The sequence below is a fragment of the Oncorhynchus mykiss genome, chromosome 15 (assembly GCF_057628025.1).
Source record: "Oncorhynchus mykiss isolate SJ-2025 chromosome 15, ASM5762802v1, whole genome shotgun sequence".
Classification (NCBI taxonomy): domain Eukaryota; kingdom Metazoa; phylum Chordata; class Actinopteri; order Salmoniformes; family Salmonidae; genus Oncorhynchus; species Oncorhynchus mykiss.
In genome coordinates, this window is record NC_143036.1 from 48,693,219 (window position 1) to 48,837,397 (window position 144,179).

The 144,179-nt window shown below is 42.7% G+C and overlaps 1 protein-coding gene across 1 annotated transcript; it reads left to right on the top strand.

Moving 5' to 3' along the window:
- Window positions 1-20,553: 20,553 nt before the first annotated feature.
- LOC110490137 (DENN domain-containing protein 2A) lies at window positions 20,554-62,823 on the top strand. Its single transcript, XM_021563336.3, is given in 21 exon segments — window positions 20,554-20,894; window positions 21,953-22,024; window positions 22,658-22,704; window positions 22,707-23,958; window positions 24,080-24,147; window positions 24,232-24,329; window positions 24,637-24,852; window positions 25,465-25,558; window positions 25,640-25,690; window positions 25,841-26,052; window positions 35,222-35,331; window positions 36,520-36,589; window positions 55,175-55,252; window positions 55,411-55,551; window positions 55,796-55,944; window positions 58,181-58,358; window positions 58,510-58,551; window positions 58,697-58,805; window positions 60,193-60,447; window positions 60,523-60,609; window positions 60,747-62,823. Coding segments are annotated over 20 exon segments (3,357 nt in total). The 5' UTR covers window positions 20,554-20,894; window positions 21,953-21,956; the 3' UTR covers window positions 60,779-62,823.
- Window positions 62,824-144,179: the final 81,356 nt, after the last annotated feature.

A 144,179-nucleotide genomic window follows, 5' to 3' on the forward strand; every position in this document is an offset into this window, starting at 1 on the left:
AGTGTCTTATATTGGTTGAAAGCTTAAATTCTTGTTACTCTAACTGCACTGTCCGATTTACAGTAGGCTTTACTGCAAAAGCATTCCATGCGATTGTTTGAGGATGACGCCCCACATCAACAAATTTTTCCAACGTCACAGGTTTCAGAATTTCACAAATAGCAATTAAATATTAACCTTTTGAAAACCTTCCTCTGATTTGTCATCCAAAGGGTCCCAGCTATAACATGTAGTGTCATGTTAGATAAAAATCCTTCTTCATATCCCAAAAAGTTAGAGAGTTGTCTCTAGAGAGTTGAAAACAGCAGGTCTGGGACAGGTAGCATGTCCGGTGAACAGGTCAGTGTTCCATAGCCGCAGGCAGAACAGTTGAAACTGGAGCAGCAGCACGGCCAGGTGGACTGGGGACAGCAAGGAGTCATCATGCCAGGTAGTCCTGAGGCATGGTCCTAGGGCGCAGGTCCTACGAGAGAGAGAAAGAAAGAGAGAGCATACTTAAATTCACACAGGACACGGGATAAGACAGGAGGAGTACTCCAGATATAACAAACTGACCCTAGCCCCCCGACACAAACTACTGCAGCATAAATACTGGAGGCTAAGACAGGAGGGGTCAGGAGACACTGTGGCCCCATCCGATGATAGCCCCGGACAGGGCTAAACAGGAAGGATATAACCCCACCCACTTTGCCAAAGCACAGCCCCCACACCACTAGAGGGATATCTTCAACCATCAACTTACCAACCCTGAGACAAGGCCGAGTATAGCCCACAAAGATCTCCGCCACGGCACAACCCAAGGGGGGGCGCCAACCCAGACAGGAAGATCACGTCAATGACTCAACCCACTCAAGTGACGCACCCCTCCCAGGGAGGGCATGAAAGAGCACCATTAACCCAGTGACTCAGCCCCTGTAATAGGGTTAGAGCGAGAGAATCCCAGTGGAGAGAGGGGAACCGGCCAGGCAATGACAGCAAGGGCGGTTCGTTGCTCTAGAGCCTTTCCGTTCACCTTCACACTCCTAGGCCAGACTACACTCAATCATATGACCCACTGAAGTGATGAGTCTTCAGTAAAGACTTTAAGGTTGAGACCGAGTCTACGTCTCTCACATGGGTAGGCATGCCATTCCATAAAAATGGAGCTCTATAGGAGAAAGCCTTGCCTCCAGCTGTTTGCTTAGAAATTCTAGGGACAATTAGGATGCCTGCATCTGGTGACCGTAGCGTACGTGTAGGTATGTACGACAGGACCAAATCAGAAAGATAGGTAGGAGCAAGCCTGTGGCGAAATCTGCACGGAGCCTTCACCATGCACTGCCACTTTAAGAGCGCATGAGCAGTAAGGAAGGAGGAAATAAAGAGAGCTCATTTAGCTCTTTGGGGAGGAGCTCTTGGGTGGCGCGACAGTTTGATTGTGTGGGCTGTGCTGCAGAAGTTTTGTTTCCTTTCAGCGTGTGTAGTTTATAAAGTATTTAACTCAATCATCGGTGTAATCGCTCTAGGTCGTGGTTGTTTTCGTTTGGGACCGCACCCATTATGGATCGCATGGATTAGTAGCAACATTGTTGCGAAGCTTTAACATACAATCCAACAAACCATCGGACAGTCAGACAGTACACCTGCACGCCTGAAGACTACAGCTAAGATCCCTCTTGTTCTCTTTCCCTTTTTCTCTTCCCTCTATCGTTCCATTGCTTTACCCTGCAACAGACTCTCTATTTTTCCAATGCACTTCCCATTGAAGTTCATTAGAGCTGGACTATTATTGCCCTGCCAGAAGTATTTGGGTGGACATTTTAGTTAAAAGGGAGGTTGCTTGCAAGTTATGCATTGTTATGTGAGCTGTATTGAGGTGTACTAATGACATGTGGCCGAGATGATTGTGAACATTTTTAAGGCCTTTGTTGTGTCTATGAACACACCCCACATTCATACCCTCTGCACTCCTCCACTGGACGATAATACATATTATTGCAAATCCTCTGTTGATGACTCGGTTCTTTCTTGTATGAAGTTGCTGTTAAATTGCTCTGCCATTATTATTATTATTATTATTATTATTGTATGAGGTATTCTTGTTGGGGTTACCCCTGTGCTGTGATGTGGGTTTTATATGGGGTGTATTCTTTTTTCTCTCCACTGGCTATCTGGTAAACAGGCTACACTCTAGGCAGTCTCTTCTGCTGATGTGTGTGGGTCTGGTAGTGGTACTCTCTCTATTCTACTCTTTTTTCCTTTCGGCATGGTTAATACCTGCCTGGCGCCCGAACAAAATCTTTCTTTACCCCTCTCTAATAAATACCGCTACAAGCCCATGTAATGCTTTGTAGGTTAGCAGTAAAACCTTGAAATCAGCCCTTGCCTTAATAACTTCTTAAGGTATAGGGGGCAGCATTTTCACTTTTGGATAAATAGCGTGCCCCATTTCAACTTCCTGCTACTCATGCCAAGAATATAAGATATGCATATTATTAGTAGATTTGGATAGAAAACACTGAAGTTTCTAGCAGGCAAAACCCCGAGGACTAACCGTTCAGTTTTTTTTTTAGGTCTCTTTCTGTTCACTGAGGTCTCATTGGGAAACAATATTTCTTAGGAACTTGTTTTTAGTTCCTACCGCTTCCACTGGATGTCACCAGTCTTTGGAAGTTGTTGAGGTTATTCCTTTGTGCAAAGAAGAAGTAGGCCATCTAGGAACTGCGTAACACTGTTGAGAGTTGCGCAAGACTTGAAAAGTAGCTTGGTTTGTTGTGTTCCTGTATTGAACACAGATAGACCTCTCTTCAATTTGATCGATTATTAACGTTTAAAAATACCTAAAGTTGTATTACAAAAGTAGTTTGAAATATTTTGGCAAAGTTTATAGGCAACTTTTGAAATATTTTGGAAGCTGTTTTTTCTGGATCAAACGCGCCAAATAAATTGACATTTTTGATATATATATATATATAACTCTTTGTTTACTGTTGTGCTATCATCAGATAATAGCTTCTTATGCTTTTGCTGAAAAGCCTTTTTAAAATCTGACATGTTGGCTGGATTCACAACGAGTGTAGCTTTAATTGAGTATCTTACATGTGTGATTTTAATTTAAGTTTGATTTTTATATAATTTATTTGAATTTGCTGCACTGCATTTTCCCTGGCTTTTGTCAGTGAACGCAACCGTCCCCTATACCATAAGAAGTTTGTAGGGAGACTAGCACTGGACTAATATGATCAAATTTTGGGGTTCTAGTCAGGGTTCTAGCAGCCGTATTTAGCACTAACTGAAGTTTATTTAGTGCTTTATCCGGGTAGCCGGAAAGTAAAGCATTCCAGTAGTCTAACCTAGAAGTAACAAAAGCATGGATTAATTTTTCTGCATCATTTTTGGACAGAAAGTTTCTGATTTTTGCAATGTTACGTAGATGGAAAAAAGCTGTCCTTGAAACAGTCTTGATATGTTCGTCAAAAGAGAGATTAGGGTCCAGAGTAACGCCGAGGTCCTTCACAGTTGTATTTGAGACGACTGTACAACCATCAAGATTAATTGTCAGATTCAACAGAAGATCTCTTTGTTTCTTGGGACCTAAAACAAGCATCTCTGTTTTGTCTGTTTAAAAGTAGAATGTTTGCAGCCATCCACTTCCTTATGTCTGAAACACAGGCTTCTTATGAGGGCAATTTTGGGGCTTCACCATATTTCATTGAAATGTACAGCTGTGTGTCATCCGCATAGCAGTGAAAGTGAACATTATTTTTTCGAATGACATCCCCAAGAGGGGAATATATAGTAAAATATATAGTGAAAACAATAGTGGTCCTAAAAGGTAACCTTCATGATCACCGAAATGTACATTTGATTTGTCAGAGGACAAACCATTCACAGAGACAAACTGATATCTTTCTGACAGATAAGATCTAAACCAGGCCAGAACTTGTCCGTGGGTTTCCAATCTCTCCAAAAGAATGTGGTGATTGATGGTATCAAAAGCAGCACTAAGGTCTAGGAGCACGAGGACAGATGCAGAGCCTCGGTCTGACGCCATTAAAATGTAATTTACCACCTTCACAAGTGCAGTCTCAGTGCTATGATGGGGTCTAAAACCAAACTGAAGCATTTCGTATACATTGTTTGTCTTCAGGAAGGCAGTGAGTTGCTGCGCAACAGCTTTTTCTAAAATTTGAGAGGAATTGAAGATTCGATATAGGCCGATAGTTTTCTGGGTCAAAGTTCACCCATGACTTGATCCCATATTTTTCTGGCTTGCTGGGCATATACTGCCGGAAAGGACCACGACCTTTGGCAAGAAGAGATTAGCATCATCGGTAATTATTAGTATCAGTGTCACACAGAAACAGTCAGACGTCAATAGTGAAAATCACTTTTATTATATATATATATATATATATATACTACCTCTGAATGGAACCAGTTGCTCATCCATATTCTCTTCAGGCCCTGGGTTGTAGAGGTATGGCAGCCGCTCAATCCACTTTTCCCAGACCTCTCTTATGGCTGCCAGTTTGTCTGTCGCACGTCTTGCAGGTCTTGACTCACGTTCATCAAATTGTAGCTGTCTTGAGTAAGTGTGAAAGACTTTGAGTGGCATGGTGGCACGGAAAATCGCCCTTCCACTCCCTGCATCCCATAGACTAGCTGCAGCCTCACCTCGGGACCTGTATACACCTGCTAAGATTATCAGCCTTATGTAGGCATGCAGGTCAGTCTCATCCATCCCTTTCCAGCTGTCTCCATATTTTCGAAACCCCTCCAGATTTGTCATGTCCAGGATGATTTTTTTTATTGCCGGTGTGATGAACAGGTAGAATGTTGAGGCCATGTCATGGGCATGGGAAACGGCATACGTTGTCGGTCCTGGGGTCATCTCCATGACCTTATGTTCTGCCATCCTTCCCTGTTTGTGATATGCCACTGAGGATCATTTGATTTGATTTCAGCTAGAGGGATTTCTTCTTCTGAAGATGATACATCATGCTCTCGGTTGTATCTTCATCTTCTGACACATCCTCCACTTCCTCTTCTGAATCAGAGTAGTCTTGCTGGACATTTGAAAAAATCTGTTCTAGAACCTGTTCAGCAGTGAAATGCACAGTCAAGGCTTCAGCGCCTTGGACAAGACCAGTCCGGACATGTACGGACATGTAACCATGACAATATTATAATATCTTGTTTCGTACAGCTTACACGGGGACATGAATAAAGGCAACATTTCACTTCTGGAATATTGGGGTCAGTCTAGGACAAGTCATAAAAATTAAAGTATAATAATATCATAATATCACATAGGTAGTTGTTTTCACTGCTGTAGTGTCGGGTTAAAATGACCCAACGACAGCGGGAGGGTTAATCAACACAGTGCCGGGTCACAGTGTCGGGTCAAAACAACCCAAGGACAGTGGGAGGGTCAACACAGTGTGCGGTCAAAATGACCCGAGGACAACACTGTCGGTTTGGGTCAAAATGACCAATGGACAGCGGGAGGGTTAATGAACAACTGTCCACAACCAGGGAAGTTAGTCTTTTAGGGAGGGGGGGGGCATTTTCATACCCAAAACGCACTCAGTCCATAACTCAGGGAATGTGGAGACATTCTGTACAGGATGCAGGGGTCCAACGTGTTATATTAATGACTATACTAACGACAGTAGCAAAGATCATGGTGTGAAATGAACAATGAGTTTAGTCAAAGAGATACAGGTCTACAATTGGCTGGTAGAATGTGACACTTTCACTAGGTGTCATGATCAAACTCCTTCCCACGGTTAGTTTGGGTTAGGGTTAGGCACAGGGGGTGCGGGGTGTTTTTAAAATGAATACCCAAACGCTCATGGGGCACAATTCATTTGCTATTCTCTTCTCTCTCAAACTCTCTCTGTAACTACACTTTATGCCACTGAATCACTCTCGCAATTGTTAGATGTATTGCATTCATCACATATCCCCGGTTCGCAGATTGAATTGGGAAAGTTGCTTGGCAAGACTGACTATTTTAAGAAACACTGTGCGGTATGCCTTTCATAGTAATGACGGAGAGACAGATGTAGGGATAGATACACATACTCAATAAAATGGGAGACACCGCCGTGTTCAATAGACTGTTCAGTTATGTATTATGTATTCGTTTTCATTGTCATAGTACATGCTGTACAGGCACGGTGTCATGATTCAAGAGATGAGCTAGCTGTTGCTAGATCGCGGTCAAGTCAATCTCGTGGGGTTGCTTGTTTCCAACGATGGCTGTTTGCCGTGTAACAGCATGAAGGCTCACTGAACGTGCCTATGGGTCCGAGGTCCAGGTCAAACATTTCCTTCCACTGCTGGATGTACTGTGAGGACGATCATCTTCTTTACTTTTAGGCTTCTCTTGTCTTGATGTCTCTTGGCTTGTCTTTTCTTTCCCTTACTCTTGTCCTCTCCTCCCTGCAATTGACAGCTGATCATGATGCGTGGACGACTCGCTGCGCTGCTGCAAATTGCACGTGTCTCACAGGATAGTCGTACAAGCTTTTCACTGTCGGGTAGACGTAGCACACGATCATGGCTAATAGGGCGTCGAGATGGTGGTAGTGCGTCAACTCCACGTACATGGGTCTGGTGAAGGGACTGTCCTTGGGTCCTATCATTACATCAACTCTGTGGATGACGGATCTCACGTTGAAACGGTCCAGGTTTTCCTTCTCGTGATCTGTCAGGGTCCAATTCTTCAGGAGGCAGTTGTACCAAGTGGCCATTGCGTTAGTCGATTCGGTGGGATCCTGGTGTAGATGGTGGGTTACTAGGGAGGAGAGGATAGGAGGTCTGCTTCGGTTTTCCGAGGGGTTTGGTGAGAACGGGGAGCGAGAGTGACTGACTGGGCAGAGTTTGCTGCACCGAGATGTTTCCCCAGCATCACTTTCTTTACTTCTTTTGCCGTGGGTATGACTTCTGGTACTAAACCATGAGACGGTTTGCTGAGGAAGCTGTTTGTAAATACTGGGATGTGACGGGAGAGGAGCGCTCAGTGACACGCGCTCTCAAGCTTAACCGTTATACAGTTCCTCATGTGGTCCCGGTGACCCTCCTATAGACATCTAGATATTGTGGGCTTTAACTGGTGTAGCCTCCTTCTGAACCTTTCGGTGTCGGCTGCGACCCAATATGACAAGCCTGCCTCCCTTGAAATACAGTTTTAAACAGTTTTCCATAAACAAGGTCTAAATCATGTTTGATGCACTCTGTAAGTAAAATCTTTTGCAGTACTCTTTAAATTAGATGATAGGAACACTGTGGACAAAGAGTAAAATATTTTGCAGTACTCTTTAATTTAGATGATAGGAACAATGTGGACAATTTTCAGCAAGTTGCAACCATGAAATACAATTATAAACACTTTTCCATGAACAAGGCCTAAATCATGATTGATGCACTCTGTAAGTATTTTTTTTTTTGCAGTACTGTTTTAAAATAGATGATAGGAACACTGTGGACAATTTTCAGCAAGCTGCAACCATGAAATACAGTTACAAACAGTTTTCCATAAACAAAATGGTTTTAAAATATTTTTCGGCTTATCCAGAATGTCGCTAGTTCGGCATGACCGGTTACCATTTCTGGGTCACGAATATGATTATTTATTTTTTTATCGTTAAAATGATTTGTGATTTTTTTTTTTTAGGCCTATCCGGAATGTCGCTTATTAGGCAAGACCGGAGTCACCGTTTCTGGGTCAAGAATATGAAAAAACAAATCTGCCCTTTTTCGTGAAAATGTTTTTTAAATCTTTTTTTTTCTATCCAGAATGTAGCTAGTTCGGCATGACCGGAGTCACCGTTTCTAAGTCACGATTATCAACAACAAAAAAAAGGAGCACTGTCGTGAAAATGGTTTTAAAATATTTTTTTAGGCCTTTCCGGAATGTCGCTAGTTCGGCATGTCCAGAGTCACAGTTTCTGTGTCCCGAATATGAAAACAAAATTAAGCACTCTATCGTGAAAATGGTATTGAAATCTTTTTTTTAGGCCTATCCAGAATGTTTCTAGTTCGGCATCACCGGAGTCACCGTTTCTGGGTCACGAATATGAAAAAACAAATTCAACACTTTTTGATGAAAACGGTTTTAAATTATTTTTTTTGCCCTACCCAGAATGTCGCTAGTTTGACATGACCGTAGTCACTGTTTCTGGGTCAGGAAAAGAAGAAAAAAAATCAGTACTTTTTCGTGAAAATGGTTTTAAAATCTTTTTTTTCCTATCCAGAATGTAGCTAGTTCGGCATGACCGGAGTCACCATTTCAAGGTCACTATTATACATTTTTTTTAGCACTTTTTCGTGAAAATGGTTTGAAATCTTTTTTTAGGCCTTTCCGGAATGTCGCTAGTTCGGCATGACCGGAATCACAGTTTCTGTGTCTCGAATATCCCCCCAAAATTAAGCACTCTATCGTGAAAATGGTTTTAAAATCTTTTTTTCGGCATAACCGGAGTCAATGTTTCTGGGTCACGATTATGAATAAAAAAATCTGCACTTTTTTGTGAAAATGGTTTTAAAATCTTTTAGGCCCATTCTCACATAGGCGTTCCTTTTGTCCAGTTGGGAAAGGGCAGTGTAGAGTGCAATTGAGTTTGCATCATCTGTGGATCTGTTGGGGCGGTATGCAAATTGGAGTGGGTCTAGGGTATCCGGGAGGATGCAGTTGATGTGAGCCATGACCAGTCTTTCAAAGCACTTCATATGGCTACCAACGTGAGTGCTACGGGGCGGCAATAATTGAGGCAGGTTACCTTCGCTTCCTTGGGCACAGGGACTATGGTGGTCTGCTTGAAAGATGTAGATATTACAGACTCGGTGAGGGAGAGGTTGAAAATGTCAGTGACGACACTTGCCAGATGGTCCACATATGCTTTGAGTACACATTTTGGTAATCCTTCTGGCCCCGCAGCTTTGTGAATGTTGACCAGTTTTAAGGAACACATTCCAGTCTGTGCTAGCAAAACAGTCCTGTAGCGTAGCATCCACCACATCTGACCACATCCATATTTAGTGAGTCACTGGTACTTCCTGCTTTAGTTTTTGCTTGTAAGCAGGATTCAGAAGGATATAATTATTGTCAGATTTGCCAAATGGAGGGCGGGGGAGAGCTTTGTCTGCATCGCTGTGTGTGGAGTAAAGGTGGTCTAGAGTTATTTTCCCTCTGGTTGCACAAGTGACATTCTGGTAGAAATGAGGTGAAACGGATTTAAGTTTACCTGCATTAAAGTCCCCGGACACTGGGAGTGCCGCTTCTGGATGAGCCATTTATTGTTTGCTTATAACCTTACACAGTTGAGTGCGATCTAAGTGCCAGCATCAGTTTGTGGTGGTAAGCAGACGGCTACAAATAATATAGATGAGAACTCTCTTGGTAGATAGTGTGGTCTAAAGCTTGTCATAAGGTACTCTACTTCATTAATATTAGACATTGCGCTCTAGCTGTTATTGACAAATAGACACTCACCCCCACCCCTCGTCTTACCAGACGTAGCGTCTTTGTTTTGCCGGTGTATGGAAAATCCTGCCAGCTCTATATTATCCGAGTCAGCAGTCACCCACGACTCTGTGAAACATAAGATATTACAGTTTAGTTAATGTCCCATTGGTAGGAAAGTCTTGATCATTGGTCATCAATTTTAATTTCCAATGATTGCACGTTGGCCAATAGAACGGATGGATGTGGGGGTTTATTCGCTCGACAACGAATTCTCAGAAGGAAGCTCGACCTCCGCCCCCTTTTTCTACGTCTTTTATTCATGCAAATGATGGGGATTTGGGCCTATTCCCTAGGAAGCAGTATATCATTTGCGTCAGACTCGTTAAAGGAAAAGCTTAATCCAGTTCGAGGTGAGTAATCGCTGTCCAGAAGTGCTTTGCCTGTTACTACCCTGCATGAATACGGCTCTGGAATATGAATAATAACGTCAGCTAGGGAGCCAGACAGCTAACGTTATCTAGCTAACAGTACACATCAGCTTGAAATGAAACCACTTTGTAAAAATTAGAAACGTGTAATATGTATACATCTGAAAATGTAGCTAGTAACGCTAGACTATCTTACTTGTAGATACCATCATGCATGATGGACGCATCGCCCTGTCAGGAATGCCATACCACGGTTGCCCTTAGTTTGAAGATGTAATCCGGAAACAGGCTGCGTTCGAAAGGATTACCAACACAGATCACTACCCACAACCCTATGATGGATCTCCATTCCCCCAATAGATCACTACCCACAACCCCATGATGGATCTCCATCCCCCAATAGGTCACTAACCCATGATGGATCTCCATTCCCCAATAGATCACAACCCCAAACTGTGGGAAATTTGTGACCACGTGTAACCACGCCAGCCCAGGACATCCGGCTTCGTCACCTGTGGGAAAAACGTGGTCTGCGGTATTCTGATTGGCTGGGCCTGGCTCCACAGTGAGAAGGCCTGGCTCCCAGGTGGGTGTGTTTAAGCTGTAGAAGTTTTGTTTGTTTTCAGCGTGTGGAGTTTATAGAGTATTTAACTCAATGGACTATGCCCTCCCAGGCCCACCCATGGCTGCGAGCCTACCCAGTCATGTAAAATCCATAGATTAGGGCCTAATGAAGAGAGCGAGAGTACTATATCTTAACACACTAGGCTTCAACAGGGTCCCAGTACTGTACACTTTAATGGGTCGAGAAACCAACAAAATCTTTATTTTGTGATCTAAGGTGTATTCCTCTCTTCGTGGACTCACAAAGTCTGTGGAAAGATGAAGAATTAAACAAATACATTCATATACTGGATCTCTTGATTGCGTTTTTTTTGTTATCCTGTTTTTATTTTTTATGTTTTTATTTCACCTTTATTTAACCAGGTAGGCTAGTTGAGAACCAGTTCTCATTTACAACTGCGACCTGGCCAAGATAAAGCATAGCAGTGTGAACAGACAACACAGTTACACATGGAGTAAACAATTAACAAGTCAATAACACAGTAGAAAAAAAGTCTATACACATTGTGTGCAAAAGGCATGGGGAGGTAGGCGAATAATTACCATTTTGCAGATTAACACTGGTGTGATAAATGATCAGATGGTCATGTACAGGTAGAGATACTGGTGTGCAAAAGAGCAAAAAAGTAAATAAATATAAACCGTATGGGGATGAGGTAGGTAAATTCGGTGGGCTATTTACCGATGGACTATGGACAGCTGCAGCGATCGGTTAGCTGCTCAGATAGCAGATGCTTGAAGCTGGTGAGGGAGACAAAAGTCTCCAACTTCAGCGATGTTTGCAATTCATTCTAGTCACAGGCAGCAGAGAACTGGAACGAAAGGCGGCCAAATGAGGTGTTGGCTTTAGGGATGATCAGTGAGATACACCTGCTGGAGCGCGTGCTACGGGTGGGTGTTGCCATCGTGACCAGTGAACTGAGATAAGGCGGAGCTTTACCTAGCATGGACTTGTAGACGACCTGGAGCCAGTGGGTCTGGCGACGAATATGTAGCGAGGGCCAGCCGACTAGAGCATACAGGTCGCAGTGGTGGGTGGTATAAGGTGCTTTAGGAACAAAACAGATGACACTGTGATAAACTGCATCCAGTTTGCTGAGTAGAGTATTGGAAGCTATTTTGTAGATGACATCGCCAAAGTCGAGGATCGGTAGGTTAGTCAGTTTTACTAGGGTAAGTTTGGCGGCGTGAGTGAAGGAGGCTTTGTTGCGGAATAGAAAGCGACTCTAGATTTGATTTTAGATTGGAGATGTTTGATATAAGTCTGGAAGGAGAGTTTACAGTCTAGCCAGACACCTAGGTACTTATAGATGTCCACAAATTCTAGGTCGGAACCATCCAGGGTGGTGATGCTAGTCGGGCGTGCGGGTGCAGGCAGCGAACGGTTGAAAAGCATGCATTTGGTTTTACTAGCTTTTAAGAGCAGTTGGAGGCCACGGAAGGAGCGTTGTATGGCATTGAAGCTCGTTTGGAGGTTAGATAGCACAGTGTCCAAGGAAGGGCCGGAAGTATACAGAATGGTGTCGTCTGCGTAGAGGTGGATCAGGGAATTGCCCGCAGCAAGAGCAACATCATTGATATATACAGAGAAAAGAGTCGGCCCGAGAATTGAACCCTGTGGCACCCCCATAGAGACTGCCAGAGGACTGGACAACTGTCCCATGAATATAATTAAAAACTAAACTATACATATCCTGTATATCCATTGGTTATCTGGAATAGAATGTTCCTATCCTGTATATCCATTGTTTATCTGGAATGGAATATTCCTATCCTGTATATCCATTGGTTATCTGGAATGGAATGTTCCTATCCTGTATCCTGTTGTGAAAACACCTTTCTGGGGTTTCAGAAAATGTGAAAGTCAGCATCAAATTACAATAATATTTTGATACATTCATTTCAAGTGACACATTTTATAAATGTATTGAGATTAATAGACAGAGCTGTCATATTTGTCCAACTTTTCTGAAATATGTCTAAAGAGGCTTAGTGTTACACTGGTGGAGGAAGACAGGAGGATGACTCAGTGTTACACTGGTGGAGGATGGCTCAGTGTTACACTGGTGGAGGATGGCTTAGTGTTACACTGGTGGAGGATGGCTTAGTGTTACACTGGTGGAGGATGGCTCAGTGTTACACTGGTGGAGGATGGCATAGTGTTACACTGGTGGAGGATGGCTTAGTGTTACAGTGGTGGAGGAAAGATACACACTGCTGGAGTTTTATTAACCTACACATACACACTGCTGGAGTTTTATTAACCTACACATACACACTGCTGGAGTTCTATTAACCTACACATACAGTACACACTGCTGGAGCTTTATTAACCCACACATACACACTGCTGGAGTTTTATTAACCTACACATACACACTGCTGGAGTTCTATTAACCTACACATACAGTACACACTGCTGGAGCTTTATTAACCCACACATACACACTGCTGGAGTTTTATTAACCTACACATACACACTGCTGGAGCTTTATTAACCTACACATACAGTACACACTGCTGGAGCTTTATTAACCTACACATACACACTGCTGGAGTTTTATTAACCTACACATACACACTGCTGGAGTTTTATTAACCTACACATACACACTGCTGGAGTTCTATTAACCTGTCTACGATATTGGTTCCCAATTGGGAATCAACCCTCCCACGTTCAGCTGAAACGGCGGCGCATGGAACGCAAAAATATTCTTAAGAATATTTAACCTCCACACATTAACAAGTCCAATAGCTCAAATGAAAGATAAACACCTTGTTCATCTAGCCAGCAAGTCAGATTTCTAAAATGTTTTACGGCGAAAACATAGCACATATATATGTAAAACCACCACCAGACACAGCTCATTTGAATAGCCAAAACATGCAATCAACAAACGCAGGATTAAAAAATAAATCGCTCACTAACCTTTTGAAAATCTTCATCAGATGACAGTAATATGACATGTTACACAGTACATATTTTTTTTTTCAATAATATGCCATTTATATCCATAAATGTCCATTTACAGTGAGTTCACGTTCAGAAATTACTCAAAAATGCCCGCAGGAAATCTAGGTAGCGCGGCAAGATAACGTAAATAGACATCATAAACTTTGACTAAATATACATGTTCTACATATAGTTAGAAAGATACACTGCTTCTTTATGCAACCGCTTTGTTAGATTTATTTTTAACGTTACAGAAATCGCACACTATTCAATATGCTGAGACGGCGCTCAGTTCCAAGCTACATTTCTACGTAATGTTGGAGTCAACAGAAACACAGATTTAAGCATAAATATTCCCTTACCTTCGATGGTCTTCGTTCAGAATGTTCTGGAAGGCTTCATACTTACCCAATACATCGTTTGGTTTCAAGTCTTGCGTCTTTGTATTAGCTACTGCTAATAACATCAGCTGAAATGCACCCAAAACGTCCTCTGGTCCGGAAAAGTTGCGCATCAAAACTTCAAAATTACATATTATATGTCGACTAAACAGGTCAAACTAAGTGCAGAAGCAAGCTTTATGATGTTTTAGACACGCAAAACAAACTTCAATTCAATCGGCCATCGTCTGCCCTTCTCTTGAGTGCTGGAACAAAGGAATGGCTGGGACCAATTCGCGCCCCTACGCACAGCCTATTTTCTCGTGGCACGCACTAATTTCACTCCCATAGGGTCAATTCTCGATTCAAAGCTCTACTGAAAGAGGACATCTAGCGGAAGAGATGGAAAGTCTCCCCAGAATCATAACTGGTTGGGAAGGGTGGGGGCCATGACGTCAAAGTTGCTCCAACTTTCATGGCCACAAAAACTAGTTTGGAAGAATGCCTGCCCTGTGAGTTCTGCTATACTTACAGACATAATTCCAACGGTTTTAGAATCTTTAGAGTGTTTTCTATCCAATAATAATTTATTTGCATATATTAGCAATTTTTGACAGATTTTTTTTTCAGTTTACTAGGGGTACCCAATCTCTCCAAAGGGGGCATATGTCTGCCATATCCTTAACAGGTTTTAACCTACACATACAGTACACACTGCTGGAGCTTTATTAACCCACACATACACACTGCTGGAGTTTTATTAACCTACACATACACACTGATGGAGTTTTATTAACCTACACATACAGTACACACTGCTGGAGCTTTATTAACCCACACATACACACTGCTGGAGCTTTATTAACCTACACATACAGTACACACTGCTGGAGCTTTATTAACCTACACATACACACTGCTGGAGTTTTATTAACCTACACATACAGTACACACTGCTGGAGCTTTATTAACCTACACATACACACTGCTGGAGTTTTATTAACCTACACATACAGTACACACTGCTGGAGTTTTATTAACCTACACATACACACTGCTGGAGCTTTATTAACCTACACATACAGTACACACTGCTGGAGTTTTATTAACCTACACATACACACTGCTGGAGTTTTATTAACCTACACATACAGTACACACTGCTGGAGCTTTATTAACCTACACATACAAACTGATGGAGTTTTATTAACCTACACATACAGTACACACTGCTGGAGTTTTATTAACCTACACATACAAACTGATGGAGTTTTATTAACCTACACATACAGTACACACTGCTGGAGCTTTATTAACCTACACATACAGTACACACTGCTGGAGCTTTATTAACCTACACATACAGTACACACTGCTGGAGTTTTATTAACCTACACATACACACTGCTGGAGCTTTATTAACCTACACATACAGTACACACTGCTGGAGCTTTATTAACCTACGCATACACACTGCTGGAGCTTTATTAAAAAAGGGAGTGGTTGAAGAAGGCCAGCCGGAGTTGTGGAGTCTTGTTTTGTGCACACACAGTGCAGGCGGCGATGAATGCGGAGACATCAGGAACCATGGAAGACCACCAAAAGCGTCGTCGGATGAAAGCCACACTGTGGTGTGTCTCTCTGTGTTAGGAGACAGGGTATGGAGGGTTACATACACACTGTGGTGTGTCTCTCTGTGTTAGGCCAGTGTGGTAACAGGAGACAGGGTATGGAGGGTTACATACACACTGTGGTGATATATGAACGCAAACGTATCCAGAGGTTAAGGAAAAAGTAGTCGTTCACACACACAGGACAAGAACACACTTCTACGCACACACACACACAGCATGTCACTCACAAGCAATCAGATACACACACACACAGACACACACACACACACACAAGCATCACAAGCATTTCGCTACACTCGCATTAACATCTGCTAACCATGTGTATGTGACAAATAAAATTTGATTTGATTTGACACAAAGTGTTTTTGCCAAGCGCTCCTACACCAACATGTTGACTCAGAGGATCAGCACATGGGGCCAGTCTCAAACCTCACATTCATAAACTTGATGGTCATATCAAAGTAATGACCTACTCAATTAATGGTTGGCACTGACAAAAAATGGAATATATAATATTTTAAATAAAAATCTACAGTGGCGCCTTTCCTCTTGTTTGGAAAATAAAAACAGCTTTTGACACGGGTTTCCAAATGTGAACATGGATTGCTGTCGGTAACATTCAACAATGTGATATTAAACAACAGAGTGAGAGTGAGAAAACAGCCAAGGAAGTGAGAGAACAGCCAAGGAAGTGAGAGAACAGCCAAGGAAGTGAGAGAACAGCCAAGGAAGTGAAGGGAACAGCCAAGGAAGTGAGAGAACAGCCAAGGAAGTGAGAGAAGGGATTAAATTAGAGCAGCAGCAAGGGATGGAAAAATAGACTCTCCACACATCTCTGTTGTAAGACAACAATGGTGAGGACCCAGCTAATGAGGCTATCATGGAGTACTGAGAACTGAGAGAGAGAGAGAGAGAGAGAGAGGAGAGGACTCTCCCCACCGGCCCCATACTCCTTAGCCGGCCCACAGGAATGGAATGGTATACCGTATTAAAAGCTTTGGCCAAGTCAACATAAATAGCATCACAACATTGCTTAGAATCAAGGGCAATGGTGACATAATTTAGAACCTTTAACCTCCTTGTAAAAGAGGTCTCTTGACCTCCATATGTTTTCTTCTGGGGTGGCAGGTAGCCTTAAGGTTAGAGTGTTAGACCAAAAGGTTGCTGGTTTGCGTCCCAGTGCAGATAAGGTGAAAAGCTTTCTCTGTGCCCCAATTGCTCTTGGGGTACTTGACGATGTGACCCCAACCCCTGGGGGAGTTGGGATATGCAGAAAACACAATGACAGGACAAATATAAGCATCCGCAAATTATTAGTATTATCTAGTTTAGTTTCAGTTGCAGATCATCAGAATATGTATTGGAAAGGAGCATCACTTTCAAGTTCATCCACATTTTTTAAATCTATTTTTTGTGTCAGGGGTTGACTTCACCTGAAGAGGAAGACGAGCAGGACTTTATTACACACTGGCTGATTCAGCGTCGCTTCCGCGTCATTTCAATCAAATGACTTTGAGCCGACGTGGAATAGACGTTGTATTGACACTGTGGGAACGTACAGAAGTTCTAAAGGAAATGTTCCTTCTGCTTTAACCCAAACCCTCTGAACTTCTGATCAATTTATCACGTATTATCATCAATACCATGTTGTTCAGCAATCTGTCCTTTCTAGCCGTTGGCAGCTAGCCACAGACTGACAAGACAGAACCCTTCTATATGGCAGACCAGTCATCAAGGCAAAGGGTGGCTACTTTGAAGAATCTGAAATATAAAATATATGTGATCCGATTCAGGAATCGAGGCATATGTCGCAATTCACAACTTAACAGGACAGCCATTTTAAACGTAAAAAATATTTGTTTATCAAAATGCGTTTTTTTTGTCAGAAAGGAGTTCTCGAACATGTGAACTTATGAGGGGTGACCATGGCCACCCCTCATAACTCTGCACACTCTTGGCATTCTCTCAATCAGCTTCATGAGGTGGTCACCTGGAATGCACTTCAATTAACAGGTGTGCCTTGTAGAAAGTTAATTTGTTGAATTTCGTTCCTTCTTAATGCATTTGAGCCAATCAGTTGTGTTGTGAAATTGTAGGGGTGGTATAGAGAACATAGCCAAGTCCATATTATGGCAAGAACAGCTCAAATAAGCAAAGATAAACGACAGTCCATCATTACTTTAATTAAGACATGAAGGTCAGTCAATCTGGAAAAGTTCAAGAACTTTGAAAATGTTTCTTCAAGTGCAATCGCAAAAACCATCAGTTGCTAAGGATAAGTTCGTTAGAGTTAACTGCATCTCAGATTGCAGCCCAAATAAATGCTTCACAGAGTTCAAGTAACAGACACATCTCAACATAAATTGTTCAGAGGAGACTGCGGGAATCAAGGCCTTCATTGTCAAATTGATGGAAAGAAAACTACTAAAGGACACCAATACGATGAAGAGACTTGCTTGGGCCAAGAAACACGAGCAATGGACATTAGACCAGTGGAAATTTGAAATCCATTCTTTGGTGTGATGAGTCCAAATTTGAGATTTTTTTGTTCCAACCGCTGTGTCTTTGTGAGACGCAGAGTAAGTGAACGGATGATCTCCGCATGTGTGTTTCCCACCGTGAAGCATGGAGGAGGAGGTGTGATGGTGTGGGGGTGCTTGGCTGGTGACACTGTTGGTGATTTATTTAGAATTCAAGTCACACTTAACCAGCATGGCTACCACAACATTCTGCAGCGATACACCATCCCATCTGGTTTGCGCTTAGTGGGACTATCATTTGTTTTTCAACAGGACAATGACCGGAGGAGGACCTGAGCCCTAGGACCATGCCTCAGGACTACCTGGCCTGATGACTCCTTGCTGTCCCCAGTCCACCTGGCTCCAGTTTCAACTGTTCTGCCTGCGGCTATGGAACCCTGACCGGACATGCTACCTGTCCCAGACCTGCTGTTTTTCAACTCTCTAGAGACAGCTCAGCTGATGTAAGAAGAGCTTTATAAATACATTTGATTGATTGATGACCCAACACACTTCCAGGCTGTGTAAAGGCTATTTGATCAAAAAGGAGAGTGACAGAGTGCTGCATCAGATGACCTGGCCTCCACAATCACCCGACTTCAACCCAATTGAGATGGTTTGGGATGAGTTGGAACTCCTTCAAGACTGTTGTAAAAATATTCCAGGTGTTTTTACAACGGTCTACTTCATAAAGCTGGTTGAGAGACTGCCAAGAATGTGCAAAGCTGTCATCAAGGCAAAGGGTGGCTTTTTTTAAGAATCTAAAATCTCAAATATATTTTGATTTATTTCATGTAGAATGTAGATTTATTTAGTGTAGAAAATAGTAAAATAAAGAAAAACCCTTGACTGAGTAGGTGTCAACTTTTGACTGGTACTGTATATGAACAAAATATATATATGTATGGGGGATTGGAAATGATGCAGATAATTGCGTTGATGGAACCCCCAATATACCTGCAATATTAAAGCTGATCTACCCCCTTGCATTGGTAGAATGTTTTAACTTGATTTGGGCACACATCGTGCCAGTGTGGTCATATTTGCTGGGAAAAGATGGGCTTATTTCAGGCAAAGTGAGGGCTGTCCTCAAGGCCAATGCCTTGAGGCCAATGTGGAGCCGATAAGCTGAGGCCCAATGTGGGCAGCCTATGTAGGGCCAATATTTTACCTGCATTGGGTAATGTGGTCATGTTTACTGGGCTCTCTCTGTTCTTTGAAGTAAATTGAACACTCTGTCTGTCTTATCTTTTTTATCAATACCCTTGGATGAAGAGCATCATACAATTTTAATACGTTTTCCTTCCTCAAAATCAATACAGAACCAATTATATTAATTTGGGGACAGGACGAAAAGCAGGAAACATTTGTCAATTTAGCTAGCTAGCTTGCTGCTGTTAGCTAAGTTGTCCTGGGATATAAACATTGGGTTGTTATTTTACTTGAAATGCACAAGGTCCTCTATTCCGACAATTAATCCACAGATAAAATGTTAAACCTAGTTTGTTTCCAGTAATCTCTCCTCCTTCAGGCTCCTTCTTCTTATTCTTTGGACACTATATGGAGGTTGGCAACCAACTTTAAGGTGCATTACCACCACCAACTGGGGTGTGGACCTCAGTTCATCTTTCAATCACCCACGTGGGTATACGATCCTAGAAACAAATGAGGAGATGGGAGAGGCGGGACCTGCAGCGTGTCAAGTGTTACAAAATGGTCATCATGTAAGGTGAACACAGGTAAGTGAAAGTTTTTGGGGAAACTGTTGTATTATGTTATTGTAAGAAGTGCTGCATGTGCAGTGGTGTGTGGTCACATGTGTGTGGTCTCTGTTGTTGCATTGAAATCGTTGATGCAAAGTTAGTTGAAAATAATAATGCATAATTATTTAAAGTTATGATATGAAGATCTTAAACGTAACAGACTGGGATATTGCAATAACCTGTTGCTACATAATGACATATTAAAGTTGTTTTTCAGTATGTTACATGCAGAAAGATGTAGTTCTTGTAGCAGGCTGGGGATCGAAATGTGTAGGCACAGCTGCATTGCAACAGTGGTGCACATAGACAGTTGCCATGAGAGGTTCAACACATGGTTTTTAGGAAAATTCATATCGTTGTCACTGTCCCTTCAATTCCTCTTTCTCTTGGACTAGCAGTTGTTTGCTAACTTAAATCAATAAATTTGGCCTAATCATCATGTTATGAAATAGTTATGAACTTCAAGTTGCCGTAATCACAATAAACAGCAGATAGAGGTAGAGAAACAGACCAATGGAAACAATGACCTCGGAACAGTAAAGCAAAATCCTTCCTACAGAAATGAACTTCTTGACAGAAAAGTGAATAATCCCTGCACAGTGGATGAAGTCATTTTAACCTATTACATTGCAAGTCAACTGAACCTCAGCCAGCTAAAATGTCCAATGATCTAGCTTAAGATGAGAAGTGGTGGAGAGGAACCAGAACTTTCAGTTAGCTGGGAAGGGACCATTGTGTAAGAGTGGGAGGGGTCTGCAGCTATAGTGGGAGAGCGAGTTTAGGAGAAAGGGGTTAGCTATTCCTTTAGGATACATGGCAAATAAAGCATATAGAGGGAAATACTAAATCAGACTACTAAAAGCCTTGGAGCTGCGTTGGACTTGATGCAACCTTTGAGATACACTTCTTCATAATAAGCCAAGAGATGTTTTCCACAGTGTGTGAGAGATGATAGTGTTGGAGTCGTGGGAAAGGAGAGGCAGATCTTAGTATGGCAACATATAGTATATGAGAGAGGAGTTGACCTGCTTGTGATTGAGGAAGTCATGGATAATGATGCTGTTGTATCAAGGGTCACTGATGTGGAAATGAGCTCCTGTTCCACTGGTAGACTCACAAGGTCTGTGCAACAGAGAAAGGTAAGGACGACTAGATGACGATTTGTGCATTGGCTGAGTTTGATAATATTGTATTAATTTCTTGTCCTGTGTCAAAATTCTAGGACCTCTACGAGGCTGATAAACGAGAATAATGTGATATTATGTATGTCCTGCTGTATATCCAGCAGTATGTGAACCCCTGGTGCTTTTTCAACTTATCTACGACTTAGTATACAGCATCAAATCACATTTTATTGGTCACATGCACATGGTGGGAGTGTAGCAAAATGCTTGTGCTTCTCGTTCCGACAGTGCAGCAATATCTAACAAGTAATCCAACAATTCCCCAACAACTACCTAATACACACAAATCCAGAGGGATGAATGAGAATATGAACATATAAACAAATGGGTGAGCGATGGCCGAGCGGCATGGGCAAGGTACAATAGATGGTATAAAATACAGTACATTCATATGATATGAGTGAAGTAGGACATGTAAACATTATTCAAGGGGCAGGCATGCGGTCTAAAAGGGTCTGCTTGGGAAACTCTACCCAAGATCTTCTCAGAAGCCAGTGAACTGAGAGACAATGCCCTGAGAACTGAAATACAGAGACAAGAGTAGAGTCTCACAGAGTGGTTAAAACATTTCCATTTGCCATTGTGACAGAGACAGGGGTTAAAAAGTATCAGTACTCCCTCTCCAATAGTTATTTGTGACTCAAATGTTTTATTTGCGTGCTGACTTAGCCCCTCATGGGATCTGAACTATTTTTGTCATGGTTTTGTATGAGACTTAACTGGCTGTGCAAAATACTGTAGGAAACCAGATGTGAGGAATGGATGAGAGGTGGAAAATCAGTTATAGGATACTATTCTTACACTGAGCCAGTCTCACTGGGACAGAGATGCCTACACTCTAGATGTCTGGCTAGTGATTTTATGAGCTTCATAGACATATCTGCATGACTAGAACTAGGATTAAGGGAATCCAAAATATCTGATCTCTCTCTCTCTCTCTTTTTCTGCAGTATCCCTTTGTGTGTAACTGTAATTTGAAACTTGTCTCTATCTTCCTGTCTCTCTCTCTACAGGTGTATGCTGAGAATGGAGTCTGCTAGCAGGATGACTGCAGGGCAGGACTGCCTTTACCAAATTGTCAACAAGTGAGTATGATGAGAGTGGGGACCTGTAATGTTGGGGGAATATTTATGGGTCCATTGAAAAAAAAAAAGTCCCCAAGAAGATCATGGTTACAATGTAAAGTGGTTCCCCTTAAGCCATACTATTCTTTCAACTACTAATACACTTCCCAATTCAAAACCATCAACACACATACAACTAATTCAGTTTCTCTTTAATTAACGACTGTTAAGTTTTTATTTGGGTTCAGAATGCTTATTTAATCTATTTGCTTATTTCCATCTAAAACAAAACAGTTTTAGATGGCTCTGGTCCATGTGGCTCTGGTCCAAGTATGTGTTTGTTTACTGAAGCTCTGTGAGAAGGATATGGTCGGTCACAGGCCTGTCCTCATGACATGTATGCTACCGCCAGACTAAAGACCCTGACTTTCCCATCAATGACTGAACAGACTGGAATGTTCCTTAAATGAGTCCTGTTGTTATTGTCTTTTTATGTTGACTAAATGGAGAATTTGTGGTCTACACTATATTTGAAAGTCTATTTTGCCTGAATTGAAAATTCAAGGTTGTGTTTTAGGTCTAAAAGTTTTAGTTGCCTGTGTAAATATGGTTTAGTAGCCGTTGTGTTGACTATCGTTTGGACTGATATTTCAGACGTGGCCTTCTGAAAGGGGACAGTGCACCTACAGACCCTAACAACAGGCCAGGGCAGTGCTAGGACAGGGAAGGGCAACCAATCTGCCCCTCATCTCCCTAAACAACCTAAACAACCTGCTGGAGGTCCCAAGCATAACTATGCAGGCTGAGAGGAACACATTGGCTGGGGGCAGAACACTCTCCAAACCTCCCCATGCCACCATCAAAGACAAGATCTCAAAGTGGGAAGGAAAGGAGTCTTCCCCATCCCCAACATTAACATTAACAACAGCTACAACTACACCCACTCAGAGTATTGTGGAAAGAACTGACTCCTTAATTAAGAGTGATTCCAAACCCACCATTGAGGACTGCGAAAGACCAACCAACAGGGAGAAGCAGAAGAACAATGGGAAGGAGAACATAGAGCATATCTCCCCAACAGTCACTACAGTTCCTATTGGGAAAATAACAGAATCCCTAAAAAAGATTGATTCCAGATCCACCATGGAGCACTGGAGTAGACCAGTCAGCAAGGAGACACAGCAGAACCATGGGAAAGATAATGTAGAAATGGCTGGGAATTCGAGGACTACCTCGCCTGTGGGGCATGTAAAGGACACTACTGTGAAAATAACTGAATCCCTTCTGAAGAAGGATGTCAGACCCTCCGAGGAGCAGCATAAAGGACACTGCAGCAGGCTGGCCAGCAGGGAAAAGCAGCAGAACCTTGGGAAAGCGATCATAGGAAGGGCAGGGGTTTCTCGGCCTACTGTGGAGCCTGTGAAGGAGCAGGTGATGGGGATGCTGAAGAAAGACAACGGTAGGAGACTGGTGGAGCAGAGAGCCGTCTTCACTCTCTTCAAGAAGCTGGAGCAGACCATGAGGGAGGAGAACCCCAGCAAGAGTCCTCTAGAGCTACCTGGCAACTACTTCTGCCCACCTAGCAGAGATACACATGTAGAGGCCAAGAGAAGAGAGATAGAATCCATTTTAGGAACATTGGATGCTGACGAGATGTTTGGGGAGTCATGGCAAGGTGGGCAAGAGGGACGAGACCTGCAGAATGTGTACACAGAGCCAGGGTCACCACCCATAAACCCGGTCCCCAAACCCCAGCGCACCTTCCAGCAACGTACCTTTCAGCACCTCTCCAAATTTGAAGCGAGGACGCGCTCATTACCGAGACATGGGAAAGGGCAGAGGAATCTGCCCCCACTGCCTTCCATCTCCCCTCCACCTCTGTCCAACCAGCCTTCCCCCAACATCTACAGGAGACCCAGGACAGACAGACAAAGAGATAGAGACAACCCCAAGAGGTAAAATAGCCATACAGAACAGACAACACTAAATTCACACTAACAGTAATTAATTCACTCTCATATGAACATACACACAATATATTCTAAGTATTTCCCCCTTTCTTTTGTTCCTTCACAGGAAATCATTTGAGTTTGAGGACATTCCATCATGTCATCCACCTTATCATCATTATGAAATTATTACAGGTGAAGAATAAAAAACTGATCTAATCACAAATAATAATTTAAACTAAATTCAATAGTGTTTATTTATCTTTGGTCTTCCTGCAGACTCTTCCAAGGAGAATCCATATGAGGACATTGAGGTATCCAGTCAGTGCTCATCACAACCTTCTCTACCTTCCTCTCCTGGGTCAGAATGCTCCAAGGTACATAACACTATCTTAATGATGACATAACAGTCATGACAGTTTGTGTCAGTGTAGCAGATGGGGATCTGTGATGCTTACTCCTCAGCCTGAAGTGTCTCCACATGCGCTGTTTGATAGCCAGCTTTTCAGTGGCATGACTGGGTAAGATGTGTGTGTTTGCGGGGCAGAGATCTTGGGTTTGAGTCTCATGAGCCAAATCAGGAAGAAGCGGTACTCGCTAAGCAAGCAGTGTGATGTCCTTTACATTAGCTTATGACTTACTTTACTTCACAGATTGATCTGATTATTTTTAGTCTCTGTGCAGATCTCCAGGCCTGGTTTCTTCAGACAGAACTCTGGTGGGAGTTGCAGCTTCAAGCTTCCAGATCTGCGTAAGACCAACCATCACCGTAGTGATAGTGGAGGAGTAGCATCTCCCCCCCGGCTCAGCCCCCAGTCCACCCCTCACAGCGCAGATGAACTGCCCCACTGGCTGTCTGGAGGAGATTCCTATAACCACGTCTGCAGGAGGATACCAATGGTAAGAGACTGTGGGGGAATCTCAATAGTCTTAAGTGGCTTCTTCTCCTCTCCTCGTCTCCTCTCCTTCTCCTATACACTGAGTATACCAAACATTAGGAACACATTGCTAATATTGAGTTGCACACCCCCTCCCCCCTTTTGCCCTCTGAACAGCCTCAGTTTATCGGGGCATGGACTCTACAAGGTGTCGTAAGCGTTCCACAGGGATGCTGGCCCATGTTGTCTCCCATGCTTCACACAGTTGATACACATGGGAAACTGTTGAGTGTGAAAAACCCAGCAGCATTGCAGTTCTTGACACAAACCGGTGCGCCTGGCACCTACTACCATACCCCGTTCAAAAGGCACTTAAATATTTTGTTTTGCCAATTCACCCTCTGAATGGCACACATGCACAATCCATATATCAATTGTCTCAAGGCTTAAACATCCTTTTTTAACCTGTCTGCTCCCCTTCATCTACACTGATTGAAGTGGATTTAACAAGTGACATCAACAAGGGATCATGGCTTTCACCTGGTCAGTCTATGTCATGGAAAGGTATTCTTAATGTTTTGTATACTCAGTGTATATCCAATATTGATATTTCTAACATTCATTCTTCCAACAGGATGTGCTTAAAATCAACAGTATCTTTGAGGCTCGTGTTGGAAAGAAACATCTGAGGAGGGTCTATCACATTGCTGAGACCAGCTCAGGGAGAGGTGAGTGTGAGATTCTTTCAACCCCCAAAACATTATTTCAATGCCCTCCATTTTGTAACACTTTTTTCATTTTTGTTGCAGTCACAGATGAAAACACTGACTCAGAGAGTGAGACAGAGGACAGGGCTAAAGGTACTATGTGACCAACTGACATCTTTCACAATTCCATAAAGTGCTTCTGTCAGTATCAAATTAATCTTCCCTTTTTCTACCCCTCTCCTTCTCTTTCATTACCTTTGCTTTTCCTTCCTTTCCTTCCATACCCTCCTTCCCCTCTCACAGCCCATCGGCAGCGCATGTCCTCAGTCCAGTCTATCCTGAGCCAGCCGGGTGAGGGTCAGTACTGTAACAAACACAGCTCTCTGGACCTCACTAGGAATCTGAAGGAGCTACATCAACGCCAGCTCTTTGAGTACTTTCTGGTTGTGGCGCTGCACAGAACCAAGGCTGGCGTCCACTACGTGCCGGAGGTCACTCAGCACTTTCCCCTCAAGGTGAGGAGAATGAAGGAGTTTGAACATGGGGCTGCCGTCTTAGAGACTCAGGTGTGCGTAAAGATGGGTTGCCAGGACCGATTGTTATTAAACTGGTGATGTCAAGGGCTGTAGTGGGGAAGCGGGAGTGGACGTGACACAAGCGACGCCGCGTCATAAGGAGATTACGTCAGCGAGCATGTAGACCGTGATTAACTCCTTCATTTGTAACAAGTTTCAGTAAATTATTTTTGGTAGCATTTCTATGTTAAAGATTTATTTTGAAATTGGGGATTTTCCCCATATTCCATCCAGTTCGCTTTATTTTTATAATATATTACACTTGATCGTTCTAGAATAAGTTTCTCCAGTTCTTTTTGGTTTTCATCTAACTTATTCTGTACCTCTATGGGACAGTTTTATTGCTATCTATCTGTACTGTTAGTCCCAATATTTCCATTGTTGATATATGACTCACCATCTGGATTCGGTTTTATGTAGCAAAATTTGAAATGTTTTTTTTTTTTTACAGTATATAAAAGTAGAGACTCAGAGCGACAAAATGGAATATCATACACTGCATTTGAGGAACAATGGGAAAGCAATTCTGCTTCGAAAGTTGTTCAACTTGTAAACTCAATTTTGAGAAAATCTCCTTTTAATGTTTTGCTATCTAGTGAAGAGCACTTCTTTGTCTACACCCATTCAGCTTCGTTCACACCCTCACCCTAAGCTTTAGCCCCACCCATCTCGTTTCGCTCTCGAAGCGCACATTTGACGCTCTGGCCGATGATTTGTTTACCTCTGGATAACATGAAAACAGCCTAACCAGCTCAGCTGGCAGCAATTTCATTACTCTTTTTTTACCGATGTTTACTGACACTGGCCATATTCAACGGGTGTTGTACACACATCACGTAACGTTAGCTAACCAGCCAACGTTAGCTAGTTAAACAGTAAACAGTGCCAACAATGCCACAGTGCTGGGAGCTAACAAACCATATTCAATGTTAGCTAGCTAACATTAGGTTCTAAGTAGAACAGCACACAGCTCTGGGAAATGAATAATAACGTCAGTTAGGGAGCCAGCTGGCTAACGTTAGCTAGCTAGCTAACGGTACATTTTAGCTTGAAATTAAACCACTGCCTGTCAAAATTAGAAAATGTGTCATATCTAAAAAGCTAACGCTAGACTATCTTACCTGTAAACATCATCGTGCATGGACGCGTCTCCCTGTCAGGAATGCCGTGCCATGGTTGCCCTTAGTTTGAAGATGTAATCCGGAGAAAGGTGTTTCCTCCATCTCTTTAGCTATCATACTCTGATACTTGATCCTCCAGAAAGTGGAGAACCACACTTATGCAGCTCCACTACACAATACATTTTTTTTAAAGACGTGTTTGACAGGATTACCAACACAGACTGATTCTATGGCAAACCAATCCGAACTCCTTTCTCGGCATGTCCAGCCCACTCATTATCTCAGCCAATCATGGCTAGTGGGAAGGTTGCTGACTTTTTCTGTGGCTTAACCAACAAGGTTCGTAATTTAATCTCTAATGATTCCCCAACCCACATGAGGGAGCGTAATCATCGACTGACACTAATTACCATAGCGCAACGAACATAAATATTCCTAGAAAATATTCCTATTCATGAAAATCACAAGTGAAATATATTGAGACACAGCTTAGCCTTTTGTTAATCACCCTGTCATCTCAGATTTTCAAAATATGCTTTACAGCCAAAGCTAGACAAGCATTTGTGTAAGTTTATTGATAGCCTATCATAGCATTTTGTCCAGCTAGCAGCAGGTAACTTGGTCACTGAAATCAGAAAAGCAATCAAATTAAATCGTTTACCTTTGATGAGCTTCGGATGTTTTCACTCACGAGACCACCAGTTAGATAGCCAATGTTCCTTTTTTCCCAAAATATTATTTTTGTAGATGAAATAGCTCCTTTGTTCTTCACGTTTGGCTGAGAAATCGCCCGGAAATTGCAATCACAAAAACACCGAAAAATATTCCAAATTAGCTCCATAATATCGACAGAAACATGGCAAAGGTTATTTATAATCAATCCTCAAGGTGCTTTTCAAATATCTATTCGATAATATATCCACCGGGACAATTGGTTTTTCAGTAGGACCGATTGGAATAATGGCTACCTCTGTATTTTACGCAATAATCACTCTGGGAGCCATCAGGTGACCAGTTGCGCAATGTAGCCGCTTACGGGTATTCTTCAACATAAATGCGTAAAACTACGTAACAATGCTGTAGACACCTTGGGGAATACGGAGAAAAAGTAATCTGGTTGATAGCCCATTCACTGCTCAATAGGGACGCATTGGAACCCTATGTGTAAAATAGTAAATAATGACTACTTCTCAGAAAGTATTAAACTGTCAAGAGGAGTAAAACAAGGTTGTTCACATCGGCAAATGTATAGCCATCGAAATTTTTGCTATTGAAATCAGATCCATCAATAATATCAAGGAGCTAGAAATCCAGGGCTTAAAAACAAAGGTGTCATTGTAGGCTGATGATTCATGTTTTCTTTTAAATCCACAATTTGGATCCCTCCATGGACTCATAGAGGATCTAGATAATGTTTCTTACTTCTCTAGATTAGAACTAAATTATGATATACACTATATTACATACAGTCATATTAGAGTTTTTTTATTATGTGAGCAAAAAATATTACATTTTATTTTGGAATGTCAAGTCAGACAAAATTAAAAATATATAATGAATATTAATTCGGAGGGCAGAAATTATTCAATATTAAAGCACTTTAATCCAAATGGGTTCTCTAGCATATTAGTAAGAATGGCTCACCCTGTGTTCAAGAATGGCCTTTTTCTCTTTATTCAGATTCAAACCTCTCACTTTCGGATATTTGAAAATTAAATAATCTCCAAAATATTGCTATTTTTAAAACAAGCCATACAAATTGGTTACAATTTCAGGTTAATCCACTATAAAAGACAGAACATATATTACAACAAATATTATTTTTTAACTCAAATATACTAATTGATAAAAAAAAACATTATTTGAAAAAATAATACATTAAAATAGCATAACCTTTGTAAATTATATCATAAATAGGACTGGAGTTAAGTCGCATGTACACCCAATATGGTCCCCCTGTTGATGATGCTTATTATGTATTATGGTTGAATCAAAAGATGACATGTAATAAAAATTTAATTAAATTGGAAACAATTAAATATATATGTGAAATTAAATTAAGAACATCTTCAGGCTAGGGTCTATTTTTCTCAATTTCCACCTGACTGGTGTGCCCAAAGTAAACTGCCTGTTGCTCGGGCCCTGAAGCCAGGATATGCATATAATTGGTACCATTGGAAAGAAAACACTCTGAAGTTTGTAGAAATGTTAAAATAATGTAGGAGACTATAACACAATAGATATGGTAGGTGAAAATTCAAAGAAAAACCAACAGGATATTTTTTTGAGAGCCCATGCATGCTCTTCCATTGGAACATATAGGAGAAAAAAAATTATCTAGCTCCCACTATGCAATTCCTATGGCTTCCACTGGGTGTCAGTAGTCTTTGTTCAAGGTTTCAGGCTTGTTTCTTCCAAAAAGAGTAAGAAATGCGAGTTTTACTACAGGGACACAGACTTGGAAATTCGTGTATGCGTGTCCGACGAAGAGGACATGCACCTGCTGATATCGTTTTCCTATTGAACATACTTCTTTCCGTATGAAATATTATAGTTTAATTACATTTTATTGTACCTGAGGATTAAGTAGAAATGTATTTTGACTTGTTTTAACAAAGTTTAGCAGTAGCTTTCTGGATTCATTGTTGAACGAGTGGACTACTCAAATCGATGACGCCAACTAAACAGATTTTTTGGAACATAAAGAAGGATTTTATCTAACAAAACGGCACTACATTTGTAGCTGGGACCCTTTGGATAACAAATCAGAGGAAGATTTTCAAAAAGTAAGTGAATATTTAATCGCTATTTATGAATTTATGAAACCTGTTCCTTGGACAAATATTTTGATGTGGGGCGCCGTCCTCAAACAATTGCATGGCATGCTTTCCCTGTAAAGCCTACTGTAAATCGGACAGTGCAGTTAGATTGACAAGAATTTAAGCTTTTAACCAATATAGGACACTTCTATGCACGTAAAATGTTTAATATCCATCATTTTTATGATTATTTATTTTAATTGCGCTCCTTACAGTTTCATTGGAATTTGTCCCACTAGCCTTAAACAATAATGTATGTTGATGCTATTATTATATACAATATCCAGTGGCGATTTTAGCATGTACATCTTGGTGGGGCAAACATGCCAGCAAAGCCACTACACAACACAACACTAAACAATACATTAATTGCACTATAACAATGACTAATGGCGCACACAAACTGGTAAGGCCTACATAAAGCTGTCCCAACAGCAGAGTTTTATTTTCAGCTCCATGGAGTGAATCCTTACCACTGCTACACCTGGCCATTAGCGAAGCCTTGTCTGGCAGCAAAACAGTTAATTCAGCCTCATTTCCTGCTTAAAAAAACATAGCTGATACTGTATAGCTGACTTGCTTAAACAAATGTGGTTTCTACTGACAATTGAGATGTACAAACTATGGTATAAGGGAGTCATTGTAAATAAGAATTTGTTCTTATTAACTGACTTGCCTAGTCAAATAAAGGTTAAATAAAAATACAAAAAATATATATGCTGTATATATAAGGGGACAACAAGTGGATAAGAGGCAATCGGTAATTTTGATTAAGACATTAATGAGCAAGCTAGGACGGACGTTTTTTTGAGCACTTTTGAAATGTACAGTGACAAAATTCAGAACATGGGCCGTTCTTACAGTATTCTCCCTGTACACCAAGTCAGAACCGTAGGATGCATATAGGGGGCATATAACCAGACAATGAAATCACTTACAATATTCATTGATTACATTTCTCTAAAACAGACTATTGGCTACATGTACAGCACCAAGTCAGAACAGTATGCTAAGTTAAGGGGGAAAGGGACCAAATGATTAGCGTGAGGCACATGGGCTACTAACAGCTTACCACACAACATACAGTGGGGCAAAAAAGTATGTAGTCAGCCACCAATTGTGCAAGTTCTCCCACTTAAAAAGATGAGAGAGGCTTGTCATTTTCATCATAGGTACACTTCAACTATGACAGACAAAATGAGAAAAAAAATCCAGACAATCACATTGTAGGATTTTTAATTTATTTATTTGCAAATTATGGTGGAAAATAAGTATTTGGTCAATAACAAAAGTTTCTCAATACTTTGTTATATACCCTTTGTTGGCAATGACAGAGGTCAAACGTTTTCTGTAAGTCTTCACAAGGTTTTCACACACTGTTGCTGGTATTTTGGCCCATTCCTCCATGCAGATCTCCTCTAGAGCAGTGATGTTTTGGGGCTGTTGCTGGGCAGCACAGACTTTCAACTCCCTCCAAAGATTTTCTATGGGGTTGAGATCTGGAGACTGGCTAGGCCACTCCAGGACCTTGAAATGCTTCTTACGAAGCCACTCCTTCGTTGCCCGGGCGGTGTGTTTGGGATCATTGTCATGCTGAAAGACCCAGCCACGTTTCATCTTCAATGCCCTTGCTGATGGAAGGAGGTTTTCACTCGAAATCTCACAATACATGGCCCCATTCATTCTTTCCTTTACACGGATCAGTCGTCCTGGTCCCTTTGCAGAAAAACAGCCCCAAAGCATGATGTTTCCACCCCCATGCTTCACAGTAAGTATGGTGTTCTTTGGATACAACTCAGCATTCTTTGTCCTCCAAACACGATGAGTTGAGTTTTTACCAAAAAGTTATATTTTGGTTTCATCTGACCGTATGACATCATCCAAATGCTCTCTAGCAAACTTCAGACGGGCCTGGACATGTACTGGCTTAAGCAGGGGGACACGTCTGGCACTGCAGGATTTGAGTCCCTGGCGGCGTAGTGTGTTACTGATGGTAGGCTTTGTTACTTTGGTCCCAGCTCTCTGCAGGTCATTCACTAGGTCCCCCCGTGTGGTTCTGGGATTTTTGCTCACCGTTCTTGTGATCATTTTGACCCCACGGGGTGAGATCTTGCGTGGAGCCCCAGATCGAGCCCCAGATCTTGCGTGGAGCCCCAGAAATCAACTGCTCCCACAGTTGATTTATTCAAACCAAGCTGCTTACCTATTGCAGATTCAGTCTTCCCAGCATGGTGCAGGTCTACAATTTTGTTTCTGGTGTCCTTTGACAGCTCTTTGGTCTTGGCCATAGTGGAGTTTGGAGTGTGACTGTTTGAGGTTGTGGACAGGTGTCTTTTATACTGATAACAAGTTCAAACAGGTGCCATTAATACAGGAAACGAGTGGAGGACAGAGGAGCCTCTTAAAGAAGAAGTTATAGGTCTGTGAGAGCCAGAAATCTTGCTTGTTTGTAAGTGACCAAATACTTATTTTCCACCATAATTTGCAAATAAATTCATTAAAAATCCTACAATGTGATTTTCTGGATTTTTTTATTCTCATTTTGTCTGTCATAGTTGAAGTGTACCTATGATGAAAATTACAGGCCTCTCTCATCTTTTTAAGTGGGAGAACTTGCACAATTGGTGGCTGACTAAATACTTTTTTGCCCCACTGTACACTTAGTATTCATTTCCTAGCTTCAGTATACATATCTCCCTGGCATATCACATCATTTATGCATCAGCATAGAAGACATTTTGGACTCACCTTGTTGTGTTGTGCTCACTTGAACAGCATGGCGGTCGTAGGCAAATTTTGTCCTCAAACTTTTTATCAAAGTCTGGCATTCTCTGGACTTATGGTGATTTCAAGACAACTGGGAACTCTGGAAAAAAAACAAGGTTGAATCATGACGTCAGTGCACTTCAGGTCGGAGCTCTAGAAAGAGGCCCGAGTTCCTGACTTGGAATTCCGAGTTGGATGACCGTTCAAAAAGTATTCAGAGTTAGTTCCCACTTGTCTTGAATTCACTGAAGTCTGAGATTTCCCAGTTCAGAGTTTCCAGTTGTTTTGAACACGGCAGAAGTCATGCTGGATTGCCAGCATGGCCATTGTATTCAAACTTTTCTGGCCCATGGTGTTGAATGTTCATCCTTTTAAGCTTGGAAAAGAGACCCTTAAACCCAGACTTGGACCACACAACCACTCCACTGAATAGCAGGTTAGTGATTACTTTGCAATGCTTGCAGTTAGCAAATTATTCCTTCCAAGCCACTCATTGTTGAATTTGCAAATTCCAATATGTTGTGTGTGTAATGTTTACGTCCAATGGCTGATGAACACCGATATGTCTTATCTATAATTTCTCTTCGTATGACAAGAATTGAAAAGGATATGGCAGTAGATTGTTGATGTGATTTTTGACAATGACTGCTTGTCTAGCTTGCTAGCTAAGTCCAATCAAAGCTATGGTAGATATAGCGTGATTTGACGTCATTTTATCTGTTGCCAATGAGCCTTCTTGGATGGGCACTTCTAATGTAACTCTATTGCAGCACCCAAGGGGCTTGAATTTTTGAGCTCACCGTAGATTTTGCATTGATGTAGTGTGCCCATGAGTGACAGAACACTGAGCCAATCATGGCGCAACTAGAGAACATTACTAACCCCTATGCACAGTATTTTCCATTGGTTGCCCCACCACCATAGAAAGCACTGATCTGGGCTGAAACACCGGCATTTTGGAGCTGCCTTACTCAAGAAAGCAAAAAAGAGACCATGTTTGTATGCGACTTTATTAACTCAATAATTTTTTGTTTTTACATTGTTTGCAAACTGATATTTGACAGGTATTATTAACTAAATTAAATGCAAATAGGCAACAAAAATATATATTATTATTATTATATATACGGTCAAAAGTTTTAGAACACCAACTCATTCAAAGGTTTTTCTTTATTTTTACTATTTTCTACATTGTAGAATAATAGTTAAGACATCAAAACTATGACATAACCAATATGGAATCATGTAGTAATCAAAAAAGTGTTTAACAAATCAAAATATATGTTATAGTTGAGATTCTTCAAAGTAGCTATATTTTGCCTTAAAATGTATAAAGGTTGAGAACATTTGTGAAACAGCACAGTTGGAAATATATGGAAAATAGACATCAAACTTGGATGGTATTCAGAGATAGAGCTGAAGGGTGGGACTAAAAATAACAAAAAAACAAGATAACTAATGTAAAATATACTGTGTCAGTAAAATGTATATAGAATGTATATATGCAATATTAAAGCTGATCCACCCCACTTTAAAGATACTGTTTTATTTTTCATTAATTTTCATTAATATTCTACTTTGACATTAAAGAGTATTTTCTGTAGATTTTTGACAAAAGAAAAATTTAAAATAATTTTAATCCCACTTTTTAGCACAATAAAATGTGGGAAAAGTCCAGGGGTGTGAATACTTTCTGAAGGCACTTTATAGCACGTGCACACATGCATACTAACATCTCACACACACACACACACACACCACATATGCTGCTCCTACTGTCTATCATCTATCCTGTTGCCTAGTTACTTTATCCCTACCTACAGTATATGTACATAGCTAACCTCAATTACCTTGTACATTGACTCGGTACTGGTACTCCCTGTATATAGCCATGTCACTTTTTTATTTATTGTTGTACACTGCATTTATTCCTCGTGTTACTATTTACATGTTTTATTCTATATCTTTATCTTAACTCTTTATTGTTAGAAAATGACCAATAAGTAAGGCTTTCACTGTTGGACTACAGCTATTGTTTATGAAGTGTGTGTCAAATAGAATGTGATTTGATTTGAGTGCCTGGACAGAAAATGTGTCCTGACCAAGCCCCTTCTCCTTTTCGATTTGCAGATATAAAATTATGCTGCACAGAAATTGCACTTTGGGGAATATAACATTTTTATGAATTTTAAAGTGACAGGATAGTTAGCAATCTGTCGATGGTTCCACTTAACCTTCCAATTGTCTTAGCATTGGGTAATTCTCTGAGATCTGCAATTCACTTCAGGAAAGTGTTTAGATGTTAAAGGCTAAGTGTTGATTTGGGTCGGGGTTAGACTCGGTTTTTGATGGATTTCGTATTTTGACCCAGACTTATGATGTTTTGTCCTGCTCTTTCTGCAGCTGGAGCGGAGCTTCAAGTTCATGAAGGAGACAGAGGATCAGCTAAGGATCATCCCCCAGTTCTGTTTCCCTGATGCTAAGGACTTGAAGCCAGTAGAGAACTACCCCAGGTCAGCAGGATCACACTCATAATGCACTAATCTAATATAGCCTACATGTCTTTGTAATCATGCACAGTTCTAATGTTTGAGAAAAGCACTTTATAGATAGAATGTATTTAGCTATTTATTATGGATCTGTACCATACTTTACTCTTATTAACCTCAAAAATACTGACCTTGGAGACTATGTGGCCCAGTAAACATTACCCCATTGGGCCCATGTCGGTATTCAGTGGGCAAGGTGGGTACGGGCTAGCCCACAGCAATCCAACAACGTCCCAAAACACTAAGCCCACACCAGCCCCAAACGGGCTAGCCCACAACAAGCCCAACACAAGCTAGCCTACACCAGCCAAACAAAGGTTATCCAACACCCATCCCACATCAGCGCAACATGGGCTAGCCTACACCAATCCCAAATCAGCCCAACACAGGCTAGCCTACACCAGCCCAACACGTGCTAGCCTACAAGAGCCCAACACAGGCTAGCCAACACCAGCCCAACACAGGCTAGCCTACAACAGCCCAACACAGGCTAGCCAACACCAGCCCAACACAGGCTAGCCCATGCCAAGCCTTCAACAGCCCAACACATTTTAGCCCACACCAGCCCAACACAATGACAATGATGAGGTCTATAAAATTACTTAAATAAGTGCCAAATGTTATATATGAGAAACTTAAGTTTCTCTTGTAAAAATATATTTTGAAAGAAACATCTTGGTCATCCGTGATCCCTTAAATACCTTTACGTCTTGACAATTATGCAATTTATGCATTGAAATAAAGTATAATTAATTAATTATAAATTAATATATTCCTATGAAATTGCAACAGCTTATCGGCCCAATATAGGCAGCTTACATGGGGCCAATAATTTTGTCCGCAATGGGCCCACATCGTTCTAATATGGACATGTTTGCTGGGAAAGGAGAGGCTTATTTCAGGCAAAGTGAGGGCTGCCCTCACCAGATATGGGCTGCCCACATTGGGTCACACTGGGCCAATGCCTTGGGGGCCAACGTGGAGCTGTTGAGCAAAGGCACATTAGCCCAATATGGGGAGTCAGCATGGGGACAATATGTTTGCCTGCATTGGGCCCACATCATACCAATGTGAACATGTTTTCTGGGGGGTTTATATCACAATCCTGTAAGCATATTATACATACATTTATTGTATTTTATTTTTCCACAGTGAAATGTTCTCTTTTGTTTTGACTGGCGAAGATGGAAGCAGGAGGTTTGGATACTGTCGTCGTCTACTGGTACATTTTGCATGTATTCCTTCAGTACACATATACACTACTTGCCCAAAAGTGTGTGGACACCAGCTCATTGAACATCTCATTCCAAAATCATGGGCATTAATATGGAGTTGGTCTGCCCCTCCACTTTTCTGGAAAGGCTTTCCACTAGATGTTGGAACATTGCTGCGGGAACATGCATCTATTTAGCTACAAGAGCATTATTGAGGTTGGGAACTGATGTTGGGCGATTAGGCCTAGGTCGCAGTGCATTTCGGGCAGGTAGCGTTCTCCTGGCATCCGCCAAACCCAGATTTGTCAGTCAGACTGCCAGACAGTGAAGCGTGAACCATCACTCAGAGAACGCGTTTCCACTGCTCCATAGTCCAATGGTGCTTTGCACCACTCCAGCCGACGCTTGGCATTGTCCACGGTGATATTAGGCTTGCTTGGCCATGGAAACCCATTTCATGAAGTTCCCGACAAACAGTTATTGTGCTTATGATGCTTCCAGAAAAAGTTTGGAACTTGGTAGTGAGTGTAGTAACAGATGATTTTTATGCGCCACGTGCTTCAGCACTCGTTGATCCAATTCTATGAGCTTGTGTGGCCTACCACTTTGTGGCTGAGCTGGTGTTGCTCCTAGACATTTCCATTTCACAATAACAGCACTTACAGTTGACCGGGGAAGCTCTAGCAGAAATTTAATGAACTGACTTGTTGGAAAGGTGGCATCCTATGATGGTGCCACGATGAAAGTCACTCATCTCTTCAGGCCATTTTACTGTCAATGTTTGTCTATGGAGATTGCATGGCGTGTGCTCGATTTGATACACCTGTCAGCGATGGGTGTGGCTGCAATAGCCAAATCCACTAATTTGAAGGGGTGTCCACATACTTTTGTGTATATCTATAGTGTACCATACAGACAGACAGACAGTCACCGACAGGAAGTGGTTATCTATGATGTCAGCTGAGTAAATAACCATGATACTGCAAATAGAGATGGACTGGTGGGAAACAGTTATTCCCTGAGATGGATTCAGCGGAAATATGTGTGTGTATGTGTGCGCTTATGCGTGTGCTTTACTGTGTGTATAGTGTTGTAGATGCTTGTGTGTTGTTATTTTTGTGAAAACATCCTCAGTCTCTTTCACCCTGCTGAAAAAAACAGCATAGACCAGCATACATTTCAAGCTGGTCAGTGCTGGTCTATGCTGGTTAGTGCTGTTCAGATGCTGGTCAAACTGGTATGACCAGCATGGTCTAACTGGTCAAGCTGGTCTGATCAGGATGGTCTAGCTGGTTATGCTGGCAGAAACCTGTGTTTTCGCTGGTGACCAGCGTTTGTTGTGTTTTTGCTGGTGACCAGCCTTCGCTGTGTTCTCGCAGGTGACCAGCCTTTGCAAAAACCAGCATCAAAACACATTATGCTGGCCAGCCAGAGTGGATTTTCACAAGCTACATTCAGAATAGAGAGCAATAGTAATGGCTTTTTTTTTGTAGGCACTAACTCCGCCATGGCTTGTTGTCCAAAGCCTATGGAGAAATGTATGTTTTGTTCGTAGGGTTTTTGGAAAAACACGAAAAAAATATCTGTGGTAAACACAGTCTTAGGAGATCTTATGCGTTTTGTTCTATGAGATCATCTTCATCAGCTGACATCACTTCTTGTGAATTTTGAAGCATTTTTGTAATCAAAGGAAGCACATAAAGCACATAATGGCTTGAAAATTCATAAAGGTAATGTCATATTTGGTTTGATTCCAGGCTGCATTACAACCGTCCGTGATTGTGAGTCCCTTTGGGCGCAGCACAATTGCCCCAGCGTCGTCCTGGTTTGGCCGGTGTAGGCCGTCATTGTAAATAAGAATATATTCTGAACTGACTTGCCTAGTTAAATAAAAAAAGGTGACTGATATTATTTATTAGATTGAGCCTGTGTTAAAGGTGAACTGCACAGACTGATTCTGCATGTGTTCCGGTGCTCATTAAGAAATGCAGTGGCTATTACTGAAGCCCAAACGGGTTGTCTTTGGATTGTGGTTTAATGTGGGTGTTTCTTGGGTCTGTCTTTGCCATTCAATCACAACAAACAAACAAGGGCAGTAGTGAGTAACTTAGTGACAGCGAGGTAAGCTATGCTAGCTTTGTTATGGAGTTAAGTTTTGAAGTTGAGGACTTCTCTTCTCCTGACTGACTCGCCATCAGAAGATGTTCTTGTTTTTAGCCAACCTGACAACAGCAAGCTAGCTATATCTTGGGGATAGCTACAGCTGGCTAGCATATCTAGCTAGCTGATATTTCTCTGTCAAATCACAGTTATGCCAAGATAGCAAGAAGTACCAGCGTCTGGAATGTGTTTCACAAGACACTTGCTCTACAACACCTTGCTACTAAAGTAAAGTTTAGACATGTTACAGTTGAAACAATATCAACTGCCAACACAATATTCTACAACTGGCTAGTTACACTTTACCTATCAACTGAAAATAAATTGTGGGTAGAGTACAGAATAGACAGAACAAGGGTTCTATCTGTGGTTAGATTCTACACACAGTTAAAATACGTTTTGTGCACCAAATTCACCATATTATTTTTTAATCTTCAACATAGAAATGATACCAAAAATAACTTACTGAAACTTGTTACAAATGACGGAGTCATCCATGATTCACCAAACTATATTGTGAAAGAGGAAGCAAAGTGACTTTAAGCATATGTTTTTGTTTCAGACTCCTCCATCTCTACTAACCGAAGTTAATTGCATGGAGTTTTTTTCTATTAATAATGTAAAACTAACAGCTGTACAGAAAGACTCAGGGAAAGGCCAAATTACAGATGAGGAACTTCTTGATGCAATAGCAAAAGTGTGCAAAGCTGTCATCAGGCATCAGGCAGACTTTGAATAATCTAAAATATATTTTGATTTGTTTAGCACTTTTTTGGTTACAACATGATCCCATATGTGTTATTTCATAGTTCTGATGTCTTCACTATTATTCTACAATCTTGAACAGTAAAAATAAACTTTTGTCTGGTACTGTATATCTTCCATTGCCGATACAGATACTGTAACTATCAGCATTTTGTCTCCTGGTTGTCATCGCCTCGTATGGTGTCCCATATAAGACAGTTCCCTGACATGTTTGAAGAATACACAGGGTCTAGTTTGGAAGTTAAAAAATATATATTTCACCTTTATTTAACCAGGTAGGCTGGTTGAGAACAAGTTCTCATTTAAAACTGCGCCACGGCCAAGATAAAGCAAAGCAGTGCGACAAAAACAACAGCACAGAGTTAGACATAAACAAACGTACAGTCAATAACACAATAGAAAAATCTATGTACGGTGTGTGCAAATGAAGAAGAGTAGGGAGGTAAGGCAATACATAGGCCATGGAGGTGAAATAATTACAATTAGCAATAATACTGGAGTGATAGTTGTGCAAATGATGATGTGCAAGTAGAGACACTGGGGTGCAAAAGAGCAAACGGATAAGTAGCAATATGGGGATGAGGTAGTCAGTCGGGTGTGCTATTTACAGATTGGCTGTGTACAGGTACAGTGATCAGTAAGCTGCTCTGACAGCTGATGCTTAAAGATAGAGAGGGAGATATAAGACTCCAGCTTCAGTGATTTTTGCAATTCGTTCCAGTCATTGGCAGCAGAGAACTGGAAGGAAAGGCGGCTAAAGGAAGTATTGGCTTTGGGGGTGACCAGTGAAATATGCCTGTTGGAGCGCATGCTACGGGTGGGTGTTGCTATGGTGACCAGTGAGCTGAGATAAGGCGGGGCTTTACCTAGGATAGACTTATAGATGATCTGGAGCAAGTGGGTTTGGCGACGAGTATGTAGTGAGAGCCAGCCAACGAGAGCATACATGTTGCAGTGGTGGGTAGTATATGGGGCTTTGGTGATAGACTACATCCAATTTGCTGAGTAGAGTATTGGAGGCTATTTTGTAAATGTAAATGACATCGCCGAAGTCAAGGATCAGTAGGATGGTCAGTATTACGATGGTATGTTTGGCAGCATGAATGAAGGAGGCTTTGTTGAGAAATAGGAATCCGATTCTAGATTTAATTTTGGATTGGAGATGCTTAATGTGAGTCTGGAAGGAGAGTTTACAGTCTAACCAGACACCTAGGTATTTGTAGTTGTCCACATGTCAGAACCGTCCAGAGTAGTGATGCTGGTCGGGCGGGAGGGTGCGGGACGCAATCGGTTGAGGAGCATGCACTTAGTTTTACTTGCATTTAAAAGCAGTTGGAGGCCTCAGAAAGATTGTTGTATGGCATTGAAGCTGGTTGAAGGTTTGTTAGCACAGTGTCCAAAGAAGGGCCAGAAGTATACAGAATGGTGTCGTCTGCGTAGAGGTGGATCAGAGAATCACCAGCAGCAAGAGCGACATCATTGATATATACAGAGAAAAGAGTCGGCCTATGATTTGGACCCTGTGGCACCCCCATAGAGACTGCCAGAGGTCCGGACAACAGGCCCTCCGATTTGACACACTGAACTCTATCTGAGAAGTAGTTGGTGAACCAGGTGAGGCAGTCATTTGAGAAGCCTAGGCTATTGAGTCTGCCGAAAAGAATGCGGGGATTGACAGAGTCGAAAGCCTTGGCCAGGTCGATGAAGATGGCGGCATAGTACTGTCTTTTATGAATGGAGGTTATGATATCGTTTAGGACCTTGAGCGTGGCTGAGGTGCACCCATGACCAGCTCGGAAACCAGATTGCATAGTGGAGAAGGTACGGTGGGATTCGAAATCGTCGGTGATCTGTTTGCTAACTTGGCTTTCGAAGATTTTAGAAGGGCAGGAAGGATATAGGTCTATAACAGTTTGGGTCTAGAGTGTCTCCCCCTTCGAAGAGGGGGGTGACTGCAGCAGCTTTCCAATCTTTGGGGATCTCAGACGATACAAAAGGGAGGTTGAATAGGCTAGTAATAGGGGTTGCAACAATTTCGGAAGATAATTTTAGAAAGAGAGGGTCCAGATTGTCTAGCCCAGCTGATTTGAAGGGATCCAGATTTGCCGCTCTTTCAGAACATCAGCTGTCTGGATTTGGGTGAAGACGAAGTGTGGGGGGGAGGGGGGGGGGGGGATTGGGCAAGTTGCTGCAGGGGGTGCTGAGATGTTGGCCGGGGTAGGGGTAGCCAGGTGGAGGGCATGGCCAGCCGTAGAAAACTGCTTATTGAAATGATCGATTACCGTAGATTTATCGGTGGTGACAATGTTTCCTATCCTCAGTGCAGTGGGCAGCTTGGAGGAGGTGCTCTTATTCTCCATGGACTTTACAGTGTCCCAGAACTTTGTTCAGCTAGTACTACAGGATGCAAATTTATGTTTGAAAAAGCTAGCCTTAGCTTTCCTAACTGCCTGTGTATATTTGTTCCTAACTTCCCTGAAAAGTTGCATATCACGAGGGCTGTTCGATGATAATGCAGAACGCCACAGGATGTTTATGTGCTGGTCAAGGGCAGACAGGTCTGGAGTGAACCAAGGACTATATCTATTCCTAGTTCTACATTTTTTGAATGGGGCATGCTTATTTAAGATGGTGTGGAAGGCCCATTTAAAGAATAGGTATTCTGTAGTAATCCTTAGTATCTTGTTTGGGGTGCATTCTTTTTCGTTAGTTTTAGTTGGATTGTGCTAAGAACTGTGAGCTCTCCCACCATCCACACACACCATACATTCAAACTTCTCTGTCTTTATAGATAATCTGATGTGTGTTTACCACCACCATTTGTCTGCCCCTAATGGTCAGGAGCGTAAATGCCCGCAAAATACCATAATATAAGATGCACCCAAATTGGTTCCAACACATCGGCCCCTAAATGCAACCAACAATTAACCAAAACATAAAAGAAGGAGACAATAAGGTGAAATGTGAGTGAGAATCTTCCCTTCTTCTGTGGGTCAGAGTTCTTCACAGGTCCCTCTGTAACCTCTTGCATTAGACAGATCTTGGTAACAGGTCTGTACAGTTCTCCTGTTCTGGTTTTCAGTCTCAGAGTCTGGACCAGAGCCGCCTTGTCAGGGTAGGTTTCCGACACCTTTCCAATCAGCCTTGACCCTCTTGGAGCAGTAGGATCCATGATGATGAACAGGTCTCCCATGGAAAAACTTCTCTTCTGTTTCAAGTTTCAAATGTTCTTAGTCGCATCTACGAGATACGCATGGTATACAGTACATTGTCCAATGAAATGCTTACTTGCATGTCAAATCAAATTTTATTTGTCACATGCGCGAATACAACAGGTGTATCCCTTACAGTGAAATGCTTACTTACATGCCCTTAACCAACAATGCAGTTTTAAGAAAATACCCCCCCCCCAAAAAAAAAAAATTAAGTGATAAGAATAACAAATAAAAGATGTACGTACAGTTATTAAAGTGACTATGCATATATTAAAGTGACTAAAGTGACTATGCATATATTAAAGTGACTAAAGTGACTATGCATAACAGAGTAGCATCAGAGTTCCAGAGGGGGTGGGGTGGGGGGGGGGGGGGGCAATGGAAATAGTCTGGGTGGCCATTTGATTAGCTGTTCAGGAGTCTTATGGCTTGGGGGTAGAAGCTATATAGGAGCCTCTTGGACCTAGACATGGCGCTCCGGTACCGCTTACCATGCGCTAGCAGAGAGAACAGTCTATGACTAGGGTGGCTGTTCCGTCTCGATAATGCAACAACAATAAGAAATAGTAAAAATGAGAATATGAACAGAAAATAAATGGCAGTAAAAATAGAATCACAAACATTCTGAGCAAACAAAGTAATAAATCACGCAAATATAGCCATAGAAAAGCAAAGTCGAGCAGGAACCGACAAGATGCATGCTCTCCTCAGCGCCGCCATTGTTTGTTCCACTTTTGTCTTTCTTGTAACAATGGTAAGCACTCCTTCACCCATTGTTTCCAGAATAGATTGGCCAAGTACTGAACTTGTCTCCACCTTCTCCTGGTGTAAAGTAGAGCACTTTTCTCACCAGACGAAGAAGACGCTCCCAAATTCCACGATGATGAAAACCAGCAGGAGTGTTGAGCTTCCACTTTATTCCACTTGATAGCGAGACACTCTATCTTGCTGTGGTCCAGAGCAGCCAGTGCTTCTCTGAGCTCTCTTTCAGCTTCAATGAAATTTGTACCATTATTTGTGCGACATCCTTATGTGAGACATTTGACTTTGGCGACACATGGCTCTTCGCACAACGTTAATACAGGAATTGGTGTCCAATAACGAACTTCAAGGTTTATTGCTCTGCCTGCCATGCAAGTGAAAATGACACCATATCTTTTGACCATATATTAATAATTCACTTGACTGTAAGGCGTGCGCAACGGTAGCAGGGAAGTCAGACGCCGGCGAGCAGAACTAGGTATTAGCCGGAGCAGTTTAATAGCAAAACCAACGGCATAAAAATAACAAGACATGGGTACAAAACCCGTCGCGCACCAGTCAACACGTGCACAAGCACTTACAATAAACAATCCCACACAAAGACATGGGGGGAACAGAGGGTTAAATACACAACAAGTCATTGAGGGAATTGAAACAAGGTGTGAGGAAAAACAAGACAAAACACATGGAAAATTAAAAGTGGATCGATGATGTCTAGAAGACCGACGACGCCGACCGCCGAGCTCCGCCCGAACAAGGAGAGGACACGACTTCGGCGGAAGTCGTGACACTGACATCAGAGTGCTCAGCTGAACACTGTATTTTGGAAACACTCGGTTTGTTACTTTAACTAAATGATAACCCATCTTTGTTAAACATAATTTCCAAACTTATTTTTGCACAGATTCCTCAACACGGTTAGCTTTTTACAGCTAGGACCGCTATTTATTTTCCCAGAATCCTGCTTAAAGGACAGGCTTGAAAGAGCCACTAAGCTGCTAACATTAGCGATCAAGCTAACAAAGTTAGTCCCAGACGAGTTTTCCAATGGAGCCCTCTTTTTCTGGAGAGTTAAACAAATGGGTAAAGCACTGTATCTACTACGCTTTGTTTTGGGATAAACTGGGTCACTCAGAGTTCCAATGCAGCAATTGTTTGCTTGCAGAGGATTATAGGCTTGAGGGTGGTCTTCCTTGATCACGCAGGTAACGCATGGTGGAATGGTTACCTTTTCTATACCGGTGGATGGACGGTGTTCATCCACCCCCCCCCCCCCCCCCCCCCAATCTGATAGTGGAGGCAAAGGAGCACAGCAAGAGGAGCATGGCAATCAATGATGGTCGCATGTCACGAGCTGGGGATACCGATTTAGCGACCTGCTGCAATGCAGCCTACACTCCCAACGAGAGGCCCGGAGAGGATTCAAACTACAAATAGTTTCGCTGCCCTGGAGCCTGATCTGTCTGTGTCTGCGGCAGATGTGCCTACTCCTTCCCCTACGATTTTGAAGTCGACTTCGGCAACCTTCCATTCCTGCTCTGGATCGAGTGGGGCTTCTGTTGATGATAAGATTGGAGGAACTGGACTCGGTCATGAACCAGGACACGGTGGAATAAAATATATGTAAGGCTGTTTATTACAATGAAAAATATTGCTCAGGCGTGCACGGGCTGTTCAATTGACTCAGAGAGAGACCCTGGAACGCGCGCCGAAAACAAAGCGTGCATCAGAATTTGTACATAGAATGACGTAGGTAGAATCGTCTTTGTTCTTGCTTCGGACATGTTGGCGTGGAACAGCAGGGCGGGGTCTGGTCCCGCTGTCCCTTCTTCATTGGTGCAGAACTGAGTTCTTTGTTCTCTGTGCTGGTGTGTGTGGTTAGAGAGTTTCAGTGTGTGTGTTTGGATGTGTGTGTGTTTAGAGAGTTTCAGTGGGTGTGTTATCGTAGCCAGCCACCTGTGCGGGGGATGCCAGTGCGGTTAGTATCTGCTGTGGGACAGGGAGAGGGGAGTTTATAAAACAGAGTGCAAGCTTATAATTGCATGGTTAGGCCACAGGCAGACAATAGTCAGTGAATGCTTTATTACATGTGTTAATATGTTATTACACTTCTCCATCTGTCGGAGGCCTGCACCATCCTGTGAAGTGCGGGAGTGGGCAGATATCCTCGTCCTTCTTGCCAGCCGTGATTTAGGGCAGCTCCATGGTAAGAAATGTGACTGCTCCTGGTGCAAAAACAATGTCCTATCCCAGAGCTCAAGTAGATTACATTACTAAGCCCTCCCGAATGTACTACGCCAGGACATGGACATAGATTCTATCGTAGTCCATGTGGATTTAATGACATTATGAAAGGCAACTCTGAACAGTTGAAACTGGATTTCAAAGAGTTGATTGACTCTCTGCTAGACACTAATAAAATACCCACAATATATGGCCCTGTGCCCTTTCTGATTCGTGACAGTGAATGATTTAGCAGGATTCTTTCTCTTCACAACTGCCTACGTGATTATTGAGGCTCAAGGGGTGTAACTTTTGTTGACAATTTTGTTACCTTTTGGAAACAAAACACGTTTGTGTTCCTGGATCCTTTCACAGCATTAATAGGCTGCGTTGAGACTGACTTATCTATGACCCAACCACAGCTCATTTAATCCCTGCCATTGTGTCGCTAAGCTGTCATAATGACTAGCACTATGTAGTACTCCCATAGTCTGTTCTGGACTTGTGGACTGAAGAGACCTCTGGTGGCATGTCTTGTAAGGTATGCATGGGTGTCTGAGCTATGTGCTAGTCGTTTAAACAGACAGCTCTGTGTAGTAGTCAATCTCTTTTTTCTTCTTCTTTTTTTTGCAATTTCCCTAAGTCCCTCTTTGTGGCACCTGACCATATGACTGAACAGTAGTACAGGTGCAACACAACTAGAGCCTGTAGAACCTGCCTTGCTGATAGTGCTGTTAAGAAGTTAGAGCAGTGCTTTATTATGGACAGACTTCTCCTTGGCAGCAGCTAATGGGAATCCATAATAAATACAAAACCCCCACATTTGTGAAAGGAGGAATGTCAGGACAACAATTCTTTATTGTGGCAAATCTGCCATATTCTGTTCTCCAAACTCCCCGTGGTGATGCCGTCAGATGACACAATCAGAAATAACTTGTCTGCAGGCAGAGTTGGCCCTCATGATACAATACTTCTTTAGAAGTGCAGATAATGTGGTTTCTTCCAGCATGTCCCAGCTGCTTGTGAATGCGCTGTAGGAATCTTTCTCTCTGACTGAAAATAATGAGCAATAGACCACCCAATGCAGCTCTGACCTTCTGTTTCTACTTCGACTGACTGTACTTGCGAGTCACCAGCAGAGGTCAGTATTTAGTATTTTTTATTTTCCTTCTGAGCTATTGAAGAGTATCTCTGAGTTTAAGAAACCAAGCAACTGAGGCTTTGAGACATAGTTAATCAGTCGATTAGTTGCGCTCTGAGTCCTTTACAACAACATTCACCGTCAGGCCCCTTTTAATCTCTGGATCATCTGACGGGATTAAATGGGGGTCCAAAGCAGGCTTTGGCCATTCCGTCTCTGACTTTAAGATAAAGTCTGGGCCCTCTATCCATCTTTTACAAGCCCGAAAGCTGTCAGCCTACAACCCTCTGGAAGCCTCATAATCAGGATTCTACTTGATGCTGATATATCTCCACTAAGACACTTTTGTAGCTTCTCTTAAGGCTGCTACCTGGTTAGCCACAAAGTTGTGAAATCGTCTCTTCTCACTTTCAATGTCCAAAACCTTGACTGTCCCAGTTGAAGTGACAACTATTTCCTCAACATTCTGTCGACTTGAACCGCCAACACAGCAGCCGTGAGAATGGTAGTCTGCTTCAAGGGAGCGACTCACTTTTCCCAGCATAAATGAACGATTGACCGGTTTCTTGTTAATCCTGCTGAAAAAAACAGCATAGGCTGGTGAACAGTCTTTGTTGTGTTTTTGCTGGTGACCATAGGGGTATACTATGTACTGGGTTTGAGGAGAGTGGTAACTTTTTTGTCAGTGCTGAGTTCAACTAAGGATGACTGGTCATACGAAAGTGGCTCACCTTTTAGCCAGGTACATTTCTATGACAACAAATCCTTCAGAACTAAGCTGGTTGCTAACTCAAGGCTAACTCAATTTATCCTAAATAAAGTGTCTGGGCCACAAGTTGAGGATCAATGAAATCAGATACAATCTTTGCGAGAGGAAAGGTGTCATCATCCCCTTCACTGGACACACTCATTTCAAGATGGTGGCAAGCACTTCTTTTTTGTCTGATCTGTGTTTGTAGCTGAAAAGTTGTGTGGATTTTTGTCTCAATTTACCTTCGTTTCATCTTTCTGTGAACACATTGGACAATAGTGCGATATTTCATATAGAATAGGTCTGCTGAAACTTTTGAGGCCTACTTGGATATACCTGGGCACCCTACACTGCACTGGGGCATTATCTGAGCAGATGCCTAAATACTGCTGCTTTTATCCTCCCAAACTGACTTTTTCCAGATTGGTGGCTACCACCTTAAGAGGCTAAAGTGAACGTTTCACATCCGACGAGTGTCCGAGCCGGTGTAGTAGGATTTGATCTTGGTCTTGTATTGAAACTTTTCCTGTTTTTATGGTTTGTCGGAGGGCGTAGCGGGATTTCTTAAAAGCGTCCGGATTAGTGTCCCGCTCATTGAAAGGAGCAGCTCTAGCCTGTAGCTCAGTGATGATATTGGCTGTAATCCATGGGCTGTTGCTTGTAATTAGATATCAGGAGGATAGAGTGATGGTCAGATTTGCCAAATGAAGGGCGAGGAAGAGCTTTGTATGTGTCTCTGTGTGTGGAATAAAGGTGATCTATAGTTTGTTTTGCCTCTAGTTGAACAGGTGACATGCTGGTAGAAATTAGGTAAAACAGATTTCAGTTTTCTTGCATTAATGTCACTGGCCACTACGAGCACCGCCTCTGAGTGAGCATGGTCTTGTTTTCGTAAGTGTTTTGACGCCAACAGATGGCAGCATCGTGACTAGCTCTTAAGAAACTTTGCTGTATTTTGTTTATTTTACGTAAAATAAATTTTACATTTATTAACTCAGGAAATGTTTTGTCATCACATACAGCCGGGAAGAACTATTGGATATTAGAGCGGCGTTAACTCACCAGTTCTTCCAGCATTATGACCAGGAATACGACTTCCCTGGAGCAGATCCTTCGTTCACTCTCCCCAGAGCAATTGAACTTATTCCAGAGGCCGACCCAAAACAAAAAGCCAGCACGATTCTCAGTACATCACGCAGACAGGAATAAATATCTCTCCGGGAAGCAGAAGGGTGGAGGGGTATGCTTCATGATTAACGACTCATGGTGTATTTCTAGGAACATACAGAAACTCAAGTCTTGTTGTTCACCTGACCTAGAATACCTCACAATTAAATGCAGACAGTATGATCTCCCAAGGGATTTCTCCTCCGTCATCGCCACGGCCGTTTACATCCCACTTCAAGCCGAAACCTCAATGGCCCTCGAACTTCACTGGACATTATGCAAACTGGAAACCACATATCCTGAGGCTGCATTTATTGTATCTGGGGATTTTAACCTCTGGTACAAGTGGGTCGCTAGCCTCCCACCTCGACAACAGCCAGTGAAATTGCAGGGAGCCAAATTCAAAACAATAGAAATCCCATAGTTTAAATTCCTCAAACATACAAGTATTATACACCATTTTAAAGATAAACTTCTTGTAAATCCAGCCACAGTGTCCGATTTCAAATATTCTTTACGCCAAAAGCACACCAAACGATTTTGTTAGGTCAGCACCTAGTCACAGAAAACCATACAGCCATTTTCCAGCCAAGGATAGGGCTCACAATGTCAGAAATAGTGATTAAATTAATCACTAACCTTTGGTGATCTTCATCAGATGGCACTCACAGGACTTTATGTTACACAATAAATGTGTTTTGTTCGATAAAGTTAATATTTTTGTCCAAATTGGTGTTTTATGTTCAGAAATGCATCCGGTGAAAGTGCAGAGAGCCACATCAAATAACATAAATACTCATCATAAACATTGATAAAAGATACAAGTGTTAAACATACGAATACAGATAAACTTCTCCTTGACCTTTTGCGTGTAGGGGGCAGTATTTTCGTTTTTGGCTAAAAAACGTACCCATTTGAAACGGCCTATTTCTCAGCCCCAGAAACTAGAATATGCATATAATTGTCAGAGTAGGATAGAAAACACTCTAACGTTTCCAAAACTGTCAACATATTGTCTGTGAGTATAACAGAACTGATATTGCAGGTGAAAACCTGAGGAAAATCCAATCAGGAAGTGCCTCTTATTTTGAAACCTCTCTGTTCCTATGCATGCCTATCCTCCATTTAAAGGGATATCAACCATATTTTTATATGGCTTCCCTAAGGTGTCAAAAGTCTTTAGACATAGTTTCAGGCTTTTATTTTGAAAAATGAGCGAGAAAGATCACATTGCGTAAGTGGATAGGTGGGGGCTCTCAGAGTGAGTTTTGCGCAACAGAGTAAAGCGGACATTGTTTCTCCCTGTCCTATTGAAAAGCGTACACTCCCGTTTGATATATTATCGAATATATATTTTAAAAACTACCTGAGGATTGATTATAAAAATCGTTTGACATGTTTCTGTGGACATTACGGATATTATTTGGAATTTTCGTCTGCGTTGTCGTGACCGCTCTTTCCTGTGGATTTCTGAACATAACGCAACAAACAAACAGAGGTATTTTGGATATAAAAATAATATTTATGGAACAAAAGGAACATTTGTTGTGTAACTGGGAGTCTCGTGAGTGAAAACATCCAAAGATCAAAGATAAACGATTAATTTGATTGTTTTTCTGATTTTCGTGACCAAGCTACCTGATACTAAGTGTACTTAGTGTTTTGTCATGCGATCGACAAATTTACACAAACACTTGGATTGCTTTCGCTGTAAAGCATAATTTTAAAATCTGAGACGACAGGTGGATTAACAAAAGGCTAAACTGTGTTTTGCAATATTGCACTTGTGATTTAATGAAATGAATATTTTTTGTCATATTATTTTACTGTGGCGCTATGCTATTCAGCGGTTGCTGATGACAATTATACCGCTTAATGGATGGGTAGCGTCAAGAAGTTAATGCAACCGCTGTGTCAGATTTCAAAAAGGCTTTACAGCGGAAGCACACTTTACGATTATGTTAGGTCAGCTCCTAGCCACAGAAACCCATACATTCATTTTCCAACCAAGAAGAGTGTCACAAAAGTCAGAAATAGCATTAAAATTAATCACTTACCTTTGATGATCTTCATCTGGTGGCACTCCAAGGTTTCCATGTTAGACAACAAATGTTTGTTGTCCAAATACCTCAGTTTTGTTGGTGCATTGTGGCACAATGCACGCTCTCAAAGGCACAATGCACGCTCTCAAAACCAAGACTCTTTTCATCCAAAAAGTTGTATCAACATATCAACGGTCATACTTGCGCCATTAAGACTCTTGACCATTGCTATTCAAACTTCCGGAATGCTTACAAGGCCTTCACCCGCCCTTCTTTTGGCAAATCTGACCACGACTCCATCTTGCTCCTCCCGTCCTATATGCAGAAACTCAAACAGGAAGTCCCAGTGCTTCGTGCTATTCAACGCTGGTCTGACCAATCGGAATCCACGCTTCAGGATTGTTTTGATCACATGGACTGGGATATGTTCCGGGTAACTTGTGAAAATAATCTAGACGCATACACGGATACGGTGACTGAGTTCATAAGGAAGTGTATAGAATATGTAGTACCCACTGTGACTATTAAAACATACCCTAACCAGAAACCGTGGTTAGATGGTAGCATTCGCACGAAACTGAAAGCGAGAACCACCGGATTTAACCAGGGCAAGGCGACTGGTAATATGGCAGAATATAAACAGAGTAGTTATTCACTCCACAAGGGAAACAAGCTAAACGTCAGTATAGAGAAATTCAACAAAAATGTGCAATTCAACAGCTCCGACACGAAAAGTGTGTGGCAGGGACTACAGACAATCACGGACTACGAAAGGAAAACCAGACACTTCGCCAAGATCGCCGTCTTGCTTCCGGACAGGCTAAACATATTCTTTGCACGCTTTGAGGATAACACAGTGCCACTGACGCAGCCTGCTACCAAGGACTGTGGGCTCTCCTTCTCCGTGGCCGACGGGAGTAAAACATTTAAACGTGTTAACCCTCGCAAGGCTGCCGGCCCAGACGGCATCCCCAGCCGCGTCCTCCAAGCATGCGCAGACCAGCTGTCTGGTTTGTTTACGGGCATATTCAATCTCTCCCTATCCCAGTCTGCTGTCCCTACATGTTTCAAGATGGTCACCATTGTTCCTGTACCCTAGAAGGCAAAGGTAACTGAATTTAATGACTATCGCACTCACCTCTGTCATCATGAAATGCTTTGAGAGACTAGTCAAGGATCATATCAACTCTACCTTACCTGCCACCCTAGACCCACTTCAATTTGCCGCCCCAATAGATCCACAGACGATGCAATCAGCATCGCTCTGCACACTGCCCTATCACATCTGGACAAGTTGAATACCTATGTAAGAATACTGTTCATTGACTACAGCTCAGCATTCAACACCATAGTACCCTCAACTCATCATTCAGCTTGAGGCCCTGGGTCTGAACCCCGCCTAGTGCAACTGGCTCGTGGACTTCCTGATGGGCCGCCTCCAGGTGGTGAAGTTAGGAAACATCACCTCTGCTGATCCTCAACACTGGGTCCTAACAAGGGTGCGTGCACAGCCCCCTCCTGTACTCCCTGTTCACCCATGACTGCATGGCCAACTCAATCATCAAGTTTGCAGACGACACAACAGTGGTAGGCTTGGTTAGCAACGATGACGAGACAGGGCTCGGAGTGTGGGATAACAACCTCTCACTCAACGTCAGCAAAACAAAGGAGATGGTCGTGGACTTCAGGAAACAGCAGAGGGTGCACACCCCAATCTACATTGATGGGACCGCAGTGGAGTTGGTGGAAAGCTTCAAGTTCCTTGGCATATACATCACTGACAAACTGAAATTGACCACCCACACAGACAGTGTGGTAAAGGCGCAACAGAGTCTGTTCAACCTCAGGAGGCTAAAATTTGGCTTGTCACCTAAAACCCTCAAAAATGTTTACAGATGCACAATTGAAAGCCCCCTGTCGGCCTGTATCACCGCCTTTTATGGCGACTGCACCGCCCACAACCGCAAGGTCTCTCTGGAGAGAGAGAGTGGTGCAAACTACCCACCCTCCAGGACACCTACAGCACCCGATGTCACAGGAAGGCCAAAAAGATCATCAAGGACATCAACCACCCGAGCCACTGCCTGTTCACCCGCAATCATCCAGAAGACAAGGTCAGTACAGGTGCATCAAAACTGGGACCGAGAGACTGAAAAACAGCTTCTCTCAAGGCAATCAGACTGTTAAACAGCCATCTCTAGCACATTAGAGGCTGCTGCCTATAGGCATAGACTAGGAATCACTGGCCACTGTAAGGAATGAAACACTAGTCACTAATAATGTTTACATATCTGGCATAACTCATCTCATATGTGTATGTACTGTATTCTATACTATTCTACGGTATCTTAGTCACTTAATGTTTACTCATCTCATGTGTATGTACTGTTTTCTATACTATTCTACTGTATCTTAGTCCGTTCCTCTCTGACCACGATCATCCATATGTATATGGTCTTAATTAATTCCTACTTAGATTTGTGTGTATTGGGTATATTTTGTGTAATTTGTTGGATATGACTTGTTAGACATTACTGCACTGTCTTCTCTGTTGGAATCACCAGTCCATCTGCTGGAGAGTCAGTTCATCAGAGAGTCTCTGGCTAACTTCCCCAGAAGTCACAAGGTCTTTCGTAGTTGTCACTTTCTCAGCAGCTCTGGAAAGTGTCTGTTGTAATGGGTACGTCAGGTGTACAGATGGTTGTTGCATAGAATAGATGCTTCCGTGGTTGTCAGTATTCTCATACTAGATTTACGTAATTTCCAGCTGCAGACTAGTAATTCTATGTATAGAATTTGTTATTTCTCTGTAGTGATCGATAGTCTCAGAGTTGAACCATTTCCAGCCTTGTAGCCAACACTACACACTGTCTGGTCTCCTGGGCCTATAGCGTTGTAGTTCTTAACCATTTCAACATATTTTCTGGTCTTCTACACCATTTGAGACATCCGGCTTATCGTGTGTCCCTTTGACATGAAATGTACATTTCATCATGGGTGGTTTTATACTCTGGAGTAGAAAAGGGTGGTTCCATGATGCCTGATGTATTGTCTGGCTCATGGGGGTGTGGCCACTGACCAGTTCAACTTTATATGAAAATCCATACTCTCATTTAGAAGGTTAACATCATATTACATCTTTTCACAAATAGTTTAATGTTTAATAACATACGTTTCACAATATTTCGATGTAAACCACATAATTAAGAAGTGGACACAACCAAAGACACAGTAATGAGTGTTTCCTGTCCATCATGAGATTGCCAAATGAAACAAACTCATCATGACTGTCCCTTAAGTGTCCAATATTGTTTACTTATTCAAACTTTTGATGTCCAAGGGTCTTCTTTCTGTGTTCCACAGTTTACATTCCAATCTCGAATACAACAGAGCATAGAGGCAGCGTATTTTATGATTGTCATAAAACAGCAGACTTCCTGCTCTCCCCCTCTACGAGAGAGCATGCTGTAGAGCGGACCCACTGTAACCTGATAATTCAGATCGTCACAGGAGAGTTATGACAAAGGCTACGAAAAATATAGACGAACTCTTTGGTAAATAGTGTGGTCTACTGCTTATCATGAGATATTCTAACTCAGGCGAGCAGAACTTCCAGACTCCTTAATATTAGAGATTGCACACCAGTTGCTGTTAACAAAGTGACACACACACCCTCTTGAACTTCCCAGACGCAGCCGTTCTGTCCTGCCGATGTATAGAATTAGCAGATAGATTTATATTTACCATGTCCTTTTTCAGCTACGACTCTGAAAAACACTTTGATAGGATAGTCTCGAATTGAGCTCATGCAGTTGATTCTCAAGTGATTGTACATTCGCCAATAGAACGGAGGGTACAGGCGATTTATCCACTCACCAAAGTAGTCTCATCATGTATCCCGCACTCAGGCCTCTGTCGTGTTGTCTCCTCCTTCTTCGAGTGTCAGAGAATTGGGCCGCGATAATCAATATGTCATTCGCCTCCGACTCAGTGAAGTAGAAGTCTTCCTCCAAATGGAGGTTAGTGATAGCTATTCTGATGTCCAGAAGATCTTTTCGGTCATGCAATAGAGAGTATGCGGGGAAATATGATGTATGGTTCTATGTAGAACCCTTCTTGCTTTCCAAAGAATCCATTGTGCCTTCAAAGAATCATCAAAGAACCCTTTCCTACAAAAACAGCTCATATGATGTTAAAGGCTCTAGGTAGAAACCTTTGCCTTACAAAGAATTATTCTCTTCCAAAAGGGTTTCTTCAGATCCAAACGGTTCTCTGTAGATGCTGGGGGTTTTACAGCAGGGACACGGCTTAGTTTTTCCTAGAGGGGCTATGACAAAGCATTAAAATATCCTCCTCTCGTCTCCCAGCCCAGTGGGAAAGGAAAGCGTCTCCCTGAAGTCTACTGCATCGTCAGCCACCTGGGATGCTTCCACCTCTTCTCCAAGGTATAGTGTACTGTACTTCAGCCTCCTGGTTGCCACCTCTCATCCTGTTTCCCATCAAGCCCAGGATTCGTGCTGGCAACTCTTCCATTGCTGGCCCATCTCTCTAACCTCTAGGCTACCTGCTGATCTCTCTGTCCTGCCGTGTGTGTGTGTGTCAGGTCCTGGATGAGGTGGAGAGGAGGAGAGCCCTGTCTCCAGCCCTGGTCCAGCCCTTCATGAGGGCCATTATGGAAGCTCCGTTCCCTGCTCCTGGCAGACCCATCACCATTAAAACCTTCCTGCCCGGATCTGGTACTGAGGTAGCTCCTTGATTTTACGTTAGTCTCCAAAGAAGACTTCCAATAATATTACATACAGATGCCATGCAAAGTGTTTGAGTTGAAGTGTTCTATACTGCATCAGTTTTGTATTACTTAGTAAAATATGTCTCACTCTCCATTCACTTTGTCTCTCTCTCCTCTTCTCATTATCTTTCTTTCCATGTCACTCCCTGTCTGTTTCTCGCTCCCCCCTTCTTTCTACCCACCAATCCACCTGTCTCAGGTAATGGAGCTATGTCGTCCGTCTGACTCTCGTCTGGAGCATGTGGACTTTGAGTGTCTCTTCTCCTGTCTGAGTCTGCGTCTGCTACTCGGGGTCTTTGGTTCTCTCCTGCTGGAACGTAGGGTCATCTTCACTGCAGACAAACTCAGGTGTGATGCCAGTAGCCTGATAGGCTACTCAACTACTGTATGGCAAAGTTAATAAGTAGAAATCAAAACAATTTGATGTATTATTTGACAATTATATTTTATTTCAAAGCATCCCCAAAGAGGGTAGTGAAGCTGGAACTGTGGATTTTATAGCTGAGAGGAAAAACACAAGACAGAATAAACAGAGAAAATAAAATAGTGGCTCAGCCTCATGGTTCAAATGTTTTTCTTCAATGTGACAGGGAGATAATGAGTGATGCCTGCTGTTGTGTTGATTCTGTCCCTTTTAGAAACTGTTTATTTCTCTTTGGAAATAGCCTGTGAGAGCCAGAGATTAATAGGGTCACTGGGGTCAGTGTAGTAGAGAAGAGGTACGCAGAATGGAATGACATAGTTGTCCTAGAGCTGGGTTCCCCAACTGGCAGTCCACGGGTGATTATGGTACAACATTTTACATTGGTGGACATAAAAGACTGTAAAAAATAAAAGCAAATCAGCTTGAAGTTATTTTATTTGAGAAAATCTGTTCCAAAGTATTCCCACGCATAATAGAGAGATATACACTGAGTATACCATACATTGCACACACACCCCCACACCCCCTTTTTGTTTGCCCTCAGACACAATTCATCGGGCATGGACTGTACAAGGTGTCGAAAGTGTTCCACAAGGATGTTGGCCCATGTTGAATCCAATGCTTCCCACAGTTGTGTCAAGTTGGCTGGATGTCCTTTGGGTGGTGGACCATTCTTGATACACACGGGAAACTGTTGAGCATTAAAAACCCAGCAGGGTTACAGTTCTTGACACAAACAGTTGCGCCTGGTTTGTCTTGCCCACACACCCTCTGAAAGGCATATATACACAATCCGTCTCAGGGCTTAAAAATCCTTCTTTAACCTGTCTTCTCCACTTCATCTACACTGTTTGTGCCATCAATAAAGGATCATAGCTTTCACCTGGATTCAACTGGTCAGTCTATGTCATGGAAAGAGCAGGTGTTTTGTATACTCAGTGTACGTGATCGTATACAAATGTAAGCAAGTTTGAAATGATTGGGTTTTAGTCAAATGTTATATCTGCTTGGGCTACTTGTGGTCAATTTCCAGTTGGCATATTATTTGTAATTATGTTCAGGCCCCCTGAACATCCGCTCAAAATCAAATCAAATGTCATTGGTTACATACACATATTTAGCAGATGCTATTGCAGGTGTAGAGAAATGTTTGTGTTCCTAGCTCCAACAGTGCAGTAGTATCTAACAATTCACAACAATACACACACATCTAAAAGTAAAAGAATGGAATTAAGAAATACAGTGGGGAGAACAAGTATTTGATACACTGCCGATTTTGCAGATTTTCCTACCTACAAAGCATGTAGAGGTCTGTATCATAGGTATCATAGGTACACTTCAACTGTGAAGTGGGGGGCTGAGCAAGTTTGCACGTCGGCCATGAAGAACGAGAGCCCAAAGTCCTTGGTAGCGGACAACATCGGTGGCACTGTGTTATCCTCAAAGCAGGCGAAGGTGTTCAGCTTGTCCAGGGGCAAGACATCGGTGTCTGCGACGCAGCTGGTTTCCAATTTGTAATCCGTGATTGTCTGTAGACCCTGCCACATACGTCTCGTATCTGAGCTGTTGAATTACAACTCCATTTTGTCATGGTTACTGTGTGACCCTGATTTAGCCCACTGTAGTAAAGGGCTATTAATGAGACAACTTAAAGGTGTGCAACTGTTTACATTGTGTAATTTATTGATGGTCCCTAACTTGCGTAGGAGCTAGACGTCCAATGTCAAACCAACTCTGCCACGGACACATACCAGCAGACTGAAGCTAATTGGCAAAATATGTTGTCTAACCTAGGCAACTTCAAGACAGGTTAGACTGTTTAAAGTTAGTCTTTCACCCTTCTAGATAACTCTGTACTGTTTTGGCACAGTGAATGTACAAACGCTTGCCACACACACACACACACACACACGAGGTCACCCACATTAAACCAAACCCCAAAGACAACTTTCATTTGGCTACGGTCGTGGCCGCTGCATTTCTTAATGAGCAAGCAAAAAACTAGGCCAAATCAGAATGTTCAGTACCCATTTAATGACCCTGTTTTAGTGTGCAGCAAAGAATACAGTGAGTATTTCATCAAACCTTTTGTGATTCAACTTGGAGGATAACTAGCTAACTGTTTGAACTTGAATCACTTACCATTTCTCTTCTCTGCAGTACTCTGTCTCAGTGCTGCCATGCGGTGGTGGCTCTACTCTACCCGTTCACCTGGCAGCACACCTACATCCCCGTACTGCCCCCTGCCATGCTGGACATAGTGTGTACCCCCACCCCCTTCATCGTAGGGCTACTGTCCAGCTCCCTCCCTCAGCTCACAGAGCTACCCCTAGAGGAGGTGAGAATACAACCCCAGTCTGGTGGTCGAAACTAAACAGGACATAACATATGTATGTACTGTAGATATGTTTTGGGGTTCTGTAATCCACAAGGAATTGAAGTTTGATGGCAAGGACTCACACACCCTGTCTGCCTTCCCTACTCTCCAGGTTCTGGTGGTTGACCTTGGAAACAGTCGCTTCCTCAGACAGGTACTCTTTCTTCACTGATTACCCTGAAAGACACAAATTTAGCCTAGTTCTGGACTCAAATGCAGCTTCATTGAGTACACTTAATCTAAGTCTATGATATTTAGCTAATCATGTATACTGTATTTCTCTTGAATTCCCATGTCAGCTGGATGATGAGGACACTATCCTGCCTTCTAAACTCCAGTCAGCCCTAGAGACAGTCCTGGAGAGGAGAAGAGAACTGGCGTCAGAGCGAGGAGGAGACGGTCCTAATGGTACAATTATACTGTTGTGATAACCCGCGCAACTGCTGCAGTAGAGAACCAGAGAGAAAATTGACTCCTGTCATTACTTGTGATTGGCCGACGACAACAACAACTACACATGCCATTTTTGTGCTACACATGCCATTTTTGTGAAAAACCTGAGCAGCGGCATAATATGGCACTAGCCTCTGGCTCTGTGTGCCGTGGCAAACAAGTTAGGAGATCAATGGAAGATGAACTAAAATGACGTTATTAAAGTTAATGAGAAAAGGATAGGCTACAATGACCAAGAGCCAACAGGTAGGCTGCTACTTAATACTCTGAATGGAGTTGTTGTAATTGTGTAGGATGGGGAAAGAGCAGCCTCAGTTAGCCTACCCTGCTAGCTAGGTTACGTAGCTTTTCTTCTGGGTTTGACGCAGTCAAAACAGTTACTATGGAATCAGATTGATGATAAATAACCTAGAAGTTAGCAGCTAGAAGTTAGTAACTAGTGTGATTCAGCTTGGTTGCTGCTGTCTCTCTTCCTCCTCCAAGCTGCCTGCACCTCACGCTACTTACACACACTGCATGCACAGTGCCTCCCCCGCCTGCTGCTAGAATTCCTCTCTCCCTCGGCTCTCGGCTTGTGCCGAGAGCTTAAGTTAATAGCTTAAGTTAATAGCCTACCTTAACTTGAATTAAACGCTGAGTCTCAAATAGCCGACTGTCCCTTTGAATGGCCGGGCAATGGCACACATTTCAGCAAATAAACGCCTCTTTCAAATAAATGCCGGCAAGTAAGAACTGCTGAAATGCACAGTCAAAGAGGAGAATAATTATTCTGGCAAGGAAACTTATTTTTCCTTCTCGAAATAGAGGCATACTAAGACAAAAGAAATGTGACCGTGTGTAAATGCATTAGTGCAGCAAATATTAGTCCTCTGTGGCTCAGTTAGTAGAGCATGGTGCTAGATTGATTAAAATTCTGGAATGAAACAATTAAGTATGCAAATTTGCTAAACCTGTGTGCATTAAGGATATAGATGCCTGGCTCAAATAGAAGCGTGTCTCTAAGTGCCTGTTGTGTTTAGTGATTTAAGCAAATAAACACCAGGCAATTAATATAAGTTTTATTGTCGCTAAAAATGGACTTTTCCTCTGGTTCCCTCACTTGGATGGCTCAGATCAGGTCTGGGCCTGACCGGGTCTATACAGGGCTGGGTCTGGTTGTCCTCAGTGCCATTTGGACCGGGTCTCCACGTTTATTTATTCAGGTAGGGTCCGTGGAGGACATCCCCGGGTCCATCTCGGAACTGGAGTAACTTTTTAGACCCTCGAGATCATTTGTTTGAGGGAGACAGACCAGTGTTTGGACTGTAGCAATTTTGACTCTCTCTCTCACTCTCTCACACAGACTCTGGCCACCTCAGCACCGTTGTGTCCGAGGCCTTTGTGCGTTTCTTTGTAGAACTCGTCAGCCACTATCCACTCTTCATCACCCAAAGGGAGGTTGAGGCCTCCTCCCCCATCCCTTCTTCTTTCCAACGCGAGTCCTTTCGTAAGTCTGTCTCGTCTAAGAGTATGAGACAGTTCCTGGAGGTCTTCATGGAGACACAGATGTTTGGACTGTTCATCCAGGAGAGAGAGCACCACAGACAGGCACTGAGAGGTACGGGTCAAAGTTCAGATTCAAAGCTTTATTGTCTAACTTTAGATAACACAAAGTTTGTTTGTTTTTCTACAGGACTGTTTGAGGTGAGGGTGCACGAGTATTTGGATTCAATTCATGGTAATGAGCATCGCAGGGTTAACAAATTCCTTAAAGGACTGGGTAAGGATTACAACATTACATAGGAGAGTATGAACTGAGTGTTAATGGAGTGTGAGAAGACAAGCTGGTGCTCATATTGTTTAAGTATGTACCTGTGCTTAAAGCTGTCATGTTTTTTGTTGTTTTTTTACCTCCAGGAAATAAAATGAAATTCCTGTCCAAAAAGTGATCCCCTCTCGACCGATAATCTGTTAAACCAGTAGCCTACATGCAGATGAAGATGGGACTGGACACATTAATGACTGAAGAACCAAGAGACCAACAGACAATGAGTTTATTATGACTGAGGCCATGTCTAGACTTGACAGTTAATGCAGTTTTTGTATTCTGATCATGGAGTTCTGATCATGGAATTTCGAATAAATAATTACATTTTATATAATTGTATTTAACCAGGGAAAAACGCATTGAGACCTAGGTCTCATTTGCACATGTAACATGTAACAATACAGAACACCAAATGTAATAAATATAAAATATTATATAAACAATCAAACTAAAACAAACACATTTATATATAAAAAAAAATCCCCAGCCTTTCTCCTAAATGGACCCAGAGACAACAGCACATTCAAATGATTATTCCACATGATAGGGGCCTGGTAGGAAAAGGCAGATTTACCCAACTCTATGGATACACGTGGAGTCTCCATCAGTAACCAACCCTGTGATCTAATGTTGTAATCCGTATTTCCATATTTCAACAATGCTGTTAAGTAAATTGGTAGTTTTATTGAATAAGGCTTCATAAATAAAAACAGAATAATGAAGTGACCTCTGTGTTTGTAGCTAGGTCCAACCAACATAATGATAAAGGATATAATGGTGAGTGTCAAAACTGTCAGATGTTATAAAACAAAGTATGCTACGATAAATTGTGTCCAAGGGCTTCAAAACACTGGAAGCAGTATTCATGTATTTAATATCACCATAATCTATAACAGGAATAAATGTAGCCTGAATGATCTGTTTTCTACTATTTAAATGAAAGGCTAGCCCTATTCCTATTAAGCCCAACTTAATTATTAATTTATTGACTAACTCGTCAACATGCTTTTTAAAAGATAGCATGCATCTACACCTACATTTAAATGTGTCTACTGTGTCCACACTTTGTTCTGGCTTGCATTTATGAGGCCAGCAAACACGTTCCTCAAACGCTAGAAACATATTTCCTCCAACATTATAATGAAAAGGTAGCCATCTCTGAACACAATCAGACCACCTGTCTTTTCAATCCGATCCTCATATTCTGATAGCAGAAGTCACATGTAAGTGTCAAGTGTAGACATGCCCTCAGGGACACATGAAGCCTGCAGTGTGTACATGATAGACTCAACAGAGAGAATCCTGTATACTGGGAGACTGTATAGCACAGCCTGTAGAGAGACTGGTATTGTACTGTATAGTGTACTTATCCAGTCTAAATGATCCAAACTGCATTTGAGGCCACATGAGGGCAGTAGTTCATTTTATTTTAACATGTATAATGTAATTGCTATGAGTGTGTCTGATTTGATGAATACAGATACGTTTCCCTGACCATTGTTCTTGTGAATGAGACTCTGGCCAGAATGCAATCAGATTGAGCGTAAGGCCAGCATTGACCGATATCCGCATAGCAAATGTATTGGTGGTGTTGGAGGTGTAACTGCAGAATGAGCTGACATATCGTGAGCGGCTGCTCTTGTGTGTCACAAACCACTCCGTTATTTATTATACCTAGTGCGTTAGAAGTTCAAAACTGCGCTAGAAAGTGAAGGCTATATCAATCTTCGAAATAATGACTCTCAAATGTCAAACCATTGATGTTAGGCTAATGCATGTTGTCATGTTAATTTGGATGGGGGGGATTTATGCCTATCAATATACATTTTGTTTTTTAACTTGTAAAGTGGCTGTATGAGATTTGTCGGATTATAGTCAGGTGTGGTTTCATTGCATCCAATGGCAGTCTGCAATAAATTAACGCAATAAACTGCTTGTGGATTTGACAGCTCTAACGCAATTCCACCTCAGATACCGTCAAAACAACTCTATGCGGATGTCAAACTGATTGAAACCTGCCCTCTGACTGGATAATTATTTGCGGACAAAACCAACAGCTTTTGTTTCCCTTGAATTCCTTGGTTTATTTCAGTGTTGTGTACAATAAATGTTAGTACATTGAGGGTCTAAAAAACGGACAACTTAAAATGTACTGTATGAAGTTGAAGATGCATACTCATTCCTAGCATGCATGTTTGTCAGCCTACATATTCAACAGGCTACCTGGGCTAAGGGAAGGTGCTGGGGATAGGTGTTGTACTGGGCATGTTTCTGGAGAGTAGGAGGACAGGAGAGTCCATATGGTGACAGCTGATGGATGTCCATACAGCTGTCGTGTTGGACCTGGACATGAAACCCCTCCAGAGCTAATGCGGCATTCATGTCATGTTGGAAACTCTGAAAATTCCAACTTGCTAACCTAGCAGGAAGAGTTGGTGAGTTTCCCGCTTGGGAGATACCAGAATCAACCAATAGGAAATAACTTGCGTTCATTATAACTCAGAGGTCCTGAGTTTCCAACATAACATGAATGTGGCATAATGCCCTGCCTTTCTGCCATCCTAAACAAGCACAGCTTCAGTCTGCCACATAGACGTCTTCCTGCCACCTTTAAGCCTGCTAGCTAAGTAAAGCATTACATAACACAGATGCTGACTGCTGAGTATACTGTTGTATTGTCTCAGCCTCACGTCTTTACCCTTTGCCTGGTGAGCCAGCCTGTATGCCCCAAGGACATTCCACATCGACACAACAAACTCACAGCCACAAGTTTGCACCGTAAAGCTGTCAGAGGATAACAAGAAATAATTGTACCATCAAATCAGACAGTGACGTCCATTAACATGCCTCAAACTCCTCCCAGGATGCAATGAAATATCACAATGTTTTGAAGAATCATCTGTTGAAAGAAGTCTGTTGACAGATGTTTGCCTCATTCCACGATAAAATTCTCTCTCTCTATAGCAGCCAGGTTGCTACCTGGTTATTCTATCCATGGCAGCATACCTGCAGTGCAACCACCTGTCTGTTTGTCAGCATGTCAGTTGTGGATTACTAACAAGGACTCCTGGTTCTTAATGCAATGTAGCTGACCTGTTACTGAGGGCTCAATACAACATTAATACAGATGGAATTGGTTGTGCTGGGGTTTAGCCATGTGTAGACAACTGGGCTATAATATGGTGGCCAACATGTCTACATGTATGACATTCCTGTAAAAACTGAGCTGGTATTCACCCTTGACATGTATATTCCTTTCTTTACCATTCATTTGTAACATTGGAAAGGAATTTAAACAGTTTTAAAAAAGAAAGCGGGCTGTAAGCAACAAGGGCCACCAAATCAGTGCTATACAAAGCAGCTATACATTACAGCCCATTAAAAGCACATTACAAAGGCATCCAATGCTGCTCCTGCCATACCAGAGATTTTCCACAGCCAAACTTTATTTCCAGAGTAAAGTCATAGGGTGCGGGAGAGCCCTGCTCAAAAGTTGTGCACTATGAGGAGAATAGGGTGTCATTCGGTATGCAGATTACTTAATTACTTGATTTAAGGGAGGTAGGGAAGATAACTAATCAATTACTATTTTATTGAATCTCTCTGTAGTGAATTGTACATGAAGTATGTCTCACTGTGTCTTGGTATGTACTGTTGCCCCCTTTACTGGCTCAAATAGCCAACCAATCAGCCTGTTACTAACCCTTAGTAAACATTTGGGGAAGAAATTGTGTTTGACCAGATACAATGCTATTTTATAGAAAACAAATTGACAACAGACTTTCAAATCAAATCAAATCAGGCTCTAACCAATAGTGCAAAAAATATATTAGGTGGACAATAGGTAAGTAAAGAAATAAAACAACAGTAAAAGACAGGCTATATACAGTAGCGAGGCTATAAAAGTAGAGATTTCCATGTAGATATGATTAAAGTGACTATGCATATATGATGAACAGAGAGTAGCAGCAGCGTAAAAGAGGGGTTGGGGGGGGTCACACAATGAAAATAGTCCGGGTAGCCATTTGATTACCTGTTCAGGAGTCTTGTGGCTTGGGGGTAAAAACTATTGAGAAGCCTTTTTGTCCTAGACTTGGCACGCCGGTACTGCTTGCCATGCGGTAGTAGAAAGAACAGTCTATGACTGGGGTGGCTGGGGTCTTTGACAATTTTTAGGGCCTTCCACTGACACCGCCTGGTGTAGAGGTCTTGGATGGCAGGCAGCTTAGCCCCAGTGATGTACTGGGCCGTACGCACTACCCTCTGTAGTGCCTTGAGGTCGGGAGGCCAAGCAATTGCCGTACCAGGCAGTGATGCAAACAGTCAGGATGCTCTCAATGTTGCTGCTGTAGAACCTTTTGAAGATCTCAGGACCCATGCCAAATCTTTTTAGTTTCCTGAGGGGGAGTAGGCTTTGTTGTGCCCTCTTCATGACTGTCTTGGTGTGTTTGGACCATTCTAGTTTGTTGTTGATGTGGACACCAAGGAACTTGACACTCTCAACCTGCTCCACTACAGCCCCGTTGATGAGAATGGGGGCGTGCTCGGTCCTCCTTTTCCTGTAGTCCACAGTCATCTCCTTAGTCTTGGTTACATTGAGGGATAGGTTGTTATTCTGGCACCAGGTCTCTGACCTCCTCCCTATAGGCTGTCTCGTCATTGTCGGTGATCAGGCCACTGTTGTACCACTGTTGTGTCGTCAGCAAACTTAATGATGATGTTGGAGTCGTATTTAGCCACGCAGTCGGGGGTGAACAGGGAATACAGGAGGGGACTAAGTACACACCCCTGAGAGGCTCGGCATCCGACCATAAGGATCAGCATGGCGGGCGTGTTGTTGCCTACTCTTACCACCTGGGGGCTGCCGGCCAGGAAGTCCAGGATCCAGTTTCCAAGGGAGGTGTTTAGTCCCAGAGTCCTTAGTTTAGTGATGAGCTTCGTGGGCACTATGGTGTTGAATGCTGAGCTGTAGTCAATGAACAGCATTCTCATTGTTCAGTGGTGTAAAATACTTATTCAAGTACTACTTAAGTAGTTTTGGGGGGTATCTGTACTTTACTATTCATATTTTTGGCAACTTTTAATTTTACTTTACTACATTCCTAAAGAAAATAATGTACTTTTTACTACATACATTTCCCTGACACCTAAAAGTACTCATTATGTTTTGACAGGAAAATTGTCCAATTCACACACTTATCAAGAAAACATCCCTGCTCATCCTTACTGCCTCTGATCTGGCGGACTCACTAAACACAAATGCTTTTATTGTAAATTATGTATGAGTGTTGGAGTGTGCCCCTGGGTATCCGTCAACAACAAAAACAATTGTGGCATCTGGTTTGCTTAATAAGGCATTTTAAATTACCATCTGATGACCTGGCCTTTGGGGAGCGGCAGGTAGCCTAGTGGTTAGAGCGTTGGGCCAGTAACCGAAAAGGTTCCTGTATCGAATCCCCAGAGCTGACAAGGTAAAAATCAGTCATCCTGAAAAAGGCAGTTAACCCACTGTTCCCCAGTAGGCTGTCATTGTAAATAAGAATTTGTTCTTAACTGACTTGCCTAGTTACACATGCATCACTCTACTTCTTGGTCAAATAGCCCTGACACAGCCTGTTGGGTCATTGTCCTGTTGAAAAACAAATGATAGTCCCACTAAGCGCAAACCAGATGGGATGGCCTATTGCTGCAGAATTCTGTGGTAGTCATGCTGGTTAAGTGTGCCTTGAATTCAGAGGCAGGGACAAATCAAATCAAATTTTATTTGTCACATACCAATGGTTAGCAGACGTTAATGCGAGTTTAGCGAAATGCTTGTGCTTCTAGTTCTGACCATGCAGTAATATCTAACAAGTAATCTAACAACTTCACAACAACTACCTTACACAACAAAGTGTAAAGGAATGAATAAAAATATGTACATAACGATATATGAATGAGCGATGGCCAAACGGCATAGGCAAGATGCAGTAGATGGTATAGAGTACAGTATATACATATGAGATGAGTAATGTAGGCTATGTAAACATTATATAAAGTGGCATTGTTTAAAGTGGCTAGTGATACATTTATTACATCAATTCTTCATTATTAAAGTGGCTAGAGATGAGTCAGTATGTTGGCAGCAGCCACTAAATGTTAGTGATGGCTGTTTAACAGTCTGATGGCCTTGAGATAGAAGCTGTTTTTCAGTCTCTCGGTCCCTGCTTTGATGCACCTGTACTGAACTCGCCTTCTGGATGATAGCGGGGTGAACAGGCAGTGGCTCGGGTGGTTGTTGTCCTTGATGATCTTTTTCACCTTCCTGTCCTGGAGGGCAGGTAGTTTGCCCCCAGTAATGTGTTGTGCAGACCTCACTACCCTCTGGAGAGCCTTACGGTTGTGGGTGGAGCAGTTGCCGTGCCAGGCGGTGATACAGCCCGACAGGATGCTCTCGATTGTGCATCTGTAAGTTTGTTTTTGGTGACAAGCCGAATTTCTTCAACCTCCTGAGGCGCTGCAGCGCCTTCTTCACTATGCTATCTGTGTGGGTGGACCATTTCAGTTTGTCAGTGATGTGTACGCCGAGGAATTTAAAACTTTCCACCTTCTCCACTACTGTCCCATTGATGTGGATAGGTGGCTGCTCCCTCTGCTGTTTCCTGAAGTCCACGATAATCTCCTTTGTTTTGTTGATATTGTGTGTGAGGTTATTTTCCTGACACCACACTCCGAGGGCCCTCACCTCCTCCCTATAGGCCTTCTCGTCGTTGTTGGTAATCAAGCCTACCACTGTAGTGTCGTCTGCAAACGTGATGATTGAGTTGGAGACGTGGATGAACACACAGTCATGGGTAAACAAGGAGTACAGGAGAGGGCAGAGAATCCACCCTTGTGGGGCCCCAGTGTTGAGGAACAGCGGGGTAGAGATGTTTCCTACACTCACCACCTGGGGGCGGCCCATCAAGATTACCAGGATGTGTGCTCCGGGCATGTGCTGATAAACTGGCAAGTGTTTTCACTGACATTTTCAACATGACCCTAATTGAGTCTGTAATACCAACATGTTTCAAGCAGACCACCATAGTCCCTGTGCCCAAGAACACAAAGGCAACCTGACTACAGACAGTGCTTTGAAAGGCTGGTAATGGCTCACATCAACACCATTATCCCAGAAACCCTAGACCCACTCCAATTTGCATACCGCCCAAACAGATCCACAGATGATGCAATCTCTATTGCACTCCACACTGCCATTTCCCACCTGGACAAAAGGAACACCTATGTGAGAATGCTATTCATTGACTACAGCTCAGCGTTCAGCACCATAGTACCCTCAAAGCTCATCACTAAGCTAAGGAACCTGGGACTAAACACCTCCCTCTGCAACTGGATCCTGGACTTCCTGACGGGCCGCCCCCAGGTGGTGGGGGTAGGTAGCAACACATCTGCCACCCTGATCCTCAACACTGGAGCTCCCCAGGGGTGCGTGCTCAGTCCCCTCCTGTACTCCCTGTTCAACCACGACTGCATGGCCAGGCACGACTCCAACACCATCAATAAGTTTGCAGACGACACAACGACGAGACAGCCTATTGGGAGGAGGTCAGAGACCTGGCCGGGTGGTGCCAGAATAACAACCTATTCCTCAATGTAACCAAGACTAAGGAGATGATTGTGGACTACAGGAAAAGGAGCACCGAGCACGTCCCCATTCTCATTGTCGGGGCTGTAGTGGAGCAGGTTGAGAGCTTCAAATTCCTTGGTGTCTACATCACCAACAAACTGAAGAGGGCACGACAAAGCCTATTCCCCCTCAGGAAACTAAAAAGATTTGGCATGTCGATGTTGCAGCTGTAGAACCTTTTGAGGATCTCAGGAGGAGATCCTCAAAAGGTTCTACAGCTGCAACATCGAGAGTATTCTGGCTGGTGGCATCACTGCCTGGTACGGCTCGGCCTCCGACCGCAAGGCACTTCAGAGGGTAGTGCATACGGCCCAGTACATCACTGGGGCAAAGCTGCCTGCCATCCAGGACATCTACACGAGGACGGTGTCAGAGGAAGGCCCTAAAAATTGTCAAATATCCCAGCCATAGACTGTTCTCTCTACTACCGCATGGCAAGCAGTACCGGAGTGCCAAGTCTAGGACAAAAAGGCTTCTCAACAGTTTTTACCCCCAAGCCATAAGTCTCCTGAACAGGTAACCAAATGGTTACCCGGACTATTTGCATTGTGTGCCCCTCCCAACCCCTCTTTTAACGCTGCTGCCACTCTCTGTTTATCTTATATGCATAGTCACTTTAACCATACCTACATGTACATACTACCTCAATAAGCCTGACTAACCGGTGTCTGTAAATAGCCTTGCTACACTTATTTTCAAATGTCTTTTTATTGTTGTTTTACTTCTTTACTTACCTACACTGTCACGAACCGGCTCAAAGCCTGTAACAAAAGGGAGACAACGTGGAGATAAGCCGTAACAAAATACATATTTATTAACTAAAGCAACTAAGGAAAATATACAATGGTGTGTGTAATCAGTAATCAGTAGTGTAAGTGAGTGTTTTGCATGCATGAATGTGATAATGCAGGGTGTTGAAAGGTGCCAAAACAAACAAAAGGCCACCAAGAACAACACCACAATCTACAAAGGTGTCTGCATGGAGAGAGTATCCTCCATGAATGTGGAAGAGGTCTATTTATCCTGGGAGACACCTGGCCCAGGTGTTTCCCATGAAGCTGACGACCCTCCCAACTCCGCCCACCGGCATCCTAATAAGGAAACAAGAACAAAGACAGAATACGGCAGACAGAGTGGGAGGGTCGTCACAACACACACACACACACACACACACAGCCAGATCCCAACGCCTAGACTCCTGCAGCTTTGGGTACACACACACACACACACACACACACTATTTCGCACTATTGGTTAGAGCCTGTAAGTAAGCATTTCACTGTAAGGTCTGTAGTATTCGTCGCACGTGACAAATAAACTTTGATTTGATATGAAAAGGTTTGAATAGAGGCTTCTCTGACAAATATGGTCTTTGATACACTTCCAAATTCTCTGTGCAGTGGATTTCGTGCCAAACGAAAGCTCTTCCAAACCTGGAGAATTCTCACATGGGATGAGTGTTTACTTCTAAAGTGTGCAGAAAAGACTATCCTGACGTTTTTTTCTGCTTGGACGGCTATTGTCATTCATTCTCTGCATGTTAGTAGAGAAAAAAAGCTGGTTAGAAGTAGATCTCAAATCAAATCTAAACTTTATCTAAGTATAAACTTCATCTAAATCTGAACTTTTTTCAACATTTATCCAACTAAAACTTTTCTGTGGCTAATTACTGTTTTACTCAAAGTTTTTTGTATTTGTATTTATTTTGGATCCCTTTTACCTGCTGCCAAAGCAGTAGCTACTCTTCCAAAATTAAGGCTGTTTATACAATTTTAAAACATTACAATTAATTCACAGATTTCACAACCCACTGTGTGCCCTCAGGCCCCTACTCCACCACTACCACATATCTACAGTACTAAATACGTGTGTATGTATAGTGCGTATGTTATCGTGTGTGTCTGTGCCAATGTTTGGGTTGCTTCACAGTCCCCGCTGTTAATCAAGTTAATCAAGCTCTGTGAAGCGAACCCGTGCACATGTGCAGATACTGTGTGTGACCGTGTGAGAGCGAGTCTCGCATCTCGCTCATCTCGATATCTGTGGTGTTGCTCATTTGGCTGAGTCTACCCTTTCTCAAAGGTTATTTATTGGGCAAGAGTTCTCCAAGGAGTTGAGGAAGAACCTTCATTTTTTTCAGTGTAGAATGGATAGCTAAAGTACCATCCTATGTAGTCTTCAGAAATATTTGACAGAAATACGTCTTTAATTTACAGTAGTGAATATGATCTACTGACTCCTCCTCTCTCTCTCTCTCACTCTCTTTCTCTCGTGGCTCTTGTGTCCTGGCCTTGCAGGACCTGACTAGGGGACTGAGAGTTTCTGGACTCGGGGACTAGGGGACTCAGAGTGGGTAACTCTATAGCTAACCTCAAGGCACTGTCATCCATCCCATGCCCCCTTCGTCACACAGTCGCTATCACGTATCCCACTTAAGTATTCACTTCTTCTTATTATCCTCATCATTCTTTATTAAAAACCTCTTGGCGCACCGATCCCTTTAGCGGGATTATTTGTCAACATCCGGTGAATTGCAGAGCGCCAAATTCGAATTAAATTACTACAAATATTTAATTTTCATGAAATCACAAGTGCAATATACTAAAACACAGCTTAGCTTGTTGTTAATCCACCTGGCATGTCAGATTTCAAAAAAGCTTTACGGTGAAAGCATACCATGCGATTATGTGAGGACAGATCTCAGCAGACAAAACATTACAAACAGCTGGCAGCAAAGTAGATTGCTCACGAAAGTCAGAAAAGCAATGAAATTAATCGCCTACCTTTGATGATCTTCGTACGTTTGCACTCACGAGACTCCAAGTTACACAATAAATGTTTGTTTTGTTTGATAAAGATTATTTTTATATCCAAAAACCATTTGGTTGGCGCGTTTTGTTTCGTAATCCACAGGCTCATGCGGTCACGACGGGCAGACGAAAATTCCAAATACTATCCGTAAAGTTCGTAGAAACATGTCAAACTATTTTTAATAATCAATCCTCAGGTTGTTTTTACAATAAATAATCAATAATATTTCAACTGGACGGTAGCCTTTTCAATAGGAGACAGAGAGAAAAGGTCTCGCTCCAGGCGCTCGCGTATGCACAAATCTGGGGACACCTAGCTATCCACTGACGCGATGTGATCATTCTCGCTCATTTTTCAGAATAAAAGCCTGAAACTATGTCTAAAGACTGTTCACACCTTGTGGAAGCCATAAATGGAGAATTGCAATAGAAAAGAGAGGTTTCAGAAAAACAGCACTTCCTGGTTGGATTTTCCTCAAGTTTTCGCCTGCAATATCAGTTCTGTTATACTCACAGACAATATTTTGACAGTTTTGGAAACTTTAGAGTGTTGTCTATCCTAATCAATGCCAATTTTATGCATATTCTAGCTTCTGAGCCTGAGAAATAGGCAGTTTACTTTGGGCACGTTTTTCATCCAAACATCAAAATACTGCCCCCTAGTCTCAAGAGGTTTTAATATTTCTCTTCTTGGCAGGAACCCGTATCCAGGGTGACGTGCATAGCTTACATTTTCCATATTGTGTGTTTACGCAGCTGCCCTACTTCTCTGAGCTGGTTCTGGTCAAGCGTGTCCGTGCAGATTTCCCCCTTCCAGTCGTTCTGTACCATCTGGTTGCTGTGTGTGGCTGTGCCTCTCTGGCTGGACTACGCATGGACTGTGGATTTATGGTTGAGGAGGGCAGAAGGTATGGGAGTGTGGGTTGGGGGTTGGTGGACGGGGATGCAGATAGAAAAGTTTGCATGGTGGGATTTTAACATTTGCAAAGTGTGAAACACCAAGCCTCCGACAGAGTCTAATACCATTCACCTAGTGACCATGTGCTGTCATCATTCACCATGGTCAACTTATGGCTGATGGTTTGGCTTCTGCCCTTAAGACTCCATATGGATGCAATAAGAGATGCCCCATGTCTGTATCCAGGCATCTTTTATACATAACATACTGCAGTATCTCTGTAGTGTCAGATGCTGAAGTATGTCTATATAATGACAGATGCAGTCCCAGCTCCTGCTCCTGAGCCCTAAGATTCATACGGGTTAGAAAAATAATCCAAAGTTCATTCAAGTCCATATATTGAAAACACATTCCCAATCAGGAGTTTAAAAAAAATACCTGCAGTATTCTGCTGGAAAGTGAAAAACTGTGGAAACATCTGGACTATGCATGGCTTGGGCCTGACTCTACTGTGTGGAGGCCCTGTATTGTGAGGCCAAGCTAACTGCTCTGCCCCACTCACAGGCTGCTGACTAAAACAGACAATGAGTAATCATGTTACAAGCCACGCACCATGATGCTCATCAATATGGAAGGATCCTCAACTGCCTTTAATCTAAAAAAAAATTGAGAAATTCATCTCCCTACCAGGTCATGCCCAAAAATTCCCTCCACTTTTCTATCAGTTAGATTTTCTACCAGATGCTCAACAAACGTTAAGCCTGCCCTTCCCCGTCTTGAGGAGTCGCAGGTCACCCTAGATGTATTATGTGTCCCAAAAGGCACCCTAATCCCTATAGTTGTCACGTGTGCTCCCTCTCTGACCTCTAGGTCACCAGGCTGCTCGTTAGGGCGCACACCTGTCACCAGCGTTAAGAGCATAGTGACATTCAACTGGACTCCATCACCTCTTTGATTACCTGCCCTTTATACGTCACAACCTTTGGTTTCTTCCCCAGTCGTCATTGTTCCTGTCTCATGTCGGTTCGCTGTTTGTGTTTATTATTTTGTTCATTAATTAATTCAAATGTATTCACTCCCTGAAACTGCTTCCCGACTCTCAGGTAACATCGTTACAATAGTGCACTACTTTTTACCAGACCCCTATGGGTTCAAAAGTAGTGGACTATATAGGGAATGCCATTTGGTGCCATTTGGGATTTACAGGCCATAGATTAGAAAGACGGAAATTAGATATCAACTTTCCTCATTAAAAACCACTTGACGATGTTAGTCTGTCTCTCTGTCTGCTGGTATTGTACCCAGGCTATGTCCCAGCCCACTGCGCCTTTTCTTTGTCTAACAGGAAACTGTCACCCAAACACACATACACACATGCACACACACACAAACACGTGCATAGAAGCACACGCACATGCATGCATAAATATACAGACGCACTCGTCTCGCATGCACAGATGCTAGCTTGCAAGCACAAACACACGCATGCACGCACGTGAGCACACACACACGCAAACACACTCCTGTCTGCCATTGGACTCTATGATTTTGCTCAGCTGTAATAATAAATCAAAGGATTACAGGTTGTTTAGGGCAGAGAGAGGAACGGATGAAGGAGGGAGAGAAGAAGAGGAGGCAGCCCCACGTTCAGACGTGTTGAAACAGTCAACCAACCCATTGCTAGCTACTATCTAGATTAGGGTGGAGTTTTATTTCTCTGAAACTAGACCTTTAAGAGATCTCTGAGAAACTAGATTCTCTTCCCAAAGGTGGGTGGCTTAATGACCTGTGGAGTTAGTCCTGCTGTCTCAAAGATGTGACGCCCTCAGAGATGAGAAAATGTACAAAATGGAATTCAAATAACTGACCCGATGTTAGTCAATTAGTTGTTTAAAAAACAATAATTAACTGAAATTAGGCTAAACGCTCAGCACTACAGAGAAGACAGGGAAGAAAACACAATGTATCTCTCTCTAGGCTGCTATACATTCTGTATTTATTTGGTTTGCCATTCTATCATTTTTCAAGGAATTTTAGTGGGTAGGGTAGCCTAGAGGTTAGAGCATTGGACTAGTAACCGAAAGGTTGCAAGTTCGAATCCCCGAGCTGTACAAATCTGTCGTTCTGCCCTGAACAGGCAGTTAACCCACTGTTCCTAGGCCGTCATTGAAAATAAGAATTTGTTCTTAACTGACTTGCCTAGTAAAATAAAAGGTCAAATAAAAAATTAAAAAATATATAATTCCAGAAATAGTTTAACCAGCTTCACGTATTCTGAAAAAAAAAGAAAAGTGAGGGAGTACCCCTCCTCTGTGCTCGGGAGCACTTGCACCTTTGATAAATGAGCCCCCTGCTGCTGCCAATGGATTAATAGTAGTTTCACTCTTCTGCTTCACGGGCCAGTCTGATTACACAACCTGCATGCATCAAACCCCTTTATTAAAATGAAATATGGGCAAATAATCAACAACAAGTGTCTTCTATTTCTTCCCAGAAACTGGAAAAGTTGGGAAAGGTGTGTGTGTGTTATCCCAGGGACCTAAGTACTCTCACAGAAATACCAAAACAATCCCCTGCCATAAAACTCAAATTTGTCTCATCACCATATGAAGATGTATGCAGGAAAAATGTATGGAGTAAAAAGTACATTATTTTCTTTAGGAATGTAGTGAAGTAAAACTTATATAAATAGTAAAGTACAGATACCCCAAAAACTGCTTCAGAAGTACTTTAAAGTATTTTTACTTAAGTAAGTCTTTTTACTTCAGTAAAAAATACTTTAAAGTACTACTGAAGCAGTTTTTGGGGTATCTGTACTTTACTATTTATATTTTCGCCAAGTTTTACTTTTACTTCAATACATTCCTAAAGAAAATAATGTACTTTTTACTCCATACATTTTTCCTGTCACCCAAAAGTACGCATTACATTTTGACATGAAAATTGTCCAATTTGCATACTTATAAAGAGAAATTCCCCAGTCATCCCTACTGCCTCTGATCTGGCGGACTCATGAAACACAAATGCTTTGTTTGTAAATCATGTCTGAGTGTTGGAGTGTGCCCCTGGCTATCTGTCAATAAAAAAAGAAAGAAAATGGTGCTGTTGTCTTTGCTTAATATTGTAAGGACCATCCAGGGAGAAAAAAGTGTAGGTTCACACGCAGGTGTTTATTTCACCTTCACAGAAGGCAGGAATCGTGGTCACAGGCAGGCAATGGTCATACACAGGTAGGCAAACAGGCAGGTGAATCACAACTAGGATTGAAGGCTAACTGGTTCTCACAAAGAGCTAGGACAAGGCTTAGTAGAGTCAAAACGAACAATACCTCATAAAGGCACAAACAGAATGAACTGAACTAAATAAGAAGCTGATAAGAGTAACTAACACAGGTGAAACCAATGAACAAAAATGAAAGACAGGCCTACGTTGAAGAACACAAAGAAACAGGGCTACGCTCAAGAACACAATGAAACAAAACACAAGGTTGACTAAGAAATTAAATACAGAACCTTACAAAAATAAGTGTTTAGAACTGATTTATACTTTTACTTTTGATACTTAAGTACGTTTAAAACACTATACTTTTAGACTTTAACTCAAGTAGGATTTTACTGGGTGACTTTCACTTTTACTTAAGTCATTTTCTATTAAGGTATCTTTACTTTTACTCAAGTATGACAACTGAGTACTTTTTCCACTGTCTCCCATGAGTGCCTTAAAGGGAAATTACTGAGCATTATAGAAGGCAGATGGAAAGAAATACAGTTTTTTTTTGCCCACTTCTCACTGGAAACACAAGCGCATGCACACACACACTCAACTCAGCCGTGCTGTGGTCCAGGGCTAGTAATTCAGAATCCCCATGCTTTTTTAAGGCTGTCTGCCAGAGGAGGGAAGTGAATCAGCCCTGGGCCTAGCTACTCTTGCCTGTGTGTGTGTGTGTGTGTGTGTGTGTGTGTGTGTGTGTGTGTGTGTGTGTGTGTGTGTGTGTGTGTGTGTGTGTGTGTGTGTGTGTGCCCTAACTACCCATCCCAACAATATAAAACAGTTCTCACAGAGCAGCTGTGTCTCAGCTATGCCACCCAAAATAACTGCAGTCATATTTTCTGTGTATTTGTCTTGCCCTCATCTCTGTTATTATGGTGTGTGTTGACTGGCAATATTTATCTTGAGTGTTTAGATATTTAGATTTTTAGAGAGACTTCTATACAAGTTTGTGCTTGAGTGTTGATTAGTGTTGATTCCCTGATCTCCATTGAGATGGCAGCAGGCCTTGGTATCCATGGATATGTTTGATTAACATACAGTTAATACATACAGTTAATGTATTCTGTAGCATCCTTGTGCTGTTTCTGTGATTGGGAGTTTGGGACATGATGGTGAGTTTACACTGAGTACCAGGTTACATCACCTAAACTGATGGCATCACTCTATGGGAGCAACAAGGTCTCATGAACTCACACACAGACAGACACACGAGGTCACCCACATTAAACCAAGCCCCCAAGACAACTTTCATTTGGCTACACTGTTAGGGAAACAGGAAATTCATAGAGTCTAGTCATAACCAATTACCATTGTCATTTGTCATCTGTGTCTTCCTCATTGTGGTCAAAGGATGAGCAGGATGTTATGAAGCCCATAAAGATCAATGAAGAGGACATCAGTGACATCAGTGGACTCAGAGCACATCCTTTGCTGTCAGTGACAGTGAAGTGAAACATGTGGACTTTGTCCCAAATGGCACCCAATTCCCTATATAGTGCACTACTTTTGACCATGGTCCATAGGGCTCTGGTCAAAAGTCATGCACTATGTAGGGAATAGAGTGCCATTTGGGACACAACCATGATCAAAGAAGAGAAGAGCGTTATAATTGGATGAGTATGTCTTTAAAGGCATCGTATCCAATATTTCTGTAACCAAATTCTTCTGATAATAGATTTTAAAAGGGTAGGGGTTGACTGGAAGCCTACTGAAGTGCCATAGCTTTCAGGCATATAGCTGTTTTGTTTCCTTAGGAAAGTTAACCCGGAAGAAAGAAAGAAAGAAATTCTGTTTTGTATTTATGAACAATTTGCACTACTAAATGGTTCTCCTATGCTCTCAAGAACCTTATTTGGTTCCAACTTGCACCTTTATTTTAAGATTGTAGCTACCAGTAGGCCTACAGTAGAGTACAACAGAGCTTGATTAACTTTGAGTAAAATAGTATTAACCAGAGAAAGATTTTAGTTGGATTCTCTCTCTCTCTCTCTCTCTCTCTCTCTCTCTCTCTCTCTCTCTCTCTCTCTCTCTCTCTCTCTCTCTCTCTCTCTCTCTCTCTCTCTCTCTCTCTCTCTCTCTCTCTCTCTCTCTCTCTCTCTCTCTCTCTCTCTCTCTCTCTCTCTCTCTCTCTCTCTCTCTCTCTCTCTCTCTCTCTCTCTCTCTCTCTCTCTCTCTCTCTCTCTCTCTCTCTCTCTCTCTCTCTCTCTCTCTCTCTCTCTCTCTCTCTCTCTCTCTCTCTCTCTCTCTCTCTCTCTCTCTCTCTCTCTCTCTCTCTCTCTCTCTCTCTCTCTCTCTCTCTCTCTCTCTCTCTCTCTCTCTCTCTCTCTCTCTCTCTCTCTCTCTCTCTCTTCTCTCTCTCTCTCTCTCTCTCTCTCTCTCTCTCTCTCTCTCTCTCTCTCTCTCTCTCTCTCTCTTCTCTCTCTCTCTCTCTCTCTCTCTCTCTCTCTCTCTCTCTCTCTCTCTCTCTCTCTCTCTCTCGTTGGGACTATCTGTTGTTCCATGTAGTGAATATGTGATTCAATGCGTTTGTATGGGCTGATAGCGGTAAGGCCAAAAATATTGTTTCATCAAATATATATGTATATATTTTTGGGATGATTCAAAATTCCAAATCAAATAGTTGAATGATCCTTTGGAATGACCTTCTTAAAACAATTCCATGTGGCTTAGTAGAACCGCCCTTCCCCAGCTTAGATAGGGCTAAGCCGGGGAATGTTAATGTTCAAAGTCTCTGCTCTGTGTCAACCCATGGTAATGTAATAGTACGTATGTGTTACGGTGCGTGAATGAGGACCCAAAAGCGAATTAACTTAAACAGAGCTTCTTTAATTACCAAACATAGGTAGGCTCAGACGGACCGGCAGATTCCGACAGGACAAGACAAGGTTACAGCAAACATGACGACAGTCTGGTTCAGGCATGAAACACAACAAACAAGAATCCGACAAGGACAGGAACAAAAACAGAGAGAGATATAGGGGACTAATCAGAGGGAAAAAGGGAACAGGTGGGAAAAGGGGTGACGAGGTGGTTAGGAGGAGACAAGGCACAGCTGGGGGAAAGAGGGGGTGGAAAGGTAACCTAACAACGACCAGCAGAGGGAGACAGGGTGAAGGGAAAGGACAGAGACAAGACACAACATGACAGTACATGACAGTACCCCCCCACTCACCGAGCGCCTCCTGGCGCACTCGAGGAGGAAACCTGGCGGCAACGGAGGAAATCCTCGATCAGCGCACGGTCCAGCACGTCCCGAGAGGGAACCCAACTCCTCTCCTCAGGACCGTACCCCTCCCAATCTACGAGGTACTGGTGACCACGGTCCCGAGGACGCATGTCCAAAATTCTACGGACCCTGTAGATGGGTGCGCCCTCGACAAGGATGGGGGGGGGGGGGGGAAGACGAGCGGGGGCGCGAAGGACGGGCTTGATGCAGGAGACATGGAAGACCGGGTGGACGCGACGAAGGTATCGCGGAAGAAGTCGAACTGCGACAGGATTAATGACCCGAGAAATACGGAACGGACCAATGAACCGCGGGGTCAACTTGCGAGAAGCCGTCTTAAGGGGAAGGTTCTGAGTGGAGAGCCAAACTCTCTGACCGCGACAATATCTAGGACTCTTAGTTCTACGCTTATTAGCAGCCCTCACAGTCTGCGTCCTATAACGGCAAAGTGCAGACCTGACCCTCTTCCAGGTGCGCTCGCAACGTTGGACAAAAGCCTGAGCGGAGGGGACGCTGGACTCGGCGAACTGAGATGAGAACAGCGGAGGCTGGTACCCGAGGCTACTCTGAAAAGGAGATAGCCCGGTCGCAGACGAAGGAAGCGAGTTGTGGGCGTATTCTGCCCAGGGGAGCTGTTCTGACCAAGACGCAGGGTTACGAAAAGAAAGACTGCGTAAGATGCGACCAATAGTCTGATTGGCCCGTTCTGCTTGACCGTTAGACTGGGGGTGAAAGCCGGAAGAGAGACTGACGGAAGCCCCAATCAAACGGCAAAACTCCCTCCAAAATTGAGACGTGAATTGCGGACCTCTGTCCGAAACGACATCTGACGGAAGGCCATGAATTCTGAAAACATTCTCGATGATGATTTGTGCCGTCTCTTTAGCAGAAGGAAGCTTAGCAAGGGGAATGAAATGAGCCGCCTTAGAGAACCTATCGACAACCGTAAGAATAACAGTCTTCCCCGCTGACGAAGGCAGTCCGGTGACAAAATCTAAGGCGATGTGAGACCACGGTCGAGAAGGAATAGGAAGCGGCCTGAGACGGCCGGCAGGAGGAGAGTTACCGGACTTAGTCTGCGCGCAGACCGAACAAGCAGCCACGAAACGACGCGTGTCATGCTCCCGGGTGGGCCACCAAAAACGCTGGCGAATGGAAGCAAGCGTACCCCGAACGCCAGGGTGGCCGGCTAACTTGGCAGAGTGAGCCCACTGAAGAACGGCCAGACGAGTAGGAACGGGAACGAAAATAAGGTTCCTAGGACAAGCGCGCGGCGACGGAGTGTGAGTGAGCGCTTGTTTTACCTGCCTCTCAATTCCCCAGACAGTCAACCCGACAACACGCCCCTCAGGGAGAATCCCCTCGGGGTCAGTGGAGGCTACTGAAGAACTGAAGAGACGAGACAAAGCATCAGGCTTGGTGTTCTTAGAGCCCGGACGATAAGAAATCACGAACTCGAAACGAGCGAAAAACAGCGCCCAACGCGCCTGACGCGCATTAAGTCGTTTGGCAGAACGGATGTACTCAAGGTTCCTATGGTCAGTCCAAACGACAAAAGGAACGGTCGCCCCCTCCAACCACTGTCGCCATTCGCCTAGGGCTAACCGGATGGCGAGCAGTTCGCGGTTACCCACATCATAGTTACGTTCCGACGGCGACAGGCGATGAGAAAAATACGCGCATGGGTGGACCTTGTCGTCAGAGAGGGAGCGCTGAGAAAGAATGGCTCCCACGCCCACCTCTGACGCGTCAACCTCGACAACGAACTGTCTAGAGACGTCAGGTGTAACAAGGATAGGAGCGGATGTAAAACGATTCTTGAGGAGATCAAAAGCTCCCTGGGCGGAAACGGACCACTTAAAGCACGTCTTGACAGAAGTAAGGGCTGTGAGAGGAGCTGCCACCTGACCGAAATTACGGATGAAACGACGATAGAAGTTTCGAAGCCGAGAAAGCGCTGCAGCTCGACGCGTGACTTAGGGACGGGCCAATCAATGACAGCTTGGACCTTAGCGGGATCCATCTTAATGCCTTCAGCGGAAATAACAGAACCGAGAAATGTGACGGAGGAGGCATGAAAAGTGCACTTCTCAGCCTTCACAAAAAGACAATTCTCTAAAAGGCGCTGGAGGACACGTCGAACGTGCTGAACATGAATCTGGAGTGACGGTGAAAAAATCAGGATATCGTCAAGGTAAACGAAAACAAAGATGTTCAGCATGTCTCTCAGGACATCATTGACTAATGCCTGAAAGACAGCTGGAGCGTTAGCGAGGCCGAAAGGAAGAACCCGGTATTCAAAGTGCCCTAACGGAGTGTTAAACGCCGTCTTCCACTCGTCCCCCTCCCTGATGCGCACGAGATGGTAAGCGTTACGAAGGTCCAACTTAGTGAAAAACCTGGCTCCCTGCAGGATCTCGAAGGCTGAAGACATAAGAGGAAGCGGATAACGATTCTTCACTGTTATGTCATTCAGCCCTCGATAATCTATGCAGGGGCGCAGAGACCCGTCCTTCTTCTTGACAAAAAAAAACCCCGCTCCGGCGGGAGAGGAGGAGGGGACTATGGTACCGGCGTCAAGAGCTACAGACAAATAATCTTCGAGAGCCTTACGTTCGGGAGCCGACAGAGAGTATAGTCTACCCCGGGGGGGGGGGTGGTTCCCGGAAGGAGATCAATACTACAATCATACGACCGGTGTGGAGGAAGAGAGGTGGCCCTGGACCGACTGAACACCGTGCGCAGATCGTGATATTCCTCCGGCACCCCTGTCAAATCACCAGGCTCCTCCTGTGAAGAAGAGACAGAGGAAACAGGAGGGATAGCAGACATTAAACATTTCACATGACAAGAGACGTTCCAGGAGAGGATAGAATTACTAGACCAATTAATGGAAGGATTATGACAAACTAGCCAGGGATGGCCCAAAACAACAGGTGTAAAAGGTGAACGAAAAATTAAAAAAGAAATGGTTTCACTATGATTACCAGAAACAGTGAGGGTTAAAGGTAGCGTCTCACGCTGAATCCTGGGGAGAGGACTACCATCCAGGGCGAACAAGGCCGTGGGCTCCTTTAACTGTCTGAGAGGAATGTCATGTTCCCGAGCCCAGGTCTCGTCCATAAAACAGCCCTCCGCCCCAGAGTCTATTAAGGCACTGCAGGAAGCTGACGAACCGGTCCAGCGTAGATGGACCGACAAGGTAGTGCAGGATCTTGAAGGAGAGACAGGAGTAGTAGCGCTCACCAGTAGCCCTCCGCTTACTGACGAGCTCTGGCCTTTTACTGGACATGAAGTGACAAAATGACCAGCGGAACCGCAATAGAGACAGAGGCGGTTGGTGATTCTCCGTTCCCTCTCCTTAGTCGAGATGCGGATACCTCCCAGCTGCATGGGCTCAGCACCCGAGCCGGCAGAGGAAGATGGTAGTGATGCGGAGAGGGGGGCGACGGAGAGCGCGAGCTCCTTTCCACGAGCTCGGTGACGAAGATCAACCCGTCGCTCAATGCGAATAGCGAGTTCAATCAAGGAATCCACGCTGGAAGGAACCTCCCGGGAGAGAATCTCATCCTTTACCTCTGCGCGGAGACCCTCCAGAAGACGAGCGAGCAAGGCCGGCTCGTTCCAGCCACTGGAGACAGCAAGAGTGCGAAACTCAATAGAGTAGTCTGTTATGGATCGATTGCCTTGACATAGGGAAGACAGGGCCCTGGAAGCCTCCTCCCCAAAAACAGATCGATCAAAAACCCGTATCATCTCCTCCTTAAAGTCCTGATACTGGTTAGTACACTCAGCCCTTGCCTCCCAGATTGCCGTGCCCCACTCACGAGCCCGTCCAATAAGGAGAGATATGACGTAGGCGACACGAGCAGTGCTCCTGGAGTAAGTGTTGGGCTGGAGAGAAAACACAATATCACACTGGGTGAGGAACGAGCGGCATTCAGTGGGCTCCCCAGAGTAACACGGCGGGTTATTGATTCTGGGCTCCGGAGATTCGAAAGCCCTGGAAGTGGCCGGTGGATCGAGGCGGAGATGGTGAACCTGTTCTGTGAGGTTGGAGACTTGGGTGGCCAAGGTCTCAACGGCATGTCGAGCAGCAGACACTTCCTGCTCGTGTCTGCCTAGCATCGCTCCCTGGATCCCGACGGCTGAGTGGAGAGGATCCGAAGTCGCTGGGTCCATTCTTGGTCGGATTCTTCTGTTACGGTGCGTGAATGAGGACCCAAAAGCGAATTAACTTAAACAGAGCTTCTTTAATTACCAAACATAGGTAGGCTCAGACGGACCGGCAGATTCCGACAGGACAAGACAAGGTTACAGCAAACATGACGACAGTCTGGTTCAGGCATGAAACACAACAAACAAGAATCCGACAAGGACAGGAACAAAAACAGAGAGAGATATAGGGGACTAATCAGAGGGAAAAAGGGAACAGGTGGGAAAAGGGGTGACGAGGTGGTTAGGAGGAGACAAGGCACAGCTGGGGGAAAGAGGGGGTGGAAAGGTAACCTAACAACGACCAGCAGAGGGAGACAGGGTGAAGGGAAAGGACAGAGACAAGACACAACATGACAGTACATGACAGTATGAGGCAGGAAGGCTTGGTACAGTACAGGATGAGTGCTAAAAAACAAGGAGCTGATTGTGGACTTCAGGAGACAGCAGAGGGAGCACACACCCCATTTCCTCGGTGTATACATCACTGACAATCTGAAATGGTCCCCCCACACAGACAGTATGGTGAAGAAGGCTGAAGAAATTTGGCTTGGCCCCTAAGACCCTCACAAGCTTTTACAGATGAACCATTGAAAGGATCCTGTCTCAGACTGTCTCACCTCCTGGTATGGCAACTGCATTGTCTGCTACCACAAGGCTCTCCAGAGGGTGGTGTGGTCAGCCCAAAGCATCACCGGTTGCACACTGCCTGCCTTTCAGGACATCTACCACACCCGGTGTCACAAGAAGGCTAAGAAGATCTGAGCTAAGGCCTGTTCACCCCGCTATCATCCACAAGACGAGGTCAATACAGGTGATTCAAAGCTGGAAAAACAGCTTCTATCTCAAGGCCATCAGACGGTTAAATAGCCATCACTAGCCTGCCTTCACCCAGTACCCTGCCCTGAATTTAGTCACTGTCACTAGCCGGCTACCACCGGGGTACTCATCCCTGCACCTTAGAGGCTACTGCCCTATGTACAGTTGAAGTTGGAAGTTTACATACACCTTAGCCAAATACATTTAAACTCAGTTTTTCACAATTCCTGACATTTAATCCTAGTAAAAATGCCCTATCTTAGGTCAGTTAGGATCACCACTTTATTTTAAGAATGTGAAATAATAATAGTAGAGAGTGATTTATTTCAGCTTTAATTTCTTTCATCACATTCCCAGTGGGTCAGAAGTTTACGTATACACTCAATTAGTATTTGGTAGCATTGCCTTTAAATTGATTAACTTGGGTCAAATGTTTTGGGTAGCCTTCCACAAGCTTCCCACAATAAGTTGGGTGAATTTTGGCCCATTCCTCCTGACAGAGCTGGTGTAACTGAGTCAGGTTTGTAGGCCCCCTTGCTCGCACGTGCTTTTTCAGTTCTGCCCACAAATTTTCTATAGGATTGAGGTCAGGGCTTTGTGATGACCACTCCAATACCTTGACTTTGTTGTCCTTCAGCCATTTTGCCACAACTTTGGAAGTTTGCTTGGGGTCATTGTCCATTTGGAAGACCCATTTGCGACCAAGCTTTAACTTCCTGTCTGAAGTCTTGAGATGTTGCTTCAATACATCCTCATAATTTTCCATCCTCATGATGACATCTATTTTGTGAAGTGCACCAGTCCCTCCTGCAGCAAAGCATCCCCACAACATGATGCTGCCACCCCAGTACTTCACGGTTGGGATGGTGTTCTTCGTCTTGCAAGCTTTCCCCTTTTTCCTCCAAACATAATGATGGTCATTATGATCAAACAGTTCCATTTTTGTTTGATCAGACCAGAGGACATTTCTCCCAAAATTACCATCTTTGTCCCCATGTGCAGTTGCAAACCGTAGTCTGGCTTTTTTATGGTGGTTTTGGAGCAGTTGATTCTTCCTTGCTGAGTGGCCTTTCATCTCTAGGAGACAGAACGCGTCTCCTTCCTGATAAGGTATGACGGCTGTGTGGTCCCATGGTGTTTATACTTGCGTACAGATGAACGTTTGTACAGATGAAAGTGGTACCGTCAGGTGTTTGGACATTGCTCACAGGGATGAACTAGACTTGTGGAGGTCTACATTTTTTTCCTGAGTTCTTGGCTGATTTCTTTTCATTTTGGGGTCACTTAGAAATGTCCTTGTTTTTGAAAGAAAAGCAATTGTTTTGTCCATTAAAATAACATCAAATAGATCAGAAATACAGTGTAGACATGGTTAATGTTTTAAATGACTATTGTAGCTGGAAACGTTAGATTTTTTAAATGGAATATATACAGTATATAGGCGTACAGAGGCCCATTACCAGCAACCATCACTCCTGTGTTCCAATGGCACGTTGTGTTAGCTAATCCAAGTTTATCATTTTAAAAGGCTAATTGATAATTAGAAAACCCTTTTGCAATTATGTTAGCACAGCTGAAAACTGTTGTTCTAATTTAAGAAGCAATAAAACTGGCCTTCTTTAGACTAGTTGAGTATCTGGAGCATCAGCATCTGTGGGTTCGATTACAGGCTCAAAATGTCCAGAAACTTTTTTCACTTTCTTCTGAAACTCGTCAGTCTATTCTTGTTCAGATAAATTAAGGCTATTCCATGCAAGGTATTGCCAAGACTGAAGATCTTGTATAATGCTGTGTACTACTCCCTTTACAGAACAGCGCAAACTGGCTCTAACCAGAATAGAACGAGGCGTGGTAGGCCCCAGTGCACAACTGAGGAAAAGGACAAGTACATTATGGTGTCTAGTTTGAGAAACAGACGCATCACAAGTCCTCAACTGGCAGCTTCATTAAACAGTGCCCGAAAAACACCAGTCTCAACGTTAACAGTGAAGAGGCGACTCCGGAATGCTGGCCTTCTAGCCATCCATTCTTTTACTTTTTAGATTTGTGTTTATTGTTGTGAATTGTTAGATATTATTGCACTGTAGGAGCTAGGAACACAAGCATTTTGCTACACCCGCAATAACATCTTCTAAACATATGAATGCGACCAATATTATATATTTTTTTTGAAATGTCAGATATTTTGCATTTACACAACCTGGAGTGGTTTACCACTGAGGAGTGGTTTACCACAGAGTTTACAGAGACCGGCTGGGAATGGGGTGCCTTGATCAATGGCTCCTGTCTGTTTCCCCTTGCTGGAGTTGACCACCGACCCCCCCTGCTCAAGATTGCTTCATCTGGGCCTACTGACGAGCCATGGACTATGAGGCAGAGGACTGTGTGGTCAGATAGAGGAGTTGAGACAGCCTGAGTCGGATGTCATTTGAATTTGTGCCTGTCTCCGTGGAAGATTATTATTTTATATTTTTATTTCACCTTTATTTAACCAGGTAAACCAGTTGAGAACAAGTTCTCATTTACAACTGCAACCTGGCCAAGATAAAGCAAAGCAGTGCGACAGAAACAACAACACAGAGTTACACATGGAATAAACAAGCGTACAGTCAATAACACAATAGAAAAAAAGAACGTCTATATACAGTGTGTGCAAATGGCATAAGGCGGTAAGGTAATAAATAGGCCAGAGTAGCAAAGTAATTACAATTTAGCAGATTAACACTGGAGTGATAGATGAGCAGATGATGATGAGCAGTGTAAGTGGTCATCATCATGGTGGTCATGCTGATGGTCGTGTGTAAGTAGTGATACTGGGGTGCAAAAGAGCAGCAAAGTAAATAAAAACAATATGGGGATGAGGTAGGTAGATTGGGTGGGCTATTTACCGATGGACTATGTACAGCTGCAGCGATCGGTTAGCTGCTCAGATAGCTGATGGTTAAAGTTAGTGACAGAAATGTAAGTGTCTAGCTTCAGCGATTTTTGCAATTTGTTCGAGTCACAGACAGCAGAGAACTGGAAGGAAAGGTGGCCAAAGGAGGTGTTGGCTTTGGGGATGACCAGTGAGATATACCTGATGGAGCGAGTGCTACGGGTGGGTGTTGTTATCGTGACCAGTGGGCTGAGATAAGCTGGAGCTTTACCCTTGCATAGACTTATAGATGACCTGGAGCCAGTGGGTCTGGTGACGAATATGTAGCGAGGGCCAGCCGAATAGAGCATACAGGTCACAGTGGTGGGTGGTATAAGGGGCTGCATGGAAGATCTCTCCATGCAGCCCATGAACTATCAACTTAATTATTGTTTATGTTTTAAAGCGTATTTCAGAGTCTTCTTGACCAGTGCACTATATAGGGAAAAGGGTGCCATTTGGAAACCATCCTCGGTCTGACTGTAGCAGGTTATTTGTTTGCCATCATAGGGTTTAAAAAAAGAACAAAGAAGTTGAAAAGACGGTGGAACAGAATACATACATGCAAGGCTCAAAATAAGCAACGAATGGTCGTGAGTCATGAATTAAGTTTTGGAAAGGGCCCCCTCAAATGGCGGAAATTATATGTCGATTTTTGTAGGGAAGAGGCTATTAAAGTCCTCACACACTCAAAACACCATCAAACAGTGAAACTGTACAGTATGTTGCTCACATGCCATGTCACGTTCGTTGAATTGAGGAGACCAAGGCACAGCGTGAGATGAACACATCTTTTTTAATGAAGACGAAGAAACACTTAAACTACAAAAACAACAAAACGAACGTGAAGCTAAATATAGTGCTGACACAGGCCACTAACACATAGACATACAAAACACCTAGATAGTAAACAACCCCATAAACATACAAAACCCCTAGACAGTACAAAAACACATACATAACCCATGTCACACCCTGACCTAACCAAAATAATAAAGAAAACAAAAAATACTAAGGTCAGGGCGTGACATGCCATCTATTCTTTAGTCAGTCTGATGTGGTAATTTCACAGACATAATTGTTTCATTCTTCAATATAACTTCCAAATGTTTGTTCTATTTTTGGTGCCAATAACTTCTAGTTGTCTCGGAAATATGTGCATCCGCCACAGTCCAACAGAGTGAAGAATGTTTATTGAATGTTTTAGAATATAATGACATGACCAGTCACTTAAACAACAATGCAAACCTTTTGAAGTTAGAAATATGCTCTCATCTAATTTTGACCAGATATTTGCCCTCACGGTGACTAGAAATAGACTATCGTGTGTGTTAATCAGAAGCCACTGGCAGAATCCTGGATTGCTTGCGCTCAGAGTATCCTGCTTTGGCAAATCGTGCTGTTAAGACACTGATGCCCTTTGCAACCACGTACCTATGTGAGAGTGGATTCTCAGCCATCACTAGCATGAAAACTAAATACAGGCACAGACTGTGTTTGGAAAATTATTTAAGACTGAGACTCTCTCCAATACAACCCAACATTGCAGAGTTACGTGCATCCTTTCAAGCACACCCTTCTTATTAACCTGAGGTGAGTTATTCAACATTTTTGATGAAAAATAAGGTTTTATATGTAAGATGGTTAAATAAAGTGCAAAAGTATTGTTTATTATTATATTATTATTTGTGCCCTGGTCCTATAAAAAGCTCTTTGTCACTTCCCCACGAGCCGGGTTGTGACAAAAACTCACACTCATTCTTGTGTTTAATAAATGTATCGTATAGTGTGTGTGTGGCACGCTTACAATGATGGCAAAAAAACATTTGAGAGTGCACTGTCCCTGGTGCTAGAGGGGGTACACAGCTGGAGGGTGAATGTTTGAAGGGGTACAGGACGATAAAAAGTTTGGGAACCACTGCAGTTCTCTTTTCTCTCACTGGGCATTACGGGATCACCAGAAGGCATCTGATTTCAATGTACCATGGCATGTGATTTAAAGGCAAATCAAATGATTCATGATCCATATCCTCGGGAACTGTGACAGTACTAGATTAATCTAGAGGACAAGAAAACAAATCCCTAAGTAGTGCACTTTAAACGGAACATGCTGCCATTTGAGAGGAATCCTTAGACTTTGGAGTGACCTGGACAGGTAGTTCCACATCACGTGTCACATTTGAATATTTATACTATTTTATACCCTTCACAGAAAGGGTCCTGAGAAAATGTAATGTTAAATGTTTAAATTCATGACCTAGCCTTCTCTCTACAGGAGTTAAGGGTGCTCTGTCGTTTTTGTTGGATTGAATGTACTAAACAATTGGTCCCAAAAACTGAACGCATTTCATTTAGGCTGCTTTTAACATAATTACTTGACTCTTTTTTTATTTTATTTTATTTTTTCTTTGAATTTTACCCCCTTTTTCTCCCCAATTTCATTTTGTTGTAGTAGCTACTATCTTGTCTCATTGCTACAACTCCCGTACATGTCATGCGTCCTCCAATACACAACCCAACCAGCCGTACTGCTTCTTAACACAGTGCGCATCCAACCCGGAAGCCAGCCACACCAATGTGTCGGAGGCTACACCTTGGCTAGCGCGCACTGCGCCCGGCCCGCCACAGGAGTCGCAGGTGCGCGATGAGACAAGGAGATCCCTACCTACCAATCCCTCCCTAACCCGGACGACGCTAGGCCAATTGTGCGTCGCCCCACGGACCTCGCAAACCCAGGGACTCTGATGGCACAGCTGGCGCTGCAGTACAGCGCCCTTAACCACTGCGCCACCCGGGAGGCCCCGACTCTGTGCTTTTTGCCATGCACTGTTATGTTCTGTCTGCACTGAATATAGCTTGTCAAGCAGGTTTGTTTAGTTTTCTTTTGTTGTCAAGCTAAAAAATCTAATGCCAGGAGCTCACGTTGTGTTTTGTTATAAAAGAACGTCATTACAATGACCTCGTGAATGAGGACACAAAACCACAAAAGAAAGAAAGTGAAACCCATCTTGACCTTTCTGGTACAGATTTGCAAGTCATTGCTCTAATAATGACATAATTCATGTGTAAAGGTTAGAGTCAATGCAATAATGAATGTTATTGAGCACAAATCATTTTCCACATTATGATTTGTTTATTCAATGTTGTAATAATGATGACAGAATTCCAGTGTGAATATTCAAAGTAAATGAGCCTCATAAGCATATCAATTCAGCAATTAACTTCATTAAAGAACAAGTCAATTACCACATCTATGTGCCTGCATGGATTTCTCCCCTTTTTCAGGGGCGTAACATTTTTGTTACATACTATGAACTTACTAATACTTTTTAATGTATAACAGGCTATGAATATTTCCTTTAACCTGTCACACATGCACAAACCATGGGAATACATCACAAGCGTATATGACAGATTGAGTCTAGAACAAATTGTTGGTAGTCATTCAAGAGTAAAAGTCAGCCAAGTTATACATGACTGTTTTAATCAGGCGTTCCATACATGTCCTGTGTGACAGTTTGAACCTTCAATACTGTTCCTCAACCCTCTCCACCCCTGATTGCTCCAGCTCTGACTCTTGGTCAGCCTCCAACCAAAGCACAATACTTTCGTCTACTGCAATTTTTCCATCAGTATCACACAGTAAGGTGTGAGTCCCCTGTTAGGGCTCTGGTCAAAATGATTAAACTATAGGGAATAGAGTGCAATTTGGGATGCAGCCTACACTTGTATGATTTCACCCAGACTCATTCAGGCTGGTTCATTTATCTCTGTTCCATCTAGGTGTTTGAGAAATCATCTGTACTCACTGACCTTTGTTAAACGGCCTGGGATTGGTTTAGAATTAAATACTGTAAAGTTAATTAAACACGCACGCATGAAACATGAATGCACACACACGCAGTGATAGTAGTTCAGGCCCCAGGCACATTAGCTGGAGGGGCTAAGTCATTCTCTTCTCCAATTTTGTTTTCTTCCCTCTCTCTTTCCTCTCTTTCTGAGGAGAAGGCCCACAGACTTCAGTGCATCGGTCAGTGTCATGGTGAGATATATTGCAATATTTGGGGATATATCATCATGAGCCATCCTACGGGTGAATCCGACAGGGAAATTTGGAGCCACAGTTGAAGTCGGAGGTTTACATACACCTTAGCCAAATACATTTAAACTCCGTTTTTAAACTCAGTAAAAAATAACCTGTTTTAAGTCAGTTAGGATCACCACTTTATTTTAAGAATGCAACATTTCAGAATAATAGTAGAGAGAATTATTTATTTCAGTTTTTATTTCTTTCATCACATTCCCAGTGGGTCAGAAGTTGACATACACTCAATTAGTATTTGGTAGCATTGCCTTTAACTTGTTTAACTTGGGTCAAACGTTTTTTGGGTAGCCTTCCACAAGCTTCCCACAATAAGTTGGGTGAATTTTGGCCCATTCCTCCTGACAGAGCTGGTGTAACTGAGTCAGGTGTGCAGGCCTCCTTGCTCGCACACGCTTTTTCAGTTCTGCCCACAAATTTTCTATAGGATTGAGGTCAGGGCTTTGTGATGGCCACTCCAATACCTTGACTTTGTTGTCCTTAAGCCATTTTGCCACAACTTTGGAAGTTTGCTTGGGGTCATTGTCCATTTGGAAGACCATTTGCGACCAAGCTTTAACCTTTCTGATCTCCCCATCCCGGATCCGGGTTCGTGAATACAGACTCAAGCTCATTACCATAACGCAACGTTAACTATTCATGAAAATCGCAAATGAAATGAAATAAATATGCTAGCTCTCAAGCTTAGCCTTTTGTTAACAACACTGTCATCTCAGATTTTCAAAATATGCTTCTCAACCATTGCAAAACAAGCATTTGTGTAACAGTATTGATGGCTAACGTAGCATTTAGCATTAGCATTCAGCTGGCAACATTTACACAAAAAAACAGAAAAGCATTCAAAAAAATCATTTACCTTTGAAGAACTTCAGATGTTTTCAATGAGGAGACTCTCAGATAGCAAATGTTCAGTTTTTCCTGAAAGATTATTTGTTTAGGACAAATCGCTCCGTTTTCTGCGTCACGTTTAGCTATGAAAAAACCCCTGTATCCAGGATTGTGTAAATCTATCAGCAAGCTCATTAGCATAACACAACGTTAACTATTTATGAAAATCGCAAATGAAATGAAATAAATATGCCATCTCTCAAGCTTAGCCTTTTGTAAACAACACTGTCATCTCAGATTTTCAAAATATGCTTCTCAACCATAGGAAAACAATCATTTGTGTAAAAGTAGCTAGCTAGAGTTAGCATTTCGCGTTAGCATTTAGCGTTAGCATTAGCGTTAGCATCCAGCACGCAACATTAACAAAAACATAAAAGCCTTCAAATAAAATCATTTACCTTTGAAGAACTTCTGATGTTTTCAATGAGGATACTCTCAGTTAGATAGCAGATGCTCAGTTTTTCCAAAAAGATTCCTTGTGTATTAGAAATAGCTCCGTTTTATACATCACATTTGGCTACCAAAAAAAATTCAGTCCTCAAAACGCAAACTTTTTTCCAAATTAACTCCATAATATCGACTGAAAACATGGCAAACGTTGTTTAGAATCAATCATCAAGGTGTTTTTCACATATCTCTTCATTGATACATCGTTCTTGGACACATGCTTTCTCCCCTGAATCAAATGGTAAAGTAGAAGCAGCTGGCAATTGCGCACCGAATTCGACGCAGGACACCAGGCGGACACTTGGAAAATGTAGTCTCTTATGGTCAATCTTCCAATGATATGCCTACAAATACGTCACAATGCTGCTAAGACCTTGGGCGAACGACAGAAAGTGTAGGCTCATTCGTTGCGCAATCACAGCCATATAAGGAGAGAATGGAAAACAGAGCTTCAGAAATTCTGCTAATTCCTGGGTGATGCATCATCTTGGTTTCGCCTGTAGAATGAGTTCTGGGGCACTTACAGACAAAATCTTTGCAGATTCTGAAACTTCAGAGTGTTTTCTTTCCAAAACTGTCAAGAATATGCATAGTCGAGCATCTTTTCGTGACAAAATATCGCGCTTAAAACGGGAACGTTTTTTATCCAAAAATGAAATAGCGCCCCTAGAGCTCTAACTGGTTAACTTCCTGACTGATGTCTTGAGATGTTGCATCAATATATCCACATATATCCACATAATTTTCCTACCCCATGACGCCATCTATTTTGTGAAGTGCACCAGTCCCTCCTGCAGTAAAGCACCCGCACAACATGATGCTGCCACCCCCGTGCTTCACGGTTGGGATGGTATTCTTCAGCTTGGAAGCCTCCCCCATTTTCCTCCAAACGTAACCATGGTCATTACGGCCAAACAGATCTATTTTGTTCTTATCAGATCAGAGGACATTTCTACAAAAAGTACTATCTTTGTCCCCATGTGCAGTTGCAAACCGTAGTCTGGCTTTTTTTTCTGGCGGTTTTGGAGCAGTGGCTTCTTCCTTGCTGAGTAGCCTTTCAGGTTATGTCAATATAGGACTTGTTTACAGTGGATGTAGATACTTTTGTACCAGTTTCCTCCAGCATCTTCACAAGGTCATTTGCTGTTTTTCTGAGATTGTTTTGCACTTTTCGCACTAAAGTACGTTCATCTCTAGGAGACAGAACGCGTCTCCTTCCTGAGCGGTATGACGGCTGCGTGGTCCCATGGTGTTTATACTAGCGTACAATTGTTTGTACAGATGAACGTGGTACCTTCAGGCATTTGGAAATTGCTCCCAAGGATGAACCAGACTTGTGAAGGTCTGCAATTTTTTTTCTGAGGTCTTGGCTGATTTCTTTTGATTTTCCCATGTTGTCAAGCAAAGTGGCACTGAGTTTGAAGGTAGTTCTTGAAAAGGTAGGCTTTGAAATACATCCACAGGTACACCTATCAGAAGCTTTTAAAGCAATGACATCATTTTCTGGAATTTTCCAAGTTCTTTAAAGGCACAGTCAACTTAGTGTATATAAACGTCTGACCCACTGAAATTGTGATATATTAAATTCTAAGTGAAATAATCTGTCTGTAAACAATTGTTGGAAAACTATATGTGTCATGCACAACGTAGATGTCCTAACCGACTTGCTAAAGATTTAGTTTGTTAACAAGACATTTGTGGAGTAGTTTTAATGACTCCAACCTAAGTGTATGTATACTTCCGACTACAACTGTATATACAAAATGTCATTCCTTGGAGTGACGTATACCTTAATACAGTGTCAACTACAGTGTAATTACTGTGGAAATGCTAGATATTACTTGTTAGATATCGCTGGACTGTTAGAACTAGAAGCACAAGCATTTCGCTTGCAATAACACACTCGCAATAACATCTGCTAACCATGTGTATGTGACCAATACAATTTGATTTGATTTGAATAGGTTCAGCCTAGATCAGTGTATATCTAGTTGTTAGACTTATAGGTGAAGCAAACCGGTTTTCATGGAGCCAACTCAAAGTTTTATCACATCACATGTTCTAGAATGTATGAAATCCCTGTTGCTGACAGACAAACTGGAGACAGTGTGTTATCACTTTGTCACCATCAGAGCCATATATTTAGATTACCATGATGATGTGTCACAGACAGAGGGTGCATCCCAAATGGCACCCTATTCCCTATATGTGACCGACCAGCTCAAATCGGTCTTAAGTAGCAAAATTTGAAATTGTGTTTTTTACATTGGATAAAAGTAAAGACTCAGAGCTTCAAAATTGTATATCATACACAACAGTTGAGGAACAATGGGAAAGTAATTCTGCTTTGAAAGTTGATAAATTTGTAAACTCACTTTTGAGAAAATGGCCTTTGAATCTTTTGGTACTACTGGAGAGCCCTCCTTTGTCTACACCCATTCAGCATCGTTTACACCCTCTTAAGCTTTAGCCCCACCCATCTCTTTAACCTTTCTGATCTCCCCATCCCGGATCCGGGTTCGTGAATACAGACTCAAGCTCATTACCATAACGCAACGTTAACTATTCATGAAAATCGCAAATGAAATGAAATAAATATGCTAGCTCTCAAGCTTAGCCTTTTGTTAACAACACTGTCATCTCAGATTTTCAAAATATGCTTCTCAACCATTGCAAAACAAGCATTTGTGTAACAGTATTGATGGCTAACGTAGCATTTAGCATTAGCATTCAGCTGGCAACATTTACACAAAAAAACAGAAAAGCATTCAAAAAAATCATTTACCTTTGAAGAACTTCAGATGTTTTCAATGAGGAGACTCTCAGATAGCAAATGTTCAGTTTTTCCTGAAAGATTATTTGTTTAGGACAAATCGCTCCGTTTTCTGCGTCACGTTTAGCTATGAAAAAACCCCTGTATCCAGGATTGTGTAAATCTATCAGCAAGCTCATTAGCATAACACAACGTTAACTATTTATGAAAATCGCAAATGAAATGAAATAAATATGCCATCTCTCAAGCTTAGCCTTTTGTAAACAACACTGTCATCTCAGATTTTCAAAATATGCTTCTCAACCATAGGAAAACAATAATTTGTGTAAAAGTAGCTAGCTAGAGTTAGCATTTCGCGTTAGCATTTAGCGTTAGCATTAGCGTTAGCATCCAGCACGCAACATTAACAAAAACATAAAAGCCTTCAAATAAAATCATTTACCTTTGAAGAACTTCTGATGTTTTCAATGAGGATACTCTCAGTTAGATAGCAGATGCTCAGTTTTTCCAAAAAGATTCCTTGTGTATTAGAAATAGCTCCGTTTTATACATCACATTTGGCTACCAAAAAAAATCCATAAATTCAGTCCTCAAAACGCAAACTTTTTTCCAAATTAACTCCATAATATCGACTGAAAACATGGCAAACGTTGTTTAGAATCAATCATCAAGGTGTTTTTCACATATCTCTTCATTGATACATCGTTCTTGGACACATGCTTTCTCCCCTGAATCAAATGGTAAAGTAGAAGCAGCTGGCAATTGCGCACCGAATTCGACGCAGGACACCGGGCGGACACTTGGAAAATGTAGTCTCTTATGGTCAATCTTCCAATGATATGCCTACAAATACGTCACAATGCTGCTAAGACCTTGGGCGAACGACAGAAAGTGTAGGCTCATTCGTTGCGCAATCACAGCCATATAAGGAGAGAATGGAAAACAGAGCTTCAGAAATTCTGCTAATTCCTGGGTGATGCATCATCTTGGTTTCGCCTGTAGAATGAGTTCTGGGGCACTTACAGACAAAATCTTTGCAGATTCTGAAACTTCAGAGTGTTTTCTTTCCAAAACTGTCAAGAATATGCATAGTCGAGCATCTTTTCGTGACAAAATATCGCGCTTAAAACGGGAACGTTTTTTATCCAAAAATGAAATAGCGCCCCTAGAGCTCTAACAGGTTAAGGGTTGATTCGAGCATTCTGTACTAACAACAGAAGTCAAGCACCCAAGCTAACTTGCGAGCTACTTTCATACACAAATGACAGAACACCTCACTGAACATTATTCACCCTAGCAGAGCTGGTTAGGCTGTTATGTTATCCAGAGAGTTGGTGACTGCACCTATGCTGTCAAATTGTCCATTCGTAAAATGTGTGTCACTTTCGGAGCATTCAGGACGCACACTGGACACTCTGGCTGATGAGTAGGGTTGATCCAAACGTTCTGACCTCACAATGGCAGTCAAGCTCCCAAGCTAACTGGCGTGCTAGCTACTTCAACACACTAAATGAGAGAACACCCCACTCTGACCATTTTATTCGCTCTAGCAGAGCTAGTTAGACTGTTTTCATGTAATCCAGATAAACTCAGCAAAAAAATAAACGTCCCTTTTTCAGGACCCTGTCATTCACAGATAATTCGTAAAAATCTAAATAACTTCACAGAGCTTCATTGTAAACGGTTTAAACACTGTTTCCATGCTTGTTCAATGAACCATAAACAATTAATGAACATGCACCTGTGGAATGGCTGTTAAGACACGAACAGCTTACAGACGGTAGGCAATTAAGGTGACAGTTATGAAAACTTAGGACACTAAAGAGGCCTTTCTACTGACTGAAAAACACCAAAAGAAATATGCCCAGGGTCCCTGCTCATCTGCGTGAACGTGCGTTAGGCATGCTGCAAGGAGGCAAGAGAACTGCAGATGTGGTCAGGGCAATAAATTGCAAAGTGCGTACTGTGAGATCCTTAAGACGGAGCATCCCAAACATGCTCAATGGGTGACATGTTTGATATTTATGCAGGCCATGGAAAAACTGGGACATTTTCAGCTTCCAGGAATTGTGCACAGATCCTTACGACATGGGGAAGTGCATTATCATGCTGAAACATGAGGTGATGGCGAGCGATGATTGGCACGACAATGGGCCTCAGGATCTCGTCACAGTATCTCTGTGCATTCAAATTGCCATCGATAAAATGCAATGTTTGTTGTCCATAGGTTATGCCTGCCCATACTATATCCCCAACGCCACCATGGTGCACTCTTTTCACAACATTGACGTCAGTAAATCACTCACCCAAACATCGCCAACACTCTTATCTGCCCGGTACAGTTGAAACCGGAATTAATCCGTGAAGAGCACATAGAAGGTGAGCATTTGCTCACTGAAGTCGGTTATGACGCCAAACTGCAGTCAGATCAAGACCCTGGTGAGCACGATGAGCTTCCCTGAGATGGTTTCTGACAGTTTGTGCAGAAATTCTTCGGTTGTGCAAACCAACAGTTTCATCGGCTGTCCGGGTGACATGAGACACCTGTGACGTGTTGTGTGACAAAACTGCAAATTTTAGAGTGGCCTTTTATTGTCCCCAGCAGAAGGTGCACCTGTGTAATGATCACGCGGTTTAATCAGCTTTTTGATATGCCACACCTATCAGGTGGATGAAATATCTGGGCAAATGAGAATTTCTCACTAACAGGCATGTAAACAAATGTGTGCACAAAATTTGAGAGAAATAAGCTTTTTGTGCAAATGGAACATGTCTGGGATCTTTTATTTCAGCTCATGAAACATGGGACCAACACTTTATGTGTTGCGTTTATATTTTTGTTCAGTATAAATTATTGCCTTGCCAAACAGACATATGTTTGGAAAGATAAAACAATTGTTTTATTTTTCCATTATTTTACCAGGTAAGTTGACTGAGAAAAAGTTTGCATTTGCAGCAACGACCTGGGGAATAGTTACAGGGGAGAGGAGGGGGGTGAATGAGCCAATTGTAAACTGGGGATTATTAGGTGACCGTGATGGTTTGAGGGCCAGATTGGGAATTTAGCCAGGACACCGGGATTAACACCCCTACTCTTACGATAAGTGCCATGGGATCTTTAATGACCTCAGAGAGTCAGGACACCCGTTTAATGTCCCATCCGAAAGACGGCACCCTACACAGGGCAGTGTCCCCAATCACTGCCCTGGGGAATTGGGATATTTTTTTTTAGACCAGAGGAAAGAGTGCCTCCTACTGGCCCTCCAACACTACTTCCAGCAGCATCTGGTCTCCCATTCAGGAAGTGACCAGGACAAACCCTGCTTAGCTTCAGAAGCAAGCCAGCAGTGGTATACTGCTGGCATACCACCACACAATGATGTATACTGTAGTATGGGAAAACGAACTGTGAACAGAAGATTTTTAGTATCTTTCCTGTGACAGTGATGAGGACACCCACAGAGAGAACAGACAGAGAAACCGGCTGCCTCCTTCTCTGATCTGACCACAATTGCAAAGCATGTCTCTTCTTTACTCTCCCCTGAACCTGACACCAGTGATAAGTTAACAAAGACTTTGAGAGCCTAGCTTAGCTTCTCAGTTGTATGTGTGACAGTGAGTTTCTCCATATCTGTATGTCAGCATATATGTGTGCATTGCATAAAAATACAAAAAGAAAACCATAATTGTCATTTTGAAGAGAGTCACAACAAGTTGAATTCAGTAATGCCCACTTAGGAACTAAAAACATTTGCTCACACAGTGTTGTGGAAATTCAGCACTGAGAGAGACTTGGTCATTTCTTCAAACAGTCATCTTCATTTAATATCTATTAATTATTGCAATAATGAAATCAGTCAGCCCAAAGGTTTTGACTGTTGAGCTGAGCAGCCTTTACATACAATGCATAGCTGATATCAAGATTGCTTAGTCAGTCATTTCTAACCTTCCCATAAGCCACCTTGGTTATCTACACAGGATGGTGTTTTCCTTAGTTCCCAGATGCCAGAAAGATGAGACAATGAGGCATTGTTCTAAAGTCTTCCAGGCTCTCTCTATCTCACGTCACACACACACATCACATCTTGTCTATGGAATGCCAGCTTTTAGGTTTAACACCAAGTCATTATCAGCTCAAGCTATCTCTAGCAGACTAACTGCAGGAAGAATGGAAACCATCTCTTTACAGAAACACAGAATTAAACAGAAATGTCCAATTTATTAAGTATTAATTGCTAACCATTAATATCAAAACAAACCGGGTAAATATGTCATTTTTCTATTACAACAGTCCCATAATATCTCTCTCTTTCTCTCTTCCGATACTTCACAGCGAAGCATATTCACAGACTCTTTTTCGCTCTCTCTCCTTCCCCTTCTCCCTCCCTCTCTCCCTCCCTCTCTTCTCTTTCACAGCTCTCGGGGCCAGGCCGTCCTCGGCGGCTGCTTACAGTCGTGCGGGCCAGCAAATTGAATTATATTAACCAATTGTTACTAATCCATGGGCATTAATGGATGAGTTGAAGTTGCGTGTGCCGCCTGTGGTTCAGAAATTCCCCGCACCAAATGTTTTGGAGAGGCTCTTACCTGCGTCTCAAATGGACAGTCAAAAGTAGTGCACTATATAGGGAACAGCTTGCCAATTGGGACACTTCTGCTGCCGGCCTTAAACGAGCCCACCATGCCACTCCACTCTCTCCCGGGAAAGCAAAACTGAGACGAAAGAAAAGAAGGGAGAAGGTGGAGGGGTGAGAGTGAGAGAGGAAAGGGAAAAGGAGAGGGAGAGAAAGAGAGCGAGAGCGGGAAGAGAGGCAAGAGGATAGAGAGAGAATGAGAGTTAGTGTGTGAAAGAGATCAAGACAGACAGAGACGGGAATCAGCTCATACTGGGCCATGAATTAGGACCAGGAGGGAACCCACCTCATGTGTTCTTGCGTTCTCTCCTCCTTTCTCTCCCTCTCATCCCATCTCACGCCACAGCCACATAGGCTCCTTCATTCTAGCCAGCCAGAAGTATCATTTACTGGGCTATTTCTGAAAGATTTACATAATGTCAGATTAGTATTCTGTAAACACCCATGTTGTCCCCACCCTCTATTTTCTGAAGTTTCAAATGATGTGACTCTGGGCGTATGAAAAAGCATCCCTTGCTGAGCACATCCATATTTAGGCCTAGTTATCTTAATTTAGACCTTTTCTTTCTAAGAGCTGAATGTTGATGTTAAAAAGGGATACTGTTTAGAGAAGTGTGTAGTTACTGGGATGGTGACATTGTCTGACATCACTCCATGTGAGTTATTCCTGAACTAGTGTCCTGACGAGGAAAGACTGGGCCCAAGATCAACCTCAGATCAACCTCAGATCAACCTTCCTGTCCTGCAGCCAGGATTTTAAAAAAATGAGTAAACAGACATGTAGTGAGAAAATTCTCCCCTGAGAAATTGACTGTTAGTATAGGATCTGCCTATAAATCCTTCTGGATATAATAATCTGCATACTAAATGGCCAAAATATAAATGTAAACTTCCACGTCTGTAAATAACCACCATCCATTTGCCCAGCCAGCAGGGTGAAATAAGTAGCTAACTGGATTCTATGGTGCCTCTTCTCTGACTGGTGTGCATCCCAAATGTCACCCTTTTCACGATATAGGGAATAGACTGCCATTTGGGACAAATCCTGAGTCTTCCTGTCTCTTTACCAGCCCACAGACAGGCGCTAGCTAGGCTAACCACTAACCACCACATCACATGTAGCCTATAAACACAACGCCATGTCTTCACCCTACCCTAACCCAAGCAACAATGCTCTCCAGCCCCACCAGAACAGAACACTCCACTGAACATTTACCCCTCTTTATTTTTTTTTAGCTTAAATAACAAAACAAGGCCTGAAGCACTTGGCAGGGTTGTGTGCTGCTCCACCCTGCAGATTGTATGGTCAAGGAGCCAGAGTCTTCTACATTAAAACCTGTTGGGGCTATGGGGGCACAAGGAGTTCCCTAAAGGGAACACCCCCTCCCATTCAGCACAACATTTTTTTTAATATTATATTTGACTTTCACACATTAACAAGTCCAATACAGCAAATGAAAGATAAACATATTTTTTAATCTACCCATCGTGTCCGATTTTTTAAATGTTTTACAGTGAAAACACAACATAGATTTATGTTAGATGACCACCAAATTCAAAAACACAGCGATTTTTCACAGTCACAAAAGCATAAATTTAGATAAAATGAATCACTAACCTTTGATTATCTCCATCGGATGACACTCATAGGACATCATGTTATACATGTAGTGTGTTTTGTTCGATAATGTGCATATATATATATAAAAAATCTCAGTTTACATTGTGTGTTACGTGCAGTAATGTTTTGATTCCAAAACATCCGGTGATTTTGCAGAAATACTCACAATAAACATTGATAAAAGATCGAAAAAGCCCATAATTTAGTCACTTGTTGTTAGCTTGTTCAGCCCAGCATTCAATCCTCAAAAAGCACAAGCAATTCCTCCAGACAAAAACTAAAAAAGTTATGTTACAAGTCGTAGAAACAAGTCAAATGATGTATGCAATCCATATTTAGGATGTTTTAAACATTAATCAGCAATAAGGTTCCAAAAAAAAAAAAAGGTTCTGAAGAAAGGCATTGGAACGCAAGAACTCTCTCTCATTACCGCGCGCAATGAGACCGAGGCTTTCTGCCAGACCACCCACTCAAAGAGCTATTATGAGCCCCACCTTTATAGTAGAAACATACAACCAGAATCTAAAGACGGTGACATCTTGTGGAAGCCCTAGGAAGTGCATAAACATCCATATCTAAGATGGACATCCAATGGCACTGTTTTCTAAATTGAGTTCTCACTTCCTGTTTGGATTTCTTCTCAGGTTTTTGTCTGCCATATGAGTTCTGTTATACTCACAGACATAATTCAAACAGTTTTAGAAACTTCAGAGTGTTTGCTATCCACCAGGAATAATAATATGCATATATTACCATCTGGAAAAGAGTAGGAAGCAGTTTACTCTGGGCACGCCTTTCATCCAAAAGTGAAAATGCTGCCCCCTAGCCCCAACAGGATTTATGAGGGGATTTGCTCTGTTCTTGTTCTGCATTGGTTGAGGTCGTGTCTGTATCTCAATAGTCTACTATGGCTTCCTCTTCTTGTGCAATTGTGCGATAGACCTCCTGGTAGATGCTGCACTTCCCAGGAGTCACGTGTATCCCCTCTCACAGGCAGAGACGGAGGCTGTGGAAACATATGTCTCCGAATCCCTGTGTCAGGGCTACATTCGGTCCTCCACTTCACCCGCCTGCTCAGTTTCTTTTTTGTGAAGAAGAAGGATGGGGGTCTGCGCCCGTGTATTACTATCGGGGTGAGGTATAGTTACCCGCTACTGCACACAGCAAGAGTCAATGCATGGGGCGTGCTTCTTCACCAAACTAGATCTCAGGAGCGCTTACAACCTGGTGCGTATCCGAGAGGGATACGAGTGGAAGACGGCTTTCAGTACCACCTCTGGGCACTATGAGTACCTCGTCATGCCGTACGGGTTGATGAATGCGCCCTCAGTCTTCCAAGCCTTTGTAGACAAGATTTTCAGGGACCTGCACAGGCAGGTTGTAGTGGTGTATATTGATGACATTTTGATATACTCCGCTACACGCGTTGAGCATGTGCCCCTGGTGCGCAGAGTGCTTGGTCGCCTGTTGGAGCATGACCTGTATGTCAATTGCCTGTTCTTCCAACAGTCCGTTGGACACTCCTTCCGCATTTCCACATCAGGGGTGGAGATGGAGATTGACCCATTGCAGCCGAGTAATTGTCCGACTCCCACCACGGTAAATGAGGTGCAGCGGTTCTTAGGGTTTGCCAACTACCACCAGAGGTTTATTCAGGGTTTTGGTCAGGTGGCAGCTCCCATTACCTCACTGCTGAAGGGGGGCCCGGTGCGCTTGCAGTGGTCAGCTGAGGCGGACAGGGCTTTTAGTCACCTGAGGGCTCTGTTTACCTCGACTCCCGTGCTGGCCCATCCGGATCCCTCTTTGGCGTTCATAGTGGAGGTGGACGTGTCCGAGGCTGGGAGAGGAGCGGTGCACTCTCAGCGCTCGAGTATGCCATCGAAGCTCAGAAGAAGAAGCTCAGCCCGGCGGAGAGAAACTATGACATGGGGGACCGGGAGCTGTTGGCTCTGGTCAAGGCTCTGAAGGCGTGGAGACATTGGCTTGAGGGGGCTAAACACCCTTTTCTCATCTGGACTGACCACCGTAATCTGGAGTACATCCGGGCGGCGAGGAGACTGAACACTCGCCAAGCAAGGTGGGCCATGTTTTTCACCCGGTTTGTATTTACCCTTTCATACAGACCAGGCTCTCAGAACGCTGAGGCAGACGCATATCCCGGCTGTATGATACAGAGAAGCGGCCCATGGATCCCACTCCCAGCCTCTTGCCTGGTGGCACCGGTACTGTGGGAGCTGTAAGCGGACATTGAGCAGGCGTTGCGTACAGAGCCCGCTCCCCTTCAATGTCCGGCTGGGTGTCTGTATGTTCTGTCTGCGCCTGGCTAATCTGTTGGGCCCATACGTCACACACACACACACACACACACACACACTTGTTCCTGGTGGTTTCCTTGTAGGGCACGGTTAGGGAGGGTGACATCATGACATCAAATATCAAACAGCACTCTCTACCTTGTGGTCTCTCACCCAGACAGACCAAGGAGGTTGTGTTTGCTTTGCTTTGCTCATTGTGTGTATTTGCGATGGGATTGTATGGGATGACTTCATAACTAAATCATTGGAGCAACTCTTTTAATCCTCACGCCAGTGTGTATAAATAAATTAGGTGATGTGAGAGTGTGTGTTAGCGAGCTTGCCTGCATGCCTTTTTGAGTGTAACAAAATGTTGGTTAACAAGCTGTTTAAATTCCTACAGAGTTATAGAAAGTCAGACTGAGGTATGTGTGTGCGGTGTAGAATCTCAGAGAGCCCTAATGAGCCCATAGCGTGAGTGAGGCAGGTCTGTAGCTTGTGTTTGTTTGGTTTGCCTCAGCCTAGAACATTTACATGTGATGGCTGTCATCATTGAGGAGTGATTTATCGACATAGTGAGGCATCTTGCACAGAGCTAACTAATCCAGGGAAAACTTAAACAATGCCTGGCTGCTCACACCCTATAGCTGTCATGGTGTAATCTAGTGAACTCACCAAATCATCTTCATAATTTTGTAATGGCAGGTTTTTAGGATAAGTCGTAACCTCAGTTCTTAGGGAAGTGTGGAACTTGGTTAGAACACGCGTACACATGAATGCATCTACACCCAAAAAATTCTCTCTCTCTTCCCCCCCTCCCCCCCCCCATATACAGCACATTTGGAACCTTGTCTTGCTTTTCTTAATTTTATTTAACCAGGTAGGCTAGTTGAGAACAACTTCTCATTTACAACTGCGACCTAGCCAAGATAAAGCATAGCAGTGTGAACAGACAACAACACAGAGTTACTTACACAGTAGAAAAAAAAGGAAAAAAAATAGAATACATACACATTGTGTGCAAAAGGCATGAGGAGGTAGGTGAATAATTGCAGATTAACACTGGAGTGATAAATGGTCATGTGCAGGTAGAGATATTGGTGTGCAAAAGAGCAGAAAAGTAAATAAATAAAAACAGTATGGGGATGAGGTAGGCGATTGGGTGGGCTATTTACCGATGGACTATGTACAGCTGCAGAGATTGGTTAGCTGCTCAGATAGCACATGTTTAAAGTTGGTGAGGGAGATAAAAGTCTCCAACTTCAGCGATTTTTGCAATTCGTTCCAGTCACAGGCAGCAGAGAACTGGAAGGAAAGGCGGCCAAATTAGATGTTGGCTTTAGGGATGATCAGTGAGGTACACCTGTTGGAGCGCGTGCTACGGGTGGGTGTTGCCATCGTGACCAGTGAACTGAGATAAGGCGGAGCTTTACCTAGCATGGACTTGTAGATGACCTGGAGCCAGTGGGTCTGGCGACGAATATGTAGCGACGGCCAGCCGACTAGAGCATGCAGGTTGCAGTGGCGGGTGGTATAATGTACTTTAGTAACAAAACGGATGGCACTGTGATAAACTGCATCCAGTTTGCTGAGTAGAGTATTGGAAGCTATTTTGTAGATGACATCGCCGAAGTCGAGGATCGGTAGGATAGTCAGTTTTACTAGGGTAAGTTTGGCGGCGTGAGTGAAGGAGACTTTGTTGCGAAATAGAAAGCCGACACTAGATTTGATTTTAGATTGGAGATGTTTGATATGAGTCTGAAAGGAGAGTTTACAGTCTAGCCAGACACCTAGGTACTTATAGATGTCCACATATTCGAGGTCGGAACCATCCAGGGTGGTGATGCTAGTCGGGCGTGCGGATGCAGGCAGCAAACGGTTGAAAAACATGCATTTGGTTTTACTAGCGTTTAAGAGCAGTTGGAGGCCACGGAAGGAGTGTTGTATGGCATTGAAGCTCGTTTGGAGGTTAGATAGCACAGTGTCTGCGTAGAGGTGGATCAGGGAATCGCCCGTAGCAAGAGCAACATAATTGATATATACAGAGAAAAGAGTCGGCCCAAGAATTGAACCTGTGGCACCCCCATAGAGACTGCCAGAGGACCGGACAACATGCCCTCCGATTTGACACACTGAGTGAACCAAGGGCTATATCTGTTCTTAGTTCTGCATTTTTTGAACGGAGCATACTTGTCTAAGATGGTGAGGAAGTTATTTTTAAAGAATGACCAGGCATCCTCAACTGATGGGATGAGGTCAATATCTTTCCAGGATACCCGGGCCAGGTCGATTAGAAAGGCCTGCTCGCAGAAGTGTTTTAGGGAGCGTTAGACAGTGATTAGGGGTGGTCGTTTGATGGGTGGACCCGTAGCGGATACAGGCAATGAGGCAGTGATCGCTGAGATCCTGATTGAAGACAGCGGAGGTGTATTTGGAGGACCAGTTGTTCAGGATAACGTCTATGAGGGTGCCCTTGTTTACAGATTTAGGGCTGTACCTGGTGGGTTCCTTGATGATATGTGTGAGATTGAGGGCATCTAGCTTGGATTGTAGGACTGCCAGGGTGTTAAGCATATCCCAGTTTAGGTCACCAAACTCTGAAGCTAGATGGGGGGGCGATCAATTCACAAATGGTGTTCACGGCATCACTGGGAGCTGAGGGGGGGGGGGGGGGTGGTCGGTAGCAGACGGCAACAGTGAGAGACTTATTTCTGGAGAGATTCATTTTTAAAATTAGAAGTTCGAACTGTTTGGGTATGGACCTGGAAAGTATGAAATTACTTGGCAGGCTAACTCCTCCCCCTTTGGCAGTTCTATCTTGACGGAAAATGTTATAGTTGGGTATGGAAATCTCAGAATTTTTAGTGGCCTTCCTAAGCCAGGATACAGACACGGCAAGGACATCAGGGTTGGCAGAGTGTGCTAAAGCAGTGAGTAAAACAAACTTAGGGAGGAGGCTTCTGATGTTGACATGCATGAAACCAAGGCTTTTTCTATCACAGAAGTCAACAAATGAGGGTGCCTGGGGACATGCAAGGCCTGGGTTTACCTCCACATCACCCGCGGAACAGAGGAGGAGTAGGATGAGGGTGCGGCTAAAGGCTTTCAAAACTGGTCGCCTAGAGCGTTAGGGACAAAGAATAAAAGGAGCAGATTTCTGGGCGTGGTAGAGTATATTCAGTGCATAATGCGCAGACAGGGGTATGGTGGGGTGCGGGTACAGCGGAGGTAAGCCCAGGCACTGGGTGATGATAAGAGAGATTGTATCTCTGGACATGCTGGTTGTAATGGGTGAGGTCACAGCATGTGTGGGAGGTGGGACAAAGGAGGTATCAAAGGTATGAAGAGTGGAACTAGGGGCTCCATTGTAAACTAAAACAATAATAACTAACCTGAACAGTATACAAGGTATATTGACATTTGAGAGAGATATACAGAGGCATAAGGTAATCGCAGGTGTTGATTGGGAGAGCTAGCGAAAACAACAGGTGAGACAACAACAGCAGGTAAAATGGCGATGACTAGGCAGAGAGGGTCGGATTAACTACACACAGAGCCTGAGTTCGTGGCTGGGGCCGACAGATAAAAAATAAATAAATAGGATGGAGTACCGTGATTAATGGACAGTCCAGCATGCATCAGCTATGTAGCCAAGTGATCATAGTGTCCTGGGGGTAGCAGTATATGGAACAGGGAAGCCGCCACTATGCTAGCGACACAGCGTTTAAAGTTAGTAGCCCGGGGCTAGTAGGAGCGTCTGCTCCGACGGAGGCCGGTTGAAGGCACAGCGGATGGAGTATTCGTCGGCAGACCAGTCGTGGTGATCCGGTGCCAAGGTCCAGAGTTTACAGCAAGGATCCGGTGGAGTATTGGGCTCTAGCCGTGTATGAGTGGGGTTTGGGTGAACAGCTGAGTAGGCCGAGAGGTGGGCCTCAGGGATAGCTTCGGGTGCCACGGTGAGCTAGCTAGCTGTGAAGATCAGAAGTAGTGGTCCAGGGATTACAGCAGGAATCCGACGTTGTTGTGGAGAGACAGTCCGATACAGGTAAACTAGCGAGTATTATCCAGGCTAAAAACTGGGCTGGTATCTGTGCAGAAGGTAAAATTAAATTAGCTAGTTAGCTTCTGGAGGTTCTTGAATGTGTTCTAAAATTGAAAATAATAGCGATTCCGTATCACATTGGGTGAGGCAGGTTACAGGAAGGTATAATCAAATTAAAAATCAAAAAGAGATTGAAAATAAATTGAAATATATATATACGAAAAATACACGAGAGGACAAACAAACACGTCTTCACTGCTACACCATCTTGGATGCGGTTCCAGGGTTCAGTGCAGCAGCACTGCCACCATCAGCATTTTTTGAACGCCCGAGATTTACAATCTAACAGATTGTGTGAAGACAACACGCTTACCATAAAGAACGTAAACTAAGGCATACAATGCTGTTGTTTTTTTTTGGGGGGGGGGGGGGGGGTTCAGTCCAATTTGGATAAAAGAATCCCATTTACTTGTGTTTATCTGTTAGCTAACAAGGTGTAACTTACAGTGAACAGTTACAGTGCTGTACTGTAGTGATCCATTTTGGGAGAGTGGTACTGTAAGGCCTGACATATTATGGACCTTATTAATCATGAATAAATCATTTATAACAGTGTTCATGAATTGATCAAATGTTGTTTATAAATAGCTCACTAACATTTCAAATGTAGGAATTATGCTTAACATATTATGAATAAACTATTTACTAATCAATTATAAATGCTTTATTACACGGTGTTATTATAAAGTGCTAAAATGTTTTAAGCTCACTGACCACTTGTCTCTGGCCTGACTAATTTGACCCTGCCTGAGGTGGACATGTCCAGGCATGTTACAGCAACATGCCCAGACATGTTGCTGTGGGTGACATTGCTCCAAGTCAATTGGCCTACATGACAATAACATACTCCAGTACATGAGACAACTCATGTAGCACAAGCCCCAGCCCTTGTGAGTGATCACATAAGCTTCTCAAGTCTTTCACACTTTGGACTGATAATACAGCTGAAGTGGCTAATCCAATATTACTTGGAACCATGTTTTCACCTTACATGACCTGAAAATCAAGTGTAGCAATTATAATTCCATGAACACACAAAATAACACAAGTCATCTCAACACTCATAGAACAGGTTCTAGGCCTACTCACGCAGAAAACCAGTCAGCAAACCACTCTCCATATGATAGTAAGGAGGTTGTTTTCATTTCAGTTCTGTCCACACCCCATCCCAGTAAGATGTTGAAGAGTGTCAGCGTCTTTGTGTGTATAGGTGGCAGGGAAGTCAGGCGCAGGAGAGTCAAAATGGAGTGTAAATGGAGTCTTTTAATAAATGTCCACGTAACATGCTCCATAACACTAAAATGTACAGACATAAACAAACATGGGTACGAGGACCCGCCGCGCACCTATACACCATAAAACTACACTGGAAATAAAACAATCTCTGACAAAGACATGAGGGGAAATAGGGTTATATACACAACATGTAATGAATGGGATTGAAAACAGGTGTGTGGGAAGAGAAGACAAAACCAATGGAAAATGAAAAATGGATCAATGATGGCTAGAAGACCGGTGACGTCGACCGCTGAGCACCACCCGAACAAGGAAAGGCAACAACTTCGGCAGACGTCGTGACAAAGAGACTTTCCAGAATCTCGTAAACTCCAGTTGCTCAGGGCTCAGCCGTGTGAAGCACCTAGTATTATTCAGATTCAGAAATAGCATTATGATGTGAGTATGTGAGTGATGCTAAGAATTGCTCCCTGGCCTAGGTGTCTGCTGAGCTAATAAGGCATTTTGAATGAAGTACACGTCGATACTGCACAGAGTGGGCTCATCGGAATTTTTGAAAAAGAGAGAGAGAGAGAGTAGAAAAAAGGAGACACAAAGAGACAGAGAGAGAGAGAGAAAGGAAAGAGAGAAACAAAGAGACAGAGAGAGAGACAGAAAGACAGAGACTTGCTCCCTTACAGTGCCTTCAGAAAGTATTCACACCCCTTGACTTATTCCCTATTTTGTTGTGTTACAGCCAGAACTAAAAATGTATTCAATTGAGATTTTTGGTTCACCTATCTACACACAATACCCGACAAAAAAATGTTTTTGTGCAAATTGAAAATGAAATTTAAAAATATATATTATTGACACTCCTGAATCACATTTGGCAGCTGTGCGTCTTTCTGGGTAATTCTCTAACAGCTTTGCACACCTGGATTATACAATATATGCACATTATTATTTTTTAAATTCTTAATTCTTTGTTAAGTTGGTTGTTGATAATTGCTAGACAGCCATTTTCAAGTCTTACCATAGGTTTTCAAGCCGATTTAAGTCAAAAACTGTAACTAGGCCACTCAGGAAAATGCAATGTTGTCTTGGTAAGGAAGTACAGTGTATATTTGGCCATGTGTTTTAGGCTATTGTCAAGCTGAAAGGAGAATTCATCTCCCAGTGTCTGTTGGAAAGCAGACTGAACCAGGTTTTCAAACAGGATTTTGTGCTATATTCCGTTTTTTTAAATGTTTTTACTCCCTCATCCTTGCCTATGACAAGCATACCCATAACATGATACAGCCACCATTATGCTTTAAAATATGAAGAATGGTACTCGGTGATACTATCAAGGCACAAGGCGAGACCCAAATGCAGACACAGGAGGCAGATGGTTGGAGTCTTACAATGTTTATTCATCCAAAGAGGTAGGCAAGAGAATGGTCATCGACAGGCAAAAATGTCAAAACCAGATCAGAGTTCAGGAGGTACACAGTGGCAGACACGCTCGTGGTCAAGGCAGGTAGAATGGTCAGGCAGGTAGGTACAAAGGGTCAGGCAAGGGTCAAAACTGGGAGGACTACAAAAAGCAGGAGAACGGAGAAAATGCTGGTTGACTTGGAAACATACAAGATGAACTGGCACAGAGAGACAGGAAACACAGGGATAAATACACTGGGAAAAACAAGCGACACCTGGAAGGGGTGGAGACAATTTCCAGGACAGGTGAAACTGATCAGAGCGTGCCCCAAACAAAGCGTGCCCCAAACACATTTTGTATTCAGGACATAAAGTTAATTTACTTGCAGGGTTGGGTAGGTTACTTTCTAAATGTAATCCGTTACAGTTACTAGTTACTTGTCAAAAATGTTAATCAGTAATGTACCTTTTGGATTACCCAAACTCAGTAACGTAATCTGATTACATTCCGTTACTTTTAGATGACTTTCCTCTTAAGAGGCATTAGAAGAAGACAAAAATGTATGTTATCAATTGAACGACATCTATTGCAGGATAAATCAATGTTAAAGTTTACATAGCTAGCCAAATTTGGATGTTCAATTTTACTTTAAGGGTTTGTTATGTAGGCTTCTTCGAACCCATCACTTTCTACTACATATAATAAAACAATTAAATTATATATTTACATTATAAACCAAATTCTATCAGAATTCCAGTCGTTCCAATACCCATTGATATTCAAGAACAGGACTTGGAAATATGGAAGTACAGATTAGCCAAATTGTTTTACCTGAGCATTACCACGAAACTAAAGGCTTACTAGTCAGCTACTTTGTTGTTTATGATTTTGTTGTCATGGACTGAAAAGGCTCATTGATTCGAGTTGAAAAATAAATACTGCGCTCATGGGATGGCATGCTTTGAGCACTACTGAAAAGTGCTATTTACATGTGAAAATTAATGCCATATGCAGCATTTGCTATAGGCCTATTGTCTACCTTTCTGTTGGTGACACTTTGATATCTTGATAATGTGCAGATGTTTAAAAAACAAATCCACAGATGAAATATTAACAAAATGGTCGCCCTGCCTCTGTTTTGGTAAAAAGCTGAGGGATGTGCCTGGACAAATGTAACCACTCTCAGGTGAATAGACAGAACTATGGATGCAAGGACTGACCATCCATGACATAAAAATGATTGTTTTAACCATGTTATGAGGCTATTCAGTGTTTGTTTACATTTACAATGTTTACAAACATTGGAGTAAAACAAGCTTATATTTTGGGTTCTCATGGAGTGTGACAGTTGAAATAAACTCATGAGGGATTTCTAAATTATATTCTTCAAGAATCAATGGATATATATGTATGTATATAATTTATAAATCCAAAAATGGATGTAGAAACTACAGAGTGCCCCTTTAAGTCTATCAAAAGTGTGCAAGTTTAAGCATGTGTCCATTAGGCCTATGGATAATTGTTTTTTATCAGCATGATAAAAGCCCCACTTTATTCCATAGGCTGTGATCCTCACTATGCAGCTGTTGCAAGAACTAATTTTTCACTGGCTGTCCACTGGTTTCAAATACAATGAATGATAGGCAGCTTAAACTTCATGAATTCAACCATTGTTAGGTTCAAATACACATTTAGATTTGTGAACAGCCATCCACAACAACCACAATCCGTAAGGCGCAAATAGCTAAATGAGAGCAGCAGTGGGATTCACATCAATGCGCTATGTAGATACTAATAAGTGATATCCGTATCACTGTAGACTACAACACTGCTGTCATCCTTACCTCCAAGTGTTTATTCAAGTTGGATAAACTTTGGATGCCGACAGCAGTCACACCATTAGAAGACATAGCTTGGACTGTAGCCTACAAAACCCTATTCCTGCAGTTTTCCCGCAATCCATAAAACCCATTTTGTGCGTCATCATAGTGGTCTCTGACTTGTGGTCAGACTTGCTCAGGTGGAACATTCTTAAACTTTTTTTCAATGCTGATTTGAATATTGAGAAAACAGAGAAGTGTCAAAAATTGTTTTTCCAAACATCCTTTCTGAGTTTAAAAGTAATCCTCGAAGTAATCATCTAGTTTTTCCAAAAGTGTCTGTAATCTAATTACAATATTTTTTACTGGTAACGTAACAGTTACTGTTTTTTGTAATCCCTTACATGTAATCCGTTACTCCCCAACCCTGTTTCCATGCCACATTTTTTTTGCAAACAGGATCCATGTTTTGGATTATTTTTATTCTGTAAAGGTGTCCTTCTTTTCACTCTATAATTTAGGTTAGTATTGTGGAGTACCTACCATGTTGTTGATCGATCCTCAGTACTCTCCTATCACAGCCATTAAACTCTGTAGCTGTTTAAAAGTCACTATTGGCCTCCTGGTGAAATCCCTGAGCGGTTTCCTTCCTCTCCGGCAACTGAGTTAAGAAGCACACCTGCATCTTTGTAGTGACTGGGTGTATTGATACACCATCCAAAGTGTAATTAATAACATCACCATGCTGAAAGAGATATTCATGTCTGCTACTTTTTCTTTTACCCATCTACCAATAGGTGCCCTACTTTGCGAGGCAATCGAAAACCTCCCTGGTCTTTGTGGTTGAATCTCTGTTTGAAATTCACTGCTCAACTGGGGGACCTTACAGATAATTGTATGTGTGGGGTACAGAGATGAAGTAGTCGTTAAAAAATCATGATAAACACTATTATTGCACACAGAGTGAGTCCATGCAACTTATTATGTTACTTGTTAAACACATTTTTACTCCTAAATGTATTTAGGCTTGCCATAACAAAGGGTTTGAATACTTATTGACTCTTTGTAAATGTTCAGCTTTTCATTTTTTACTAATTTGTAAAAACGTCTAAAAACAGAATTCCACTTTGACAATATGGAGTAATGTGTGTAGGCCTGTGACACACAATCTCAATTTAATCCATTTTAAATTCAGGCTGTAACACAACAAAATGGGGAAAAAGTCCAGGGCTGTGAATACTTTCTGAAGGCACTGTATACTTAGCAGGCTGTTTTTAATAAGCATGACGTAGCCCCACGTTGTGGTCTGAAGTTTCTGCTTGAATTTTTCTTACTTAAGAAAGATTTGGTGGAAAAAAGGACAAGCAGGTTAAAAATGACCCTCACGAAACCACGATTGGCTAAGAATTACCCCGACAATAACCGCGATTGGCTGAAAATAGACTGCAAGGCTATCATTATCATTAATGGAGTTAAGATTTGGACATCTGATTTAGATCTGAGTCAGGAGCGATTAAAGTATTTCGGAGTGTGCCCTTTGCCATGCTGTTATTTCTTGCTAAGGCATGTCTGTTTCTTGTATCTCGGCTGCTTCTTTCATTTGAAGGGTTCTTGGATCTATGGTTCTTTGTGTGTTTTGAATCATTTTCAAAAACCCTGTTTAGGACTACTTGGCCTAACTGGGTCTGCAACCCTGTTCATACTTTTTTCAATGTACAGTGTATCTATAACATCTCTTTCTTTCTCAAACATATACACAACTGACACACACCTGCCATTTGGCCCACCCATTGAGATACCTGCTATGTGGTGGATTTGCACTTTTGTGAACTGAAGAAACAAGTGGCCAGTTCTCTGTTAGAAGACAGCAACGGTTACCATGACGGACAGTCAACAAATATCAAGTGGGCCTTGGAACTTCTCCCACCTTTCTTGTCTTATTTTGGAACTTTCCGACCACTGTTTCCCAATTCCAACACAATTTCAAATGCCATCTTCAAGTGGAAGGAGTGGACACCCAGTTGATGGGAATATACTGTAAACGTAGAGGTTAACAGCAAATATCACAATAGGCTTAGTCAAGGGCATGGTACTCCTGAAAACAAAACGTGGCAAGTGTCACTGTACATTTACGGTAAAGCACTTTATACTGAGGTTTGGCTGAAGAGTTCACTATGAGATTATCCTCACGTGAACCACAGACAGACACAGATAATGGAGGTGTGACTCATGATTGAGATAGAGAACCTAGCGTGACAGTGATAAAGATAGAATATGATGTATGCTTCTCCTCAGTGGAGAAGACTTGGCAAGATGAGAGGTTAGGAGTTGCCCTCGTTGCCCTCACTCTGACGAGGAGAGCCATTCTTATCAGGTGTGCTCTCACGCATGACTAGACCAGGAGATATCAGCTGGGAGTACATCACCACATGGAGGGAGCAGCCAGGAGCTAGCCTCATTTCACTCCCATATCTGTTCTCAGCATGTCTCCCTCAGTTCTGCATACCAGCAGAACAACCTCCATAAAATGTTTGGCTATTGTATGTTGGCTTTGTGTTGTATTGAGGTATGGTGTATACGTCTTTCCTTTTAATAGAAAATGTGTTTGAAGGCACTCTGTTGTGGAAATAAATTGAAAGTATGTCTGGAAAGGGGGTGGGGGGGTGGGTTATTGGGGAGGGGAATAAAAAGGGTGAATGTCTTGTATTACATTTTTTGTTAATCAAAATATGTTATATAAAATAAAAATAACAACCACCATAGGTCAGGTGGTCAGGTGTAAGTTATATACAGTGGGTCAAAAAAGTATTTAGTCAGCCACCAATTGTGCAAGTTCTCCCACTTAAAAAGACGAGAGAGGCCTGTAATTTTTATCATAGGTACACTTCAACTATGACAGACAAAATGAGAAGGAAAAAAATTATGAATTTATTTGCAAATGATGGTGGAAAATAAGTATTTGGTCAATAACAAAAGTTTATCTCAATACTTTGTTATATACCCTTTGTTGGCAATGACAGAGGTCAAACGTTTTCTGTAAGTCTTCACAAGGTTTTCACACACTGTTGCTGGTATTTTGGCCCATTCCTCCATGCAGATCTCCTCTAGAGCAGTGATGTTTTGCGGCTGTTGCTGGGCAACACGGACTTTCAACTCCCTCCAAAGATTTTCTATGGGGTTGAGATCTGGAGACTGGCTAGGTCACTCCAGGACCTTGAAATGCTTCTTACAAAGCCACTCCTTCGTTGCCCGGGCGGTGTGTTTTGGATCATTGTCATGCTGAAAGACCCAGCCACGTTTCATCTTCAATGCCCTTGCTGATGGAAGCAGGTTTTCACTCAAAATCTCACGATACATGGCCCCATTCATTCTTTCCTTTACACGGATCAGTCGTCCTGGTCCCTTGGCAGAAAAACAGCTCTAAAGCATGATGTTTCCACCTCCATGCTTCACAGTAGGTATGGTGTTCTTTGGATGCAACTCAGCATTCTTTGTCCTCCAAACACAACGAGTTGAGTTTTTACCAAAAAAGTTATATTTTGGTTTCATCTGACCATATGACATTCTCCCAATCTTCTTCTGGATCATCCAAATGCTCTCTAGCAAACTTCAGACGGACCTGGACATGTACTGGCTTAAGCAGGGGGACACGTCTGGCACTGCAGGATTTGAGTCCCTGGCGGCGTAGTGTGTTACTGATGGTAGGCTTTGTTACTTTGGTCCCAGCTCTCTGCAGGTCATTCACTAGGTCCCCCCGTGTGGTTCTGGGATTTTTGCTCACCGTTCTTGTGATAATTTTGACCCCACGGGGTGAGATCTTGCGTGGAGCCCCAGATCGAGGGAGATTATCAGTGGTCTTGTATGTCTTCCATTTCCTAATAATTGCTCCCACAGTTGATTTCTTCAAACCAAGCTGCTTACCTATTGCAAATTCAGTCTTCCCAGCCTGGTGCAGGTCTACAACTTTGTTTCTGGTGTCCTTTGACAGCTCTTTGGTCTTGGACATAGTGGAATTTAGAGTGTGACTGTTTGAGGTTGTGGACAGGTGTCTTTTATACTGATAACAAGTTCAAACAGGTGCCATTAATACAGATAATGAGTGGAGGACAGAGGAGCCTCTTAAAGAAGAAGTTACAGGTCTGTGAGAGCCAGAAATCTTGCTTGTTTGTAGGTGACCAAATACTTATTTTCCACCATAATTTGCAAATAAATTCATAAAAAAATCCTACAATGTGATTTACTGGATTGTTTTTATCATTTTGTCTGTCATATTTGAAGTGTACCTATGATGAAAATTACAGGCCTCTCTCATCTTTTTAAGTGGGAGAACTTGCACAATTGGTGGCTGACTAAATACTTTTTTGCCCCACTGTACAGTACATTGTCTTTTTTCTACAGACTGGCATTGAGATTAATTAAAAAGAGCACTGTACTTTCTCTGTACATTTTACACCATCTCTTACAGAGGTGTTGTTGTTACATGTTAAGCTGATCCTAGGCAGTACATCCTACCCATCCTACATCCATAAGGACTCTCTATCTGTGGCAGTAAATAGGCCCAAGGCCACTGTAGCAGACAGAGTATGTGTCCCAAATGGCACCCTATTCCCTACATAGTGCACTACTTTTGACCAGAGCCCCACTACTTTTGACCAGAGCCCTAATCTACTGTAGAGATAGCCTGGAGAGTTCTGTCATACTATCCAGGTCTGTGCCCAAACAATTCGAGCTTCTACTTTTAAAACCCACCTTTCCAGAAACAAGTCTCTCACCGCTGCTGCTTGTTATAGACCCTCTTCAGCCCCCAGCTGTGCCCTGGACACCGTATGTGAATTGATCGCCCCCCATCTATCTTCAGAGTTCGTACTGTTAGGTGAAATAAACTGGGACTTGCTTAACACCCCGGCCATCCTACAATCTAAGCTAGATGCCCTCAATCACACACAAATGATCGAGGAACCTACCAGGTACAACCCTAAATCCGTAACCATGGGCACCCTCTTAGATATCATCCTGACCAACTTGCCCTCTAAATACACCTCTGCTGTCTTCAACCAGGATCTCAGCGATCACTGCCTCATTGCCTGCGTAATGGGTCCGCGGTCAAACGACCACCCCACGACCACCCCTCATCACTGGCAAACGCTCCCTAACACACTTCAGCGCGCAGGCCTTTCTACTCAACCTGGCCCAGGTATCCTAGCAGGATATCGACCTCATCCCGTTAAATAAGTATGCCCTATTCAAAAAATGTATAACAGAACAGATATAGCCCTTGGTTCACCCCAGACTTGACTGCCCTTGACCAGCACAAAAACATCCTGTGGCGTTATGCATTAGAATCGAATAGCCCCCACGATATGCAACTTTTCAGGGAAGTCAGGAACCAATATACTCAATCAGTTAGGAAAGCTAAGGCTAGCTTTTTCAAACAGAAATTTGCTTCCTGTAGCTCTAACTCCAAAAAGTTTTGGGACACTGTAAAGTCCATGGAGAATAAGAGCACCTACTTCCAGCTGCCCACCACACTGAGGATAGGAAACACGGTCACCACTGATAATTTTACAATAATCTATTATTTCTCTAAGTATTTTTCCACGGCTGGCCATGCTTTCCACCTGGCTACCCCTACCCTGGCCAACATCTCAGCACCCCCTGTAGCAACTTGCCCAAACACCCCCCGCTTCTCCTTTACCCAAATCCAGACAGCTGATGTTCTGAAAGAGCTGCAAAATCTGGATCCCTACAAATCAGCTGGGCTAGACAATCTGGAACCTCTCTTTCTAAAATTATCCGCCGAAATTATTGCAACCCCTAGTACTACCCTATTCAACCTCTTTCGTATCATCTGAGATACCCAAAGATTGGAAAGCTGCTGCGGTCATCCCCCTCTTCAAAGGGGGAGACACTCTAGACCCAAACTGTTATAGACCTATATCCATCCTGCCCTGCCTTTCTAAAATCTTCAAAAGCCAAGTTAATAAACAGATCACCGACCATTTTGAACCCCACCGTACCTTCTCCACTATGCAATCTGGTTTCCGAGCTGGTCATGGGTGCACCTCAGCCACGCTCAAGGTCCTATATCATAACCGCCATCGATAAATGACAGTACTGTGCAGTCGTCTTCATCGACCTGGCCAAGGCTTTCGACTCTGTCAATCACCGCATTCTTATTGGCAGACTCAATAGCCGTGGCTTCTCAAATGACTGCCTCGGCTGGTTCACCAACTACTTCTCAGATAGAGTTCAGTGTGTCAATTGGAGAGCCTCTGGCAGTCTCTATGGGGGTGCCACAGGGTTCAATTTTCGGGCCGACTCTCTTCTCTGTATATACTGTATCAATGATGTCACTCTTGCTGTTGGTGATTCTCTGATCCACTTCTACGCAGACGACACCATTCTGTATACATCTGGCCCTTCTTTGGACACTGTGCTAACAAACCTCCAAACGAGCTTCAACGCCACACTCCTTCCGTGGCCTCCAACTGCTTTTAAATGCTAGTAAAACTACATGCATCCTCTTCAACCGATTGCTGCCTGCATCCTCCCGCCCGACAAGCATCACTGCTTTGGACGGTTCTGACCTAGAATATGTGGACAACTACAAATACCTAGGTGCCTGGTTAGACTGTAAACTCTCCTTCCAGACTCACATTAAGCATCTCCAATCCAAAATAAAATCTAGAATCGGCTTCCTATTTTGCAACAAAGCCTCCTTCACTCATGCCGCCAAACATACCCTCGTAAAACTGACTATCCTACCAATCCTTGACTTCGGCGATGTCATTTACAAAATAGCCCCCAACACTCTACTCAGCAAACTGGATGTAGTCTATCACAGTGCCATCCGTTTTGTTACCAAAGCCTAATTTTCTAACCACCCTTGCGACCTGTATTTTCTCGTTGGCTGGCCCTCACTACATATCTGTCGGCAAACCCACTGGCTGCAGGTCATCTATAAGTCTTTGCTAAGTAAAGTCCCTCCTTATCTCAGCTCACTGTTCACCATATTAACACCCACCCGTAGCACGTGCTCCAGCAGGTATATTGCACTGGCCATACCCAAAGCCAACACTTACTTTGGCCGCCTTTCCTTCCAGTTCTCTGCTGCCAATGACTGGAACAAATTGCAAAGAGTCTTATATCTCCCTCTCTAACTTTAAGCATCAGCTGTCAGAGCACTGTACCTGTACACAGCCAATTTGTAAATAGCACACCCTACTACCTCATCCCCATAATATTAGTTACCCTCTTGCACCCCATTATCTCTACTTGCACATCATCATCGGCACATCTTTCACTCCAGTATTAATGCTAAATTGTAATTATTTTGCCTCTATGGCCTATTTATTGCCTTCCTCCCTACTCTTCTATATTTGCACACACTGTACATAGATTCTAATTTTTTTATTTTCTATTGTGTTATTGACTGTACGTTTTGTTTCTGTGTAACTCTGTGTTGTTGTTTTTGTCGCACTGCTTTGCTTTATCTTGGCCAGGTCGCAGTTGTAAATGAGAACTTGTTCTCAACTGGCCTTCCTGGTTAAATAAAGAATAAAATTAAAGTAAAATAAAACATTAAAAATTGTCCTTGGTCAAAAGCAGTGCACTATAAATGGAATTGGGTGCCATTTGGGATGCAAAGAGACAGAGACATATGCCAAGGGCAGCGATATCGGAGTGATATGGATTTTATTAGCACTGTCCGACTCTGATACCGGTGTGTATCCTGTTTGCAAGGGATCATGGGATACATTTTGGTCTCTCGCCCAATTCCCACTGATAACACACGTCACGCTACTTGAAAAAGTTGAAACACTTTTGTCATGCAACCGCACGGTAGATATATCCTCGCATATATCTTTTCATGGAATGCTGTTGAGACTTGGCACAAGATTCCTAAGTTACATCACCTCCACCCACATCCACCTAGATGTTATAGTTGACTGGAAAAAACAACTGTGGCTATGTCTTCCTGGTGCATAGTTTAGAACTGAGTGGTGACAGCGGTTTACCTGTCTGTCTGTCTTCTACCAGAGGAGACACAGGATTTGGAGGGAAATAGTTTGGGTTGACTCACTGTCCTGTTTTGGACTGTAGTGTTTTCAGAGATGCATATTAAATGAGTGTGTGTTTGTTTGTTTGTTTGTTTGTTTGTTTGTTTGTTTGTTTGTTTGTTTGTGTCTGTATGTGTCCATGCGTGTGTGAGCAGCCACACCTCTCATAGAGACACAATAGACACTGTGCCAAAAAGTGGTTACTTCCTTATTACTATTAGTCACTATGTGATTATAATGCGCAGTGTCATTATGAGAATATTATACATTTGTTCAACATGCAACAAAGCACATATGCTTAGCGTCTAGGCTAGGCCCTAGCCTATTAATAGGTAGGCCTATCTATACCTTCCCTGGTATAGTGGCAGTTATTAACATGATTTGCATACCTCAGCTCAAATGATGAGGCTATTGAAATGCTCACTGTACATTTGAATATGATCATTTTTGAAAACATAACTTTCCATTCAGCAAAACCACTCTATATTGAATAGAGTCAAAGACCATTTGCAGACATATGTGTGTGTGTGTTGGAGGGATGAGTAAGATAGCACCATTTCTGCTGTTAATGGAAAAAAACTTTGCTTTTGCTACCATGCAAGAAATCATAATGTCTTGCTTGTTCTCAGAGAATGAATGATGTTGAGATATGTAACTGAAACATTGGTTGAAACGGATGCTCTGTCTTATTTTCAATTTTCAATTGTATTGTCTGCCTGTATTCATTTATTTGTGTATTACCCAATATTGTACTAAAGACGTAGTTAATCCTGGACTAATCCTGGACTGTTTTACTGTCACGTTCTGACCTCTATTTCTGTTGTTTTGTATTTATTTAGTATGGTCAGGGCGTGAGTTGGGTGGGCAGTCTATGTTTGTTTTTCTATGTTTTGGGGCATTTCTATGTTTTCGGCCTAGTATGGTTCTCAATCAGAGGCAGGTGTCATTAGTTGTCTCTGATTGAGAATCATACTTAGGTAGCCTGGGTTTCACTGTGTGTTTGTGGGTGATTGTTCCTGTCACTGTGTTTGTTGTCACAGGATAGGACTGTTTTGCGTTTTCACATTTCTTGTTTTTGGTAGTTTGTTCATGTGTAGTGATTTATTAAAGCATGAATAACCACCACGCTGCGCTTTGGTCCGCTTCTCTTCCTCCTACAGACGAACGCCCTTACAGAATCACCCACCTACCAAGGACCAAGCGGCGTGGTAAACAGAGGCAGCAGCAACAGCAGCAGCAGGAGAAGCGACTGGTGCAGCAGGAGCAACAGCAGCAGCAGCAAAAGCAGCAGCAGGAGGAGCAACAGCAGCAGCAGCAAAATCAGCAGTGGGAGAGGCTGCACTACTTGGAGAGATGGACTTGGGAGGAGATTCTAGACGGGAAAGGACCCTGGGCAGAGCCAGGAGAATATAAACAGATCACCGACCATTTTGAACCCCACCGTACCTTCTCCACTATGCAATCTGGTTTCCGAGCTGGTCATGGGTGCACCTCAGCCACGCTCAAGGTCCTATATCATAACCGCCATCGATAAATGACAGTACTGTGCAGTCGTCTTCATCGACCTGGCCAAGGCTTTCGACGCTGTCAATCACCGCATTCTTATTGGCAGACTCAATAGCCGTGGCTTCTCAAATGACTGCCTCGGCTGGTTCACCAACTACTTCTCAGATAGAGTTCAGTGTGTCAATTGGAGAGCCTCTGGCAGTCTCTATGGGGGTGCCACAGGGTTCAATTCTCGGGCCGACTCTCTTCTCTGTATATACTGTATCAATGATGTCACTCTTGCTGTTGGTGATTCTCTGATCCACTTCTACGCAGACGACACCATTCTGTATACATCTGGCCCTTCTTTGGACACTGTGCTAACAAACCTCCAAACGAGCTTCAACGCCACACTCCTTCCGTGGCCTCCAACTGCTTTTAAATGCTAGTAAAACTACATGCATCCTCTTCAACCGATTGCTGCCTGCATCCTCCCGCCCAACAAGCATCACTGCTTTGGACGGTTCTGACCTAGAATATGTGGACAACTACAAATACCTAGGTGCCTGGTTAGACTGTAAACTCTCCTTCCAGACTCACATTAAGCATCTCCAATCCAAAATAAAATCTAGAATCGGCTTCCTATTTTGCAACAAAGCCTCCTTCACTCATGCCGCCAAACATACCCTCGTAAAACTGACTATCCTACCAATCCTTGACTTCGGCGATGTCATTTACAAAATAGCCCCCAACACTCTACTCAGCAAACTGGATGTAGTCTATCACAGTGCCATCCGTTTTGTTACCAAAGCCTAATTTTCTAACCACCCTTGCGACCTGTATTTTCTCGTTGGCTGGCCCTCACTACATATCTGTCGGCAAACCCACTGGCTGCAGGTCATCTATAAGTCTTTGCTAAGTAAAGTCCCTCCTTATCTCAGCTCACTGTTCACCATATTAACACCCACCCGTAGCACGTGCTCCAGCAGGTATATTGCACTGGCCATACCCAAAGCCAACACTTACTTTGGCCGCCTTTCCTTCCAGTTCTCTGCTGCCAATGACTGGAACAAATTGCAAAGAGTCTTATATCTCCCTCTCTAACTTTAAGCATCAGCTGTCAGAGCACTGTACCTGTACACAGCCAATTTGTAAATAGCACACCCTACTACCTCATCCCCATAATATTAGTTACCCTCTTGCACCCCATTATCTCTACTTGCACATCATCATCGGCACATCTTTCACTCCAGTATTAATGCTAAATTGTAATTATTTTGCCTCTATGGCCTATTTATTGCCTTCCTCCCTACTCTTCTATATTTGCACACACTGTACATAGATTCTAATTTTTTTATTTTCTATTGTGTTATTGACTGTACGTTTTGTTTCTGTGTAACTCTGTGTTGTTGTTTTTGTCGCACTGCTTTGCTTTATCTTGGCCAGGTCGCAGTTGTAAATTAGAACTTGTTCTCAACTGGCCTTCCTGGTTAAATAAAGAATAAAATTAAAGTAAAATAAAACATTAAAAATTGTCCTTGGTCAAAAGCAGTGCACTATAAATGGAATTGGGTGCCATTTGGGATGCAAAGAGACAGAGACATATGCCAAGGGCAGCGATATCGGAGTGATATGGATTTTATTAGCACTGTCCGACTCTGATACCGGTGTGTATCCTGTTTGCAAGGGATCATGGGATACATTTTGGTCTCTCGCCCAATTCCCACTGATAACACACGTCACGCTACTTGAAAAAGTTGAAACACTTTTGTCATGCAACCGCACGGTAGATATATCCTCGCATATATCTTTTCATGGAATGCTGTTGAGACTTGGCACAAGATTCCTAAGTTACATCACCTCCACCCACATCCACCGAGATGTTATAGTTGACTGGAAAAAACAACTGTGGCTATGTCTTCCTGGTGCATAGTTTAGAACTGAGTGGTGACAGCGGTTTACCTGTCTGTCTGTCTTCTACCAGAGGAGACACAGGATTTGGAGGGAAATAGTTTGGGTTGACTCACTGTCCTGTTTTGGACTGTAGTGTTTTCAGAGATGCATATTAAATGAGTGTGTGTTTGTTTGTTTGTTTGTTTGTTTGTTTGTTTGTTTGTTTGTGTCTGTATGTGTCCATGCGTGTGTGAGCAGCCACACCTCTCATAGAGACACAATAGACACTGTGCCAAAAAGTGGTTACTTCCTTATTACTATTAGTCACTATGTGATTATAATGCGCAGTGTCATTATGAGAATATTATACATTTGTTCAACATGCAACAAAGCACATATGCTTAGCGTCTAGGCTAGGCCCTAGCCTATTAATAGGTAGGCCTATCTATACCTTCCCTGGTATAGTGGCAGTTATTAACATGATTTGCATACCTCAGCTCAAATGATGAGGCTATTGAAATGCTCACTGTACATTTGAATATGATCATTTTTGAAAACATAACTTTCCATTCAGCAAAACCATTCTATATTGAATAGAGTCAAAGACCATTTGCAGACATATGTGTGTGTGTGTTGGAGGGATGAGTAAGATAGCACCATTTCTGCTGTTAATGGAAAAAAACTTTGCTTTTGCTACCATGCAAGAAATCATAATGTCTTGCTTGTTCTCAGAGAATGAATGATGTTGAGATATGTAACTGAAACATTGGTTGAAACGGATGCTCTGTCTTATTTTCAATTTTCAATTGTATTGTCTGCCTGTATTCATTTATTTGTGTATTACCCAATATTGTACTAAAGACGTAGTTAATCCTGGACTAATCCTGGACTGTTTTACACACCCAAACAGATGTGTTTGATTTAAACATCCGGTCTGAATAATACTAATATCAGACATTACACACTGTCTTACCACACTATAGACTTAATTTCCTCATTGGATGCAACCAATATCCTGCAGGTCTGAAAACAATGACCATGTGTCTCTGTGTCTAGTCAGAAACACAGACATGAGCTCCTATACTGTCAATAGTCTTTGTAAAGTGTTGAATACCTTTTAAGTGCTCCTACTTCAGATCAGAGATTTACTCTTGGGCATCCTAAAGGCTGACTCTGTCATGCGTGAGTGCTAACACACTGTAAACAGACAGAGAGAGAGAGAGAGAGAGAGAGAGAGAGAATCCCCCATCCTGAGGTATGATACAAAGAGGGAGGGAGAGAGAGCGAGAGAGAGAGAGAGAGACCCAATTCAGAGCTATAAAAGATGGAGGGAGAGAAAGAGAGAGAGAGATTACATTTGAAGAAAATCTAGATAAGATAAAAAATCTAATCAAAACAAATTGTATTTCACCGAATACAACAGGTATAGTAGACCTTACCATGAAATGCTTACTTACAAGCCCTTAACCAATAAAGCAGTTAAGAAAATAAGAGTTAAGAAAATATTTACCAAATAAACCAACGTAAAAAAAAGTAACATAATAAAACAGTAATAAAGAGGCTATATACAGGGGGTACCAATACCGAATAAATGTGCGGGGATACAGGTTAGTCAATGTAATTTACCCCCACCTAATAAACAGCGAGTAGCAGCAGTATAAAGGGGAGGGAGGGTGCAAATACTCCATATAGCCATTTGATTAATCGTTCAGCAGTGTTATGGCTTGGGGCTAGAAGCTGCTAAGGAGTCTTTTGGAACTCGACTTGGCGATCCGGTACCCCTCGCCGTGTGGTAGCAGAAAGAACAGTCTATGAGTTGGGTGGCTGGAGTCTTTGGCCATTTTTTGGGCCTTCCTCTGACACTGCCTAGTATATAGGTCCTGGATTGGCAGGAAGCTTGGCCCCAGTGATGTACTGTACACATTAACCTCTGTAGCGCCTTACAGTCAGATGCCAAGCAGTTGCCATACCAGTCAGGATGCTCTCGATGGTGCAGCTGTAGACCTTTTTGAAGGATCTGAGGACCCATGCCAAATATGTTCAGTCTCCTGAGGGGGAATAGGCGTTGTCATGCCCTCTTCATGACTGTCTTGGTGTGCTTTGACCATGATAGTTTGTTGGTGATGTGGACACCAAGGAACTTCGACCCACTCCACTACTGCCACGTTGATGTGAATGGGGATGTGTTCAGCCCTCCTTTTCCTGTAGTCCACGATCAGCTCCTTTGTCTTGCTCACATTGAGGGATAGGTCATTTTCCTGGAACTACACTGCCAGGTCTCTGACCTCCTCCCTATAGACTGTCTCATCGTTGTCGGTGATCAGGCTTACCACTGTTGTGTCGTCAGCAAACGTACTGATGGTGTTGGAGTCATGCTTGGCCATGCAGTGGGTGAATACAGAGTACAGAAGGGAACTAGGCACGCAACCCTGAGGTGCCACCGTATTGAGGATCAGCGTGGCAGATGTGTTGTTGCCTACCCTTACCACCTGGATGGTGGCCCATCAGGAAGTCCAGGATCCAGTTGCAGAGGGAGGTGTTTAGTCCCAGGGTCCTTAGCTTAGTGATGAGCTTTGTGTGCACTATGGTGTCGAACCCTGAGCTGTAGTCAGTGAAGAGCATTCTCACATAAGTGTTCCTTTTGTCTACTAGGAAAGGACAGTGTGGAGTGCAATTGAGATTGCGACATCTGTGGATTTGTTGGGGAGGTATGCGAATTTGAGTGGGTCTATGGTTTCCGAGATAACGATGTTGATGGGAACCATGACCAGCCTTTCAAACCACTTCATGGTTTCAGACTTGAGTGCTACGGGGCGGTAGTCATTTAGGCAGGTTACCTTGGCGTTCTTGGGCACAGGGACTATGGTGGTCTGCTTGGAACATGTAGGCATTACAGACACGTTCAGGGAGAGGTTGAACATTTCAGTGAAGACACTCGCATGTTGGGGCATTTTTTACTTAACTTCTTTTTCTTAAAACTGGTTGTATTCGGCGCATGTGATAAGTACAATTTTATTTTATTTTATTTGGTCCACACATGCTCTGAGTACACGCCCTGGTAATTCATCTGGGCCGGCAGCCTTGTGAATGTTGACCTCTTTAAAGGTCTTACATCGGCTACGAAAGTGATCAAACAGTCATCTGGAACAGCTGGTGCTCTCTTGCATGCTTCCGTGTTGGTTGCCTCGAAGGGAGCATAAAAGGTATTTAGCCGGTCTGGTAGGCTCACGTCACTTGGCAGCTCGCGGCTGGGTTTCCCTTTGTAGTCCGTAATAGTTTGCAAGCCCTGCCACATCCGACGAACGTCAGAGCCGGTGTGTTAGAATTCAGTCTTAATCCTGTATTGACTCTTTGTCTGTTTGATGGTTCATCCGAGGCAATAGCAGGATTTCTTTTAACCGTCCGGATAATGGTCCCGCTGCTTGAAAGCGGCAGCTCAAGCCGTAAACTCAGTGCGGATGTTGCCTGCAATCCATGGATTCTGGTTGGAATATGTACGTATGGTCACTGTGGGGACGACATCATCGATGCACTCATCGATGCACTTGTTGATGAAGTCAGTGACTGAGGTGGTATATTCCTCAATGCCAATGGATGAATGGATGAATAAAGAGAATACTCTAACCGAGGTGAGTAACTGTCTCTTTCCTCTCCTCCACTCCAGTGGGCCTCTGGAACCTGTCCCTAATTAGATTGCCGCTGGCTTTATGAGTGGCCCAGTGAAGGAAAGGCTTAATAACAAGATACGCTCCAGGACTGCCACGCAGAAGAAATGCCATGCTGCGCAGAAATACAAGTGATTGAATTTCAGTGAGTTCGCTCCATCAGTTTGCACTATATAGATGAACTTTATTTCTGTTATCGAATCAACATTATATCAGTCCCTTTTCAATGCAACAAATCAAAACAAATCTAACTTTGTAAGAGTGAGTCTGTTATTTTTTGTTGGCAATGCCAGAGCATAACGGAGTAGAATTCTATTGAGCATTCTTACAATCATTCACTCGCTTTCGAGATCAGTTCAGATCAGACCACAGAGCCATGTGTGTATGCACATGTGTTGATATTCTTTGCTGGTTAGAGAGTTATTAGCCCAGTTATAAATAAGTATAGGTCAGTAATGGGGGGTTACTGCTTCCTACAAGAGCACAACACATGTAGGCTACATTTCAAGCTGTCTTTGAATTTAAAAAAAATAAATCTTATGTCTTAATTAAAGGGGCAGTGTTCTATTTTGAGACAGGCTTGAATATGCAAGGGATAGCCTACAATGGAGACTAACATTTCCCTCACTAACTTTAAACATCAGCTATCTGAGCAGCTAACCGATTGCTGCAGCTGTACATAGTCCATCTGTAAATAGCCCACCCAATCTACCTACCTCATCCCCATATTGTTTTTATTTACTTTGCTGCTCTTTTGTACACCAGTATCACTACTTACACACCATCATCTGCTCATCATCATCTGCTCATCTATCACTCCAGTGTTAATCTGCTAAATTGTAATACTTCGCCACTATTGCCTTACCTCCTCATGCCATTTGCACACACTGTATATAGACTCTTTTTTTTCTATTGTGTTATTGACTGTACGCTTGTTTATTCCATGTGTAACTCAACACTAACTGTGTTGTTGTTTCTGTCGCACTGCTTTGCTTTATCTTGGCCAGGTTGCAGTTGTAAAATAAGAACTTGTTCTCAACTGGCCTACCTGGTTAAATAAAGGTGAAATAAAATAAAACATTAGACAATTGTCTAATTGTCTGTATGGTAATAATAATACATGTTATTTTGCAAAGTAGTTTCTTGCATCATACAATGCAAAGCAATTTACAGTCACCTTTATGTCATTGACATTCACCCTCCGTGTACATTTAACTCTGTTTTGGATTAACCGCAATTTGCCCAAATCATTCTTTGACCACACAACTGGACTGTAGTCCAGGTGCGGCAAAACTAGGGCCTGTAGGACCTGTCTTGTTGACTGAGATAACAAGAAAGCAGAGCAACACCATGGACAGACCTCTTCCCATTTTAGTTACCATTGAGTCTATATATTTTGACCATGATAGCTTGCCATCTAGGGTGACACCCAGAAGTTTAGTCTCTTCAACTTGCTCAATAGACAAATTATTAAATAATAGATCTAGATGAGGTTTATGGTTGATCGAGCGATTTACCCCCAAAGTGGTGATACTTAGCCTATTGCGAGTTACCCATTCTAAAATGTTACTGTTGCAGCGGACGTGCATACTGTCGAGTCGTTAGCGTACATGGACACAGGCTTTATTCAAGGTCAGTGGAAGGTCATTAGAAAACACAGAAAACAATAATGGTCCTAGCCAGCTTCGGTACACCAAACTCAACCAAATTTACATTAGAAAGAGTTCCATTAAAGAAAACCCTTTGTGTTCTATTTTAAAGGTAACTATCAATCCATGATAAGGCAGAGGGTGTTAATCCATAACGCTTCAGTTTTTTCAGCAATATGATATGGTCAATGATATCAAAGGCTGCACTGAAGTCTAACAAAACAAATCCCACAAATATCTTATACATTTATTTCAGCCAATCATCAGTCATTTATGTCAGTACGGAGCATGTCTAGTGCCCTTCCCTATAAGCATCCTGAAAGTATGTTGTTAATTTGTTTTCTGTAAAATAATATTGTATTTGGTCGAACACATTTTTTTTTTGCAAGCAACGGTAACAGGCTGATTGGTCTGCTGTTTGAACCATTAAAAGGTGCTTTGCTATTTTTGGGCAGCGTAATGACCTTTGCCTCCCTCTAGGCCTGAGGGCTCACTCTGTCTTCTAGGCTTAGATTGAAGATGTAGCGAATAGGAGTCGCAATGTATTCTGCTACCAACCTCATTACTTTACCATCCCGGTTGTCGGTTTGAAGTGCTTTGTCCTTATTTATAGATAGCAATTTCATAAATGCTTCAATTGCGTCGTCAGGATGTTCCTCATTACACACAGAGCAACAAATATTTTTCACATCTTCAACATCGCTAATACACTCATAACTTTTGGCTTTCCTAAATATGGCTATCATATTACAATCACTACAGCCGATGGCTTTAGAGCAGATTTCTGCGGCGTTAGTAAAGATGTGGTCAATACAAGTGGATGATTTAGTTCCTGTTCTGTTTGTAAATACTCTGGTCGGTTGACAGATAACCTGAACCAGGTTGTAGGCACTGGTTGCAGCTTTTCTTGAGTGGACAGCTTTATGAAAGCCAGTCAATATTTAGGTCACCCAGAAAATATACCTCTCTGTTGATATCACATATATTATGAATACTTTACTACATATTAACCCCCTGTTTGTCTCCCCCTGAACATTAGTCACTGTTACTAGCCGGCTGCCACCCGGTACTCTATTCCTGCACCTTAGAGACTGCTTTGCCCTATTTACATTGAGTGATTGAACACTGGTCACTTTAATAATGTTTACATACTGTTTATGTGTATATACTGTATTCTAGTCATGGCGCATCCTATATAACTACTACTGTACACACCTTTTCTATATACTTTCAATACTGTCTATACACACCATTTTATATATATATATATATATATACAGTGCATTCAGAAAGTATTCACACCCCATTACTTTTTCCATATTTTGTTACGTTGCAGCCTTATTCTAAAATTGATTAAAAAAAATATTTATTTTGATTTTCCCATGATGTCAAAGCAAAGAAGTACTGACTTTGAAGGTGGGCCTTGAAATACATCCACAGGTACAACTCCAATTGACTCAAATGATGTCAATTAGCCCATCAGAAGCTTCTAAAGCCATGACATAATTTTCTGGAATTTCCCAATCTGTTTAAAGGCACAGTCAACTTAGTGTATGTAAACTTCTGACCCACTGGAATTGTGATACAGTTAATTATAAGTGAAATCATCTGTCTGTAAACAATTGTTGGGAAAATTACTTGTGTCATGCACAAAGTAGATGTCCTAGCTGACTTGCCAAAACTATAGTTTGTTAACAAGACATTTGTGGAGTGGTTGAAAAACAAGTTTTAATGACTCCATCCTAAGTGTATGTAAACTTCTGACTTCAACGGTATTTGGCTACGGTGTATGTAAACTTCCGACATCAACTGTGTATATATATATATATATATATATATATATATATATATATATAATACCGTTTAGAAGTTTGGGGTCACTTAGAAATGTCCTTGTTTTTGAAAGAAAAGCACATTTTTTGTCCATTAAAATAACATCAAATTGATCAGAAATACAGTGTAGACATTGTTTAATGTTGTAAATGACTTTTGTAGCTGGAATCGGCTGATTTATGGAATATCTATATAGGCGTATAGAGGCCCATTATCAGCAACCATCACTCCTGTGTTCCAATGGCACAATGTGTTAGCTAATCCAAGTTTATCATTTTAAAAGGCTATTTGATCATTAGAAAACCCTTTTGCAATTATGTTAGCACAGCTGAAAACTGTGATGCTGATTAAAGAAGCAATACAACTGGCCTTATTTAGACTAGTTGAGTATCTGGAGCATCAGCATTTGTGGGTTCGATTACAGCCTCAAAATGGCTTGAAACAAAGAAGTTTCTTCTGAAACTCGTCAATCTATTCTTGTTCGGAGAAATGAAGGCTATTCCTTGTGAGAAATTGCAAAGAAACTGAAGATCTCGTACAACGCTGTGTACTACTCCCTTCACAGAACAGCGCAAACTGGACCTAACCAGAATAGAACGAGGAGTGGCAGGCCCCGGTGCACAACTGAGCAACCAGACAAGTACATTAGAGTGTCTAGTTTGAGAAACAGACGCCTCACAAGTCCTCAACTGGCAGCTTCATTAAATAGTACCTGCAAAACAACAGTCTCAACTACGGGATGCTGGCCTTCTAGGCAGAGTTCCCCTGTCCAGTGTCTGTGTTCTTTTGTCCATCTTAATCTTTATTTTTATTGGCCAGTCTGAGATATGGATTTTTCTTTGCAACTCTGCCTAGAAGGCCACCGTCCCGTAGTTGTCTTTTTACTGTTGACGTTGAGACTGGTGTTTTGTGGGTACTGTCATGATGTTGCCCTTTTGGTGAGGTTTATGACCCCCATAAATACCGTTCCCCCTTTTCTCTCTCTACTCTATAGATTGGACTCTAAGAAAGCCCTTTGTTAGCATAGAGAAAGTGTGGTAACATCAATATCACTTAATATCACTTTGTCATATCACTTAATCCGGCATAGCAAAGACATGACAGTACTTTTTAATGAAGCTGCCAGTTGAGGACATGTCGTATTTTTTTTATGTGTATAAATATTGTTTTGGACAGACAAGTAATGAGTCATAATACAGTCACGGCTACACTGAGTGGTGTATACTTTCATGGTACTGCCATTACTGCATCTGAAATAGCTTAGCAACCTAACTGTGGTTGCCAAGACAGTATATAGGGCCAGTATACAGTACCACAGTGCTGAAAATAGCACCTGAATCTTACAAATGTATTGGATTAAAAAATCAAATGACCTATAAATCCAACCCAAATAAAATAAAAATACACACAATGTACCTTTAGTGGTATAATGATCTCACTGGTCCTGTTCAGTACCTTTTAGGGTAAATTTACCCAATATTTTGAATATAAAGGTACAATCATCACACTCTGCGGTGAAAGTACATTTCTGTTTCCGAGGGTACACACATATTTGTGTACTCTCAATAGCCACCATAAGGTACAGTGATGCATTTTTGGCACTTTAAAGGAACTAATGGCTTTGTCAGTGTGGTGGTACCCTAAAAGGCAAAGTTGTACCATAATCATGATCACATTTCCCAGCATGCTCTACTGAAGGTAGATTATTTTTAATATCTGTGTTTTTTCATATTGATTAATCTTATGTTACAAAGTGATAAATAACATACATTATTATAAACAAATCCAATAAGTTAGTTGGATTTTTTGCAACAGTTACTGAAATGTTTGTTCCAGCGTAACGTTTAGCTCTACTGTGAGAATTGGGATCGAATCAACGCAATGTTAGCTGATTTCAATGTAACATAATGACACAAAACGAACTACTATACCGGTGCGCCATAACCAATCAGAGCTGCAATAGGCCTGTATGCAAATAGCCATTGCAATATATGGATCTGTGCCATTCACTTTGAACTGGTCTGTGTTTAGGCTACAGTATGAGCGGTCGTGAGTTGTTTTGAGAGATGCGCTTGTTTAGTGAAAGCTACACTACATTACCAAAAGTGTGGACCAAAAGTATGGACACCTGCTCGTCAAACATCTCATTCCAAAATCATGGACATCAATATGAGTTATGCTATTACAGCCTCCACTCTTCTGGGAAGGCTTTCCACTAGAGTTTGGAACATTGCTGCGGAAACTTTGATTCAGACAAAAGAGCATTAGTGAGGTCGGGCACTGATGTTGGGCGATTAGGTCTGGCTCACAGTCGATGTTCCAATTCATCCCAAAGGTGTTCAATGAGGTTGAGGTTAGGGCTCTGTGCAAGTCAGTCAAGTTCTTCCATACCGATCTCGACAAACCATTTCTGTATGTACCTCACTTTGTGCACGGGGGTAATGCTGAAACAGGAAAGTGCATTCCCCAAACTGTTGCCACAAAGTTGGAAGCACAGAATCGTCTAGAATGTAATTGTGTGCTGTAGCATTAAGATTTCGCTTTATTGGAACCTAGGGGCCTAGCCCGAACCATGAAAAACAGCCCCAGACCATTATCCCTCCTCCACCAAACTTTACAGTTGGCAGTATGCATTGGGGCAGGTAGCATTCTCCTGGCATCCGTCGGACTGCCAGATGGTGAAGCGTGATTCATCACTCCAGAGAACGTGTTTCCACTGCTCCAGATTCCAATGGCGGCGAGCTTTACACCACTCCAGCCAACACTTGGCATTGAGCATGGTGATCTTAGGCTTGTGTGCGGCTGCTCAGCCATGGAAACCCATTTCATGAAGCTCCCAACTAACAGTTATTGTGCTAACATTGCTTCAAGAGCCAGTTTGGAACTCGGTAGTGAGTGTTGCAACAGAGGACAGACGATTTTTACGTGCTGCGTGCTTCAGCACTCGGTGGTCCCGTTCTGTGAGCTTGTGTGACCTACCACTTCGAGGCTGAGCTGTTGTTACTCCTAGGCGTTTCCACTTCACAATAATAGCACTTAGAGTTGACCGGGACAACTCTAGCAGGGCAGATATTTGACAAACTGACTTGTTGGAAAGGATCCTATGACGTTGCCACGTTGAAAGACACTGAGCTTTTCAGTAAGGCCATTCTACTGCCATTGTTTTCTCTATGGAGATTGCATGGCTGTGTGCTTGATTGTATACAGCTGCCAGCAATGGGTGTGGCTGAAATAGCCGAATCCACTAATTTGAAGGGGTATCCACATACTTTTGTATATATTGTGTACATGAAGCCACCCGTGCACATTTATTCATATTCTTTCCTAATTAGTGATGGCTCCTAAGGCACTGCATGAGTGCTAGAGGCATCACTACAGACCCTGGTTTGATTCCAGGCTGTATCACAACCGGCCATGATTTGGAGACCCATAGGGTGGTGCATAATTGGCCCATCGTCGTTAGGGTTTGGCCAGGGTAGGCCGTCATTCTAAATAAGAATTTGTTCTTAACTGACTTGCCTAGTTAAATAATGGTTCAAAAAAATATAATTATAATTATTGTCCCAGTTATAGCTAATTTCTAGTCAACATTGGGGGAGTGGTTGCTTCCTAAAAGAGCACAAAATGTGTGCATTTCAAGCCATCTTTGAAACATGAGTCAGGTAAATATTTTGAGATGGTCTTGACTAAGTTAAGTAGCCAATAGGCAGAGCGTACCATAATTTGTCTGATTCTCCGTAATAATTGTATGGGAATAATAATGACATTTATTTTGTAAAGTGGTTTCTTGCATCAAACAACACAACATTTTCAGTCACCTCCTTGTGGATAAACAGGATAATGTCAAGCCCTGCATGTTTTTTTTCTCATGGAATGTAGGCCTTCATTGAACACCACACATTGGCCGCTACTGTAGGCTATGATAGAACAGCAATTTCCATGTTAAAATGTTAGGGGATACATTTTCTCCATTGTTTTTGATGTTAGGCCACTCTGGTAGGCCTATATTATGATCAAATAGCCACAGTAGCCTACTTGGACACTGTTAAAATTGAAATTTAAAGCAGGTACAGCCTCAGTGTTCACAGTAAAAGAACGGCGGAAGTTGCACAGAATTTTCACAACCTTCTAGTTTGCCCTCAGCAGACCTTTTGAGGGAACATTGGTTGTGGGTGAATGAAAATTCCAACTGCTAGATATCCTAACTCTGGCTGAATTCAAATAGGAACTAAACATGACATTGGAAGCCAGCATAATGACACTTTTAGGTAGGGTTGCATAATTCTGGTAACTTCCCCAAAATACCGAGGTTTTCCAGAAATCCTGGGTGAAAAATTCCTGGAAATGGGAGGGAATTAGCAGGAAATCTGAACATTTGCTTACATTTTTAAACCCTACTTTCAGGCCTGATGTGACATGTAGAACCACGAGATTAAGGTCCCTGTATTGGGTAAAACTAGGCCTATCTGTCCATAACAAATACAGTCATGGGTGGTAACTCTACAATTCAAAAAGGCAATGCACAATGTGTGGCTTTCAGTTAGTTATTTTTGGCCACCCATGTGTGGAAGTGTTGTACCAATTTAAGTAATCTATGGTAGAGGTAACTTTATACCATGGAAGATACACATAGCTTTGTCACTGTGGTGGTACCCTGAACGATAAAATGGAACTTAGAGTTGAAGTTTATATACACCTTGGCCAAAAATATTTAAAATCAGTTTTTCACAATTGCTGACATTTAATCCAAGTAAAATCTCCTGTTTTAAGGGCAGTTAGGATCATGACTTTATTTTAAGAATGAGAAATGTCAGAATAATAGTAGAGAGAATGATTTATTTTAGTTTTTATTTTCTTTCATCACATTCCCAATGGGTCAGAAGTTTACATAGACTCAATTAGGATTTGGTAGCATTGCCTTTAAATTGTTTTACTTGGGTCAAACGTGTTGGGTAGCCTTCCACAAGCTTCCCACAATAAGTTGGGTGAATTTTGGCCCATTCCTCCTGACAGAGCTGGTGTAACTGAGTCAGGTTTGTAAGCCTCCTTGCTCGCACTTGATTTTTCAGTTCTGCCCACACATTTTCTATAGCATTGAGATCAGGGCTTTGTGATGGCCACTCCAATACCATGACTTTGTTGTCCCTAAGCAATTTTGCCACAACTTTGGAAGTATTCTTTGGGCCATTGTCCATCTGGAAGACCAATCTGTGACCAAGCTTTAACTTCCTGACTGATGTCTTGAGATGTTGCTTTAATACAGCCACATAATTTTCATATCTCATGATGCCATCTATTTTGTGAAGTTCACCAGTCCCTCCTGCAGCAAAGCACCCCAACAACATGATGCTGCCACCCCCATGCTTCACGGTTGGGATGGTGTTCTTCGGCTTGCAAGCCTCCCCCTTTTTCCTCCAAACATAACAATGGTCATTATGGCCAAATAGTTCTACACTTCTCAAAAAAATAAAGGGAACACTAAAATAACACACCCTAGATCTGAATGAATGAAATATTCTTATTAAATACTTTAGCTACATGTCTGTCTAGTCTGGTGTTTTCTTTTGACACTGTCTTTTAGCCACAGAAGCAGAAACAAATGTCTCTATGAATTCCAATTGCTAGAATTGCTCTTATTAATCAGAAGACATTTTTTTAAATCACAGAAAACACTACAAGAGAGACTATATAAATAATTTCCATTAAAAACCCAGGCACTGGGCTGCCCCTCATTCACACCAGCTTATTCACATTTTTTTTGGGGGGGGGGTTGATCAGCTATAATATTGCTGATAGATTGTGGCTTCCATCAATGTAATTGTCTGCATAATTTCCAATCCCCCATATATACACTGCTCAAAAAAATAAAGGGAACACTAAAATAACACATCCTAGATCTGAATGAATGAAATATTCTTATTAAATACGTTTTTCTTTCCATAGTTGAATATCAATGGAAATCAAATTTATCAACCCATGGAGGTCTGGATTTGGAGTCACACTCAAAATTAAAGTGGAAAACCACACTACAGGCTGATCCAACTTTGATGTAATGTCCTTAAAAACAAGTCAAAATGAGGCTCAGTAGTGTGTCTGGCCTCCACGTGCCTGTGGGACCTCCCTACAACGCCTGGGCATGCTCCTGATGAGGTGGCGGATGGTCTCCTGAGGGATCTCCTCCCAGACCTGGACTAAAGCATCCGCCAACTCCTGGACAGTCAGTGGTCCAACGTGGCGTTGGTGGAGGGAGCGAGATATGATGTCCCAGATGTGCTCAATTGGATTCAGGTCTGGGGAACGGGCGTGCCAGTCCATAGCATCAATGCCTTCCTCTTGCAGGAACTGCTGACACACTCCAGCCACAAGAGGTCTAGCATTGTCTTGCATTAGGAGGAACCCAGGGCCAACCGCACCAGCATATGGTCTCACAAGGGGTCTGAGGATCTCATCTCGGTACCTAATGGCAGTCAGGCTACCTCTGGCGAGCACATGGAGGGCTGTGCGGCCCCCCAAAGAAATGCCACCCCACACCATGACTGCCCCACCGCCAAACCGGTCATGCTGGAGGATGTTGCAGGCAGCAGAACGTTCTCCACGGCATTTCCAGACTGTCACGTCTGTCACATTTGCTCAGTGTGAACCTGCTTTCATCTGTGAAGAACACAGGGTGCCAGTGGCGAATTTGCCAATCTTGGTGTTCTCTGGCAAATGCCAAACGTCCTCCTGCATGGTGTTGGGCTGTAAGCACAACCCCCACCTGTGGACGTCGGGCCCTCATACCACCCTCATGGAGTCTGTTTCTGACCGTTTGAGCAGACACATGCACATTTGTGGCCTGCTGGATGTCATTTTGCAGGGCTCTGGCAGTGCTCCTCCTGCTCCTCCTTGCACAAAGGCGGAGGTAGCGGTCCTGCTGCTGGGTTGTTGCCCTCCTACGGCCTCCCCCACGTCTCCTGATGTACTGGCCTGTCTCCTGGTAGCGCCTCCACGCTCTGGACACTACGCTGACAGACACAGCAAACCTTCTTGCCACAGCTTGCATTGATGTGCCATCCTGGATGAGCTGCACTACCTGAGCCACTAGTGTGGGTTGTAGACTCTGTCTCATGCTACCACTAGAGTGAAAGCACCGCCAGCATTCAAAAGTGACCAAAACATCAGCCAGGAAACATAGGAACTGAGAAGTGGTCTGGTCACCACCTGCAGAACCACTCCTTTACTGGGGGTGTCTTGCTAATTGCCTATAATTTCCACCTGTTGTCTATTCCATTTGCACAACAGCATGTGAAATTTATTGTCAATCAGTTTTGCTTCCTAAGTGGACAGTTTGATTTCACAGAAGTGTGATTGATTTGGAGTTACATTGTGTTGTTTAAGTGTTCCCTTTATTTTTTTGAGCAGTGTATTTTTGTTTCAATAGACCAGAGGATATTTCTCTAAAAAGTAGGATCTGTGTCCCCATGTGCAGCTGCAAACTGTAGTCTGGCTTTTTTATGGTGGTTTTGGATCAGTGGCTTCTTCCTTGCTGAGCGGCCTTTCGGGTTATGTCAATATAGAACTTGTTTTACTGTGGTTCTTTCGTTTTACTGTGGTTCTTCACGAGGTTCTTTGCTGTTGTTCTGGGATTGATTTGCACTTTTCGCACCAAAGTACATTCATTTCTAGAAGACAAAACATGTCTCCAGCATGAGCGGTATGACGGCTGCGTGGTCCCATGGTGTTTATACTTGTGAACTATTGTTTGTACAGATGAACGTGGTACCTTCAGGCGTTTGGAAATTGCTCCCAAGGATGAACAAGACTTGTGGAGGTCTACATTATTTTTTCTGAGGTCTTGGCTGATTTCTTTTGATTTTCCCATGATGTCAAGCAAAGAGGCACTGCGTTTGAAGGTAGGCCTTGAAATACCTCCACAGGTACACTTCCAATCGACTCAAAGGATGTCAATTAGCCTATCAGAAGCTTCTAAAGCCATGATGTCAATTTTTTAATTTTACAAGCTGTTTGAAGGCACAGTCAACTTAGTATATGTAAACTCCTGACCCACTGGAATTGTGATACAGTGAATTAAGAGTGAAATAATCTGTCTGTAAACAATTTTATTGGAAAAATTACTTGTGTCATGCACAAAGTAAATGTCCTAAATGACTTGCCAAAACTATAGTTTGCTAACAAGAAATGTGTGGATTGGTTGAAAACGAGTTTTAATGACTCCAACCTAAGTGTATGTAAACTTCTGACTTCAACTCTATCTATAATCCACATTTCTGTATCTGTGGAAAGGTATTATATGAGTGCAATTATGTACCTATAACTAAATGTTCAAAGGATGTATCTTATTGGCTACCACTACAGTGACAAGTGTTTGTACCCCTTTAAGAAGGGCCGGCTCCAGGCATATGTGACATAAGCGTTCGCTTATGGCCCCTCGACCCCAACGTTTTATTTTTTGGAACTCTCGCCTTACTTTTGAGTGTAGGAATAGTAAAATACAAGAGGTGCAATTTCAAAATTTGGTTGTGCATGAGCCGTTTCTCTTGTTTGGTCAGTCACTCAATTAGCCATGTCAATGTTTAGATTGGTAGTTAGTCTAGCCAGTCATTCTCAAACAGATATCATATTAACGTGGCATAAGTCATGGCCAAATGCTTTAAAAGCCCCCATCAGAAGGCAATATCACTCCAATTCCGATGTAATTCCTGTTCTATAGTGAAGATTCTCATTTAGGTTCCAACTCCGAAGAATGACGCAGGCTGCTAATACATATTCACGAATTGGGGGTGGGAACATTGTGGTGATTTTCACATGGAGTGACAAAATAACAACAAGTTATTACAAGTACACTGTCAGTGTAGCTAGCTAGCATGCTAACCTTATCTAGCTAGCTAATGTTATCTGTTGTTGCTACACTGTATTCAAAAGAATAGCCAACTGGCTAGGCTATGGCTTGTTTTGGAGGTGCATTCAGGGAAACCTCGGCCCAGGTGGATAGGGGAAACCCGTATCTTTGACTTTGCCATCTAAAGTTTTTGCATGTTCCATAAATTGTGGCCACGAATCCGCTAGGTTTTGGACAATACCAGTTTCGCAAAACTCGTTAGTGTCGTTGCAAGGAAACAAAACACAAAGCAGATTTAAATTCTTTAGTCAACCACCTTAATGTTGGAAACAAACATAATTATGTTGTCATCCAGAGTCACATTTATACATTTTCCTAGCTATAGCACACAATATTTTACATACAGCAGATTTTTTAAGGACTAAAGAGTTTGACGGCTTCGTGTTTTCATTCTTGCCATGGAAAAAATATTGCAATACTGGTCACAGCCCTAGAATTCCGCCATTGAAATAAAAAATAATAAGATGACGCTCCAGGAATATGGATAGCCTAACTATTTAACGGTTTTGATTAGAGACTAGTTTTTCTACATTGTAATGGGCACGGTACAACCTTTGGTAGGCTGCTGGCAGGCCATATTTAGCTGTGCTACCGCAATGTCAAGTCAACCCGTGCTGATGCCATGGTTCTCACAGCTACTGGGAAGTGAAATTATAGGCTACAAGGACTTTGCTCATGATGTGCGCCGCAAATTATATGTAACAACACCCTGAGCACATCAGGCAAGAAACTAAACACCAATACAAATGTAACAGCAGCACAAAATAGATGAACAAGTTTGTGGAATTTTCTTTTCCATGTGCCTTTTCGTTATAGGATAGAAACGTGTGTTTTCTAGCTGCACCAATCAAAGCAGGTCAAAACCATTAATCTTGGGGCGATGAGGGACCGTGGTTCCAAAATGTAATAATATCATACGCAATTTTACAATTTATGAAATGATCATATATATATATTTTTTTTTAATACAGACTAGCTAAAAAATAAGTACAACTTGACAAATGATCCAATGGATTATGATAATTTGCTGGTAAAAAAAGGGAGGTGCAAAAACACAAGTTTGCACGCCTTGTTTTAATTTGCTCCATGGCTCAGGTGGCCAAAAAGGTGTTTGGCTCAGCTCAGTCACGACTCACAAAGAAGAAGAACGTTGCATGTGTTTCTGATTAATAAACAATCCCATGCTAGTGGATAGGAACATTCAAATAAAACCCAGCCCAGAAAAGAAACGTAGACGGAAAAGTATTAGCATGTCCTATCATAGTGGAAACACACGGCATTGGCACAGAAAATATCAACATAAAATAAAATTGCACCATTTTCTTTCCATGGCAAAATGTGTAGAATTGCACTAGATTGACTTCAAAACTTTTTCTCTCCACCGTCAACAGAGGTCACTAAAACATTTTGCCAGAGTGGGAGGCCCCCCAAACAACTCTCGCTTAGGGCCACCAAAGCCACTTTTACAAGTGCTAATAATGGTAAAGAAGTTATCACACTAAAAAGGAACAGGCTGTAGGCATCACAGATAATGCCTTCCTTAGAAAGAGATACTTTATATATATTTTAATCTACACTCATCTGTCAGTGCCCAACAGAGGGGACAGAGTCAAGTGTGGGAACATTAAACATTATTACAAATTACCTTGTTGCTCCCTGGTGTTTGAAGTCCATTTTCCTTGTCGGGGGATTCTTGGTGTGCAGGACTGGACATTACAAAGCTGAGGTTACCACACCTCCCTGCTTTTGTAGAATGCCCCAATGAGGATACATTGTCCTCGGGGCAGAAGGGGTGATTCATTAAGGCCACTTTAACTAAACTGGTCTCTGACCAGACCATTCATTACCTGACCTCCACCACTATATGGAAATAAACTTAAGCTGTGTATCTAGCCCTTTGACATGCTCCAATTTGTGTGTTAAGTTGATACAAAATGTTAGAAGAATTGGTGGTTTTCCAGTTGTAGAAATATGATTTGTTAAAAGCTTGTGGAGAGGGAAAGAGAATGGGATAGGGGCCCAACACATAGAGAGTGACAACTAAATGTATGGTTTTTGTGGTTATGTGTTCAAGGTTCTCCCATTGTGTTGTGTTTGATTTGGAGTTCCTGGGTAATGAGTGAAGCTGGGGCGGCAGCGTGACTGTCAGGTTCTTGGTCACCTCCCAGACCAAGGCCCTTCTCCCCCGATTGCTCAGTTTGGCTGGGTAGCCAGCTCTAGGAAAAGTCTTGGTGGTTCCAAACTTCTTCCATTTAAGAATGGTAGAGGGGTGGCAGCATAGCCTAGCGGTTAGAGCATTGGACTAGTAACTGAAAGGTTGCAAGATCAAATCCCCAAGCTGACAAGGTACAAATCTGTTGTTCTGCCTCTGAACAAGGCAGTTAACTTACTGTTCCTAGGCTGTCATTGAAAATATGAATTTGTTCTTAATTAACTGACTTGCCTAGTTAAATAAAGGTAAAATAAAAAAAACTCAACTCTCTATCTGAGGATGCCAAGACTACAAGTTGGTAGTATTTTTTCTGTCTGGTAGCCAAGCCAAATCCCTGCTCTGCCCTACTACCATGTGGAAAGAGAAAGAAAAAGAGAGAGCGACACATAGACAGACATATAAAGTGTATTCTGACCACTTTACTTTTTCCACTTTGTTACATTACAGCCTTATTCTAGAATGGATTAAATTGTTTTTTTACCCCCTCATCTATCTACACCCCATAATGACAAAGCAAAAAAACAGGTTGCAAATGTAATAATAAATAAACTGAAATATGACATTTACATAAGTATTCATACCCTTTACTCAGTACTTTATTGAAGCACCTTTGGCAGCGATTACAGCCTCGGGTCTTCTTGGGTATGACGCTACAAGCTTGGCACACCTATATTTGGGAAGTTTCTTTTCTGCAGATCCTCTCAAGCTCTGTTATAGGTTTGATGGAGAGCTTCACTGCACAGCTATTGTCAGGTCTGGGCTGTGTTCTTAGGGTTGTTGTCCTGTTGGAAGGTGAACCAGTCTGAGGTACTGAGTGCTCTTGAGCAGGTATTCATCAAGGTTCTCTCTGTACTTTGCTCCATTCATCTTTCCCTCAATCCTGACTAGTCTCCCAGTCCCTGCCACTGAAAAACATCCCCACAGCATGACCGTAGGCATGGTGCCAGGTTTCCTCCAGACATGACGCTTGGCATTGAGGCCAAAGAGTTTAATCTTGGTTTCATCAGACCAGATACTCTTGTTTCTCAAGGGCTCAAGGTCTGAGAGGAGTAGCTTCCGTCTGGCCACTCAACCATAAAGGCCTGATTGTTGAAGTGCTGCAGAGATGGTTGTCCTTCTGGAAGGTTCTCCCATCGCCACAGAGGAACTCTGACCATCGGGGTCTTGGTCACCTCCCTGACCAAGGCCCTTCTCAGTTTGGCTGGGTGGCCAGCTCAGTTTGGTTGGGTGGCCAGCTCTAGGAAAAGTCTTGGTGGTTCCAAACTTTTTCCATTTAAGAATGATGGAGGGCACTGTGTTCTTCGGGACCTTCAATGCTGCAGAAATGTTTGGGTACCCTTCCCCAGATCTGTGACTTGACACTGTCTCGGGGCTCTACGGACAATTCTTTCGAACCTCAGGGCTTGGTTTTTGCTCTGACATGCACTGTCAACTGTGAGACCTTATATAGACAGATGTGTGCCTTTCTAAATCATGTCCAATCAATTGAATTTACCACAGGTGGACTCCAATCAAATTGTAGAGACATCTCAAGAATGATCAATGGAAACCAGATGCACCTGAGCAAGTCTCATAGCAAAGGGAAATACTTATGTATTTCTGTTTTTTTTTTTTATACATTTGCAAAAATTACAAAAACAATGTTTTTGCTTTGTCATTATGGGGTCCATAAATATAAATCACCAATCCACAAATGTAAATCACTTTGCACAAATATAAATCCTTTTCCACAAATGTAAATCGCTATCCACAAATGCAATTCAACAACTTTTGATTTGTATTTGTAAATTGAGGGCATTTGTCAAGTGTCAGTGTGCAGCGGTGAGGACGGAGTCAGGCGCAGGATACAGAACTGAGTAAAATAACGTACTTTACTTGAAAAGAAAGAGCCATAAATTCCACGCAGGGAAAACACACCATAAAATAGCAGTCTAACACTCAACAAGGAACAAACACGCACAAAACATATTGGGAACCAGAGGGTTAAATAGGGAAAACAATATTAACGTAATGGGAACCAGGTGTGTACAATCAAGACAAAACAACATAGAAAAAGAAACGTAGATCGGTGGCAGCAAGAAAGCTGGTGACAACGACCGCCGAACGCTGCCCGAACAAAGAGAGGCACCAACTTCGGCGGAAGTCGTGACAGTACGCCCCTCCTGACGCACGGCTCCAGCAGCGCACCGACACCGGCCTCGGGGATGACCCGGAGGACTAGGCGCAGGGCAATCTGGGTGGAGACGGTGAAATTCCTGCAGTAAGGAAGGGTCCAGGAAGTCCTCCACGGGCACCCAACATCTCTCCTCCGGACCGTACCCCTCCCACTCAACAAGGTACTGAAGGCCCCTCGCCCGATGCCTTGAGTCCATGATGGCTCGCACAGTATACGCCGGGACCCCCTCGATGTCCAAAGGGAGTGGAGGAACCTCAGACTGCTGGAGCGGACCAGCCACCACCGGCCTGAGGAGAGACACATGGAATGAGGGGTTAATACGATAATCAGGGGGAAGCTGTAACCTATAACATACCTCGTTCAGTCGCTTCAGGACTTTAAATGGCCCCACAAACCGTGGACCCAGCTTCTGGCAGGGCAGGCGAAGGGGCAGGTTTCGGGTCGAGAGCCAGACCCGGTCTCCCGGTGCATACACCGGAGCCTCACTGTGGTGGCAGTCGGTGCTCGACTTCTGTC